We start from the raw sequence: 144,179 nt of genomic DNA, 5'->3' as shown, positions 1-144,179 counted from the left end.
TCTAAAAAGTGGATGCCTCGGCAACTGCCTATCATGACTACGGTCAATGGCAACGTGACAGAAAGACCTCCCACAACATGGACTGTAGTTTTATCATGTTTTCCCTCTTTAAATGTTACATGCCTAGTTAAAGACTACCATCCTGTCATCTGTTAAAATACATAGATAAATCTGCAGTTACTGGGTTCATCAGTGTAGAGAGAGCTGGTGGATGATGTTTCTTCATTTGAGAACATGCATCTTCAATGAAATGTGAACCAAAAAAGGAGATGGTCGTAGATTTTAAAAGAACCAGGAATATGTCAAACAGTATTTTCATCATGGGAGAAAAGATGGAGAAGTATAAAAACCTGGGCGATATACAATAGGGAGGGAAAACAGTGTACCTTTTGAGGAATTTTAGGTCCATCAGTGTTTGCATCAAAATAGCGCACTAACAAACAAAAATGTTATATTATTACAACCACCCACCTGTCCACAAATAGAAACAGCCTTTTTGTCCCACTGTTTAGAAATTCAGGTGGAGAAGATGGCTTAATAGTAGGTCTAACCTTTCAAAATCAAAAATTGATTGTTGAGGAAAAAAAATATCACATTTTCAAACTTATGAGAAGTATGACTGAAAATAGCATACTGATATTCTAAAATCATCAGGGAATATGAGATTTAAAATACTTCTTTCCCTTCATTGCTGCCCTTGTATTTCACCTCATAGAATCACGCTCAAAACATGGCCTTCTTTATCAGCTTATTGAGCTACTTTAAGCTACTGATGATACTGTCTTTTCAACAGGTGAAAGCAGAGGAGAACAGACAATCCATTGTTTTCATTGACCAAAAAAGCCTTTCTAAAAGCAAGATGAAGCTCAGATGATGCCTTTCTGCTTATTAGCAACACTGAAAGAAGGCAGTGAACCCTTCAGGGGAGGATTAATGCTAACCTGAGTAACAGAACTACAACACTGCTAATTCGACAGCCATTAGTGTTGTAACCGTTTTTCCACTGGGATCAACTTTATTTACCTCATTTTAGTTTCTCTAAACTCATCTCTAAATGGGTGTATTTCCATTACAGTTGAGAACCATGGCAATGTAGGCAGGGCCATCATAGCAAAGCGGCTCCACCTTCCAACAATGACACAAGAAAACAGAGGACTTTCCACAAAAACTATGAGAAAGGATGTGGGCGGCAAGACGAGCAGTCCTTAGAGATAAAAGCATTGAAGACCATAGAATGGCCTACTTGTATAAAAGAAATATGATGCATGAGGGTAAACTACGTAATACTAACTTGCAATAGTGATCACATTCACAATGAGACCAGTGTACAGTGATTTCACCGTTGAAGATATTACGGTAGTTCTAATACTTACGCTGTTTGCCCAACCAGTAACTCCCCTCCACACCAAATCAGCGACCAGAAGTTTTCGGATGTCACATTCTCAATACAGCTGAAGCTGAATTGCAGCAGGTAGTTCAAACTTATAGGAGAGAAAGCCATACATTTAGCAAAATCAGCGGCTAGATCGTCTCATTAATATGAGGTGCTATTCTGGAGCAAAACGTTTCCCTGACAAGTAATATCTCTATTTAACTCTAGCTTTTACCATTTATGTGTCAGGCTCAGAACAAAAGGACACAATTTTTGAGGCGGAGAGACAGTTAGGTTTCACAACATGTTTATTTAAGACGGAACTGTTGTGAACAACCTCATTCTCCCGTGCCCAGAGGATGACGTTGGTTCCAGCCGGTCGGCTGCCAATGAGACACATAGGGCACTGCCCAGAGAGACCGGATGCTGAAGTCGCAGAGGACAGAGGACAGGCAGGAAATCAGAACCGAGCAGACGAAGGCAAGCAGGATAACTCAGAGGGCAAAGCACATCGAGGACATGCTTGGGAGTCAGAGCCAACAGATCAGAAGTCCAAAGAGGTGTCAAAAGAAAATCCAGGACGGAGTCAGGAATCAGTTTCAGGTCCAGTACAAAGACAGAAATCCAGCAGGTGTTTGAGGACAGATCAGGCAAACAGATCAGAACAGGAACAGGCAGGCTCAGGGGTCCAGAGCAGAGATGGCAAAAGTACTCACTTTCCGTACTTGAGTAAAAGTACAGATACTTGTGTTAAAAAATACTCTGGTAAAAGTGGAAGTACTGATTAAACTTCTTTACTCAAGTAAAAGTAACAAAGTACAGGCTTGTAAATTTACTTAAAGTATAAAAGTAAAAGTAGAAACCACTTTTTTCATGCCGTTGCCTACATTTTAAATGGATGTCTGCCAATAGGACTAGATCTCCGTTGTGTTCATTTTCAATCATCTCGTCGTCCATGCTACTATGCTAACGCCACCGCCACCAAGCTGCAATGATTTACCACGAATGAATACCGCCGAATCTGTCGATTCATCTTATAGTGGTGCGTCAAATGCAACATAGATTCCCATCCAATTAGACTGAATTTGGTATTTGTGAGAAAACGGCTCGCCAGCTCCCGTCTCACGTTAGAGGAGGAGTAAGCAGATGACTTGCAAAAAGGTGGTAAGAACCAGCGGACAACAAAATTCCAGTTCAAAAGCCCCCCTTAGCCATTGGGACTGTGCCCCTTAAATAGACCCACCAATAATCAGCCAATTGGGACAGCCCAACTAAACAGGACGGCAAATCCCCAATAAAGCACAGTTAACATTGTAGAAAAATAAATACAGACAATAGCATCATTCATACAAAAACATACATATTTATGAAATAATTTAACCATACTAACATTACCATTTCACCTACTTATTACCATGCAAACAATTATTACATACATTGAAATCCCACTTAACACCCCTGCCCCCTAATAGTATTTTCCAATGCCCTGGGACAATGGATAAGAGACTGGCTCCGATGCGGTACGTGTTTCCACACGGAGCAGTATGCTGACGGACTAAGGGAAGAGAATGTGTAATTTGACTGGGACGTTTTATTGCCGACTACGGAATGTATATTAAAGCTGTCGCAGTGGGTACCTTCAGAGTTTGCTACGCTGGTGAGTAAGTAAAGTGTTGAATGAAAGGTGACGTTGCAATTTCGGAACTAGTGTAAATTACCGGGTTAATTGTTTGGAACTGCCGCCGCCATGACGGCCGGTCTGTGGTGCATGCTGGGAAATGTAGTGAAGGATGTGACGCTGTGTGTGATAGACGGCGGCTACACTTTGGGAACAGAAGGGGGAAACTGCTCCGTTTTCACAGTATTGATGACGTGAAAAATAATTACGGTAACTCCATTGAAATGATTCAAAACTAAAGTAACGAGCCAATTTTTTAAAATGTAAGGAGTAGAAAGTACAGATATTTGTGTAAAAATGTAAGGAGTAGAAGTAAAAAGTCGCCATAAAAATAAGTAGTAAAGTAAAGTAAAAATATCCAATCTCTGGTCCAGAGGCAGAACGGATCAGGCAATCAGAAACACTCAGGTACGCCAGAGAACTCTCACCACTGGCTCAAATAATCGGGGACTGATGACTAGTAGAAGGCTGATTAAAAAGAGGCTAAAACAGGTGGATCAGATGAAAAGTAAGTAAGTAAAGTAAGTAGTAAAGTAGGTAAAGTAGAGAACTGGGTGGCGCTGGGCAGGTGAATTAAATGAGTTATTAGCCCAATCATCAGCACCAAGATCACGACATAAAGTGTCCTTTAACAGCTCAAAACAACAGCTGATGTCTGCAAAACTTGTTAGCACAATAAAATCCTACCAAATTTCAGAAATTGCTCTTATATGTTCACCAATGATAATTAGCTAAAGGCTCCACAATTTCTCCTTTGATACATGAGGCAAATGAACTCAATTTGAATGTTTTGAATTGCCAACATGTTATTGGGTGGTAACTACTTGTGTGTGGACTAATTTTATGTGATATGTAAAATGGTCTACAAAGAAGAAAGTGTTGACTGTAGTTAGAGCTTTAAAGGCACGAGTCAAGTTGGATTTTCACCAACTTTCAACTTTTATCAAATATGTGTTTTTCTCAAAGGCTTAAAAATGTTCTGGTAAAGTTCTTGTAATGATACTAGCTAGAAGTGCAGCAGAAAATACATTTATATGATAAGGGTTTAATCTCTGCTGTAGAGAATTTTGGACAAACCAGAATAGAACTTTAGGTATATGTGGTGTGTTTCCAGCAACTGGTCCCTCTGAAACTGCAGACTATGCTTTCTCTGCTTTCATCTTTGTGTGCATTTTGTCCCATGATTTAAGTTTGTTTATATTTAATTTCTGCACACTTTAGGCAGCTTTCAACTTAGCTTTCAGCTGTACACAAAAAAATGTATGATATAGCTAAAATTATAACTGGAATAATTTTTAGTAAGTATAATTTAGTAACTCTAAATACATAAACATGACAATTATATATTTTGAATGAATAAGCTATATTAAACAAATACATATGCATTATGTAAGGTTTATTTAATACGATTGTGTTAAAATTACAAAAAAATGAAAATTTGTTATGTAATAAAATAACATTTGGGTGATATGTTTTTGTCAGTGTAGTGTGCTTCTTTTTTTCCTTTTGCACTTTTTGTAAAATTATTCCTTTACTTTGGAGATGGAAATTAATATAACAACATGAGCCTCAAGCTCAAACATAATTCAAAATTTGTGTAAGGAAAGATGGATGTGGCCTCACAATGTACCATGAGATGTTTAAAACCATAGCTTAGACAAAAGTTGGAAAATCAGAAGCTCAAGGCCTGGATATTTTGTTTTCAGTCTTTGAACAAGCTTGATGTGGTTAGCAAACCACATGAACATCATTTGCAAGAAGCTCATAAATATTCCAGTTTTTGCTTCCTACCAGTGACCGAAGCAAAGAGAAACCACATAAGCACTGTTTCATTTAGTTCTGTTTTGCTGCTAATTCCTCTAAGGCATGACATGAAATAACATTAAATAGAATGTAATTTGTTAAAAAGAAAAAAATAAACAAAAAATGTTCATCAAGTGTTGCATGGAGAATATCCAGAAAAAAAAAAAAAAAAACTAAATGTGTGTTATCAGCTGTAGCTGTTGACGTTATTTTGTTAAGATACTCCTACCCCCTGAACTTTCCCTGTTTTTTTTACATTGTAGCCATAAATCGGTTAAAACATAAAGTAGTGCATGTTTAACAGGGGAGATACAAATTGATGTAATGTCCACAAAATGTTTTGCAAATAAAAACTCTGCAGTGTATATTTGTATTTAGCCCTGTTCAATCTGACCTACCTTGAGAAGTGTTTAAGTTTAAATCCACCAGTGTACAATTTAAATCCCTGCCTGAAAACACAGTGACCAAGGTAAAGCATGGTGTTGGAAGTAAGAGTAACTATAAAGCACTGATAGGAATAAGGATGCTATAAGGAGCTAAATAATGTGTTAAACAACATTTTGCAACATTTTTCAGTTAATTAATGTGTTCCATAACGTTTTGGATGATTAAAGGAGTCATTTCAGGTCTAACAAAGGTTTTCTCGGCCGCCCTGGTGGTCTGTAGGGGAAATACCGTACTTGCAATTGCAGGAGCCCTCGGCCCGCACCCACAGGCTCAGAAGTCTCGTGCATCGCGAGAGTCGGTCTTGCTTTACGGCAAGAACTACTACACGCCCCCAGTGAAAGGCATGCTCGTTGCTAGCGCAGTGGCGATATTTGTGCAGTTGTAAATGTATGAAAACATGCTAAATTTTCAAACTCGAAAATTTGAACAAAATAGTCACTTACCGCAGTAGACATGGTGATTCGTTGCACTCGCCTGTCTGCTAAGCTCAAAACAACCGCGCCTGGCTTGACGGAGAAACCAGGAGAACAGCTGAGCATATTTACGACAGTGCACTTTTACTTTCGCCCTCTGGGGGGAGCCTCGCTGGAAAATCAACACCGGTTGCATAGTATACTTTACCTTTAACATGATATTATGTTAGGATGGAGTCAGCGATCACCTATTAGCTGAATAGAAGCTCTAAGGAAGAGCCAGGTTTTATGGTGTAGATCAAAACTAATACCTATTAGAATGTTTTTTGGAACTTCCAGACATAAACTCAATTAAGAATTCAGTCATAAATATGTATTACTTTGTTTTGTTCTATTACATAAAAGCTTTGGGGATTAACAGTTTTCAAGGTTCTGAAACAAGTTAGAGTGAGTCCCCTACATAAAATTGTAACAGATTGCATAAGATTACAGTAATAACAGTGAGGGGAGACTCACTGCCTCATGCTCCCAGTTTAATAACAACACTTGTATGAAGTGAGTTTACTCTGGAGCTTCATTAACAGGCTTTCTTATAATAAATGATACTCAACGCGAAGGCAAAGTCAATCAACATCTATCACTAAGCCAGTTAATTAAAACCGTCAGGCAGGCATTCACAAGGCAGCTGATGCCCTATTTGAATATGAGAACAGGAGCTTATGTCTGGAGAAATAGCAGAGATTGGTCAGTAAAAGTACACAATAAAGGTGAAATAAGAAGATGCATGTGAGAAATAGTTCCTAGAATCTGCTTTGTTAGACCGACGGTTGCTGAAACAGTCCTCTGTTCATAGCCTACGCACATGCTTATTTCCATTAGCAGAATCTTTGAAGGATGCAGAGCTTATTATCTTTGAACCTGGACACGGAAGTAAAGGTCATGAACTGGAGACATTAATTCACTTACAAAGCTTAGACAGGGAAATGACGGCCCTTTGAGCAGCAAATTGTTATCTCTTCATGGCCCCACCAGACAAAACCTCAACAACACCTGAATGTCTGTCAAACAGCCCTTATACTTGTTTCGTCTGTGCTTGTCATTCATTTATGAATCACAGTCAGTTTCCTTTTGTCAAATCTCTCCAACCTGTCCATAAACACAGTGTGTGCGCTCAAAGGCTAAACAAATGTGACAGTTGTCAAACCCATACAGCATGTCTCATCGCACATTTTTATTAGAATACATAGTCACAGAGAACTGCTCACAGCTATCTTAGCAAACAGAAGTGAAACGCTCTATGCAGAACAGCTCTCTACAGACAGGAACAAAGATTTATAACCGTTCAGACAGTCATGTTTTAGACAGATTTCATAGAAAGACTGTAGCTGTATTGAGCAGAGAAAACTAACAAGCAGATTAAGTAAAATAATACAAAATCTGACACAGTAGATATCTCCTTTTGTTTCAATATCACTCATTTTATGATTCATTTTTTATCACCATCTTACTACTCTAATTATTCACTTTTATTTTCTTAAATTATTTATGTTCATTAACTATTCAATTACCTCTAAAGCATGTACTTTTTCTGTGTTTTATTATTATTATGTTCCTTTTCTTCATGAAATGTCTAGCTATTAAAATGTCTTCTATAAATAAAATGACCATTTTCAAAACTATGTAAACCAAATATGAATGAATGAATGAATAGCAATTTATTTCAGTCAATTTTGACAAACAACAATAAATGAATCCACCAGATATCCACAAAAGACACTGATAAACATCAAACCAGACCAAACACCAATTTCCGAACTATCTAAATTGAGTTGAACATAAATAGAAACAAAACCCTCCACCAAATAAACCTGTCGGTATGTACAGCCAGAGAACCAAAATTGATTAATGTAAATTGTCTGAATAGGGGTATGAAGAAGTAAAAAATAATTTTCATACCCTCTCTCCCTCTAATTGCACTTAAATTGCTTAAATTAGAGTAACCTTCTTGTTATCCAATATTCACACAAAAAAAAGGAAATATATATATATATATATAAAATTATATAAATATATACATCTACATACATGTAAATGTACACATGCATACCTGCACAAACACAACTGGCCAACATAACACAAAGTTCATATCAGCCATAAGCTGATTAAAATTATCACATGTACAGAAAATATATTGTCAGCAAAAAAAACATGTATAAGTATTTTATAAACTTTTCAGATGTATTTTATATAAAGGATAAATCATTTTGGCCCCAATACTGGCCCCTGGGTGATGCAATAACGCTCCAATTTCTTAAATAATATTTTGAGATTTATTGTGTCACAAGCTTTTTTGAGATCAATAAATACACCAACTGCAGATTTCTTATTATCTAAGGCACTTGTGACTTGTTCGATCAATTCAATGACGGCTATTGTTGTAGATCTTTGTCATCTAAATCCAAACTAACCTTCGGAAAACAGTTTATGTTTATTAATGAACGTGGAAGTAGAGAAACAGGACTATAACTTGTGAAATGGTGTCTGTCCCCAGATTTAAAAAGTGGACTAACTTAGGCAGTTTTCATCTTTTCTGGAAATTTACGCGACTGAAAAGACAGATGTAACTCAGAGGCTGAATAATTTCCTCAATTACCTTCTTATTTACTGTCATATTAATGCCATCGCAGTCAGTGATGACATTGATATGACAGAAATACATATTTATAGAAGAATTTAATGAATGTCCTGTTGTGTTTTTCTCATTCTTTAAAAACCACCTAATTTTAACCAGAGATTTGCTATGCATGGTTGAAATTAGTGTAGAGTTTTCTAATAGGCAAAGGATCAAAGATGTGCTAAATATGGCCATATACTTAATATTTTTCAATTGTCTTAGAGCTCATTACATCACTTTGTAGATTTAGAGTTAAAAATATGTAAAATGTAAAAAAGAAGAAGGTGAATGCAGAAACATTACTGTCATTTCTCAACTAGTTTGACGTGTGTTTGGTTCATTATCATCCTATGTTTTAATTATTTGACACAAAAGTCAGATAATTAAAGATAAAATGATAAAATGAAATGGGTTTAGACGTAACAATACTGGAACCAATGCAAAGTTCCTGAAACTCCACTGTTGCTGTCTGGACTGTGTTGGTTTTGCCATCAAAATGGAAAGAGGACGGGAAACAAAAATGAGCCTCTACTCCAAAATTAACACATCCGCTGTTACATCAACACGATATGAAAATATGAAAATCTGTAAATCATTGAAATCATCTCTTCAAATTTGATTAGAAATCAAATGACTTCAAATCCTGATGATGTAGCGCATGATGAAGTGGATTATTAATTTTTTTAATTAATGCTATTATTTAATTGCTGTCACCCACGATATGAATGATTGATTACAAACTGTAGACAATCTCAGTAATCAAGTTTTTGTAAATTCAACTTTTAATTGTTTTTTAGTTTATAATTGACCCTTTAATGAGGGAGTTAATCACTTTTCCTCTCTCATATGGCAGATTATATTTCCTTTGCATCTCTCCCTGTCTCCATGGGTGTTGTTGCTATGTACATTGCTATCTACAGTCCCATCGTTCGTCAGTAAACACATTAACTCATTTATAGGTATTAGCGCAGCCCCTTGTGTGTTTCTCTCATCCTGGAGCAGTTGGTCATGTGCAGAAAAAAAAAAACACAAATGCATTTTGTTTTGTAGGATGTGAAAGCAGCTTTAATGCTGTGGTTTTTCAGGGAAAAAGGGAGGGTGTCTATAACACCTGTGAAAGATTTGCATTTACTGAGCCAGGCTGCTGAGCCCTATGGCACTGAAACCTGCTCTTAGTGCTGCTGATGTGTTTTGACACAGCTGTCATCTAAATGCAGACTGAAAGCAAACAGAGGGACACACACTCAGAGAGAGGCTGAAATAGTTTCGGAGGAGCAGCAACATAAAGAACCAGAACAAATACATTATGATTACCAAGTTACTGTATTCCTGCAACTTTAACAAGTCTTGCTTTAACTCTTTGCGTCTGGGAAATTCAGCTGAAACATGTAGTTAGATTTCCAGAACAATTTTCTAAAAGTCATGTACAGTTTTAAGGTCTTTCATCCATCATCGGCAGCAGAAATAGTTGCTTACATGGACAGGTTGTCACACACTCCCAGGTGCCTCTGTTCAACCTGTCGCCTCTTCAGATTGTTTGTTTGTATGTGTTTGTGTTTTCTACTTTTGCACTCCTTCTGCTGTGATTTCTTGGATAAAACACCAACTCTAATACATGCATTGCTTTGGGGCTGTCTGTTGTTGCTTAGCTGTCTGAGGGCATTTGTCCTAAAAGATGCTAACCTTATGTGAAAAGAAAATTATGTTCCTTTTTTTTTCTCACAGGCATGGTTTTAACAGTTGTGTGAGAATTTGCATTCTGCCTTCTCCTGGTTCAGATTGACTTAATTGCAAATGACAGAAAAGGAAACTAATGGATATACAAAGGCGGAGCTCATGGAATTAGAAAAATATTTGTATAAATTTATTACATGTAGTCATATATATATAAAATGTTTTATATTTGGCAGCTCTAATGATTAACGATTACAGCAAATAAAAACCAAAGAGACAATTACAAAAATGTATTAAAAATCCTTTAATTCCATACATGTAATGACCATATTATGTTTAAAATTTTCATGATCTTGGCACTGATGACTGGCTTTATTACTCATTTCATTCACCTGCCTATCTCTGCCCAGTTTTCTCATCTGCTCCCTCATCTCCAGCCTCTATTTAATCTGACTTCTTCCAGTCATCAGTGCGAGATTATTCTAGTCCTTGGTGAGAGTCTTCTAGCGAAGGACTAGTAATTGTGTTCTGATTGCCTGATCCTGACCCATTCTACCTTTGGACCTCTGAGCCTGCCTTTTCACGGTCTGATCTGTTTGCCTGACCTGTCCTCAGAATCCTGCTGATTTCTGCCTGTTTACCGAACCTGGAACTGATTCCTGATACAGACCTGGATTTCCCTTCGGTACCTCTTCAGATCTCTGATCTTCTGGCCTGGACTCTTGAGCACCTCCTCGACACAGGCTTTGGCTTCTCCCACTGGATTATCTTGCCTTCCTTTGTCTTTGAGATAACTAACTGTCTGCTTTGAATACTGGGTTCTCTGTTCTGAGCCTTGACATACATACAGTAGTCATAGGAAAGACTGCTGAGTTGACAGCTGATCAGGTGGCAGATACTGACATTGATGTTAAAAATTTGCTCCAAACCTGTATCCTCACTGGTCCTTTTGCAGATTCGATGACCTCAAAATCTCATTACTAACTAATCTTGCTCTTCAGAGCCTTTTATCATTGCATATACACTCACCGGCCACTTTATTAGGTACACCTGTCCAACTGCTCGTTAACACTTAATTTCTAAGCAGCCAATCACATGGCGGCAACTCAGTGCATTTAGGCATGTAGACATGGTCAAGACAATCTCCTGCAGTTCAAACCGAGCATCAGTATGGGGAAGAAAGGTGATTTGAGTGACTTTGAACGTGGCATGATTGTTGGTGCCAGAAGGGCTGGTCTGAGTATTTCAGAAACTGCTGATCTACTGGGATTTTCACGCACAACCATCTCTAGGGTTTACAGAGAATGGTCCGAAAAAGAAAAAACATCCAGTGAGCGGCAGTTCTGTGGGCGGAAATGCCTTGTTGATGCCAGAGGTCAGATGAGAATGGCCAGACTGGTTCGAGCTGATAGAAGGGCAACAGTGACTCGAATAACCACCCGTTACAACCAAGGTGGGCAGAAGAGCATCTCTGAACGCACAGTACGTCGAACTTTGAGGCAGATGGGCTACAGCAGCAGAAGACCACACCGGGTGCCACTCCTTTCAGCTAAGAACAGGAAACTGAGGCTACAATTTGCACAAGCTCATCGAAATTGGACAATAGAAGATGGGAAAAACGTTGCCTGGTCTGATGAGTCTCGATTTCTGCTGGGACATTCGGATGGTAGGGTCAGAATTTGGCGTCTACAACATGAAAGCATGGATCCATCCTATCTTGTATCAACGGTTCAGGCTGGTGGCGGTGGTGTCATGGTGTGGGGAATATTTTCTTGGCACTCTTTGGGCCCCTTGGTACCAATTGAGCATCGTTGCAACGCCACAGCCTACCTGAGTATTGTTGCTGACCATGTCCATCCCTTTATGACCACAATGTACCCAACTTCTGATGGCTACTTTCAGCAGGATAATGCGCCATGTCATAAAGCTGGAATCATCTCAGACTGGTTTCTTGAACATGACAATGAGTTCACTGTACTCAAATGGCCTCCACAGTCACCAGATCTCAATCCAATAGAGCATCTTTGGGATGTGGTGGAACAGGAGATTCGCATCATGGATGTGCAGCAGACAAATCTGCGGCAACTGTGTGATGGCATCATGTCAATATGGACCAAACTCCCTGAGGAATGCTTCCAGGACCTTGTTGAGTCTATGCCACGAAGAATTGAGGCCCTTCTGAAGACAAAAGGGGGTCCAACCCATTACTAGAATGGGGTACCTAATAAAGCGGCCTGTGAGTGTAGAAAGTTGAGTTAATTAGTTGATATATTTTTAAGCAGGACCTTTCTGATCAATTAATAATCGTTAATTAAATAAGGATAATTTATTTTAAGATTCATGTTAATGTTGTTTCTTATTGACTGTGTTTTATTTCTTTTAGCACACAGATCCTAAGAAATGCTCAACACATATAAAAAAAATTGGGGAGATACATACAACACTACAGTGTTATGAAAAAGCTCATTATTTTTTCTTACTCATTTTGTAAAGTAATATGTATATAACATTAATTCATTACACATGGAGTGAAGGATTTACACCATTAAAAAAAAAACCCTTCTGATTATAGCTTACAGATGATTCAGGTCATTTTAAAACCCAGTATCTTTTAGAATTAGAATATCATACAGTATTTATGGGAAAAGGATATTTAAAACCAAATATCAAGTCTCTGAAATGTATAATAATTTCATATGCACTCAATACTACTGTGGTAATACTGAGATGTAATGAAAGCCCATGTTTCTTTAATAGAAGCTTTCAATTCATCTACATTGTTTTTATATCTCTTTTCCTCATCTTCCTCTTGACCCCACTAACTTTCTGAGGAGGTTCAGTTCAGCGGATTTATAGACCAGTAGAGCACAGCAGCGTTCCTCATCAGTGAACCAGCTTTTGGTACCTTTGGCAGCTTTAGTAGGTGCCAAGTTCTGATAGAAAACAAGACTGGAATCTCTATAAAGATCTTAAGCACATGGAAAGATGAAGTGCTCTAAAATTTCCTGGTAGAGGACTTTCTTGACTGTGGACTTCAGGAAATAGAGTGGACAACAACAAAAGATGACATGATAACCCAAATTGTGGAAACTTCACATTGGACTTCTATCGACCTGGATCATAGCCTCTCCGCTTTTGCTCAAGACCGTGGGATTTCCAAATAAAATGCAAACTCTACCTCCATCTAAAAAGAGGAGTTTGTGTAACTGTGCAATAATCTAGTTTATCTTCTCATCCCTGCTACAGTAACTACAGTAGGGATGTCCCAATCCAATATCACTATGAAATATCAGTTCAATATCAGTCAAATAACTAATATCAGTAATATTGGCCTGCGCCTAAAAACTCTAACATTGGCATTCTGATAAAAAAAAAATAGCTTTTGTCTATAGTTTATCTGACACAAAGTTTCTTCAAATTTTTAATGGACTTTTCAATCCTTTTAAGGCTGAAATTATCCCTACCACACATTTTTCTTCCACTCAACTTTCTATGAATATGGCTGATATGGCTTCCAATCACTGTCATCTGGACATCTGTCCCATCCCCTTCATATTATGATGCTGCCTATAAATTAATAAATAATAAACAACTAATAACTAGTAAATAAATGTAATATATACAATTTGAATTAAATGAATGGAAAAACTATTGAACATTTACATGATTATCTTAATTTATTGTATTTGTAATTATTTGACCTAGATTTATTTCTTCGGCTAATTTGGGTGTTGATTCCTGTTACTTCATTTTTTTCCATAAACATGTGGGAAGGAGGGAAAAAAAGGTGCTGAAGGTTAAAGAGCTTTCACGTATGTGCACTACATATTTGTAAGAAAAAACTATCATGTCAGACAGACGCTGAGGAAGCTATTTTTAGAAAGCAACATTTTAAAACGATATACCTCTTTGTCAGTCTATGACAAAGCAGCCCCCTTTTTGTGGCTGCCTGTTTTGTTAATGTTGAATGTGCATTGCGTGTTGAAAGCAGGATAGAGCACTGCTTTCTCTTTTTGCCCTTTGGTCACGTCAGCAGGGACCTGCTCAACCTTTACTGGGATCTTTTGTTACAAGAACCTGACCTGCTAACTATCGGGGATCCATTTTTTACTGAAGTAAAAGGTTTCATGCTGTTATCAATCTAAAATATTGGTGAAGCTGTGACAGAGGAGCTCTTGTCTGCTCTCCAAGACACATGACAGGCTGTTGCTCTCACTGGAAAATCCCATTGATTCAAACACACAGATTCTCATACATGAAAACCCCTGGTGTTAATGTGAAGGACAGAGGCACCAGTGAGCCGCTTTGTTTGGATAATTCTGAACTGTGGTCATGATGAAGAAGGCTGTATTTTGTATAAACAGTGACGGAAATGACTACTTTGTAGTTTTCATCCTTATTAAGAATCTATCAACCCCTTATAAACTCTATCTCCTCCATTAAGTACTTGAGAAACTTAGAATAACTTAAAAGAAATACTTCGGTTTTATTTAGACACTACAGTATTATTCAATTAAATGCGCGGAAACAACGTGGTGCAGCCTGGTGTGATTCTTGGATTACTAATTCTTTATATGCTGGCTTGGACCGCTCACTTTTACACCATCTGCAGTTGGTACAAAATGCACACGTAAACGTGACCACATATCACCTGTTCTAGCCTCGTTGCACTGGCTCTTGGTTTTTAGGATAGATTTTAAAATTGGCCAGAACACTGAGATCCTCTAATCAGTTCCTACTAGTCATGCCTAAAACCAGACTTAAAACCAAAGTTGATCGTGCCTTTATGGCACCAAGACTCTGGAATAACTTGCCTTGGCATATTTGATCAACAGGCTCCTTTGAGATGTTTAAATCCTCTCTAAAAGCAAACTTCTTTTCCCTGGCTTTTAATCAAGTCTATGTGGACATTTGGCAAAATTTTACTTCAAAATTGTATTTTATTTGAAAATGTATTTTAATTGAAACATGTATCCTACTGTATTTTATCTCCATTCAATTTTTCTTTTTGTAATGTGTTTATGTTTAGCCCTCAGTGTTTAGCCCTCAGTTTTTATCTTATTTATTTTATATTTATTTTTTTATCTTATATTCCTCAACTGTGATTCCTGTAGAGCACTTTGGTCAAGCCCGGTTGTTTTAAATGTGCTTTATATATAAAGTTTGAATTGAGTTGTGTAATTGGCACAATGTCTTTTCTCAATAGTCAATGATTATATTCATTATCAGATAAAGACCTCAAATTATTTATTTAAGCAAAAGGTGAAAAAAACAAACAAACAAAAAAACATACAAGAAAGCCAGGTGTGTGTGTATATATATATATATATATATATATGTATATACACACACCTGGCTTTCTTGTATGTTTTGCTCAGTCTTTCATTTTTGTTTTAAACCAAGGCTTAGAATGTAATTTTGAATTGTTAGATCTAATTGTAATTTGAAAAAAAAAAAAAAGTTTGGAAAAGGAGAAAAACTCAAGGCTGAGAAACTCACTTGCATTTCTAATGAACTGGAGAAAAACATCAAGGACAGAACAGGGAATATTGCGCCTACAGTGGCTTTAGCTCCAACATTGGTTCTGTCTACCTGTAGGTCACAAGCAAAGAGATGTCGTGGTGATGGCTTGTGGGATGTTGTGACGCTCCTTCATTTGCATGCCATGCTGGGCTAAGGTTACTGAGGATGCACAGCATGTCATAGGTTTGGAGAGAAAACAAAACAATTATTTCAGCAGAGGCTTTGTTGGAAAATTAGATAAATTATAAAAAGATATGATGTACAGCCAAAGCATTTACAAAAGCACACATTTTGATATTAATTCCATCAGGTAAAACACTCCTGATAATTATAGTTGTAAAAAAAAAAAAAAACTTGATCTAATATTCGTTATAAAATAAGCTCATTCTGTTGGCTAAGCATTCAGTCTTACATTATTCAATATTTGGATTTAACTTATTCTGAATTATTTAGAAGGCTTTAAAATTATGAAATAGGACCTTTCCTGCTATAGATATTTTACAGATATCATCAGAAATTCAGGGAACATTTAGTTTGAGCACTTCAGGTCATATAAACACAGATTAGTTATAAAGATTCAAGGGTACCCATTAGAGTGCCATTAGTGCGGGATAAGAGGATATTCGGCTTAACTAAAAATCTCCATTTAACAAGGCCGTTTCTAAAGCACTTGAAGAAAAAAGGTTAATGTGTGGAAGGTCAGATGTGAGGTAATTTACATGTATAAATAAAGTAAAAATACAATTAATGACAATTTTTGTCTATTGTATTTCCTATGTTCGCTTTGGTAAATGTATGTTTATCAAATTGTATCCCATCAGGTTTATTTCTAGAACTATAAATTCAGACTAATGCTTTGGTCACATTTGACACTCTGACCGAAAAGCCAGCACAGATTTAAAAATGGGACAAGGATGGCACATACTTTCCATGTCAGGTCTCCCTGATGGGCAAAATGTGTGAATAGAGGTGTGGTGAAAGGCACCGTCAGTCAGGGGATACCCTGAGGTGCTGTGCAGGGATATGATCACTCCTGAAAGTGGCGGAGAGGAGGAGTAGGTCAGCGTCTGAGTCAGGGCACCAGCTGCAGTTTCTGAGATTGGCTGCAACTGTGAGGCGCAGATTAATGACAGCCCTGACGCTCCTGTGCCTCTCTCATAGCAGAGGCGACATGGCAGGATGATAACGCTTCAAACATCTTTATTTCCAGCTCTCATGAATAAGTCTGCTGTGGCAGAGCCTTGCATTGTCAGACCTGGCAGGTTTGTGCAATGACATTTAATTTGAACCATGTTGAACCGCATGTTTATATCTAGAAATAAGTTAAATCAGTTGTTTGACCTTTTTGTTCTTAATTAAGGAAAATATAACCTTAAATGTACACATCCATACACTGTGCTAATCTTTAATGGACAACGTGAAAAGAAGAAGGAAAGGTTTGGAATGAACTAAGCACAACCCAGTAGCCAAAGAGATGCAAAAAAAACCCTCATTAACTTACATGAAAGAGCTCTATGTTGGCGACATTCCTCATGCTTTCTACTGTCAGGTTTTACACATAGTTTTAACAAGTACATGTTTCTACTGCCACACTGAGACAATTCAGTCACAGTCAGACTGTACCTGCCAAAACTTTACATGCACTCATTATTGTCTTGAATACAATATTGATTTCATACCTGATTTATTAGGAATGTATTTTCCCAAGGTTGAATGATTTTTGTAGAACAATTAAAAAAGGAAGGATTTTTGAGAATAATCTTTGATCTCTACAGGATCAATATTATCAATACTGGCTCTAACAAAATGATTCCTGCTGATATTCTGCAGGAATAAAGATTATTTAGTTTCACCCAAAATCCATTCTGAAGAAGAAAAAAAAGAGAACTTTTACAATGCCCTGTTTTGTGGTATAAGCTGGGAGTGAATGAAATTGATGCATATTTTATACCTAAAAAGAGCATTTTGGTCACAGTGTTGCACTGTTTGTGGCACTGTTGCCTTGCAGAAAGAAGGTCCTGGGTTTGATTTCTGGCCTGGGGTCTTTTTGCATGGAGTTTTCATGTTCTCCCCATGCATGTGTTGGTTCTACCTGGATCCTGATTCCACAGTCCAGAAAACATAGCTGTTGGGTTTGGCCGTGACTCTTGATTGCCCATAGGTGTCAGTGTTTGTTGTGTGTATGGTTGTGTGTCTCTTGCCCTGCTGTTACAACCCCCCACCCTTAAGAAAACTAAAGGGTAAATTCTGGCACTGGGTGTAACACAAAAGTCAGTAAACTAAAAGATGATGTCAGCAGGAAAATATGATTTACTTACATTTTGCAGGGGTCACAAAAAAAAAAAAACAGCAAAACAGGGAAGCTTAAAGCCTCAAGGTCTCCAAGGCCAAAACAACAAACAAAACCCCCCCGTTACTTATAAAACAAAACACTTTCTAACATAGAAAATGAAAAGGACATACAATACCTGGACTCCCTGGCTAACCACAAAACAAGGAGAAAACAGTTCAACAAAAATGGCAGAGAACCCCTACCAGCTTCCACTGTGAACAGAAAAACAAAACTTTAGTCAATCAATTGTTCAACATGAACACACACAGAGACATTCAGCTCATGAACAAGATCACTTCAGATCAAGGCCCAGTGAATAAGAGAAGGGGCCTGACATCTCAGGATTGAAGCTCTTTATGAGGTGGCTGACAAGCTTCAACGCATTACACCTGTAACAGCCAGGGAGACCTGAAACACAAACAGAGAGCTCTCTCATGAAGAGAGCTCCTAGAGGTCAGTGACCGTAACACCCTCCCCCATAAAATCCTTCATTAAATAATCTTTCAGCATCATACGTACTCTAGGGAGGTGAGCAGCATTATATCCTGGACAGTACATCAGCTATTACGTTTTCAGCCCCTCTCTTATGCCTGATGTCCAGACTATACTCTTGGGCCAGTAAGGCCCACCGCATTAACCGCTGGTTGTGGTTATACATACGGTTTAGGAAGACTAATGGGTTATGGTCTGTATACACTATAACGGGACTTGTTGAACCCACATAAACTTCAAAATGCTGCAAAGCTAGCAGCATGGCCAATGTTTCCTTCTCAATTGTGGAATAGTTCAATTGATGAGGCTTGAACTTAGCTGAGTAGTAGGAAACTGGGTGACTGATGTCATCAGTTCCATCTTGGAGCAACACTGCTCCAGCCCCAGTGGCGCTGGCATCCACTTCCAGCTTGAAGGTCTTGCTAAAATCCGGAGCTGCCAATACAGGAGCACTGCATAGAAAGGACCTTGCACAGTCAAATGCATGTTGACACTCAACAGTCCACGTGAATGGTTGCTTCGGACTACACAACTTTGTCAGAGGAGCCACCACCATTGAGAAGTTCCTGCAGAAACATCTATAATAACCAACCAAACCCAAGAACCGCCGAAGCTCACGTCGTGTGGTGGGCACAGGGTAGCGTAGGATAGCATCCACCTTTGCATTCACTGGACGAACCTGGCCATGGCCTACTTCCTTTCCCAGGTAGGTCACCACCGCTTTGGCAAACTCACATTTTGCCAGATTCAAGGTGAGGGAGGCTTGAGCTAGATGGGCAAACACAGTCTTCATAGTGTTAATGTGATCTTTCCAGGATGATGAATAAATTACAATGTCATCCAAATAGACATTACAGTTCTTAACGTCTCCTAATATAGTGTTCATCAGTCGCTGAAAGGTAGCTGGTGCATTTCGCATTCCAAATGCCATCCCTGTGTATTGTAGGAAGTGGTCTGGTGTGACAAATGCTGAAATATCAGAAGCCCTGGCAGTTAGGGGAACTTGCCAGTACCCCTTCAGCAGATCTAACTTGGTGATATAGGTGGCAGGACCAATGCTGTCTATGCAGTCTTCCATGCGAGGTAATGGGTGCGAATCAGGGACTGTAACTGCATTTACTCTCCGATAGTCTGTACAAAAACGTTGGGAACCATCAGACTTTGGTGTCAGTAGACATGGAGAGCTCCAGGAGCTATGACTTTGTATAGCCATGCCATTTTCCAGCAAATATTGAACCTCTTTCTTCATCATATCTCTCTTGACTGGAGGACAACGGTACGGATGCTGTTTAATGGCGGGGGCACCACCCACGTCAATGTCATGCTCCAGTACCAAGGTCCTAGAGGGCACATCTCCAAAAAGTGCAGGGTGTAGCTGGATCAGTCCTTTTACATCCTCTTTCTGACCCCTGGGAAGATAGGACAGACACTCATCCAAGGAATTACGTATTTCAGAGTTTGAGAGTCTACCAGAGTGGCCTTCATCACACTCTCAAACCATCATGGGGGTTATCTCCAGACACAAGAGAGATCACAGGTTTTGGAGAGTCTTCACAACATGTGTCCTTGTGGTCATTTTCCCTGGAATAAAACAGCTTCAACATATGTATATGCAGCGGCGTAGGAAGCGGGGGGGACGGGGGGGACATGTCCCCCCCAATATAAAAGCCAGGTGGATATGTCCCCCCCCAAAAATTGTACCGCAAAATATTAGATTTTGACAATTTTTTAGCTATCGTGCTTTTATTTTGAAGGCGCAGCATAGCGTTACGTCACTGTACTCCCCCTCCCCTCTGTGAACTGTTGAGTGTTTGAGCACTCAGAGGGAAACAGCGATACAGAAAGTCAGAAACTTGTTAATGAAGTAAAATGGTCTGTCGGGAATGCTGCTATGAATATTGCTTATTTATAACGTCTTGTTGTCAGTTCACTTTCATATATAGAAACTGAATCTTTTTGGTTTAGGCATCTTAGTCTTGTAGGAAGAGGATTAGAGCCACTGAAAAACGTTAACTGATTTTTAAATATTTTTTTAGTTTAACATTGGTTTAGTTTGACTTTTTTTCTGACTTTTTTTCCCAGATTTCTGACTTTAATCTCAGAATTCTGACTTTTTTCTCAGAAATCTGACAGATGATTAATATTTCTAATCAGTTTACAGTTTTTTTTGGTGGGGGGACTATACAGATATATAAAAACAAGAAGGTCTACCTAAAAAATAACCAGAATATATGTTTAGAGTAAAGATTGACTACTTGTGTTTACACAAGCACACAATTTCAAATCTGCTGAGCTTGCTGTGCAAGAAAATGTAAATATACGTATAAAGAAATATAACAGGAAGTACTGCTAAAACATAAACTAAATGTTAAATAATGTAGATATTGGTTTAAAAAATTCTTCAGATTTGGAAATTTGGAAGGAATACATAATTTTGAAATTAATCCACAAATCTGGTAAAAAAAAAAAAATAAATAAATAAAAAAGTTGCACCTTTTTACTTGAGGAATTTGTTGAATAACTTCATAATTATGAGTTTAACTAGTTGGAGGTAATGCTACACTTCTCTGCTTCCTGTCCTGCTCATAAAAGGTAAACATTATAAACCCACCATTCATTTTCTACACTATTTGGAAAACACAACACAAATGTAATATAACAAAAGTATGTTTAACAACAAACATGTTAGCATCAAGCCATAGGCATGTCTATTTTAGAGACTAGCTCTCTTGTTTTAATGACCTTCTGCTCCTCCATTAATGAGGGGACCCCTCGGGCACGTAAAAAGTTGCCTAATTCTGTCATTTTCCACCAATGTGTCACTGGCCATCTCAAACAACTCACATCTTTGTCAGTGAAGCTGAGTGCTCCACATCTCTGCCTTCATGGTGCCTATCTACATTAAGATCCAAAATTCTGAGAAAAAAAGTCTTAATTCTGAAAATAAAAGTCAGAATTCTGAGATTAAAGTCAGAATTCTGAGAAAAAAAGTCTTAATTCTGAAAATAAAAGTCAGAATTCTGAGATTAAAGTCAGAATTCTGAGAAAAAAAGTCTTAATTCTGAAAATAAAAGTCAGAATTCTGACTTTTTTCCCGTATTAAACTGAAATAAAATGTAAAAATCACTTAACTTTTTTTTTCCCAGTGGCCCTAATCCTCTTCCGTAGTCTTGGTCTGATCACTCATCCGATATTTAACTGCTAACTTTCTCTAGACGTTTGCCACGCTAGCCAAAATGTTTTTTTTATATATATTTTTTTATATCTCATTTCAGTACATTGCCACCACCAACTAAAAGGCTGAAACAGCAGTAGGACTTACTCAGATTTTTTTTTAAAGAGAAACGTCAGTGTGAGTAACAGTCACCTAACACAACTTGTGTTGAAATTAGCCCGGTCTGGGTGTGCGTTTTACGAGGATTTTTTATTTTTTGCATGGTTTTGATTCCCCCGAAATGGACAGATGTTATACCTGCCGCGCTCCTGATCGTTAGTTAACCACAGGGAGAATTAATTCTAATTCTTAGCAGCGGCGGTCGCATTGGTTGTGCAACCACTAATTAACCAACTAATTAACTTCTGCACCTTTATTTCCTCAAACTGCTGGCTCCTCTTTTTAGACTATAAACAGATTAACACAACATTGACAACTCTGTAGTTTTCTCTGTTCTGTACTGCAAATTGGAATTAAAGACGCCATTTCTACCAAAGGTCTGGACAGACTGGCCACCTGTCTAGAGTGTACCCCGCACCAGCACCTCCCGACCCCACTAAGGAACAGAAAATGGAAGGATAGATGGATTTCTACCAAAGATTTAGAATGCGTTTTTGAACCAGATGCTTCAAAGCGCCCTGTCCATAATTCTTCACCACACTGTCAGCTCCCTCTGTCAGTCAACCTATATAAATTCATTTTTGACCATTATTGCAAGTTTGACAAAATAAAACATATCAAACTTTGCACTTGTGTGGCCTACTGAATTGTTTTGATTTTCTAGTGCGTATGCGGACACTAAATATGCCAAGGGCTGAAGCCCTTGAAAGACATCTCCCTTTGCTTAATAAAAGACTCCAGTCATTTTGTTTGGTGATATGCTCACATCTTATGAACAAATGCATTATGTACATTTTAAATGCATTATTTTTGCAAACACATTTATAAAGGAATAAAGTAAAAGATTAAATAGCCTTTTTTTTAAGTAGCGTACTTAAGATATGTTTCTGTTGAATATTTACGAATCTCAGCTTTCCGACATGTGTCCCCCCCAATTGTAAACATATTCCTACGCCCTTGTGTATATGGCACAGACGTGTTTGGCGCCTCCTGTCAGGAGTATGAACAATGTAGTCTGTGTCATTGACTCGCCTTTTTACCACATATGGACCTGCAAATTGGGCTGAGAGGGATGGCCCAGGCGTAGGCACCAGCATGAGCACTTTATCACCTGGTTCAAATGAACGCTTCACACTCTTTTTGTCATACAGTTGTTTCATTTTCCCTTGAGCAGCTGACAAAGATTTTCTTGCTATTGAGCAAAAATGGTGTAGACGTTCCCGACATTGTGTGACAAACTCAAGGACATTGGATTGTTTCTGAGTGTCGTCTGACAGGAGGCTCCTTCAGAACCTTCAGTGGTCCCCTTACACCATGCCCAAAAACCAGTTCAGCAGGGCTAAAACCAAGAGACTCCTGTTTAGCTTCTCGGGCTGCAAACAACAGAAAAGGGAGTCCTTCATCCCAGTTTTTGTCTGTCTCATGACAATATTTGCGCATCATGGCCTTTATAGTCTGATGCCATCTTTCTAGAGCGCCTTGTGACTGGGGATGGTAAGGACTGGAGGGAATGTGTTTAATGCCAAAAGACTGTAGTGTCTGCTTGAAGAGTTTGGACTGAAAATTGCTGCCTTGATCCGTTTGTATAACTCTAAGCAGACCAAAAGTTGCAAAAAACTTCAGAAGAGCTTTAGTTATAGTGGGCGCTGTAATTTTTCTTAGTGGAATGGCTTCAGGGAAGCGAGTGGCAACACACATGATAGTCAAGAGAAACTGACTACCAGTTTTAGTTTTGGGCAGAGGACCCACACAGTCCACCAAGACACGCTCAAAAGGCTCACCAACTGCAGGAATTGGCTTAAGAGGGACGGGTGGTACCCTCTGATTAGGTTTACCCACTAGTTGGCAAACTCTACATGTTCTACAGAACCTGGCAACATCCTTTTTCAGACCTGGCCAAAAGAAATGCTGTAGAATACGGTCATGGGTCTTAGTGATTCCCAAATGACCTGACCATGAGTGGTCATGTGCCAACTGCAGTATTTGTTCATGATAACCTTGAGGAATAACAATTTGATAAACTACTCCCCAATCCTCCTCAATACCCTTCTGTTGCAAGGCAGGCCTAGAGATCCATTTTCTCATAAGTAATCCATCTTCAACAAAAAACATATGGGTCTTGTCCTTTATTGAATCAGTCACATTCTCAAAGCACTTAGTGAGTGTTTTATCACTCTTCTGAGTTTGGCTCAAAACCTCACGTGACATTGATAGTGGGAGAAAAACCTCAGAGTTTGGAGTGAAGTCCTCTCGGAGTACTGAGTTTGAATGGTCATCTGCTGGCAGCTTATCCTCCATCAAGGCCGAGCCCAGAACAGAGTCATCCAAGTTCACTTCCTCCAGCTTACGAGCTTGGGACCTGGTAAGAGCACTGACAGCAAACACATCAGGAAGGGATTCCAACATGTCATCTTCACCCATTATGCAACTGGGAGTATCCACCACCTCAGGGATAGGTAGTACCTGTTCTCTAGCAAGATCATTCCCCATTATAAATTCAACCCCCCGAACAGGAAATTAATCTCTCACCGCAACCTTGAAAAATCCAGAGGCCAACTTGGACTTTAGGTAAACATGATGCAAAGGTGCCGGCACGTAGGCCATTCCAATTCCTTGTACTATTGTACTTGCATTACAGGAGGTATCAGCATTGAATGGTAGAAAGCTGGACAGGATAAATGACTGGGAACCACCAGTGTCCCTCAGTATCCTCACCGGTTTCTCATCCTCAGAACGTCCTGTTAGGGAGACAAGACCATCAAAAATGAAGGGTTTAAAACAATCAGCAGGTTCACCCATGTTTGACAGTTGTGGGGTGGTCCTCAGAGTCTTAACCAGGCTAACCCCTTTAGCTGGTTGGGGTGCCTGCTTACGTTTCAGGGCCAAACAATCAGAAACAATATGCCCCATTTTATGACAATAAAAACACTGTCTCTCTGATTTGGAAATTGAAGAGTTCTTAACCCTAGATTGTGGTACATCCTTCCACGTCTTGTCACGATAGGGTTGGTCAGGTTTAGAAACAAAAACATTTTTATGAGTAAGGGCAAATTCTTCAGCCAGGACAGCTGCCTCTTGTAAGGTTGAGGCTTTCTGTTCATTCAAGTACAAAACTGTACGATCTGGAAGGCAGTTTTTGTACTCTTCCAACAATATCAACTCACGTAGTGAAGAAAAATCAGTAACCTTAGTTGCCTGGCACCATCTGTCAAATAACATTCCCTTCTCCCTTGCAAATTCAACAAATGTTTGTGCACTGGATTTTCTTAAGGATCTGAAACGCTGCCTGTATGCCTCAGGCACCAGCTCATATGCCCTGAGTATGGCAGCTTTAACTTTGTCATACACAAGACTGTCTTCAATTGTTAGTGCTGCACATACTTCCTGTGCCTTATCACTGAGTTTGCACTGCAACAAAAGGGACCAAACTTCTGTGGGCCAATGAAGGGCAACAGCAATACGTTCAAACACATTAAAATATGCCTCCACCTCCGTCTCCCGGAATGGTGGGACCAGGGCAATATTTTTGCTGATGTCAAACGTGAAAGGTGATGAAGGGGAAGAAGGTTTATCTGGGGAAAGAACGCCGTCATCTTCATCCCCACCAGAATCCATAGTGAGTACAGTGGTCAGTTTATGAGACTGTAGCTCCAGCTGACGCATTTTGATGGCAGTTTCAGCTTCAATTCTTCTGCACTTAAGCTGGAACTCAAATTCATCCTTCCGTTCCCTTTCCTTAGCTTCAAGTTCTAGCCGCACCAGACGTACCTTTAGACGTGCCTCAACACTAGGATTTGGGGACTCCATAGAGAAAGGCTCAAACCGTGGGAGAGAGGCTGGTGGTTTTTCCAACTCTGGCTTGGCAGCAACAGGAGGTGTCTTCACTCCCTCCTCAGCACAAACCTCAAACTGTTCAGCAGTTACAGAAGAGCTGGCCTCCTCCTTATCCATTCTCACTGGAAGCACTCCTTTCTCAACCAAGCCACTGAAGACAAGAGATTTCAGTTCACGTTTAAGCAATGACTTAGAGACACGGATACCAAAATGTGAAGCAATTTCATATAAATCATCTTTTCTACAGACATCAAAATGTTGTATGGTAGGGTTACCCAAAAACTCCTCCAAACTAAACTGTGCCATGTTCAAAAAGTAAATCAGATCCCGGACAAGCCCCCACTTATGTTACAACCCCCCACCCTTAAGAACACTAAAGGGTAAATTCTGGCACTGGGTGTAACACAAAAGTCAGTAAACTAAAAGATGATGTCAGCAGGAAAATATGATTTACTTACATTTTGCAGGGGTCACAAAAAACAAACAAACAGCAAAACAGGGAAGCTTAAAGCCTCAAGGTCTCCAAGGCCAAAACAACAAACAAAACCCCCCCGTTACTTATAAAACAAAACACTTTCTAACATAGAAAATGAAAAGGACATACAATACCTGGACTCCCTGGCTAACCACAAAACAAGGAGAAAACAGTTCAACAAAAAGGGCAGAGAACCCCTACCAGCTTCCACTGTGAACAGAAAAACAAAACTTTAGTCAATCAATTGTTCAACATGAACACACACAGAGACATTCAGCTCATGAACAAGATCACTTCAGATCAAGGCCCAGTGAATAAGAGAAGGGGCCTGACATCTTAGGATTGAAGCTCTTTATGAGGTGGCTGACAAGCTTCAACGCATTGCACCTGTAACAGCCAGTGAGACCTGAAACACAAATAGAGAGCTCTCTCATGAAGAGAGCTCCTAGAGGTCAGTGACCGTAACACCTGCAGCCCTGCAATGTACTGGTAACCTGTCCCAGGTAGTACCTCTACTTTCACAACTAGACTGGAAATATTACAGTGATGGATGGATGGATGGATGGATGGATGGATGGATGGATGGATGCATTTTACTTAACAGTTGCATCATCATTCACCTACAAAGCAGACTTCAGTGGGCTTTTGGAAGCTCCCAATTGTGACCAAGTTAATTTAATCTGGGGTTCTTGGACTTTATAAGTGCTATTTAAGTAAAGACCGTTTATGGCAATGATTTGATATTCACACTAAATACATTTTAACAACTGCCTCGATAGGTGTGGGGATTTAAGTCATGGATGGTACAGAATGACCTTGAATTTAGTCAGGAATGAAATGAAGTGATATTTTCGACATTCGAGAGAAAATCTGAGACTGATTTGGTCAGAATGTTTGATCAGATCAGGTCTTATTTGATCTAAAATCAAGTTTCCAAAACATCTTTAACCTTGTTTTTTTTCCAGCTTAATTTGGTGGGATGATCAAAATAATTGTCCATTTGAGTTACCGTTGTACTTTCAGCTTTATTTATTTTACTTAATTACTTAAAATAAAAAAAAAATAAACTGTTAGCGTGTATAAAACTATTACTATAAGAAACACTGGCATAGAAAAGCAAGTAAGAAAAATTGTATAGGTGTTTATGTATTTAGTTTATGCACATGTAGTTAAGTATGCTGTGATCTGTCAAAAAAAATTTAAAATAAAGTCTTCCAATAAAACTGTGGCAAATCGGTGCCGAGGCCTGACATCTTTTGCATATCTGCCATAATTATTAGAAAAAAGAACATTATTCAATGTGAACAAAACTCAATAATTTTTTAAAGCTTAAAATATGCCAGCGTTTTTGTCAATGTTATTTTTCAGTACTACAGTCAGCCTCTCTCTGTACTGTAAAAAGCCACCCACACAACTGTTAGTCTGTCAGAGCACAAAGACGTCTGGCCACCTCTTTCCTTTTTTTGCCCCTAATCAATGTCCTGCCTCAAAGGCAACAGGGAGCCGTTTAATGGTTCCAAAGAGCAGAAAACAAGCAGAGAGATAGATCAAAGCACCTCTAACACAAAACAGGTGCAACAGAGTGGGATAAAACATTTTATATGCAACGACTTTAGCAGCTGTGTACATAATTTACACACTACGCTTCAGGTTAATTATAACTTAATAATTTGTTTGGAAAAGTTTCTAGTCCATTGAACACCTAAAAGAGGCATTCTGTTGCATTTGTTTACCTGTAAACTTTAACTTTGTTTTTTTTTTATGCTTTAGAAATACATTTTTTCCGAAAATTATAACTTTCTGAATTCAAAAAAAAAGAAAGAAAAGATCAATTGTTGTTGCAACAACAAACATCAAACATCGAGTGTTTGTTGCTGATCTACCATTTATAGATCTAAAGAAATAGAAATATAGATCTAAAAGCATTTTAAATAACACTTTCTTTGTAGATTATTTAAATTGCCCCAGTAATCAACAAATAAAATAAATCCATGACACAAAGATAGGGGTAAAAATATACAAAAATTAATGACAGGTTATGCCTTCACTTATTATTAACAGATTAAAACTCACTATCCATTTATTTATTTATTTCAAAAGTGCATCATACACATGTTCTAGATTCACTAAAATTAAAACACAATGTAATATTTAAGCTAAATAAACATCATTGACTCCTTTACTGTAGCTGCATGAGAATAAAGATTTCTCTATCTTATAATGTATCATTCTTTTCTGTGAAATCAGTGTGCGTTCCCCGATTGTGTACCTTTCTACACAGTGCCATTTCATCCGTTTTAATTTTATGTCTATGCCCTTAAACCCTTGAAAATAAGTTTATTTCTCTCTTTTACAATTGTAATAAGATATTTATGTAAAATATGTAAAAACAAAACAAAAACAAAGACTGCTTTTTTCCCCTCCACTGTCGGGTATGTGTCCCATGGTGTCCTACTTCAAAGAGGATCTAGTTTGGAACCCCTGGGAGTGCTCCTTGCTTTTCTATTTAACAACTTCTTTATTTCCAATGTCTACAAGTAAAATAAATAATCAAATCAATACATTAAAAAGTGTGCAAATAAATAAATTATGTGTTTTTTTTATTCCATGTATAATGATGTCTGTTTTATATTAAAAGACAAAATAGCTCAAAATCATTTATTTATTTTTTATTTTCCTTATTCAACATATGGTAATTTTTGTGTCAAGTGTCTGTTTTCTTATTGACTTAATCGTCTCCTCTCTTCAGCAAGAGTTGAATATAACTCGCTCTCTTCTAAAAAAAAAATAAATAAAAAAAACCAACCCTTTCTGTATTTAGGAAAGCTTAACAAATGGGAATCTAATTTCACCTCTGATCTAAACTACTAATTTATAGTAAACTATTTATATATATTATATTTATAGGAAATTCTCTATTTACTATGTACAATAGATAAATAAGTATGTAAAAAAAAAATAAAAAATAAACAAGTAAATAAATCAATTAATTTTTATGTTTTCTATGCAATGTATGAAGATAACTGCTTTTAGTAGTTTCGGCGGATGAATAGTGGCCAGATACATGGTTTTATTACCTGACTGGACTTCATTCTGACTTGGATGACTCCCTGCATCTAGTCCAATATGCTGTTGCCAGTTGCAAACAGATAGCAACAGACCTCACCACATTGCTCACATATTGTCCTTCACTGGCTGCCTGCATGTTTAATAATTGATGTAAAGATTTAAATTTTGTGTGTTAAATGTTTAAATATTCTGGAAACTCCCCTACGTAACAGAACCTTTACATAAGTATCCTCTCAGAAGAGCTTTGAGGTCTACTGAGGAGCTACTGTTGCTGTTTGTCTTGTGACCCAAGGAGACAGAGAGTTTCTGTTGTTGCTCTCAAACTCTGGAACAATCTCCCTCTCTCTGTACAGATGGCGGATACCTTGAATGCATTTAAGTCAATTTTAAAAACATTAAAATTGTTTCTTTTGGTAATTTTTAGGTATTTTATAAGTGATTTCTCTATGTTTTTTTTATTTGATCCGTGTTTCTTTAAAAACAATGGAACTATGCAGCCCTTTGGTCCCTTTAGGCGTATAAAGTGGTCTCTAAATAAATGTGAATTGATGATTATTAATTTAACAAACACTTCAATCTTGTGCAAACTGTTGGTCAATTTGATATTTTTTTATTTTATATATATATATAAAAAAAGGTAATTGGACCATTTTTGTAAATTAATTTTGAGGGCCAGTCACTGGTAACAGCGAACCAAGAGGAGAATTGTGCAACTGCTGCCACCAGGTTAATCCTTAGACCTTCTTTTCTTAAAATACCTATTTGATTAGAGAATTACATCATTATCACCCCACACAATTAACTTCATGAAACTGTTTATGAACCTGAGGTGATGCAAAGCGACGCAGTCAAATAGATTGGAGTTTATTGGTCATATGACACAGCTGACCTTTTGTCTGTGGGAAGAAACGCAGCAGAGGTCTTTCTGAAAGCAGCTCCTGGAGTGTTCCCGGCTGGATGCTGATCCTTTGTGACAGCTGTGGAGCTTTAAGGTGCAGCTTAGCCTGGCTGGGACGTCATTTTACACAAATGTGCACAAACGCATATTAATGCAACTCTATATATTTTTGCTGCAACTAGAGTGGGAACTCAAGAGTTAGATTGTAGGGTGATCACAAAAGAGAAGAAGAAATACTACATTTACTGCAAAATGATAACATAACATTTTACACGACCAGGCATAGAATAAATCACTGCTACATGGACACCGCTTTCACAGTGTGTGAGTGAGAAACCAGCACCCTTACATTAGTGGCATTTTTGAATGTCCTCCTGTCCGGCTCCCAGTAAGTCTCACATGACTTGTGAAGAACAGCAGATATTTTCAACAGTGATTGATGTCCTTTTTGATAATATTTCAAGCTATCTTTACTTTTATGACTTATTGCTTTAACTATTTCCTTTGTGTCCTCTGCTAAATGATAGATTTGTCCTGTCAATTCACCTTCTTATCACAGCAGAACAAAGTCTTCCCTTTAAGAAACCTGTCTGTGATAAAATATTACCTCCTGCAGTAATTGTTTCATCTGGTATTTACCAGTAAAAAAAAAAAAAGAAAATGTATATTTTTATTTTTTCTTTGTATTTCATGTGGGAAAAAGGCATGGTTTACAGGGTGGAAATAGGTGATATCACTGCACAGAACCTGCAGAAATATGCAGGCGATAATGGAGCCAGCCCTGAGGGAGAAAGAGCTCGCAGCATCATTGAGAAGCAATTTGAGGTAGCTCAATAAGTCATGACCCTGCAGAGGTTTTATCATACAGCACTCTGCCTTAGTTTCATGTGGTGTGACACAACCAGGAGGTGGACCATTAGGCATAAATTCCCAAGGTACGACATCAAACGGACTAAAGGAAAGACTTTACTCAATCGGTAACTAAAAAATTGGAGAACATTCTTTCTGTTAGGAAAATCATTTATAAATAATCTTCTTACTCAAAAGAAAATATTACAAGTTTTCACATTTTGTCAAGGTAGATCTACATATATCAGTACTGTTTTATGGTTTAGACAAAAGTAAAGGAAAAAGAGAAGTATACCTGAATTTGAAAAATCTAGAAGTTGTGGTCTGTATTAGGAGTCAGCCCTCTGTGGTTAAGATGCAAAACCAGCTTTGGATTTAATCACAGCATAGCTGTTTCTTTATATCTGAAGATTGAAATGTATTTCTGTTCTTCATTGCAAAATAGGTCAAAATCATTTATTCATTTTTTCCCCCCTTATTAAACGTGTGGTAATATCTTACAATTTTAAGTTTCTGTTTTCTTGTAGCGGAACCTCGATTGTCTTCTTTCATCAGCAAGAGTGGGATATAGGTTGCTCTTTTTAAAAAAAAAAAACTTTGCTGTATTCAGCAAAGTTTAAAAAATTTGTGTGTCCAAGTTAACCTCAGATCTATAGCTATGGCTTAATGGTTAGTGTTGTTCTACAGGAAAAATGAGGCTTAATCCCAGCCCAAAGTCTTTTGAGTTCTCTTCTAGGATTATCCAATGCTTTGCTCCATCCATATCTCCATCAAACCAGACAGCCATAACAACAGACTACTATACTTTTTAGCAGTCCAGACAGTGCAGTCTAGTCAGGGGGATGTTTAGTAATACATTTCATAAACACAATGTCAATATTTTTAGCAAATGACCATAAAGGCTAGAGCTGACTTACACAGAGGTTGACTTTATTCACTTATAAGATAACTTCTGAATTCATAGTGGAGCAGATTGGAGCACAAAAATCTTCCGCCTTATAGTACAAGCACAATATCTGGTACACAAGTGCTTTGGAACCTACTCTCTTAAAAAAGTGCTTTGCATAATTGAAAAAAAAACAACAAAGTGGCCTCCATTTTTCATTTCAAGTGGATTCAAACAGTTTTTGAACTATATTTTGAATGAATAATCCTATTTTGATGTCTTATACACCAAAAGGTATGTTTTGCATATTAAGAATACAATTCTGACTGAGAACTAACTGAGGAATGATGCACATTGTAAAGCTAATCTTGTCACTAGGCTTTCCAGAGGTTCCTGCCCAAGTCGCTGACACTACCTGCAGTAATTTGTTTCAATAAACCCTGTTAAGCGTTCACACTGGTATAACACTGGTTCTGTGTCCATCTGTTATGATCATTACATATTCTTACTTAAAACAATCTCTAAATCTTAAACAAATACTATTCATCACAACATAAGCAAAAATCCCTCAGAAATCCACAGATTTCACTCAAGATTGTTGCAGAAATCTTTAAAAAAAGCAAAACCTTTTTTCCCCCAGCTTTTCTTGTCATTACACTGTCACAAGTACAGAGCGACAAAATGAACTCTCTGTATCCCCTTGGGGAGCAGTGGGCTGCCATTATGCTGCACCTGGGGAGCAGTGTGGGGTTAAGGTTCTTTTGCTCAGGGACCCAGTGTGGTAGTCTGTGGGAGTGGGGCTTGAACTCAGAACCTCTGCATTCAAAGCACTATGCCCTAATCAACAATCCCCCTTTTATCTCTGCATTTAACCCATCCCCTTGGGGAGCAGTGGGCTGACATTGTGTGGCGCCCGGGGAGCAGTGTCGGGTTAAGGGTTTTTACTCAAGATCTCAGACTGCAGACTTTGGGGATCAAACCGTATGCTTGAAGCACTCTCAGAAAACAAATCACACTGCTCTGACCCAGTAGGTAAACACTCCCCGAAATGTTATGTGGCTGTTTTGTGTCACGTAATAGCTACCATGTTCAACTGACAGTCATATTGGAATTCAGTTGACACCTTTTTTTTTTAAACTATTCTCATTACATTAATTTTGATGCTTGGATCTCCAATGATAATTTCTGTCCATTTTTTTCTGCATTTGACTAGGCAGCCATATTAAAAACTGGTGGCCATGTTGGATTTTCAGCTGTGCTTTTAATAGAATTTATATCCTGAGCATTATTTGTGCCAAATTTGGTGGTCCTACCATCAATTGAAAAAGTATTATGAAATATCGACTTTATCTGCCTGACCATCAATCACTTCTCTGGGTTTTATTTGTGGTACCAAATTAAAAGCACCTAACTTTAAATGCACCTAATACTTTTCCAATTTTCTTTTAATTTATGCCATAATATGTTATTTAAATAAACTTTCAATTGTTTTAATAATACAGTTTTATACTATTAAAACAATTACAATCATGCACATCTATATGTAAGGGATATAGATTCATATAATAAAACACATTGAAGTTTTGGTTTAAATGTGCATACTTCTGCAAGGCACTGGTTTTCTTATTTTTCACATTAAAATCAAGTTTCGGGTGATGTGGTGGTTGCTAGTTTGGTTAAAAATGATTTGTGCACTGAGTGAGTGCTCCTGACAGCAGAGGCACTGGAGAATAGTACCCAGATAGGTAAGACAGTGCTGCTTGCCATGCAGGCCCAAACTGTCATGGCTTATCTCTACAGTAGAGAGTGAGGAGGACATTTCACATCAGTGTATCTTTGCTCAGCCAAGGGATCAGACCAACTCTTAAAACACTGGAAAGAAATGTGTGCTTTCAGAAACATCATAAATATTAATTGGGTTAATTTAGTGCAGCCACAGAAGTGCTGCCTTGGCGTATTGCACAGTGTATTTCACTTCATAAGCAGGGAAGTGGTAGAACATTATAGTGAGAAACTCCTACTATGTGTCATCCAGGTCTCATGAGAGAAAGAGACTGTCATGATGATGGGATAAGGCCGAGATATGTTATGCTTGTGTGAACCTGGTGTCAAAACAAGGTCATCTTGCTTCTTCATGTTCCCTTAAACCTTCTGTTAAAAGCTACATCTTCTTGCACCTTTTTAGGATTTTAAACACCAGTAATGACAATGGTTATAGCATTTAGTGTTACATTAAAACTAATATGATCAATGAGGAGAAAAGCCAGATGGATGCATAAACAGTGTTATGAAAAAGTTTGGTGTGATAAATGACAAGCTGATTGCTAACAGGTAAAGGTTAATGTTCTTCACAACGTTTTGATTAAAATAAATATGAGAAAGGAACATTTAACAAAAAGATGGTCTCATCACAGCACAGTGAAGAGTAACATAGAGACTAGACATGATTCCTTATATAGGTATTTCGCATAATTAAGGTCCATCTTCCAGATCCCAAAGTTGTAAAAAGTACTAATGCTAAAAAAAATCTATATTCTGCAAGTGAATATGATCAATTATATAAAGGGCACCCCTAATTACTGAGCTTAAAAGCTTAAAACTACATAACTACTCCTCTGCTAAGAGGTTATATCAGCACCCTCCCCTTTAAAGTAGAGCAATTGTTCCCTTGCAGACGGAAGGCTGTTTTGGAGCTGATGTGGTTGATGGGAAGCACCGTGATTGGAAGGTCAATAGACCCTGAAACAAGCTTACACAAGAACGGGAATGGATTACAGGGTCAATATCACATCATCACAGCTATTATTTGAAAGTGATGAACACTCATTATGCATTTGCATGACTGAAGGCAATAATGAGTTCAAAGTGCCTCTCTATAAAAAACAACTATAATTTGATTTAGCATAAGCTTGGGTATGCATACGGCCATTTATCTTCATTACACACAAAAACGTATTATAGTTGGTTTATGCCACAAGGAGAAACAACTGTAAGGTAATAAATTAATTTGATAAATTTATAGATATATCTCCATTGAAGTCTCAGCTGATTTTTGGTTGTTTGAAGAACACTTTTAGGTGTGAGCATTTCTTTGAGAGTATAAAAAGTGTGTGTGCTTGTTCTCAGATTTGATACTGTGATCACATGCTGATCTGCAGTTTTGGCCCTGCTGCTATATTGATGCTGAGCCGTTGGGTTTTCCAGACCCCTTTCTAAACCGCTACCCAAGGTGCTGAAAGCAACACCAAAAAGAGAAAAGATAATGCAGAAAGACTTTTTCTGAGAAAAAGTGGAAATAGCTTCATGTTTTAACCACAAAAACAACAAAGAAATTATTAGGTTAACCTTTTTTTTTTTTTCAAATTGAATAGGCAAACTGAAGGGATTACTCTCCGCATAGAAAAATTTAAATGCTGAACCCTTTCTTTCTTTGTTTTTATTATGTGCTCTGCGACGGTTAGGAAAAAGAGTGTATTTACAACTTTATTTTTAGTTTTTTATAGATTATACAAATTTGTATTTTACGTATTATGTTATTTCAAAAGTTTTTGTGACTCTAATAAGATTCCAAGAGCCTTTAGGGTAGATTTTTTTCCAATGCATCAGAGATCCTCTATCGCACTTGACCGAGGAAAGAAGATATTTTTCCCATAATTATTCCTTGTTTCTGGCCATGATCACTCTAGACATTTGCGGATATCCGAAGTTCAGGCCTCAACGGAAATAGTTCTCATCTTATTCCTGTTTTGATTAGGGACTATCAGAAACAGGGCTTTGTGTTTCATTGTATTTTTAATATAGGGAAATAGGAAGTAGCTGAGTAACTTAGTAGGAAAGTAGGATGACTCTTTTTTGTTTCTGCATATTTTATTTTATTTTATTTATTTATTTATTTCCTACTTGCTTTGATTCTGTTTTATTTTCCTATATTTTAATCATGTAAATCACTTTGCATTGTCTTTGTACTGAATTGTGCTATACAAATAAATTTGCCTTGTCTTAACTTAACAAACAGAATAATGTAAATATAACTGAATGTGGACCTTACTCCCCTTTTTTAAGTATGCCCAAATTAAAAATTTTCAAAAATAAATTAGTTTATTCATTTTCGCTTCTTTTTAGAGCTACAAAGACCAATTAATGTTAAGATGTTATATTAACCAGGAGAGCCCTTATGTGTAAAATGAGGGGGATTTGTTTGAAATTATTTTTGGAAAAGTAGGATGTGAACTACTCAGGTTGTTTTGGTTATTGTTTTTTATTTTTTTTTTTACAAATAAAATTGAATAATTGCAACAATTTTACTTTGGATGAATATGTGCCAGATGATGTTTGTCCTACTCTTGTTGGTACCTGAATAATAAAATAGGTTGGTTGCACAGAACTATTCTGGATGCATGATTCAGAGCTAACAGTGTCTTCACAGACATGGAAGTCATCAGTACAATATGCACTAATGCACCCACATACCACCATAGAGGGTGGCTTTGAACAGGGCATAGATAACAGACTTGATGCTCTGCCTGCCTGCAGGGAGGGCTCAGCTTCCAAGGTTACTAAAAGAATGTTTTTGTTTGATTTAAAGGATTACAAAAGCATTTTTTTCTTTAAAAAGAATGTGGTATTCATGTTGACTTTTATGTCATTAGCGCAAAATCTCTCAACTGGATTTTTAAATATTATCATCATTTTCAGATGTAATTATTTTCTAAATGCACCTAAATATGTTTTTACATGAAATATTCTAAAAGTATAAATGTACACAATTATTTTATATGCATGCCTTTTTAAATTTGGAATAGTTAGACGTCACTCTGAAAGCTTTAAGATCAGAATGTGGATGGACATGCGAAGTGAGGGATAAAATGATTGATAGGGGGAGATAGCTGAAAGGACAAACTATGAAAAGAACGGATGAATGCTTGGTTGTAGGGATGGATGGTCAGACAGAGGGTTGGATGGATGGAACCAGAAAGGGAAGGAGATAAAGATGGAAGAGGTTTTGATTTTAACTTTACTTGAATCAAACTTAAGTTACTGATTCAATGACTTGAGAATTAACTTGGATATATATAAAAAAAAAGAATTGACTTTGACTTGAGTACTAATGACTTTGAATTTAGTACTAATGACTTTGACTTGAGTACTAATGACTTTTGACTTTAAGCTCTCATTAAAGTAAAAAAAAATACCATACAAAATATTTGGCAAAAATGAACTTCTGGTCTGCATTTTCTGTTTTCTCACTTTGTCAATATTTTAGGCAGTGGAGGAGCCACAACATTTTCATAAGGATGGCGAGGCAGTGACCAATGTGAACTAAGAGGTGGACAGTAAAGTGATAGGTGTCAGAGCCAGTTCAGGGTCAATCTACACTAATCACATAAAATAAGAAAATGACAAACACAACATCCTAACTTTCAAAAATGTCACTGAGGATAAATAGGATTTTTCTAGAGCCTTTACTTAGAAATCTCCATCCATGCAATATTTGTTCCTAGGCAGAAAAGCAAATAAAAGGAATATAAATTTGATAAAACAAAATGTACTTAAATAAAAGTGAAGTCCCCAGTGCAAATTGTTCCTCAAAAAAAGGGGTTTCCAATTTAAAAAAAATGTTACTTTAAGTAACATTGCATAATTTAAAATAAATTACTAAAGAGGAATTGTAAATTGTATTTAGAATCAGATAGAACAGAAAATACTTTTATTATCCCACAATGGTGAAATTGAGTTGTAACAGCAGCAATATAAAAGGGTCACTCATGTATATATGACCCCCAAACTAGTAACAACTGTAAAGAAAGGGACTGTGCAAAGATAATCATGAATCTTGCGTATTTTAAGCTTGTTGGGAGCAGTGATAGTTGTAAATTCTTACTGCTCCTAGGAGGAAGGATCTGTGATAACACTCTGTGGTGCATTTAGGGTTCAGCAGTCCGCCACTGAAGGAGCTTTCCAGCTCAGCAACAGCCTCATACATGGGGTGGTAGACATTATCTAACAGAGATGTTATTTTAGTTAGAGTCATTTTGTTTTCCACCTGCACTGAGTCCAGAGGGCATGCAAGCGCACAGTTGGCCTTTCTGATGAGCTTATCTGCTGCTTCCTTTCAGCAGAAGATAAGTCACTGCTCTAACAGACAGCTCCATAGAAGATCGCTGATGCCACAACAGAGTCAAATAAGGTCTTCAGGAGTGCTCTCCAGACTCTTATTATAGAGAGCATCAATGTTATGAGTCCAGTCCAGTTTATTGTTCAGGTGAACATCTAGAGTCCACTATCTCAAAGTCCCTGGATGTTACCAGGGTCAGTGGTACAAATCTACAGCTCCTTGGTTTTATCTGCGTTAATCATGAATTGGTTCTGCTGACACCGGTCCACAAATTATTAATTAATGATCCATTATTAAATAGAGCAATTTGTAAATGTGTTTTCAAATCATATTTTTGAAAGGAGATTTAAAAACAATTCATAAATCTGATGACAAATACCTTTCCTAATAACACATTTAAAAAATGTGGTTGTCTAACCAATAAGAGAGCTGGTTATGTGAGGAGCAACTGTGATTGGTTTAACTGGTTTTAATTGTGCTCGAGAACAAGAAAGGTCACAAAAAGTCTTTCACAGATATCAGATTTAAACTAATATTCTTTACTTAACAGTTGCAATATATATGCAGCAAAAATAAACATCCTGAAATAAATATTTTTAAAAATGTTACACCAAAAATGGTTTATACGGTAAAATGGTAAATGCCCTGTACTTGTATAGCACTGTATTTTATTTCTTTATAGTCATGATATTTAATCATCCATTTATAAACACATTCACCTGTTATTTTTGCTACATTGGTTTTAAATTGAAAATTAGATACACAAATCTTATCCCCTTGTGTCCAGCAAGTACTTAAACATATTTAACATTTAGAAACACCCTTTTGACATGATTGAGAAACAAATTCATTTTCATGTCTAGCTTTGCCACTGCACTCAGTCAGACCTAAAAATGCTTTCACGGCTGTAAGGGATTGTCGATTGTAGCTGCAGTGATGAACTGTGCTCATTATCAGTGGCATTTTCCAAGACTACAGGTTTTCCTTGTTAAGACCAAACTTTGCAACCACAAAAAGAAGAGCTCTCCTTATTAGAAGGAGCCACAATTTTTGTTTCTATTTAGCACAAATACACCCACCACAGAAAAACACAGACATGCTGCAGATGACAGCAGAGTATTATAGCAGTGGCTCAGAGGTTAAATCCCTGTGATGTTTCTGTGTGAAACAATCAGCTGTACAATAGAGCCATGACTCATCCCCTGAAAACAACTGAAGGCATACGGTAATTACACTTTAAACCTGTGTGTTGGGATTTTATACAGCTTAATTTCTATACTTTCTTTGTCTTTGTGAGCTGATGCTAAATTATTGCTGCCCTTTAGCCTCAGCATACATTTGAAATCTTAAAAAAAAAAAAAATAATAATAATTTTAATATTAGAACATTTTCTGATATAGCACCTATTCGACATCAAATAAAATCTTTCCAACAATTATTGAGTATGCATAAGAATAAATCAGTTCCATACGGATTATATATTCAATTATTTTTACTATTCCTAAAGTTTAGTTATTTTGTTGTAATGGTTCACCTACGCTACCTTTTTAACTAAGTACTGTAATACAGATGGTCACCTCTGTTCAAAGATGTCCATTTTTAGTTGCAAGTTTGCAGTTATTTGCATTATTATGTGAACCTTTTTCAGTCTCTGAGTCCATTCATTCATAGATTGTTTTTATCCAGTTCATAATTTTAAATTTTCCACAAAGTTCCATATTAGGTTGTTGTGTGTATGATGAGATCATCATATATACTTTCCAATTTTTGACATTTTGTTCACAAAAATGATAAGGTACTGTTCTATACCATTAGGGGTTTCCCAGGCTGCCTCCCTTAGTATAATATACTATTTCAAAATTTCTGATAAGGTCATTATTAAATGTACCTGTTTACTGAAATTGTTCCTGAAGTTTACTAAATAACTTTTTTTCCAGTAAATAGTCATTTTATTGTGTTAAGGCTTTTTTTTTTCTTTTTACCCATTTCTTAAATCACTTGATCTTAAAATGTTTGGAGAAATTTATGTCACCCACTGATGACATGGCTCTGGACAGTGATAACATTTTTATTAATTTGATAAAAATATTCTTAATGATGAGTTTGCATTAGAATTTTAACTTCACTAACTGTCATACAAAGTGAGGGAATACAAATATGATCTGACCAAATATGTATATCTTAAATCTTATTGACTGATGTGCCTATAGCATTACATCCCAGAAGATCAGTTCGCAGCCACTGACTGTGGCTGCCTTGCTGCTATTTGGGGCTTTTAGTCACTATCCAGTTCATTGACCGGGCTTTTGCTCAGCAGCCAATCACAAGACAGCAAGTGGGGTACTGAAGCCTGTTTTAGCCCGCAATCAACACCCCACAGATGCTGTCACGGTTGAGCACAGCCCACTGCCAGTCAGCACCGGATAAAGTGAACTGATGCCGTATTGCTCTGCGCTACACTGCTCATATATGTTTTACCCAGACAGCTGGTACATACTATAAAAGTTTACAGGATTTTTTTTCTTCCCTTCTGACCTATAACGCTTTTTGCCTTTGGGAAGAAATGCGAGAACACACCATCACTTCATGCTCTCCTAACATGTATTTTTAATAGCCTGTCTTGCCGTTTTAGATTTGCACAGAATAGTAGTCAAAGCATCCCTCTGAGCATGTTGGTGGGAGAGAAGCTCATAAGCCTTGCAGAGCTCAATCATTCTCTTGACGGTAGGATAGAGATGGATGCTGTTAGTATCTCCTGAATTTCACCAAGCACTGGGGTGTGAAATCTTTAAGGTAACAGATCTGTCTGCTTTGCACCAAGCCAACCCTGAGCAACACAAGCTGTGTGAAAATGTAAGAATATGCTTCAGCAGTAACATTTTACCACCTCTGTTCTATCATTATTCATGCTTCTTCTAAATCAGATTCAAACATAAGGTTGCTTCTGGGTGATATCTAGAATAATAGAATAGAATAGAATAGAATAGAATAGAATAGAATAGAATAGAATAGAATAACAGGGCACTTACCTGTGAGCATATTTCAACACACTATGTTTTACTCTCTCTCAAAATAAAAACAACCAAAAATAAACTCTATTATACATTTAATTTTATTGTATTGCCAAATATTCTGTAGCATGGACTTTGACTAAAGCATTCTAATGGAACAAACTTTAATCCATGTTAAGGGTGTTTCTCCTTCTAAGCCTCAAGTCGTCCTTTTTACTTCTTCTTCACATCGCTCTAGCGTAGCTACCTTTCTTCTCAGTAATTCAGACCAGGTTTTGTGTCCCTTTTTATAAAAAAAGGAGACATATGGATTGTCTTTTTCCCCCTTCTCACACATGTCAGCCAAAAAAAGTTTAATTTTGATCTAATTTAAGGATTTTCAATTTTACCTGTTTCCTCCCTCCTCATATGACCACTTTAAACAGAAAAATTCTTCTCATTTTTGCTCACTTCTACTCCTCCATATAAGTTAGTTTTTTTGCTATAGATTTGTACATGTATTGTGAAAGTCATTCTAACTTGATATGTGAACTGCTCCATATCTTTCAAATTAGATGCGAGCCTTTTAGTTTTTTCACTATTAGCTTTGCCCTGTCTTTAAGTTTAAGTAGGAAGATGAGGGAATTATTGTTGGATGAGATAGAAGCGCTCTGAGATGCTCAGAAATTAGGAAATTTCTTTGTAACCTGCTGCTTTAAACTACCCTTCATCAACATAGACCTGTCTATTGTCTTCCTTCTTCATGCTCATCACAGAACAGCTTTACTCATAGAGAAGTTTAAATTATATACTGGTAAATTGTACCAACCTCTTAGTAGACATCTCAATCCAGTTACTGCAACTTTTTAGGGGTGAGAGTCAAAAGCAGGTCAGATTATTTTTATTGCGTTAGTTCACTACATGTCTTCACAAGGCAGTGATTCTAATAATAATTATAATAATGTCAATAATAACTCAATTAACCTGCTAACCTAACTAAATCAGATGTCTGCAACCTTTCATATCCAAATATATTTTGCCCTGAGTCCAGCTAAATAAAAGTTGTTTATAGACACAAAATATTAAATGACATTACAATTTTGATAAAACACAACTTAATGTTTTCGTTGAATAATTACCATCTGAAATCCATTACCATCTTAATCAACCAACATTTAATTTGTATTTTTAGCTTAAAAAATACAATTCATAAAAATGAAGCATGGATTATCTTCTAGAGGGCATTATTTGATGGAAAGAATTATAAAAATTAAACACATTGTTTCCAAACTAATCAAAATAAAATATCTATTACAGCTTCAGTGTCATTGTGTTGTAAAAATTAAATTCAAAAAGTGTTTATGAAAATCACTTAAGCTTCTAAGACTAATATTTTCTATTATACTACAGTTCTTTTTATCATTTTTAGCCATTAAGAGACTTTGTAGAGGATCCAAAAAGTCATGTGCGGCTCCACAGCCACGGGTTGCAAACCCCTGTGTTAGATCTAGTAAGGGTTGATATATTATGTAATGTTTTAAGTCAGATAAATAAAAGAAATGTATTAGCAAAACTATTTGTGAGTGATTTTTTTTATCCTTTTGGAGAATAACTCAGTATCAAATTACCCCAAATACCTTCTAGGTGATATGTGTCACCCTTGAGCGAATAATTACAAAAGAGTACCACGCCTTTATTCAGTTTAAATTAGTTTAATTCAAAATACGTACCAAAGGAACATTAAACATATCCTAGGCATCAATGAGCTAAGCAAATACAGTTATACAGTAATTCATACTGGTCTGTACTGAGATTTAAGGCTACATAGTGAGATTTTACTGTACTTGTTGACCTTTGGATGGTACGAATGATTATTTTGTTAGGATTTTATTTTTTTCCTTACCACACATTTAAATGGTAACATGCTGTGCCAGTTAAATAGACTTCTATTAATGCCCAGGCCTTTAGTGACTAGATGCAGAAGAGCAGAAAATATTAATTAAAATGTATGTAATCACTGCTAATATTCAACAACTATATTGCCTAACTGGACATTAATTCTATTTCATGCATTAAAGTTTTGCAAGTTTTATTACTAGCTTACATTTTTGCCAGAGTTTAAGTTTCTGTTGCCATATCTGAGTCTTTGTTTTACCAGATTGTATTAGTTTCCTAAGCATCGATATAGGGATGTCAAATGTAGCCTATGACAGTTAATCTTTCAAAGCTGTCAGACAGAAGGAGCCTTTCTCACACATGACACAACAATCAAGAAGGAGCAAACAGGAGAAAAGTGAGACAAAATGAAGGACACTTTAATGAATGTTAGCTGATTCCTTTTAACTTTGTATTAAAGGACAGGTGGGCAGTGAAGTATGGCAGCATATTGGCTGGTGGCTCCTTCGTCAGCGCATTGACAAGACAAGTAATTTCTGAGGCTCTTGGGGAGCTGGCAGCCAGGTGAACCCTGGGGCAGAGCACGACAGATGTTTTGACAGAAGGAGGGAGGATGTGAAAGGCTGCATGAATCAAAGCCTGACTCAGGCAGAGAGAGAATAAAACCTAATTAATAAGGTTATTTTTCAAAGAGTCATGTGAATAAAAAAATTAATCTTTGCGATTTCTATATAGCCATATCTAAAAATGAGAAAGAAATTTTATTTTTGAATAGTACATTTCTATCAAATATTAAACTCTAGTGAACATTTCTATTCTTTTAAAATCAGTTTTAGGTTTGCCCGTCTTTAAATACAGAAACAGAAAAATGCAGAGAAAAAGGTAGTTTTATTGGCTGATAAAACATTTGGAAAATTCCTGAACCATATAACAACCAGTATAGATTTTATTTTTGTTCAATTTGATCCACAGATATCCTTTTATTCACTTTAAAATCAATGGATTAAGTTTCATTCCCACCACATTTAGACATAACTAACTAAACATGTTATTGAAATTTAAACGCTTCTTTTTAGGATATTTTGATAGGAAATAAGTAAATGATTAATTCAAGTTACTAGGTTGTCACTTAGAAATAAAGACAGGGAGATTTTTTTCAGGTGTATATAGTTGATGGTTGACTATATTTTACTGCTTCATCAAACTGGGATTATCTGTCTAAACATAAATTTAAAATTCTACAAGTTTATACAAAATAAGAATAGATTAGCAAACATGATACAGTTTTAGAGCTTCATGTAAAGGCAGAGATGTTTCCCTCCTCTAATGGCTGAAACCTTTCCAACAGCTACTAATAATCACTTAGTTAAATATATTCATTATACAATCGATAAAGACAGACGCTTTTCTGTGAAAATATACATTCTGTTTTGCACTTTCCTGCTTCAATCATTTTCTTTAGAAAATAAAAGCTAATAACCAGATGATACAGTTTAATAGAAAAGGTACTTTTTTATTTAATAAATTAAAAACCTGTCCATACCAATCTGGCGCTTTATAAAAATAAGACTGCCACTTTTGGTAGAGTGTCATTTTATTGTTGTAACAATTTTTTGGTGTACTTTCACTTGCCACACCCAAGCTTTATTAGCGCCAAAATATCTCAAAAATCAAGACATTCTTCCACAAAGGGAAACATCTAAGGTAAAAATAATAAAAAAGTTACCTAGAAATGGTATAAAAACTATTTTTACGGCTTTGAGACTTTACTGACCTACAATAAGATCCATCATTCACAAATGGAACAGGGGGAAGTTTCCTAGGAGGGACTGGTCTCCTCCCCAGTTGCCCCAGTCAAGGACACTGATTATGGCTTTTTAATTAGAGAGAGACTGGGCAATATTTGCATTCATGTGAGATTTCCAAGGTGGAAATAACTTCTCTCCAAAAGGTTTTTCGATCAGCCTCAGTTTTTGTGAATTACGTAGACTGTCGTGACAAAAGCCTAAAAGGAAAGTGTGGATCCTGATGTAAAACAATTAATTTGAGAGGAAAAGAAAAAGAAAACCAACCAAAACAAAACAAAGTAATCAAGTCAAAGTCCAGTCTTAATCGTATTATTTTTAAAAAAATGCTTCATTGCAACTGAAAATGGTTCAATTCTGCTGAAAAGAGTAGTGATTTAAAGTCCTTTAGTGATGTAAAGCATCACATTGCTTAAAAATCAGTACTTTCACCAATTAATTAAATCACAGTGTCGATATGTGGGGCCAGTTTTGTTATCTGAAAACCTGTATTTTGTATTTGTAATTTTAACTGGTGTCAACATCTTTATCTTCCAACTTTTATTTTGACAAAAAAAGCAAGAACAGAGTAAATCTGTAAGAGTGACATAGGGTGCACTAGGTCTATAAACCTGCTGTACACAGCTCAAAAATAACAATCATAACTGTTCAATGAAACATATTTTAAATTTAATCCTGTAAACAGCAAACATATTTTAAATGTAATTGTATTAAAGTTTGTAGGTTACAAAAATGGAATTATAGAGTTTCTATAATTCTAAAATAATATAAACTTGTTTTTAGAAACTATAATACTTGATTAAAATAAATCAATAAATGAATAATGAAGCCTTGAATATTAACCGCCCTCTAAAACTTCTTTTTTCTATCATAGATTCTGTCTAAATGGAACCCAAACAAAAAAAGCTCAAACATGAAGGTAGAATCTAATATATTTTTATTTTATCCAGATATCATTAGTTTTAATATGGATTTTTTTTTTTTTTTTTTACCATTTCAATTTGCAACTACATATTAAATGTCCTTCTGTTCAATAGAGATAAGAAACTGAGATGACCTATCAGGAACTTTGAATCCCAAAGTAAGATTTAACAAAAATGACTTCAGTTAAAAGGAAAATTGTTTTAATCACAGAAGGAATTAAATCAGACTCTCATCATTTCTGCGAGCTGGTACATTTTTGTTTCCTTTTCTTTGCACAGAATATATTGAACAGATTATACTGACTTAAGTTTTACAAATAGAAAACATTCAACATATATTTTTCCACCTCTTTTCCAAGCAGTGAATACAAAACGTTGCTTCTTGTTAATGCTTTACAACTATAAAATAACATCAGTGCGTCATTGGACACTTGAATAAAGAGGTTCTCTGCGCACTTTACCTCTTTGAGACTGTTGGCATTAAAAAAAGGCCACATGATTAAAGGTGAGCAGCTGTGCGTCCCCCAACAGGATCCTCATACATGGGGGGCACTTCTTTCGGTTTTTAGAACATGTCCATTGTTCATCCATCTGATCCCAGCATCAGTAGTTTCCAACAATCACCGCCTCTGCTTCTTTAGACGGTCTCCTGTCCGTCACCAGAAAGTTGATCATCCCCTCGGACTTGATGAGGAGGTTGCAGCCCAGGAAGAAGATGCCAAACACCACGGTGAGAGACAGGACGCACATGACGGCTATCTGGACCACTCTCATGATGAAGAGGCTCCTCTCATCCGGAGCTGCAGCCACAAAGCCATTATCAGTCACCACGGAGGAGAAGTTGCAGCAGAAAAACTCCTCCGTCTTGTTGAAGAGTGCGCCGTCTGTCTGGTTGAAGCCGGTGCTATTCATTTTCTACTTTTGCATGTAAAATGAATCAAACTTCTATAGAAAATAAAAAATAAAATAAAAAAAAAGGTGCCACAATGATTAGAGGTGCAATCCCTCAGCAATTAACATCAAGTGAGAAGTGGAGATGAGGAGCGGAGTTAGAAAAGTTCCTCTGGAGAAATTGTGGAGTTTAGAAAGCTGTTTTGGAATCGCATTACAGAAGATATGATGCTTTGGGTTCCCAGTTTCAGAGCGGAATGAATCCACACACCCTATGGTTAAATAGCCTGACTGATGCGCTTGGTTCAGGTGGAAACAGCTCGAGCGCCACCACGCGGACACAATGGAGGTTGGCTCTCTAGGAGCAGAGCGGTGAGACATGATGAAGGTGGGGGGAGGTTTGCGCAGGGGCCTGGGTGTGTGAGAGTGAGGACAATTTTTCATTTCATCATCAGATTTATGGAGGACCAGTCCTGCCATAATTAAAAATAAATAAGGGCGTAGGTTTGATTTCAACTTTGGTAGGGACACTATTGGTCTTCAGTTTCATTGGTCTGATGTCATTGGTCCTATGCAAAAATTTGCATGCTCTTTTTTTTATTCTCAATGTGAGCATCAGGGCACATTTTATTTAAAGAGAAGAGCAACATTTCTTGCTACATTAATACAATCCAGAACTCCTCAAGAGGAAAAGTTTCTGTGTCATCTAGTTTCATTTAGTAAAAAATCTTCTTTAAGGAACCTTTGGATAAAAAGTATCAACAGATAAGTCAATTTGCTAAATAATCATTAATTGCAGCCCTAATTTTATGGTAACATTACAAACATATTTCTTCCATAATACAGCACTGAAAGGCAGCTGCTTCACCTTTAGGCTGCCCTGCATCATTATATCTGTGTTTCCTACAATCATATAACGTTTCTATTATACAAGTGCATTTTTAATAATAAAGGATTAAATGTAACACAATCTTTTATCATCATCCAATCTTGCTTACTGTCTGAGTGTTTAAATAGCTCCTTATGCAACAATGCTGTATTGTAAATTATAAACATGTTGTTCACATCTAATTATTGGTAGGGACAAGTAGAACGATCCAACATTTTGGTAGGGACATGTCCCTATGGTCCCTATGCAAACCTACGCCCATAAAATTAAATACAGAAATAAATAAATGCTCCAAAAATAAATAAGCATACAATTAATTGCCCCCCAGAAATACAATAAACAAATAAATGTAGGTACAAATTAAATTATACAGTGAGACATAAATATATACGTATATCTTTTGATTAGCTTCTTTGTTTATTTGCCTTTGTAATAATTACCTCATTTATTTATTGTCCGTTATAATCTTTAACTTTATTTATTTATTACTTTAAGTATTTATTTAGGTGCATCTTATAATATTTCTGTCTGGGTTATTCTTTCTTTGTATTTTTTTTTTTACCCTATTTATTTCTTCAACGCTATGTATTTCTGTCTGTCGTATTTACATTTCTGTATGCATTTCTGCCTCATCATGCAAATGAGGAGGGGTGTGTCTTAGAGGGTCAACTTCTCCCTATTGTTTGGTTAGCAGCCACTGGCCACAGTCACAACAAACATGGCTACTTACGATCAAGCTGTCAGTGAGCTGCGGCAGCTATTTTTTTTTGTTTATTTTTGGAGCATTTATTAATTTTTGTATTTATTTTAATTATGGCAGGATGGGTCCCCCATACATATTGAGGACCAGCTGTTGCAAAGTTAGGTGTAGGGCTAAGGTGTCAATTGGTTAGGGTTAGGGTGAGGTATGCATCAGTAATGGTTAGGTTTAGGGTTAGTTTTAGGGTTAGGGCATATTATGGGTTGAAAATGACTGAAAATCAATGTGAGTCCACACATGGTCCTTACTACAATGGCAGAACGAGTATGTGTGTGTGTGTTTTGGAAATGTTGCAGCCTGCTGTGTCTGGGAGTTTGCATGTGACTCATCATGTAGCTGAACATCAACAGGTTCCCTGCTGACCTTGCATCAAATACAGTTACAATCAGCTTTCGTTTGTACTTTGTAGGCTACACGTGATTATCATCATACTTAAAAGTTGTGGATTCCTTACAGATTTCTTCTGTTTTTGTCTGTTTATCACACCAAAATGTTTTGGATCGTAAAACATATTTTTATACTGGAAATAATAACCTTTGTAAATATGGATTGGATAGATAGATATTTAAGCGTCAGAGCAGAAACATAAATGGAAGAATACAGATGCACACGTGGGCAAAGGCATTTCTAGACCAAATTTGCTAGGAGGGCTAGGTTGAGGCCAGAGTTCATTCATGGGGGCATAGAAAAACATAAAAAAAAACCCATAAAAAAACAGTTTAAAAACAAAAAAAACAGGGCAAGTTTATGATTTAAGAACTATTTAGAGAGCTGCAGAACCACAGAGCTACGTTCTTGTGGTTCTGCACTGAATGAAGGGAAATTTCCTGATAATCTAGCTTAATTTAAATTTTATGTTGTTCTAATTAATAATTTGAATTTTTGGCTTGATGAAGAATGTCCATTCTACTTTATCTAAAATTAAAAATCCTTTACAATGTGAAAAAAGTAACTGAAATAATTAGTTGCTAAATACAATAAACTTTTCTTTGTAATATTAGGGTATATGTACATTCATAATGCAGGGAAAAATTATTCATGTTTTACTTATGTTAAATGAAAATGACCAGTTTTAATCAAATTATAAAAAGAACCTAAATAAATCTGAAAAATAATAAATTCTGTTTTAAGTATGTTTTCTGTCATGATGGGTTCACTGTTAGCGACCCAAGTATGCAGAACACCACTGACGGACACAGGGATGAAAGTTTAACAAGTTTATTTTGCAAAAGCACAAAGAATGTACTTATTCAGGTTCGGGCCTGGACACTGGTTCACCGGAGTCTGCGTGAGAGACAGTTCAGTTAGCGTTGCCAACAGAGGGTTGATTTCCTGAAGATTACTGATTGTACCTTGAGGGTTCTTGAGGTTAGCTTTGGGAGAGTCACTGTTGGATCTGGAGAGGGGTTCATCAGCAGAGTCCGCTTGCTGCTTCAGCGTCTCACGTCTATAATGAACAGACCTTGGTTTTTGGGTTTTCCAGCTCTAGTCCTGAGCTGCTTGGAGGTTCTCTAAGATTCTTCAGGTTTGGCTCTGAGGGTCGGCTCGGCAGGTTAGCTCTTCCAGAGCTTCACAGAGGAGACACTGGTTTCCTGGAAGACAGAGACAAAAGTTAGAATCCTGGCTGGATTCAAAATCACAAAGTTTCTCTGAGGATCTAGGCTTAGGCGCTGACCAACTGGATCAACACTGCGGCGTTGAGGCAAGGTCTGAAGACAGCTTAAGTAGTGGATCCTGTGATGATCTTGATGAGCTGCAGCTGTGCAGGAGGCTCCCTCAGAAGGATCCACGGCGGACTCTGCTGGAGAAGGGTGGAACTTCTCCAGCTCCCAACATTTACATTTTGTTTTAATGATGTTTAATCTCCTAAATAAAATTGAACAGATGAAAACATTGATCCTATCTTAATATGATTGAACTCATCAATTTAATTTCCAAATCCTAGTTAAAACAGAATTGTAAAAAAAAAAAAAATGAAATGGGTCCTAGGGACATATCAGTCACAATGTTTATTCCAGCGCATATTATTATTAGAAATGTACTGGGCCATAAGCGGATATGAACACATATTTAATTTGTTGGAAGTAACAATGGTTGTAAGGTCTAACAAATCTGGGAGGAAAAGATCTACAAAGACACTTCTTTGGACCACTAAGGTTACAGCAGTCTACCACTAACGGAGCTCTTCTGCTCTGCATCAGCTTATGGGAGACATTATGGGATGTGAGAAATTGTCCAACAATGTTACTTTTGCTGAAGGTCTTCAGACTCCCTCCATCATATATACCATATATCATAATTTCTGGCAGTTTGGTAATAAAACAGTTTATGTCTGGTTGCTATATTATTAACTGCAGGGGTGGACATGATATATTTTTTGTAATTTATATGTCATCTGAAAGATTATAAGGCTCTAATTTACAGAAGTAAACCACTGTGTTGTATCAGTTATTTCTTATTCTGGAAAAAAAATCAAACCAAATAAATTGCACCTTTATAAGCAGCACACCACTTTCTGAAGGGAATGTCGAGTTGGTTCCTATTTAGTAACAATAAATAATTAAATACTGATAAAAAAGAAATACTTACTATAATAGTATTTTAGTTTGATTGTAGATAGTCCCATTATTCAAACCTGAACTTAAATGTTAAAGGAAAAGATGATGGGAGACATCGCTTTATAAAAAAGTATGTAAATAACAAAATCCACTGCTAGTTGCACTAAGTAAAAGTTGCCTCTAAATATATTGCTTTGGTCTGAATGGAGGCAAATCTAGCAAGAACCCAAATAATGTATCTAATTCATTTGGTTCAAAATATAAAGTTAATGTTCAAACCTTACCAAAGGTTGCTTTAGTTGTGACACTTAAAATATATATTGGGATTGAATTCATCTATTTACCCATCCTTGGGACCATAAACTTATGGAACTACCCAGAAGTGTTCATCAAAATCTTCCCGCTTAAATATAAAATCTTAGAACAGTTTTACACTTTTATCAGTGTTAAATGTTTCTTATCAGAATAGGGGTTACTTTGCAGTTGCTTTCAGTAAGCACATTAGGTTTGGGGTTCAAAGCAGTAAAAGAAAAAGGCAGATTGAATCACCTAGTTTTTTTTTTTTTTTTTACATGTAAATTTTTTGTTGCACAGAATTACAAAAATCAAATATGGCATGGGCTAACTGGAAAATTAAAACTCTTAAATAATAATAGATAATGGTAATTTTGGTAGAAGGTATTTCAGAACTAAAGTAGGAAATAAGTTTACAATTTGTCTGCAGCAGATGTTGAAGAGGCATATGGACAATAGAAAAACAAGATTTGTATTGTGAACAACATCAGCAGCATCAGCAGGATCTCACAATTTTAAAGTACACTGAAGTAAAAAAGCTCTACTTCATGTGTATTTGAGTCAATAACATCACAAGAGGCACGAGGATTAAGCAGATCAGCTAGCATTAGTAAACATTACATCGGATGAGCAGCTTTTGACAGATTGTATTGTAAATCCTCAAGTGTTTGGGCTGTTTTAGAGGAGAAAGTGTTGCAGATTTATGTGTTTCAGCTTGAGTCTGACTTAAATGATTCCCACAACTTGATGGATGCAATGATCATAAACTGATCAAAACTACAGTTGTGCAGAAAAGTTTACATACTGTCCCATGAAAGATGATAAATTCACACTAGTAATTTAAATAAGGCAAATCTGAAAAAAAAACTATGGTAATTAAAAAAAAATAGTAAATCATAATTGTGTAAAGATATATTGAATTTTTATTTAAAAAAACATTTCTAAAACAAAACTAACCCAAACAATTTAAAGTACCTTGCTGATGAACAGTGAACCAGCATACCTGTTAACATGTGCAGGAATCTTCCTGAACATTTCCTGAACATTACAGAAAACACCTGATTTTAAGTGTTGCTCAACATAATTTGACTTCAAGAAATCCATCAAGCTTGTTTATTCATTGATATATAAATATGTTTGTAAATAAATATCAATATCATTATTTTTTATCTTTTCTAATTTGTATTTATTATTACTTTTGTCAGTTTTAGTTTATTTCACTGGCAGCTGATTTGTTTCTGTTTTTAATGGAAGGGTGTGTTAACTTTCAAGCACAGCTGTTTAATATATTCCTGTATGATTTTTTTCATGGGTTTTTAAAGCAACTTATAACAACTTATAAGAAAGGAATTTCTATACTTTGATTGTATCAGCTTTCACTATAGTGTGATTTACCTAAAGAGAACAAATCAACCAGAACATACTGCACAGCTTTGCTCAAAATAATTGCTAAGGATCTTAGATCAGAAAATCTGCCCATCAAACTACTTTTGGCAAATTGTCCTAGAATCCATCCAGAATTTATATATCAAGCTGAAATATTTTGCTGTACAGAATACTACATAATACCTGCCAAAAAGAAATGTAATTATGGAACAAGGAAAGATGATTTTACATGAAGAAAAGTAAAAAAAATCAAAATAACTCTGATCAATTACCTTCAGCTCGTGTCAGTAGAGATGGATAGATTTTACATTAAGCAGAAACTTAAAAAGAATGAAATAGAAATAATAAAAACAGAAAACCAAAAAATGTATTGACTATGACATATTAACATTATTTCCAAAATGTGTCTCTTGGAGTTTATCTATCTTTAGTTTAAATCTGTTCTTTTTCATCCATCTTAATTTAAAAAAAATCCAAAAACAATTATGGTTCTCAAACAAAGTAGTAAAAACAAATCTCAAGATGATATCAGACTTTTTGTTTTATAAATAGTCTTAGCACAGAAAGAAATGAAGAATATTTCAAAGTTTGTCTATTTTCAAACAATTTAAATTTGCATGAGACCTAATTAAACCTAATTAAATAGCCACAGTCACAATAATGTCATAAGAGTCTTATTCAACATAGCCTAGATGTAGTGCCTGTAAATAACAGAAAATCAATTTGAGAAATTGTTTTTCACTAAATGTTTGACTACCTGCTTGAATTTGAGCCAACGTGTTCCAAACAAAGCTAGACAATCTCTTTTCCCCGCTAGATGGCAGCATCGATCAATATGCGTTATCAGTAGCCCATCCAATTTAATTAAGAGCAGAGGCAGACTAAGACCAAACCTTAAATTCTGACTTTTCCTAGAAAGGTTCACAGAAGATATTTAATATTTTCAGTTGGACATTAGAACTAGGGCTTAACTAGTTTGCCAAAATCCAAATTGCGATTATTTTCATTTAATAATCAAATGTTTTTTGCACTAAGCACAAGTTTTCATTTTTTTTTATCACTTGTTTTTCCAGAGTCCATTGTTTCAGGACTTTACTTTAACCCTTTCCTTAAAAAAGTTCTTACAGTATATTCTACCAAGATGCATGGATCTGCATGCTAGTTGCCACTCTTCCCTTCTGTGTGGTGGCAAACCTACTTTAAAAGGTATAGTGGAGGATGTTCTTTTTCCGGGTGGATCATCAAAATAAGTGGTCCTCCTAATTGTCCATCATTCTGATGATATGTCTACGTAAGGCCATCCTACATGCTCGTCCCGATTTTCTAATCTTTTGGAAAGTGAGCTTGTATTAGCAATGCAAACAACAACTTTTAAACAGAGCGTGCACGAGGAGAAATGGGCTTGTGCATGTTCTTGCACACAACATTCCCTCTCTGGCATGGTTATAGGGTTATACATGTGCATTTTTTTTTTTTAAGTGAAGAGGGTGGGTCTTTTCCTCCACACTACCTTGATGAGCATTACTGCCAACTAAAGGGCTGGATGGAGAAATTAAGTGTGTTATTCTTGTTAAATGTAATATGAATGCAATTATGTGCCACTGTGATTTGTCAAATGTGTTTTGCTAAATTGCAATAATATTACAAATACACTTAATTCTGCAGCCCTGTTAAAAACTATTACCAGAGTTGCACAAATCTAACAGAACCTTGTTGTTTGAAACTGAAACTTGTCTTTGTAATGATGACTAAAATTTATTTTTATGACTGGTGGATCATGTTTGTTCGAATGCTAAGAATGTGTTGGCTTTTTTAAAATCCTATTTTGTGTTTTTATATTATTTTCCCTGTTCCCCTATAGTAATGGTTGCAGAACATTTTGCCGCCTATGGCAGAACCAGCCAAAGTATGGGGTCTATGGGGCCCTAATCAAAACTTGATATTTGGACCCTCTATTTCCGCTCCAGTTAACAGTGTAATAATCAGATTATTCACACACCTTCTGCTTGCATCTCTTGATCTCTTGCTGTGCTGTTTATATTCTAATATTTTTGTACATCATCTTGTGTCGACAAAGTAATAAACTAATTATGCACTTTATATACAGTATTAGTATCATGTGGAATTGAAAACCTGTAATACAAAAACAATAAATAAAATATAATGGATAAAAACATCTTAAAAAGTGAACAAAACAAGTTAAATAAAATAAAAAATCCTTTACAATTTACAAATAAGTAAACAATAAAAAACCAAGCATGTTTTTAAATAATAGAAATAAAAGTTACCTGAAACCAGATGGAAAATGTAAACAATTAAAGCTCAATTAGAAGGCCCTTAAAACTACCCAAGTATATGTAACAACATGAAAAAGCTCTGTTTAAAACAAACAATTTTCCCTAAAAACATATGATATTTTTATGTTACACTGTTTTTTCTCATTACTCAACTATCACTTTAAAAATACAGAACTCTTAAGCTTTTTGGTTTGAAAAATCAGTTATAAAAATTTGACAGACAGCTTTGCTGATAATACAAATCACTTAAAGCGGGCTGCATCATTCTCCTACTACCTGGAACATCTCAGGTAGTTCTTGTTTGGAAAACAAGTTTGGAAAAGCTTCTCGCTGCAGGTGCAACAGTCATAGAGAGAGTGAATGACTTCTTCAGATCTACCCAAAGATCAGTTAGAACTCAAATGTCCTTTAAGAGGGAATAGAGTAAATGAGGTCATATTTGCCTTTGGATGTCTGGAAGGTTTTCTATCTTTAAAGCCCCTCACTATCAGACTGTTTTCCCAAAAAACAGCTCTGTTTGTTTAAATTTCCCCATGTGTGTTAATCAAGCCCCAAGATCAATAGAATATTTTTTTTCATTAATTTAGATGTAAATAAACACCGATTAAATATTTGGCTTAAGTTATATTTTAACATTTTTTCCTTAGTTATTGTCATTCATAATTGAATACAGTTATTAAAGAAACAAAAACAACAACAAAAAAATTAAAATAAAAAAAACAAAACAGTACAATTGGCAGCCACCAGACGCCACTGAGGCTCCACTTCAGAAGGTCCCCATGATTGGCATTTCTGTCAGCCAATCAGAGAAGAGGACCGGGACGCATGCAGGTCGATGTGAGCAGAGCTGAGGTTAGATCCTATGGAGCATTTTAGCTTATAAACAGCCGCAGAATAGGTCCGTGGATATTCACCCGAGTGAAGGAATAAGAAAATCCTTCCTATCGAACAGCGTGACTGCGGCTACCTCAACTGCATTGGCTCAGAAATGACATGCAGGAGTCCAAACAGGTACCAGGAGAGGTCTGACTGGACCGACAGCGGCTGAGGCTCACTGGTCTGCAGACTATCCCGGTCTAAAATGGACTGCAGCTTAGGCATTATCTGCAGACATTGTCCGCTCCCAGTCTAGATTAGTTACTGGTTTATTTGTTGCGCCTTTGATCATGTTCAACATGTTGCCTGGCAGCGAGGCTGCAGCAGGTCACAGGTTCACTGCTCCCATATTTTAGGTAAGCAGAGTCTCATCCTTTCCTGTCTTATTCACATCCTGCATTTAAAACATTATTAAAATACTGTGGCAATGTATTTCTTTTGAGATGTGATCATTGTTTATTTATCCACTTGCCATGTGGTATACTAATTTTTTGCTGTAGCCTACATCATGTCACACCCAGCAACTAATAGGATCTTTAGTGACACAGAAAATACAGTGCAGGGTATGTTTTTGTTTTAATAACATTTTAGTATGTGTTTTATAAAGCTGTACCCGTTGTTATGTTTGTCAAAATGTACTACAGTGCATGGCCTAATGGGTTTACAGAGATCAGCTCCATAATCACCTTCTGTTCTGGAGAGGATTGTGTAAAGTAAATATTCCTCAGCCCTGTTGCCAATAATGGCACCAAACTGCCAAGCATAAAATGTAATATTAAATATATTGTATAATGAAGGGCTCAAAGTTAATCGAACAGAAATATTTCATAGTCCAATAGCAAACTTGTATTTTATTGTAAGGGTGTTTTATTGGGATACTATGTGCCAGACAAACATAAAGGAGCACCTAATTCTAAAGTGGAGTAAACTGATGCATTGTTTTAATCTTGGCTTAACTAACATAACAGATTTTAGTTATTAAACAGAATCCAGCTGTGGTTTATTCATTCTGCTATGCTTGGTTTGATAGAAGTTCAGGTAACTTCTGTAGTGGCCTTTGGGTCATCTACATTGATTGCTCTGGTGTCTCAAATCCTCCTAAAAATACCCCATATAAGCCTGAGTTTGCTGGTCAATCGTGCAAAGGACACTGTGGTCAATAGACTTTATTGTCATTTTGTATACACAGAGTTTTGTATGCAAAAAAAAAATTAGATACAGCTTTCTGACAGTGAATGAGCAGCAGCTTAGCAGTGAAATGAACATTCCCATTTATAAAGTACAGCATTGATCAGAATGTAAACAGTGCAGGAGAGGCATGGTGCAAAATACATTGCTGTGGAAGGTTCATAGCAGTGCAAAAATAAATAAATACATATGGTGCAAAATGCACCATAGAAATGCAGTAGAAATACTGAGTTGAGTTCCATTTTCAAAGATTCACCATGTTGTGCAAGTATGATGTTGTCAGTGTGATGCAGTGTCTCAATTTGAGACTTGATTTGAGTTTTTCAATAGTTAAACAGTGTCGGCAGCAGGGAAAAAAACTGGTACAGAACCTGCTGGTCCTGCATCGAATTCTGCAAAGCCTCTTCCCAGTGGGCAGCAGGGAGAACAGTATAAACCAGCTACTGGTACCTCTATGGGCAGGTAACAAGTCCTGTTAGAAAATGAAATCAGCATCTCCATAAAGCTTTCCAGCAGAAGGGAGTGTTCACTTCTTTCTTATTTTTGATGGTATATGTTTCTGTTGACTGCTGAATTCAGAAAAAAAAAACAGCAGATGACACGGCTCTCCAAATCATCTCAGACTGGGAACTTCACAGTTTACCAGAAAATTATGAATATATTGAATAAGTAGAACTGGAAGTTCTAGGAAGTCAAGGGTAAACTAGTTAACTAACTAGTTAACTAACTAAATAACTATAATTTGCTTACTGACCAGGGTTTTTAGCCTCTTACCTAGAGGGTGGCACTCCTTAATCCGGCTGTTAAAAATTCAGTTGTCTTTTGCCAATTTAGTAATTTTGACTATAGCTATCAGCAACGTTATTAACCAGCAACCAAATAAATGTGTCTCTACTGAAAGAATTGTGAATCCAGCCTGAGTAATAAATAATTCACTTTGTAAAATGAACACAAGATATAATGGTACCTTTATTAGCCACAATCACACAGTATTATACCTAATAACTAAACAGACACATAGCACCACTGAAAAGAAGCAAAAATAAAGAAAAAAAAGGGGAAGAGGGGTTTAAAAGACAGTTTAAAGTCTGATGGATATTTGAAGTTTAAGGCTTAATGCATTAAAAGTGTACTCTAAATTTAGCAGCGGTTCAGATGGAAAGGGGGGGTGGGCATGATCGGTGGAGTGAAGGCCTTCGGCACAGTCCGGTTCCCTGCAGGACCCGTCTGTAGTCCAGCCAGTCCGTTAATCCAACAGCAGCTCAAAGAGATTTGGATCAATCCGATGCAATAATAAAACGCGATTTTGCAAGGAGATTAATTTTATAACTCATAGTAGTCGAGACATCTCCTTCTTTGCTACCGGGGTTAGTTTGTAGCCGCAGACTCCAACAGCAGTTCCTTGGCGCAACTCTGTCTCTCCGTCGCAGGCAGTCACTAGTCTGGCGGCTTCTAACTGCTCCTTCGGCGAACAGCGATTGGGGACCCTGTTGTTTGGAGGTTAGATTCCGGTTAGCAGAGCTGGATTAGCTCTTCTCTGTCTCTGCTGCAACAGGATTCAGGAAACACTGTGTTCAACTCTGTTTTAATTGCAGGAAGAATGAAAACACTGCGTTCAACTCCTTTTGAATCACAGGAAAAAGCAGTCTGACTCAGTCCAGCGAGCGCAGACTTCTCTGGAGGGATTTGGTCACTTCTTAACATAGCCTTCAGCTGTAAGCGCTTTAGCATCTAGCCTTTGGCAGTCGAGGTGACTACCGGCAAAATAGGAAGTTGAACTAGAAGTTACGTCTTTTAAAAACTCTGTCAGAGGTCTGTGTCTTCAGAGGGGAGTTGTTCCGGTTACATCAGGTACACTTGATCCAACGCTAAACTTGAAGTAGAGTGAAATGTGTTTTTTTCTACTCTATGAGACTCCAGCACTTTGATTTTATAATGAAACAAAACTGTACTTTCATCTGAAAAGGGGATTTTTGGACTGCTGCCTGACCTTTCAGTTCTTTTTCTCTTTAGTCTTAAAGCTGCAGTCTGTTACATTGAGAAGAGAGCAGACTTCGACTGAAAATTTGAAGAAAAACAGGTTTCACGCCACTCCCCCACCCTCTCTGCTTCACTCATGCCCCACCTCCAAGCTCCACCCCTCTCACAGCATCTGCGCGGCTACCGCATGCTACCAGAAGCGTCCAAGCAGCGTACGCGGCAGCTCTTCCATGACATCTTCTTTTTTGAAGTCTTTGCCGTGTAAGCAGTTGTCGGCAGGGGCAGTAAAGGCAGTTTCTCTTTTGCTGGTGGCTGTCGCTCCGCCATGACTTCTACGCACGTCCTCCTGACTGTGGCAGCCTGGCGGCAGCGGCAGGTTCAGCGGTGAGAGGGTGGGGGCGGGATTCAGCGTGTGTGAGCTGTGATTGACACTCCATCAGACGCTCCTCTGGCTGTGATTGGTTGTTTTGTCTCGTCCCGAAATATTCTTTCCAGATTGCAATACAGGCAGTAGGCGAGACCAATTGAAGCAGTTTTTTTCACAGGTTACATATCACATGTACTGCTGTCTGGGCATAGGGACAGTTTTAGCCAATATGACAAAAAAGTGATTTTTAAAAACGTACAGACTTCAGCTTTAAAGACACTGCTGATGGGTTTTACATTTAGTTATTGCTTGACACAAGGAATGTGATATTTGTAGTCCATCATCTATGAATAATGGTTTTTAATTTACTAACTTCACACTTTTCCTTCCACTCAATAGCTTAGAACTTGTTTGTATTTAATATTGTATCTTGTATTATATAAAACACTTTAGGATTTGAATTTAAGGTCTTAATCAGCAGTAAATATTGAAACCAGAACAAATAAAAGATTGAGAACTCTAACTTTAGATGTAAAGCTATCTATATAAGACACAAGGCTATGCTCATAAATTAATAACAAAACTATTAAAATATTGTAACATATTCTAGTTTTTTTTAATTCTGAACTAGGGGTGTAAATAATAATCGTTTTGTATCGATGCATCGATCCAGAAGCCGACGATCCGATGCATCGACACGTCCGCAAGATAATCGATTCATGTTTTTTTTTTTCCTCCGGTCTATTTTTATCCATTTGCTCCTGGGCGCAATTCTCCCTCCCGTGCTGCGGTGCCGCTAAACCTATTTTGCCCTCCTACCGCGCTTCCTGGTTATACTCTTACAGCAGTTTGTTGCAGCAAGCTTCACACAGACATTTTTAAATTATGCTCAGTATTGAAGCGTGGTCTGGGCTACACGCTGTGGGTCTAGATATGGCCGAGGCGATGAGGAAGTGGGGGCGAGTTTAGTCCGACGACGGAGGGACAATGGGGCAAAAAGAGCGGAGATTCAGCTGGAAAAAGGCTCCCAGCGGTCTCGCGCACCTCGCTCTTCTAGCGGGTCAAACTTCACGAGTTGTTTTCAGCAATTTCGGTCACAAAAACAAAACAAGCCGGCCTCCTGTCTGCTGCACTGTTTGCGGTCAGCTACAATCTGGGAGAGGTGCAGCGGAGCGTCTCTCAAGGGGGCGGTGACGTCAACACTCTGGAGCCTTCTTCTTCTTCTTTTTTTTAATGGCGGTTGGCAAACAATTTATAGGTGCATTACCGCCACCTTCCAGAATGGAGTATGGACCAGACAAACTATTATATTCTCCCTTCTTCTTAGAAAATTAAAAATACTACCAAAAACTACATCCCCAGATGACCTTTGAAACAATTCCCTTATATCTAGTTTATTTTTATTCCTGTCTAACTCTCTACACAATATCTCTCTTTCCTGAGTATATTTATTACATTCTAAAAAAATATGTTGGACAGTTTCTCTGGAGCCGAGGTATTGCATTGAACTCATTACACTGATATTGTGCAGTATTTTTGCAGTATTTTTTGATGCAACTTTTCTACTTCTGTTATTTGCTGTTGTTTCTAAAGAAAATGCATAATGATATTACAGCTTTCATTGATTTATTTCAAACTTGAAACTTTGTTTAGCCTGTAAGGTGTAAAAAAAATGATAATAATAAAAAAAAAAATTAACCGATTAATCGAATCGAATCGAATCGTGGTGTATTCTTGAGTATCGAAAATAATCGAATCGTTGGGTCAGGAAATCGATACTGAATCGAATCGCCATGATGGATGTGATTTACACCCCTATTCTGAACTCATGTTAATCTTACCGTTGCTATATTTTGACTCAGGACAGCAACAAAAAGCTGTGGTTTGAAGTATGCTTTTAGCTAGGAACATTTCCTAGGGTATACACCTTGGTGTATCACATCATCTGGTGTAGGGGGGTCCGGGGTATTTTCCCATGGAAAATTTTGAAATGTAGTCTCTCTAAAATACTAATAACAAAAGCTAAAAGATTTTCCAGCAGATTTTTAACATTTTAAGTTAGTTTAGGCATTAATAAACTGTTTCAGGTGAGTGGTCATAGTGATCTGTATTAGCAGTGCTGTGTCCGTCTCTCTGCCAGCTTCTCTGATTGGTTGATGTGGCCCTTAGTGCAAGAAAAGTAAAATTTTTCCAGCTCCGGCATCTCCTGCTTGTGAAAATTTTAACACTTGAGCAAAGTTTTCAGGGGAAAAACGGGGCGTACAATTTTTTTAGTATACGCTGTACAATGTACTAGCTGTACGCATAGCTGGCTAAAAGCCAGCTTTGAAATGATAAAATTGATGCATTCACATGCTATTTTCTTCCTCATCTGTGTTATTTTTCCAATTTGCTGTCATGGTTTCATTTTCATAACATTATTTCACAGTGGAATCCAATTTACTGAGCAGCCTTTCTCTGTATCATGCAGTGTGTGGAGTCACTCCTGTTGAATAAGTGACAAATGTGTAATCCAACTTTGAGAACAGTGTCAGACATGTCACAACAAACAGTGCTGCCCGCAACACAATTAGCTGTCACTTGAGAAGGCAGTTAAAGCCTTCTGCTTGACTTGATAGGAGAGAAAGACCTGGCTCCACAGTTGAAGAAGTTTTTCTTCAGGTGAGATATTTTTCCATGCAAATAATCGGAATAATTTAGGTGCATATCTTTGGATGAGCCTCCTGGTGTATATTTTTCTTGCTATTTATCCAGGGTAAAGTAAGTGATGTGTGGTTTTATCAGGTATAATTTGACCAATGGCATTGATCTGTTTGCAGTGTGAGTGGAGGTTATATGCATGCAGAGGTGTTTTTCTGCAGATTTCCTGAGGTGTGTTTTGATCTCTAAAATCATCCACTGCCCTGTGAGCAATGCATTCACTCTGCTGGACTAGTTTTTGAAAGAGGTTGGAGATTGCTGAGGGGCAACAGCGCCAGTTTCTCTGATGAGCATGTAGACCGGGAGCTCAGAGGACAATATATGTTTGTGTTACTGCTGCATGCTGCAAGTCATTAGCATGCTGCAAGAGAAGCATATGGAAATTAGCTTTAAATTTCCTATAGAAATTGCAAGCAATAGACAGTATTGAAATTGAAAGCAAGGTAATTACTGTATACTTGAAGTATACTTGGTTGATTTTATTTTATTTTTTAAAGCTAAATGGTATTGTTCAAAACGTAATGTCAAGGCTGCAATTAACAATGATTTTAACGGTTGATTAATCTGTAGATAGTTTTTATTCAGATAATTTTTTTATTTCAATTCAATTCAATTCAGTTTATTTATATAGCGCCAAATTCACAACACATGTCATCTCAAGGCACTTTACAGTTCAACCAGATCATACAGTCAAATTGATACAAAGTTTTCTATCTAAGGAAAACCAGTTGATTGCATTGACTCATTGACTCAAATACAATCCCCCACACTAAGCATGCTTGTAGCGACAGTGGAGAGGAAAAACTCCCTTTTAACAGGAAGAAACCTCCAGCAGAACCAGGCTCAGTGTGAGCGGCCATCTGCTGAGGCCGACTGGGGTTCAAGGAGACAGAAGCAGAGATACAAAAAGCAGCTGTAAAAGGCGGCCCCGTCCAGGAAACACACAGCCAGGCAGACGAGCTCCAAGGCAGCTCCCATGCCAGAGGACGAAGAGAGCACATCCACTCAGTCACGGTCAGAGAAACAGGACCACACTGGAAAACAGGCCGATCTCCAACATCTATTAACAAGGGTGTTGATAGAAGCAGCACAGCTGATGTTTTTTTTCCAGGATGACGTCACAGCCAAACAGGAACAGACGAGGCAAAGCTACTCTGAGGAAAAGCAGAGAGAGCAGAACGTTAGAGATTGAACTAACAGATTCTGCAGAGTGGGAGAATAGAGATAGAATGAAGCAGAATGATGAAAAGGGGGTCCCTATGTCCTCCAGCAGTCTAAGCCTATAGCAGCATAACTATAGAGATAGCTCAGGATAACCTGAGCCACTCTAACTATAAGCTTTATCAAAAATGAAAGTTTTAAGCCTAGCCTTAAAAGTAGACAGGGTGTCTGCCTCACGGACTAAAACTGGTAGTTGGTTCCACAGGAGAGGAGCCTGATAACTAAAAGATCTGCCTCCCATTCTACTTTTAGAAATTCTAGGAACCACTAGTAAACCTGCAGATTGAGAGCGAAGTGCTCTGTTAGGAACATAAGGAACAATCAGATCTCTGATATAAGATGGAGCTTGGCCATTTAAGGCTTTATATGTGAGAAGGAGGATTTTAAATTCTATTCTTGATTTAACAGGAAGCCAATGAAGAGAAGCCAGGATAGGAGAGATATGATCTCTCTTTTTTATTTTCATTAGAACTCTGGCTGCAGCATTTTGGATCAGCTGAAGGCTTTTAACTACAGTTTGTGGACTTCCTGATAGTAAAGAATTACAATAGTCCAGCCTTGAAGTAACAAATGCATGGACTAGTTTCTCAGCATCACCCCTGGACAGGATATTTCTAATTTTTGCAATGTTCCTCAGATGAAAGAAGGAAATTCTAGAAACCTCTTTGATATGGGATTTAAATGACAGGTCCTGATCAAAAATAACACCAAGATTTTTTACTTTATTATCTGAAATCAGTTTAATCCCATCCAAATGAAGTGACTGGCTAATCAGTTTCTTTTTCAGAGACTCTGGTCCAAAGACTATAACTTCTGTTTTGTCTGCATTCAGAAGCAGAAAGTTAAGAGTCATCCAGGTTTTTATGTCTTCAAGACATGCCTGTAATCTATGTAATGGGTTAGCTTCATCTGGATTTATAGACAGATATAGCTGGGTATCATCAGCATAACAGTGGAAATTAATCCCATGCTGTCTAATAATTCTACCAATTGGGAGCATGTATAAAGTAAAGAGAATTGGTCCTAGCACGGATCCCTGTGGTACTCCACAGGTAACCTTTGAGCGTGTTGAAGATCTATCATTAACATGAACAAACTGAATTCGATCAGATAGATAAGATTTAAACCAGTCTAGTGCTGTTCCTTTAATTCCAACAAAATATTCAAGTCTTTCTAAAAGAATATTATGGTCAACTGTATCAAATGCAGCACTAAGATCCAACAGGACGAGCACAGATACAAGTCCATTATCTGAGGCCATGAGAATATCATTAGTGACTTTCACCAGAGCTGTTTCAGTGCTATGATGAGCTCTAAAGCCAGACTGAAACTCTTCAAAAAGTTCATTATGGTGGAAGTGATCGCAAACTTGTTTGGCAACTACTTTCTCAAGAATTTTGGATAAGAAAGGAAGATTGGATATAGGTCTATAATTGACCAAGTCATCTGGGTCAAGAGACGGTTTCTTAAGCAGAGGTTTAATTACAGCAATCTTAAAAGCTTTAGGTACATATCCCTGTAACAGAGATAGATTAATCACATCTAAAATGGAGGAGGAGATCAAAGGGAATACCTCCTTAAATAACCTGGTTGGAACTGGATCTAACATACAAGTTGAAGGCTTAGATGAAGACAATAATTTTGCTAATTCAGAGAGTTCAACTGGATCAAAGCAGTCTAAACCCGGTTCAGATTCCATGACTACCTCAGGTACAATCGCGGATAGAGGAGTGCTTATGATCTTATTTTTAATAAGATCAATCTTATTTATAAAGAATCCCATAAAGTCATTGCTGCTAAGAGCAGGTGGAATGGACGGTTCAACAGAGCTATGGCTCTGGGTGAGTTTGGCAACTGTATTAAAAAGAAATCTAGGATTATTCTTATTCTCCTCTATTAATGAGGAGAAGTATGCTGCTCTTGCTTTACAAAGGGTCCTCTTATACAGCAGTAAACCATTTTTCCAGACTAGGAAGGACTCTCGCAGGCCTGTGGAGCGATATTTTCTCTCCAGTTTCCTAGCATTTTGCTTCAAAGTACGCAGCTCTGCATTAAACCAAGGAGCAAGCTTTCTATTTTTAACGGTTTTCATTTTCAAAGGAGCTGCGTTGTCTAAGGCAATACGCAGAGAACTAGCAACCCCATCAACAAAATCATCAACCTGTGAAGGGGAATAAGCTAAGCTTTTGCACTCTGCAGCACTGCTCAGTGACACAGAGCAGAGAGAAAGTGAAGCAGATTCTTTAAAATTTATAACTGCACTATCTGATAAAGATCTACTAAAATTGAACCTTCTTTTGGGGGAGGAGAACTCTGTTAAAGTAATCCTGAAGGTTATTAGAAAGTGGTCAGAGAGGACAGGGTTGTGAGGAAATACTGTTATTTCTTCACATTCTATGCCGTATGTCAGCACAAGATCCAAAGTATGAAGATGAGAATGCGTGGGACTATTCACATTTTGAACAAAGCCAATAGTGTCTAAGATAGCATTAAAGGCTGCTCTTAAACTATCGCCTTCAATGTCAGCATGGATGTTAAAATCTCCCACTATGATGACCCTGTCAGTATTTAATACCAAATCAGAAAGGAACTCTGAAAACTCATCTAAAAATTCAGAGTAAGGACCTGGTGGACGATACAAAGTTACAAAAAGAAGAGGTTTTCTTGCCTTGAAATTTGGATCAGGGAAATTAAGGGTTAAATGTTCAAAAGAGTTGTAGGTATTAATTGTTTTGGGAGTAATCAGTAAGTCAGACTGGAAGATTGTTGCTACTCCTCCTCCTCGCCCAGAACTTCTGGGGATGTGAAAATTTAAATAGCTTGAAGGAGTTGCCTCATTTATGCTCACATAATCCTCTTGCTGCAGCCAGGTTTCTGTAAGGCAAAACAAGTCAATGTGATTATCACAAATCAAGTCATTAACTAGTAGACTTTTAGAGGAAAGCGATCTTATGTTAAACAGACCGCATTTAATTGTTTTAACTTTTTCCCCAATTGGAGTTATTTTGATTTTAATTAGATTATCATGATTTACTCCTTTGGGAATCTTTGCTAATTTATTAGATTTTGGTCGTGGGCAAGACACTGTCTGGATGGAGTAAAGAGTGGGTAACAGTAGAGAAGCTGCAGAGATGTGTGTTAAACTACAACTCTGCTTCCTGGTCTGCACCCTGGGTGGTCAGGGTTTTGGTTTGGTTTGGTTTCCACCTCTTTATTTCGAAATGGAACCTTTTGGACTGATGAAACAAAAAAGCACATAAGAAGTAGGTTCTCTCGTCTATGCGGATTCTGTAGAGATCTTTAAATGTTTAAAATAAAAGGATGTTTGAGTGCAGGGGTCTACAATTCCAGTCCTTGAGTTCTGCTGCCCTGCATTTCCTTTAAAAATGCTGTACAACCTGCTCTGCAGTCAGCCTGCACTTACAACCCTTTGCAGGTAAAGTGAACCGCTCCATGTCATGCTGTGTGACACATTAATTGCACGACACAACAGTTTGATGATGAAATTCAATGTAAACACTTAATCGATTTTTATTGATTTGTTGTTGCTGTCCTTAACAAAACCAGGCAAAGAACATTATTATTTGGTGTTGTATAAGCGATTGATGGATGGAAAATTATGCATGGCTTTGAAACATGTGATGTGCTGTTGAAATCTGTTCCTTTCACTCTGATAACCCTAAAATAAATTAAGGGCATATGGTCGTTTATTATAAGTCATTTAACTTGTAAGTGTACATCTTTATATATAAAGCTTTTCTGTGAAAACCTCAGAGGTTTTCTAGAGCATTATTAGCTTCATGAAGTCCATATTGCATAAAAAGAGACAGTTGGGCTGAATTTTAAAGAGGAGTTGGCTCATAAAAGAATAGTGCTATACAGAAACATCTCATAGAGTTTAAAAATTGGCTTGTCCAGAGTCCCTGTTTGCATGTACTTTACTGTTTGTGACAAGTGCTTACTTCTACTTGCAGTCATGGATCTGCATGCTAGCTGCAACTCTCTACCTTTTTATGTGGTGGCAGACTCACTTTAAGTGTATTACCTAAACGCCTGGAGTGAGAAATTTACTGTCTTTCTCTTGTTACATGTAATATGACCAAAATTGAGTGCCTCTGCGATTTGAAAATGGTGTTTTATTAAATGAAGATTATATTGCAAATGGAATTAATTACCCTGCCCTAGTCTGGATGGTGCTCATAGACACCAGATTAGCTTTTTTTCTGCTCCATTAAACTTTTATAGGACCGTCCTCCCTGAATCACTGCTGCTTTTTCTTATGACCACCTCAGTCAGCCATTGTTGAGGGCTCCAACTGTGAACTGTCCTAAATATGGAGCAGCAAGACAATAGCTGGGTCCTTTAACCACAGCCAAACAGTTTATCCCCTTTTATGTCGCCGTCCAATTGGGATTGATCTAAAACAATCCCAGTTGGACAACTGCAAATTTAAAATTGGCTCTGGTCTTCCAGTAGTTCTTTGGTCTAGTCAGCTTTTGATGTGTAGACAATGTTTTTGCACTGATTTGTATTCTTTTTGGTTTTCATGTTTAAACACAGATGGTTAACCAAAGCTATTTTGATCTCCTGGAGATTTTTCAGCAGAGTCGGTGACATTGTTTTACGCTTTGTAGTGCAACATTATTCAGTTTGTTCTATACTTTTTGACCATTAGTGTATCTGAAAATTGAATTTTTTTGTGAGTAAAAAAAAAAACAACTAAACAAAAAACAATTAGACATGCCTTAAAATTGTTTAACGTATATCATGTGCATTCTACTGTAGTTTAAAGAAAGAACAAATGTCTTGCATGAACGTTTTTGAAAAATGTAAAAGCATTTCTGTTGTTGGCAACACTTAAAGAAAATGTCAGAAAGCTGCAAAATTGGTAGGTCTATATATTTTATTTTTCAAAGGAGAGAAAAAGGCAGGACAGAACAAAAATCTCTAGTTTAGCACCACACCAACAGTGTAAAACACATAAGCTGCAGAAAAACATGGAGTTGGCAACATCATGCTCTGGGCTTAAACTCTTCTTTAGATTTTTATTTTCTGATGGTCATAAAATTATTAACCTTTTAATATACCACCAAGATCTGACTCATTATATACAAAGCTCTGCTAGATTCCTGAAACTGAAGAAAGCTTTTATTATTCAGGATTCAGGCATTAAAACAATCAACATCAATTTATATCTGCAAGGAAATCTGTTGGGTCCCCTGAAAGCAGCTTTTCAGAAAAGATAAATCTGATAGTTCTGAAAGGTACCCACATATTAAGAAGTTACGATATGACATGGTTAGGATTCAGACCAAAAAAGAATAGCATAAAAGCTATTGGATAACAGGGTACTTTGATAATGTCATATTTTAAAGATTTGTAACACATAGGTCAGCTTGTTTCATCTCATTCTTCCACCTTACAAATTTGCTTGTCTTTTGGCTCAGTTATGTTATTTAGTTATTGAGATCCTTTTCTCCATTAACTGGCCTTTTAATAAGAGTCTCTTTGGCTCCAGGCCTTTAGCTAGAAATGTGTATGGCCGTCCATTGTACGGCCTTTTTTTTTTTTTTAAATCAGAAATTGTAGGCCCTGTGGTTCCAAGGAAACTTTGCTCAGATGTAAAAAATTTTCCCAGCAGCAGCTGCTGGAGTTGGAAAAATTTTACTTTTGCTGCTTAACATGCCACATCAACCAATCAGAGAAGTTGATCTGATGCTGGCAGAAAGAGGAATGGCACAGCTGAAGCAACTTAACTTAAAGGAAAAGTCCGGTGGTACAGTATTCAGTAGTCAAACTTCTGAAAGTACTTTAAATATGCAATTAGTACATACTGTTCAATAAATGATAAGTGCTTTTAATTAAGAGTAATTTCATTTGAATGTTCTTTACCAGAGACATCCATGGTTTGTGACGTCATGGAGCGGTATTGGCTGTTGATCAAGTCCCAGTGCTGTATCTGGTGTTTGTCAACGTGCCATTATACAAGTCATCTTGAAAAGATTCTTCTTCCAAATGCTGGTTACATATTACGTGTTTGTTCTCTGGCCAGAGGTTCGATGGCAAATCTTCCCTCTTTAAGTTGGCAATCCAACGATGAACCCGTCCTTGGAGGATGATGAATGGGAAAGGTGAAATAACAAATTTGTTTCACTTTTACCTGATGTATTACAACCAGAGATGGGAAGTAACGAAGTACAAATACTTTGTTACCGTACTCAAGTAGATTTTTCTGATATTTTTACTTTACTTTACTACTTATTTTTATGGCGACTTTTTACTTCTACTCCTTACATTTTTACACAAATATCTGTACTTTCTACTCCTTACATTTTAAAAAATTGGCTCGTTACTTTAGTTTTGAATCATTTCAATGGAGTTACCGTTATTATTTTTCACTTCATCAATACCAAATTCAATCTAATTGGATGGGAATCTACGTTGCATTTGACGCACCACTACAAGATGAATCGACAGATTCGGCGGTATTCATTCGTGGCAAATTATTGCAGCTTGGTGGCGGAGGCGTTAGCATAGTAGTATGGACGACAAGATGATTGAAAATGAACACAACGGAGATCTAGTCCTATTGGCAGACATCCATTTAAAATGAAGGCAACGGCATGAAAAAAGTGGTTTCTACTTTTACTTTTATACTTTAAGTAAATTTACAAGCCTGTACTTTGTTACTTTTACTTGAGTAAAGAAGTTTAATCAGTACTTCCACTTTTACCAGAGTATTTTTTAACACAAGTATCTGTACTTTTACTCAAGTACGGAAAGTGAGTACTTTTGCCATCTCTGATTACAACATCGAACTGCCATGCATGTGGGAATTGTCATTTTAACTTTAGCTCTGGTAAATTTCAATGTTGAAGTCCTCTTGAAATCTTAAATAATTGATGTTGATTACAAAAGTGTCTAGTAGCTCCCATTGATTTTTTTTTGTGAAGCGGGGAGAATGGCGCTAGGTTTACCACACCGTGACGTCACTGCCGGAAGATGTCAGGAGTGAGATGTTACTATATATGGGCAAAGATGGCTGGTGCGGGACTCAGTGATTGGACGAAAATTATTATTTATATATTTTTTCCTGATTAACGCTAAATTGATTAAATCACCACAAACGTATTAGTTTTAGGTATAAACAATGATCCATTGATCATTCCTTGCTGACCGGACTTTTCCTTTAAAACGTTGAAACCTGCCGACAAAATATGCTGGCTTTTATTATTCTGATGGCTGCAGTTTGTACCACTTACCTGAAAAATGCTAACATCTACTTCCAGCTGCGACAAACAGCAAGGGAAATACCCCCAAGAGGCGACACGACCTGAGGCAGCTGCTGCTGGGGATTCCCAGTGAAAATAATATTTTAAGGCAGGATCATAATCTTGATGAACTGACTGCACAGATGATGCTTTAGTTGGACTTTCTCGCACAAAAATATATGAAAACTACTTTTTACCCGTTGATCACAGCAATTATAGCAAAGCAGCTCTCTGCCGTTGAACACAGGAGCAGCAGAAGCATCAGAGACACATCTGGACATACTTTAGTGGACCTGACCTTAATGTGTACAAGCACCAAAACTTTTTTTGCTGCTCAAATCACGATGTCAACATAGCATTATACTTTCTGATTATTTGAATTAACCTATGAAACATATCATTGTACCTAAAAGTTATCATGTCTTCCTCATGAAATTTCCACCTCTCGTCAAGCACACACAGTTCCCATAATCAGGAGAAAAGCAGTGTTATAGCAAAGACAAAAAGTTAGCTGCATTCCACCTTAAACTGCAATAGCGTTTCAGAGAGTCTATATTTCAAAATGTTCCAGGGTAGGATACCCGCCTCACAAAGCCTAAAGATGTGATACACCAAGGTGTACACCCTATGAAATATTCCTAGCTAAAAGCCTGTTTGGCTCTATATGATTTTAATCATTGTAAAAACATTATTATGTGTACATGACGTTTGATGGGGGAAAGAGGATTTTTTTTAGTTCTTATATTTCTGTGCTATTTATGCTTCAACAATACTCTATAATTTTCACCAAGTGGAAATCCTGTTTGAAGGAAAGTTATGTTATTTTTCATCAGAAAATAATGGGAGGCCCGGGTTCTTTACTAGAGGATTTCTAACCTACACAAACTGCTTTTGATATGAAAGCTTCTCATGGTTGTTCCAGCACTTCTGATGAACTAGAGGAAGACTTTTAGGAAGAAACAAACATAATCCAATCCCATCCTTTCAAAACAGCAGAGAGGAATAAATAACTCATCACTTAAATTCAAAAGGGTTCTGGGTTGCTAAGAAAATGTATTACATTTCTGTTTCTGCTCTCCTTTTTAAAATAAAAGCTTGGTTTTTGTTCACTGAATGCAATATTTCCAAATTTTACTATAAAATTTTATTGTTAGTCTGGGTTTAGCAGCTATGCTAAAAAAAAATGCTTAAAAATGGCATGATTCTTGGGCTGTTTTTGGTGAACAACAGTTAATACATCTCCAGGAGGGATTTACAATCATCATTGAGAAGTCATATATTTATCTAAAGCGACACAAAGTTTATAGCTGTTTTCCATGACTAAATGGTTTTGCATTTGAAAAGCTTAACATTGGTATTTCAGAGACTCATCTGCCATTTGGACTTGGACAAAAATTCTCCCTATTTTTCTGGCCTGATTGGACATCATTGTTCTGCTTTTGCCAAAAGCTGTGATCCCCCCACATTACTGAACATGCTCCATCCACCTGTTTTGGCATTCGGCACAGTTATCTGCCTTGTTCTCTAATTATACAGGCTTGTCTCTGCCAAACAAACTGAGGTGAGCAGTGTTCTGCCCTCTTAATTGTGACATTAGCTTTGCACAGAAACTAATGGGGAGCTGGGTTTGACCTACAGAAGGAAAACAAAATCAGGTTTTTAGGAATATATGAAAATATAAAGAAACAAATAAAAAAATAACATGGATAATTGCTACTCTGTATATGTATTTGAATAAAATAGAATACACATCATTGCCCTTGTAGGAAAATTAGTTGTCTCCAAGCTGCACTCCTTAGGGCTTTGCTCTATACCAGAGGTAAGATAATGATTCCCTCCACCCCAAAACAACAAAGAACCACACCCCTATACAAATGAATATTGCACACAACATGAATTGTATGGACATGAATTGCATAGACCCATAATTTATTATTTGAGCTGTGTCACAAACCCTGAGACTTAATCAGAGTGGTGACTGTTTTTGTATTTGAATTCTATGTTACTGAACAAAACAAAGTAGCACATATCTGAAATGAAAAGAAAATTATTTTTCAAGGCTCAAAACCAAAAAGTTGGGTTTGGATTTGTATTCAATGCCATTACATTTGATACACCTGAATAAAATCCAGTTTAACTAAATGCCTTTAGAGGTCATTTGATTATTTTTAAGACTCCCCCAATTTAGTCACAGTGTGAATACAGCTGTTCTTTGAAGGCGTTTAAGGTCACTTCTAGAACATTATAGAAGAAACAGCATAATGAAAACCAAGGAGCATACTGTAGCAGTTGGGTCAAAAGATAAGCTGTAGGGAAGTTTAAAGCAGGGTTACGATAAACAAAAACAGCATCTTTCAACAGAGATCTGTTTTCACCCATCATCTTCTCAAGTTATAGCTATAAACTAAACTGTTTGGCTAGGATAGCACTTATCAGACAAGCACCCAGGAGGAAACTAGACAAACTGCAGAGATGCAAAATCAAGTGGGAGAGTCTGTTATCTTACAGTGGGACAACAAATACTGCTGTACATCTTGAAGAATGCTGCTGCACTATGATCGGTCCCATTTTTCCCAAATACATGCACAGGAAATGATCCACACATGCACAGAAAGATTCACACAAGCACAAAAAAATCCACACACACACAAAAGACAAGATCCAAAGATGCACAGAACGATTCACACATGCACACAAGAACCACACATGCACAGAACAACATTCACCAAAGTATTTCTGGTCCATAAACAATTATAAACTAAAATACAAATTACCGGTGGTCTTTAAACTATACTGCATTTGTTTGTGTGAAGCTGTTGCAACAAAACATGATTCTATAAAATATTGACTCTAGGGTGTTGGATAAAAATGCATAAAATATCTTTAAGATTAATTTCTTTTTTTCAATATTTGTTCCTGTTTTTTAGCTGTTGTTTATCACTTTAACATATTTTTAAGTAAAAAAAACAAAAACAAAAAACTGTCAGATATAATTTGTTCTTTTCCTCATCCTGTAGGATGATGTCTCCTGGCCATACCTGCTCCGTCTCATCCCTCCATGCTTTCCCCCACCTCCGGTGATCAAACACGTCTCCAGCTGTCTGAGACATCCAAGGTCCTCGCCTCCATCCCTCTTGTCTGGCTGACTGACTGACTTCCCAGAGGTGATGCGTCGGTTTGTTTACTGCAAGGTGGTGTTGACCACCTCCTTAGTGTGGGTGCTGGTTGACGTGTTCTTGCTGCTGTACTTCAGCGAATGCAACAAATGTGATGAGAGGAAAGATCGCTCTCTACTCCCTGCCCTCCGAGGTGAGTTCACAACCTTGCTCACACCTTTTAGTTCCAGACAAAACAGGAGGCAGCGTAAAGTTTCAGGCCAAGTCTGAGAGGGAACCAGTCATCTCTGGCTTATTAACTCCAGTTTTATAACAGCTGCCACCCATAACGTAGGAGACAAAATTATGTGTAGTTTGCTTTTTGATATGATAATCCTTATTAATTGAAAAAAAAATGTAATTAACTTAACATTTTAAAATTTAAACTAAGAACAGATTTATTTATTCCACTGATAGATTCAGGTTTAAAGTAATCTTATAGTTTCAGTGACAAAGTCATTATTAATGTTTTAGTTGTTTTGTCACAATTCTGGCTTCAGTTTGAGAAATCTGTAAAAAAAAAATAAATAAAAAAATAATAATAATAAAATAAAATAAAAAAATAACTAAGCTACATTTTGGTATTGGAGAAAAAGTTGTTTTCATCCTCGAAGACTTTGAGCTCATCCCTAAAAATAAATCCTTGAAAATACAGGTGGAAGTTGACATAAATCTGTAGACAAACTTTCCAGCAGATTATTCAGAAAGGTATACATAATTCCTGTCAATCCTTTTTCTGTATTAAAATATAGAGGAAATCAAACTCAAATGTTTACTATTCTAGACTGATTCCCCCTTTCCAAGGCTTCATTACCCTTTGGATGATTTCCTATCAAAACAACAATGTTGGCGTCTGAATGAAAAAATATCATAACTTAATATGCTGGGATTATTAAGAATTTTTTACTTACATTTGTTCAGAATGTTAACCATTTTATATTTCTTTACATTGCAGTTGAAAAAACCCCAAAACCTTTACCAATATTAAATTAAAAGTTTGGTCAGCAAGAAATAATCAATGGATCATTATTTATACCTAGAACTGATATGTTTGCGGCAATTTAAATGTACACTATGCAACCGGTGTTGAATTTCCAGCGAGGCTCCCCCCAGAGGGTGAAAGTAAAAGTGCACTGTCGTAAATATGCACAGCTGTTCTCCTGGTTTCTCCGTCAAGCCAGGCGCGGTTGTTTTGAGCTTAGCAGACAGGCGAACGCAACGAATGACTAATGCTGCGTTCACACTGGACGCAGCTGGCGCGACAGAAGCAGCGAGTTTACATGCAAAGTCAATGGTTGACGCGCGTCAAGGCGCAGCAAAAGGTCCCGCGGCGCGTATTGAGCAGCAGGCGCAGCGCGTCTGAGCAGCTGAAGCAGTGTGTCGGGCGCGTTTAATCATCTGACGCAGGGAGAGAGACACAGCGCTGATGATCAGAGGCTATGATCACTCCTCTTAAACAGTTTATTGACGCCTAAATTAACTTAAAATGCAGAAATCTGCCGGCAGAATATGCAGTTTGGATTATTTAGATGAAAAACACCTACCAGCTGCCGCGGTGAACCGCGAGGAGGCGACCCGGCCAGAGGCTGCTGATGAAGGGATTCCTCCTGTCGGCGCACCGCTGGTATGTGGGGGTCTGAGCGGCTCCGACGGAAAAAATATTGAAGGCAGGATAATAATCTGAATGAACTGACGGCACTGATTACGTTTTCAGGTGTATTTTCTCACTTAAACACATATTAAAACTACTTTATTCCCACTGATCACAGCAAATATAGCTGCAAGGCAGAGAAAGGATAGTGAAGCTCCGCCCAACGCGCGTCAGACCCACTTTTGCACCGCGCAGCCAGAGCAGCAAAGCTGCTTCAGCCGCGTGTCAGAACTAACTGGTACAAGCAGCAAAAATGAAGCAGCAGACGCGATTTTGCTGCTTTTGCTGCGTGAACGTAGCATAACTGCACAAAGATCGCCACTGTGCTAGCAACGAGAATGCTTTTAACTGGGGGGTGTAGCAGTTCTCGCCGTAAAGCAAGACCGACTCTCGCGAGACTTCTGAGCCTATGGGTGCGGGTCGGTGCTCCTGCAATTGCAAGTGCGGTATTTCCCCCACAGACCACCAGGGCGGCCGAGAATACCTTTGTCCAACCTGAAATTACTCATTTAATCATCCAAAACGATATGGAACACATTACTTAACTGAAAAATGTTGCATAGTGTGCCTTTAATGAGTTTAGGGTAATCAGTAAAAAAATAAAACTTATGATTTTCTGGGAGTGGCCATTTTTGCCCAAATATAGTAACACCTCACTCCTGACATGTTCTGGCAGTGACGTCACGGTGTGGTAAGCCTAGCGCCATTCTCCCCGCTTTACAAGCAAAATCTGTGGGAATAATAGACACACCTGATATCATCAAAAATGATTTAAGATTTTGAGAGGATTTCACCATTGAAATTACTGCGGTGCTGGTCGTTGGATTTCCAACTTGAAGAGGGAGGATATGCCATCGAACTTCCAGCCAGAGAAAGAATTAATATGTAGCCAACAGTTCAAAAAAGAATGTTTTCAAGATGATTTGTATAATGGGGCGTTGTGACAAACACCAGATACAGCACTGGGACAACAGCCGATACTGTACCGTGAAGTCAGAAACCGGTCGGTGGCATTAGTGTTTGACTAACATGGATGTCTCGGGTAAAGAACATTCAAATGAAATTACTCTTAATTAAAAACACTTATCATTTATTGAATAGTAAGTAATAATTTCATATTTAAAGTACTTTCAGAAGTTTGAGTTGTGAATATGACCAGACTTTTCCTTTAAAACTGATAAATGTCCAGTAATGCTATTCTCACTGCAAATTGATTCAGAGTATTTTCCCCATTTATTAAATGAAGTAGACTTAAGGTTTGTGTGAAGTTTGACGCCATGCCTGGGACAGCTTTATCTGTACTCTATTCGTTTCACCAACAGTCAATGCTGTAAAAGACCAACATTTTATGGATCTGGGAGTGTTCACTGGCTTATTTAAAATTGTTTAAATGTACAGATCATGATCATATACAGAGCATGAATCAATGTTGCTTTAGGTTTTAGCTTCCATAATGTTTTTCTTAATATTATTGCACTTTTAGGTTGGAGCTAGCCAATTTCTTTTGTAGGAAAACGAAATACATTGAAGGGAGCATTGTCCACAGTAATAAAGACTTAGCTCCTGGAATGAAAAGTCAACATACCAACTGAAAACAGGCATAAAAACCTCTGCTATTGTTCATCATTTTACAGAACATACTGGGTTTATTGACTGTAATCCTTAATGGATCACTTCTATTTATATTTAAATAGGTAAGATTAGTTAGATATCACAAAAACTATATGAACAAGTAACGGGATGTGTACCTCTTTCACAGAACAGTGGCACATTGCGGCACAAACACACAGAACTGAGCTTAAGGATAATTTAACATGTAAATATAAAAGAGAACTACAACAATTTCTCTGTGGAGTAACCTGGGGTGGCAGGTGTTGTGGGTTGGTGCTGTGTAAATAAATAGAATTGAATTGAATTTTCTGATTGCAGCTTTTCTTCTTGTGTGTCTCTCCAGATTTAAACACTATTAACATTCATTGTACTCATAGCTGTATACATAACACGACAGCTAAGGGAGTAGGACTGATGGAAAATCGATAGCAGTACCGACATCTGGCTGGATCCTTTACTGTTTAATATGAGTTATTTTTTTTTTCAAACCAATTAAATCTCTTGAACTACTATTTAGGTTTAAAAAAATCATTGGTCAATAAGATTCTTTTACAGGTGCTGGTCATAAAATTAGAATATCATGAAAAAGTAGATTGATTTCAGTAATTCCATTTAAAAAGTGAAACTTGTATATTATATTCATACATTACATACAAACTCATATATTTCAGATGTTTATTTTGTTTAATTTTGATGATTACAAATGACAACAAATGAAAATCTCAAATTCATCATATCAGAAAATTAGAATATTGTGAAAAGGTTCAAAATTGATGGCCCCTGGTGCCACACTCTAATCAGCTAATTAACTCAAACCACCTGCAAAAGCCTTTAAATGGTCTTTCAGTCTAGTTCTATAGGCTACACAATCATGGGGAAGACTGCTGACTTGACAGTTGTCCAAAAGACGACCATCGACACCTTGCACAAGGAGGGCAAGACACAAAAGGTCATTGCTAAAGAGGCTGGCTGTTCACAGAGCTCAGTGTCCAAGCACATTAATAGAGAGGCGAAGGGAAGGAAAAGATGTGGTCGAAAAAAGTGTACAAGCAAGAGAGATAACCGCACCCTGGAGAGGATTGTGAAACAAAACCCATTCAAAAATGTGGGGGAGATTCACAAAGAGTGGACTGCAGCTGGAGTGAGTGCTTCAAGAACCACCACACACAGACGTATGAAAGACATGGGTTTCTGCTGTCGCATTCCTTGTGTCAAGCCACTCTTGAACCACAGACAGCGTCAGAAGCGTCTTGCCTGGGCTAAAGAGAAACAGGACTGGACTGCTGGTGAGTGGTCCAAAGTCATGTTCTCTGATGAAAGTAAATTTTGCATTTCCTTTGGAAATCAAGGTCCCAGAGTCTGGAGGAAAAGAAGAGAGGCACTTCATCCACGTTGCTTGAAGTCCAGTGTAAAGTTTCCACAGTCAGTGATGGTTTGGGGTGCCATGTCATCTGCTGGTGTTGGTCCATTGTGTTTTCTGAGGTCCAGGGTCAACGCAGCCACATACCAGGAAGTTTTAGATCACTTCATGCTTCCTGCAGCTGAGCAACTTTTTGGAGATGCAGATTTCATTTTCCTTGTGTGCAGGACTTGGCACCTGCACACAGTGCCAAAGCTACCAGTACCTGGTTGAAGGACCATGGTATCCCTGTTCTTAATTGGCCAGCAAACTCTCCTGACCTTAACCCCATAGAAAATCTATGGGGTATTGTGAAGAAGAAGATGCAATACACCAGACCCAACAATTCAGAAGAGCTAAAAGCCACTATTAGAGCAACCTGGGCTATCATAACACCTGAGCAGTGCCACAGACTGATCGACTCCATGCCACGCCGCATTGCTGCAGTAATACAGGCCAAAGGAGGCCCAACTAAATACTGAGTGCTGTACATGCTCATACTTTTCATGTTCATACTTTTCAGTTGGCCAACATTTCTATAAATCCTTTGTTTTTATTGGTCTTCAGTAATATTCTAATTTTCTGATATGATGAATTTGAGATTTTCATTTGTTGTCATTTGTAATCATCAAAATTAAACAAAATAAACATCTGAAATATATGAGTTTGTATGTAATGTATGAATATAATATACAAGTTTCACTTTTTAAATGGAATTACTGAAATCAATCTACTTTTTCATGATATTCTAATTTTATGACCAGCACCTGTAATTCTTTCTCTCCTCTTGACTTTACCCCTGCATTGCTGTATGTGTATTTTTGTAAAAATTGTCAGTTTTTGAGACATATTTTTGGATTCAAGCCTATTACTTTTGTTCTATTTTACATGCCCCTCTCTAACATGATTGTATTCACATACATTTTAATAATTCATCCAAAAAGCATACATACCTTCTCTGTGTTATAGAAAACTGCTATTACACCCCTTCCTCATTTGTCAAGCTGTTAGAGCACATCTCCAGCAGAGAACCTCCTATAGTGAAAAACATGCACAAACAACAACTGAAACTCTGGAAAAGCTCCAAAACATACATACCCTGAAGAAAATCTTATGTTTTTTTTTTCTTTTTTTTTTTTCAAGATTATGTTTTCTGAGATCATATGTGCAGAGTTCATCTTTAGCAAAGCCTGATTCCTCGCATGCCCTCAAGAGAGCAGGTTGCCACGTTTTATAAGAGGCTTACTAATCTGCTTTTAAGTTGGAATGTGGTAGAGCTGCTGGCCATTCTGGCTGATGCTGTTAAAGAAAGTAAACTTGTACACTGTAGTTAGTTTGCATGATGGTTGGATCAAGTCTCTTGGTTTATCAAGCATTGCAATAAACCCATCTATTAACATCTTTTAACAATCTATTGACCTGTAAGTTGCATTTTGTATCCATCCAAGCAGAGGCAATTGTGGCATATATTGTATACACAACTATAAAATAGTAATTTGTAATATTTATTCCCTTTGTTCAAATTCTGTTATTTTCAAAGAATAAATGTAAAGAATGTTTCACTGTTTTCTCTTTTGGACTGCACAATACTTGCTTGCAGTAATTTACTATTTATTTAGCAGTGATTTCACAAAGAAAAACATCTAAGGTTAGTAACTCAGTTCTTGGAGAATTGAAGTAATTAGTTAATAGTTAGAATCTTTTTTTTATCTAAAATGTAGAAGCAAATTAGATGTTTTTGAACTCTGTATTGTTTCCATGATTGAAGCCTTCAATTTGCTTTGAAATGGGTACGAAAGGGAAAAATTATGCTTGACTGAACACGAAGAACATACATTCAACAAAATATCAATGCAACACTTTTGGTTTGGCTCCCATTTTGTATGAGATGAAATCAAAGATTTTAAACTTTTTTAGCAATATCACCATTTCCCTATAGTATTGTTCACAAACCAGTATAAATTTGTGATATTGAGCACTTCTCCTTTGCTGAGATAATCCATCCCACCTCACAGGTGTGCCACATCAAGATGCAGATTAGACACCATGATTAGTGCACAGGCGTGCCTTAGACTGCCAACAATAAAAGGCCACTCAGAAAGGTGCAGTTTTATAGCAGCAGAATGCCACAGATGCCACAAGAGTTGAGGAAGTCTGAAATTGGCATGCTGACAGCAGGAATGTCAACTAGAGCTGTTGCTCATGTATTGAATGTTCATTTCTCTACCATAAGCCGTCTCCCAAGGTGTATCAGAGAATTTGGCAGTACATGTGTAACACCAGCCCAGGACCTCTACATCCAGCATGTTCACCTCCTAGATCGTCTGAGACCAGCCTCTGAGACAGCTACTGAAACAATTGGTTTACATAACCAAAGAATTTCTGCACAAACTATCAAAAACCATCTCAGTGAAGCTCATCTGCATGCTCGTTGCCCTCATTGGGGTCTCCACCTGACTCCAGTTTTTCATTGTAACCGACTAGAGTGGCAACTGCTCACATTAACTAGCATCTGGCACGTTGGAGAGGTGTTCTTTTCATGGGTGAATCCCAGTTTAAACTGTTCAAGGCAGGTGAGAGACGGCGTGTGTTGCGTTGTGTGAGTGAGCCGCATTCTGATGTCAATGCTGTGGATCGAGTGGCCCATGGTGGAGGTAGGGTTATGGTATGGGCAGGCGTCTATTATGGACAAAGAACACAGGTGCATTTTATTGATGGAATTTTGAATGCACAGAGATACCTTGACGAGATCCTGAGGCCCATTTTTGTGCCATACATCCAAGAGTATCACTTCATGTTGCAGCAGGATAATGTACGGCCCCATGCTGATCTGTACATAGTTCTTGGTAGATGAAAACAACCCAGTTCTTGGCCGGCAGACTCACAAGACATGTCACCCATTGAGTATGCTGGAATAGCTGTGCTACATTGTTTAGTTGTTGGTCTTATTTATTTAGAGATTTATTTCTGTTGTAATTCACCATCTGTAGTGCTGACCTATTTCTAACAGCAACTGCATTTACAAAAGTATGTTACTCACAAAACTAGCTTACGTATACGTAAATATTGTGTACACTTTTGGAGCAGTTCCTGCAACTTTTGTTACTGTCAATGACATCAACACATGAAATGTTTAATGATGACCGACTGACATTTCTTTTCTGTTTTAAAAACATATATCTTAGCAGTCAACAATATGCTAGTGATATGTTTTCTTTATTGGCAGTCATTATTTAATGACAAAGAAAATAGACATTCATTTATATTTAAGAATAAAATGATTAAATGTAAATGCATTATCTTTAGCAACGGAAACTCAGTATGTTTTCCTTTTGTCTAAACTATTAATTTATGTGATGAACCTTATCTTGTCATTTTGCATAGTCGAGGAATTTCTGTTATATATAATATAATGTCAGGGGTGTCAGACCTGCAGGCAGGAGGGAGAGCACTTTGGTTAAAGGAGCAGAAGATCATAAATTTAGCCTATGAAGGAGCCTCCAGCTGTGCTCGGCTACACAGACCCTTTTCTGTAAAGTAAATGAGACCGAACATGGCTGCAGGATGTTTGAGGCCTTGTTATAAACGACTCAGCAGAAAATCTGCATATAGACTGCTGTTCATCTTGACAGTCCAGCTGAGGCAATAATGAAGCTCTCACAAGACCTATAAATATTGATGCAACACACCTCATATTTATTGAGATCTGTGGTAAAGATATTTAAGAACTCATCAACAAATTACAGGTGCTGGTCATAAAATTAGAATATCATGAAAAAGTAGATTGATTTCAGTAATTCCATTTAAAAAGTGAAACTTGTATATTATGTTCATACATTACATACAAACTCATATATTTCAGATGTTTATTTTGTTTAATTTTGATGATTACAAATGACAACAAATGAAAATCCCAAATTCATCATATCAGAAAATTAGAATATTACTGAAGACCAATAAAAACAAAGGATTTATAGAAATGTTGGCCAACTGAAAAGTATGAACATGAAAAGTATGAGCATGTACAGCACTCAGTATTTAGTTGGGCCTCCTTTGGCCTGTATTACTGCAGCAATGCGGCGTGGCATGGAGTCGATCAGTCTGTGGCACTGCTCAGGTGTTATGATAGCCCAGGTTGCTCTAATAGTGGCTTTTAGCTCTTCTGAATTGTTGTGTCTGGTGTATTGCATCTTCTTCTTCACAATACCCCATAGATTTTCTATGGGGTTAAGGTCAGGAGAGTTTGCTGGCCAATTAAGAACAGGGATACCATGGTCCTTCAACCAGGTACTGGTAGCTTTGGCACTGTGTGCAGGTGCCAAGTCCTGTTGGAAAATGAAATCTGCATCTCCAAAAAGTTGGTGAGCTGCAGGAAGCATGAAGTGCTCTAAAATTTCCTGGTATGTGGCTGCGTTGACCCTGGACCTCAGAAAACACAATGGACCAACACCAGCAGATGACATGGCACCCCAAACCATCACTGACTGTGGAAACTTTACACTGGACTTCAAGCAACGTGGATGAAGTGCCTCTCTTCTTTTCCTCCAGACTCTGGGACCTTGATTTCCAAAGGAAATGCAAAATTTACTTTCATCAGAGAACATGACTTTGGACCACTCACCAGCAGTCCAGTCCTGTTTCTCTTTAGCCCAGGCAAGACGCTTCTGACGCTGTCTGTGGTTCAAGAGTGGCTTGACACAAGGAATGCGACAGCAGAAACCCATGTCTTTCATACGTCTGTGTGTGGTGGTTCTTGAAGCACTCACTCCAGCTGCAGTCCACTCTTTGTGAATCTCCCCCACATTTTTGAATGGGTTTTGTTTCACAATCCTCTCCAGGGTGCGGTTATCTCTCTTGCTTGTACACTTTTTTCGACCACATCTTTTCCTTCCCTTCGCCTCTCTATTAATGTGCTTGGACACTGAGCTCTGTGAACAGCCAGCCTCTTTAGCGATGACCTTTTGTGTCTTGCCCTCCTTGTGCAAGGTGTCGATGGTCGTCTTTTGGACAACTGTCAAGTCAGCAGTCTTCCCCATGATTGTGTAGCCTATAGAACTAGACTGAAAGACCATTTAAAGGCTTTTGCAGGTGGTTTGAGTTAATTAGCTGATTAGAGTGTGGCACCAGGGGCCATCAATTTTGAACCTTTTCACAATATTCTAATTTTCTGATATGATGAATTTGAGATTTTCATTTGTTGTCATTTGTAATCATCAAAATTAAACAAAATAAACATCTGAAATATATGAGTTTGTATGTAATGTATGAATATAATATACAAGTTTCACTTTTTAAATGGAATTACTTAAATCAATCTACTTTTTCATGATATTCTAATTTTATGACCAGCACCTGTATCTTTAGGTTCCTGGAATGTGCTGAGCAATAGGGTGCCACCCACCCAATCTGTCAATCCACTGTTAATCTGTCTGTAATTTTTAAAAAAGGGTAACATCATTGCCACTGATTGCTGAATGTTTTCACCGTTTGGGAATCTCTTGAGATGTCTTTCGTGTTTTCGTACATACAGATAGGTTGTAATCGGCAAAGAAGTGCTGCAATCAACACTGAAAAAAAGAGCAGGTTCAGCTGAGGTTAACAATATGGCCAGCATCAGTCCATTTCAACAAATTCTTTTTCTATGGAATCCTCTTAACTGTAAGGCGTGCAGCCAGTGTCCAATGTTGTCCTGTTTCATGGAAGCCACAGCCTCTGTTTTGAGGGATTATTTGAGGGAGAGTGGGGGAGAGCTGCGTCATAAATCCATTGGATGTTATTTACCTTTGTTGAAGGGAGCTGACACTGTGCTGTAGAAGCAACACTAATCTGCTGATATTCTGCAGGCAGAAATGTTAGAAAGAGTGTTCTCAGGAGGGTTATAGGTAAATATGCGGACAATTTATTGCTTTTAAACTAGCAGAAACTGGCAGAATCCTAAATCTCTTACTTTTTCCTAAATCTCAATAAGAACATGTCATACAAAGAGTCACAAAAGCAAAAAACTGCAATGGGAGTATGCATTTGCTTCAAATTTTATTTTACTTTTATGTTTAACTTAGTGCCCTAATATTGACAAAAACATTTCTGTACTCTTACAGCAGTGATATCTCGGAGCAACGAGGGTCCAGGCGAGATGGGAAAAGCAGTAAACATCCCAAAAGACGACCAGGAGAAGATGAAGGAGCTTTTTAAGATCAACCAGTTCAACCTGATGGCCAGCGACATGATTGCCCTCAACAGGAGTCTACCAGATGTCAGATTGGATGGGTGTGTAAGCTTCTGCTTCCACATGACTGCAGGGAATCACATTACTGTTCTCCCCATTAAACAGCTGCTGCAACAAATCTATACAGGGAAATCAACCCAGGAACATGCTCACACTTTCCGTTAGGAGAAAGGGCTGCAGATAGCGATGCTGTCTGCAAAATTAATTAAAATCTTTCGATGTCATTTTAATTCATGTTTAAGTCATTTGAATAATACAATGTTTAAGTGAATGTTTAAAGGTAAAGTGGAGGATTTTTGTGAACTTTTGAAAAGACCCACCCTTCCCACTTAGAAAAAAAAATGCTCATGCACAACCCTGTTCCCGCTCCTAACAGGAAACGACTTTTAAAAGTATACGAGAGCATGCACAAGCCCATTTCTCCTTGTGCATGCTCTGTTTAAACGTTGCTGTTTGCATCGCTCGTTGTTTGCATCGCTCATACAAGCTTACTTTCGTAAGGAAGATTTGCGTTTTCACTTACGACTAGTAAGTGAAAATGTAGATGAGCACATAGGATGGCCTTATATAATTATATATCACCAGAAGTATTGACAATTAGGAGACCACCTATTTTGATTATCCACCTGGAAAAAGAACTTCCTTCATTATACCTGTAAAGTCGTAGGGAAGTCATATTTAAATGTCTAATCATTCTGGCTTAAACATCTATATAAATGTACTCTTTATTAGACTAAATTGTCCCAAAAGTTAGAAAATATCTATTTAAAAAAATCCTGTCTTAAAATCTGTGTTTTGTTTTTTCTCGTTATCTTCTGCAGGCTAGTTAGTTATACGTTAGCTTGTACGCCTGAATTCGTCTTCTGTCAATCAAATTTTTTCGGTCATAGCATCTTGATTCATTTGTCACAGCTAATATACGACTGATTGAAACGATTGAAATATGAAATAAGAATCATTTACTTTATCATTGAGTTACGTCCCAGTGTTCGTGGGGATGGACGTCTGTGTTTTCGGCAGTCGTAGAGCTAACAGAACTGGCAGCGTTGTGGGGCAAGGGCTCAAACATGTACGGCTTTACGCCTTCTACATCAAGTGAAGCTTCTGCCACCCTGGCGTCTTCTTTCACAACAACTTGTCCCCGCTTTCCTCCTCTAAATAAAAAACGTATGACATAGGAGACTCATCCGAAACCTCCGAGACAAAACTCTCCTCCTCTTGCATGTTTCCACTATCCATAGCGTTCCTTGACAGTGTCGTTTCTAAGTGCTACTTGGTCCCAATGTAATTTCCCATTGGGAACCTACTAGCACTAAGTTGCTAACTGGTTACCAAAATGCTTCCTACAAAACCGGCCACAACCAAACTTGCTTGCGAACCTTCCACCACAACAATCCCACCCCCTTTGATAGACGACCAATCACATTCACTTTATTTACTCATGTAAAGTTGGGCACCAATCGGGAGAATTCGGAAATGCTTCTCTACGACTTAACACTTATTTTTTTTCAATCTGACACTTTTTTCTAGTAACAGTGCATTGCAGATATTTTGATTGAGTATGGTACTATTCTGTGCGAAACGTCTCAAGTATGACTGAGTGTACAGTGAAAACTGTACAGCATCTGCAGCAGTGTAGACATTGTGCTCTTTTATTGTTTGAATATAAAGCTATAACTTAATAGATCCATCTACAAACTTATCGTCAGGTATTTCCAGGAGCCACAACTTGTGACCAGAGGAATAAGATTGTTCAGATAAAGGGCCAAATGGGTGACTGTTGTTGCTTTGGTTATAATGGCAGATGTTTTAATACTAAGCTGCCACTTTATAAGCAAAGCTTGCTGGTCATGCTGTAATAATTTCAGGTGGTTATCAATGTCATTAAGGGTGAAGATATACACAAATTGTATTGCTTGCTGTAAAAGGCTAGAACAGAAAATGAGTAGGTTGAGTCTGGTTTTAAAATACCCACCCTCCCCCACCCTAAAAAATTTAAATACTCCTCATATTTTGTTTTCCAGTCATTTGGTGTTTTCTTTCGCAATGCAAAGAATTGCTGCTGGCCTAGTGACAGGTTTCAATGCACCTGCTACTGGTCGTAGACTTTATAGGGCATGGAAAATTTAGGGATACAAATTGGCTTTAGATTTTTATTTTTCCTTTTTTTCAAGACAAAGTACTTATAGAAAAATATGCATTGTTAAAAAAGTGTGAGAAGCATTTTTTCAGTCCTTGATTTAGTATGTGTTTTTTAGATTAGCAGATGGAAAGGGTGAACTTGATTAGCTCGCATCATGTTTAGGTACAGTTTCCCTCAGTAGCCTAAGGTCTGGTGATAGAAGAGGTCCTTGCACTGAGAAGACTGAATAGGACTGATTGGTGTTTGTTAAAAGGCTAAAGATTTTTAATTAATGCTATGGTAGAAATACTTATGAAGTCCTCTTAAAGGTATAATGGAGGATTTTCGCAAATTATTGAAAAGACCCGCCCTCTCCACTTAAAAAAAAAACATCATTTATAAAAAGAATCTACATGTACAACCCTGTTCCCACTCAAGAGAGGGAGCAGCAAGAGCATGCATAAGCCCATACCTCCTTGTGCATGCTCTGTTTAAAAGTTGCTGTGTGCACTGCTCATATAAGCTTATTTTCCAAAATAAATTTTTCCAATATGTCAGACTCACGTAGCACGTAGGACAGCCTAATGTAAACATATCACCAGAATGATTGACATTTACCTTTTTGATGATCCACCGGGAAAAAGAACATCCTCCACTATACCTTTAAGGCAAAATACAATGACACTATTATACTTATATTGATGATTTCAACTGAGCCGTGAAAAACAGATTTTATTTTTTTTAAAGAATCTGTATTCTGTGTTGGAGAACTTTAGATGCTATGATTTTGTCTCATTCTCTGTTTTTGTATTTATATGATTTTAATGTTGACTCTATGACTTTCACTGCTATACACTGTTAAATAGCGCGAATGTGGTTGTTTTACTTTTGCTTAAATACTTTTGTTTGGGTCTTGTGCGCTGTAAACTATCAGTATAGAAATGTTAGACCATGGCTGACTGGATTACTGTGGTGTTGGGAGTGCAAGGCATTGGGTTTCATTTATTGAGGATAACTAAAACCCAACACCATGGATGAATAGAACAAATGATTAATTTACCCCAAAAAACTAGATTTTGATTTTTACTATCAGCAAGGTGTTTCATAAAAAAAAAAAAAGTTGGAGGAAGAGCTGAGATGTAAAATGAAACATGTCTTTTCTAAGAGACATGTGGGCAGCTGGTACACGCAGCTACGGCAGTTTCTTTCAAGGGTTTTGGGTATTTTACTTCTTAATTTTATTGATTTAGTAATAATTATTCCCATTTTTTGTGATATCCATTGACTTGTAAAAAAACTATGTGACAAAAGTGACATGCAGATCTGCCTGTCCTGTTAGTACATGTGTGTACCTTTATCGTAAAAAGCCTTTTATTTGGCCCTTAATGTTTTTTTTTGTTTATTAAAGGTGTAATAAAACCAGGCATACATTTTCTTGAAGCTGGCATCAGCGTATAAAAGCTAAAAGTATTTTTTAAATCTCCCTGTTAAAAACAGGGTCGTCTTATCTGATTGAACTCATTGCTTACCTTTAGCAATGCTAACCACCAGGTTTAAAGCATCCTTTACATTTGGATGTGTTATATCAGGGGGAGATCAAACATGAGTAGGACAACAATTTATCCTGAGGACTGAAGTTAAACATCGTTGGAAGTTGTTGATTTTCCATTGCTCTTGTTTTAGATTAGGTGACAGAGAAAAGGTGAACGGTCAGCTGATTTCAGCTCCAACATTTTCCATCCAGCTTAGACCAATCGTTCTCTCCATAAAAATATTGCAATAGATTTATTACAGTATTCATCTTAGCCCCACAAAATCTTTGCAGCTATGCAGTGAGAAATCTGCAGATATGTTAAGATATATCCATGAAGGGCAATACTACTTTTCCTTTAAGGCAACCTCCTGGCCTAGTTCTGTCAGTCTAAGATGTCATATCCAATATACAGGACCAAACGAGCAATGCTGTCTGCATCGGTGGCTTTCTTCACCCTCCGTCACTTCTCCCAACTCCTAGTCCTGCCATTCACAGCGCTCTTGCTGTCCACTTCTGTAATGTAGCGAATTCTTTATTCAATAACATCGACTGGTTTATGGCAGTCTCTGGGTTATTCTTTCGCAAACATCACATCAAGCCAAGGACATGATGACATTGCTGTCAGCACTGAATTTTCTTCTTTCCTCCCCTTCACAGTGAGAATATTTCTGCACCGGTGGCAGCGTTTGAAGAGAAGCAGTATTGCAAAACTCTGCTCTCAGACTCTTTAATGTGCTGCTTTTATTTCTAACAGCATAAGTTGAAAGCAATTCACTCACACAACATTTTTGATGTTGTTAATGTGTCTCAGTTTTTTAGACAATTGTCCCATTTTTATTTATTTTTTTACACATTTTGAACCCACCCTTTAACAGTGAATGTAAATACTTTAATGATGCTACATTTGAAACTGCATGAAGTTGACTTCTTTATTTACCATATTTAGCATATTCTACATATTTAACATATTTTCAGTATTGCTTTGTTTGTCTTTCAACTAGTTTTTTAACCTTAAACTTTGTGTCCTTCAATTGTGTAACAGTAAAAACACTCCTCTCCCTCAGTCAGTTTACTTTCTTAAAGCTACAGTGTGTAATAATTACAAGGATTACCTGATAAAAATGTTCTATATTATATATATATATTTACCAGTGTTTTATTGCTATTACACTGTCGCAAGTACAAAGCAACAAAATTAACTCTCTGCATTTAACCCATCCCCTTCGGGAGTAGTTAGCTGCCACCGGCAGTGCCTGGGGAGCATTGTGATGTTAAGGGTCTTGCTCAGGGAGCCAGAGTGGCAGGCTGTGGGAGTGGGGCTTGAACTCAAAACCTCTGGATTCCAAGTGCCATGCCCTAACCACTAGGCCTCCACATTTGCCTCCCCATCCCCCCGAACAGCTCTGGTCCCCTCTAGAGGAGGTGTCCCCAACACTTAGGAAAGCCCTGGTATATCATGTATGAAATTAAATGACATGTTGGATTCCCCTGATTTGCGATCAGACTCCTGATGTTCTGAGGAAAATTCATCACTGAACGCATCAAACACGGCAGGATTAGATCTAGGATCCGCACCTGTCATAATAGGAAGATTAAGGAGAAATTGGCATGCTTATCTCGCTGTGTAACCCCCCCTTTAATGATAAAAATATATTGTTTATCTACAAATAATACTTACTGTATATCTACTTATGCTCTAAGTTAACTACCCGCCGAACACTCAGCAGGTCTATATGCTATCAATCTAGCCCTTCAGATCAATGGATATCTCATTATGTCTTGGGGTGTGTGACACTTAAACATTAGCAATGAATCAATAAGATCTCTGGAAGATCATCTGAGGTTTGTGTTGATCAGACCTCCTCAGATCTAGTCTACAAACAAAGATTTATACTGTTTAAGGAGAATTTTGGTGGTTCTATTTTGAAGGCTAGTGTTGTATTTTTGTAGATGTTATTATATTGATTTCTCTTGTCTGTGTTTCCCTGTTAGCTGTAAGACCAAGATGTACCCAGATGACTTGCCCAACACCAGCATTGTCATCGTGTTTCATAACGAGGCATGGAGCACCCTGCTGCGGACCGTTCACAGTGTCATCAATCGCTCCCCGAGGCACCTACTAGTGGAGATCGTCCTGGTGGATGATGCCAGTGAGCGAGGTTGGTAGTTTTGACTCTGACATATAAGTCTCTCTGCATTGACTAAAAGGACATGTTAGATCAAGCTGTGTCCACCACTTAGTATCACAAGTGTCTACAATCTTGCAATCAGTCATTGGCTTTTATATTGGGCTACAGGTAGTCACCGTACTGTTTTGTGACATGGTGTGTCGTGTCGTGAGTGTTTAGTGATGGGTCCACTTAACATGGACCTGAAGAATGGAAGTAAAGAATTTGTCTCATGAGATTAGAACTACATTTTTGCGAAGCATGTTAAAGGAAAGGAAAGATCCCAGAAAAACTTCTAAAGAGATTAAAGGTGAACTTCAAAATCAAGGAACATCAGTGTCATGTTGGATCATCCGTAATTGTATGAGCCAAAGTGGACTTTAAAGGAGACGACTAAAGAGGTCAGTGTTGAAACAAATCATAAAAAAGCCCAACTGGAATTGGCCAAACTACCTGTTGACAAGCCATAAAGATTATGGGAGAATGTCCTATGGATTGCTGAGGCAAATGTCTAGGTTTTTGACAAGACACATCAAGAAAAAGAACACTGTCTTTAATTTGAAACACGGAGGAGGCTCCGTTATATTCTGATGCCGCTTGCCTCATCTTGCACAGGGTGTCTTTATATTCTGAAATCTCAATAATATCAAGAGATCCTAGAGAGAAATGTGCTGCCCAAGGTCAGAAAGCTTGGTCTCAGTCGCAGGTCATGGGTCTGTTACAATGACCCAAACACAGCTAAAAGAATTGCTATGAGGAAAACATTGGAGGGTGCTGATTTGGCCCTCTATGAGCCCTGACCTAAATCCTATTGAACATCTTTGAAAGGAGCAACGTAGAAGGAAACATACCATGTGGAAAAGGCACCCCTAAAAACCTGAGAAAAGTGGAGCTGTTTGCTAATGAGGAGTGGACCAAAATACCTGCAGAGAGGAGCAGAAGTCTCAGTGACAGTTACAAGAACTGTTTATTTGCCCTAATTGCCTCAAAAGGTTATGCAACAAAATATTACTCTGAGGGTACCATCTTTTCTGCCCAGGCCTGTTTCATAAGATGTTTTAGAAACAGGGTTTAAAAGCAATCTCTGGATTTCATTTCCATAGAATGATTTTTTTATTAACTTGCTTAATTCTGATTAAGGTTAGTGACCCTCCTTGGTTTCTCCTGCATTAAAAAAGGTGTACCAACTATTTTGACCAGCTGTGTATATGCTAAAAATCATAGCTGGAATATATGATTGTCAGCTGACAGTTTCCTACAGGTGCAGGAAATCACACACATACCAGAGCACTATGATGCTGTACTTAGTTTATGCTAAGCGTTTCTTATTTTTCCCAAATAATATAATGTTAGACCTCTCTATCTAAATAACATTATTCTGGATATCTGAGGATTCTGGTCTTGGTTTACATTGTCTCTAGCAATATTTATATTTAGTTTTTTTAGAGAGTGTTTTTTATTTCTAGCTCAGCTCCTGTTAAAAAAGCGGAGTCTCTAAATTTTAGAGGGATCCACTTCATATAAACAATAGCAAGAGTCATGTTCAGGGCTAGTGATGATATTTTAGCATTACATTTTAGGCATTTAGTGTTGTCTGACTCTTCTTTTTGCATCTTTCAGTCTGCTAGCATGGTTTTTCTTAGATGGCCAGACTTAACGAACATGTTGAAGTTGTTTTGAATATCCTTAATTTGATAATTAATACTGTGGGATTCAGGCCAGCTGACAGCCTTAGCTTGGTCCAACGCAAAATAGAAATATATTGGCCCCCAATATATTTGGGCTATATGGATATATTTTATCTAGTCTCTGTGTGTTTGTGTGTATTCAAGTAAAGATTTTCCTAGTAGAAAATTATGTGTTTAATAATTCATTTAAAATTGAAAAATATAAATTTTTTATTTAGGATTAAAAAGTCTATTTCATGCATGCATCACAAGTAACATTGACTTTTTTACATTTACAAATAGATAATAAATTCCTAAACATGTTCACTCTATGGCTGCTTCTTTTGCCTGGTAGTCATGTTATTCGTTTAAAACATTGCAAAATCTTAACAATACCTGTTGGTCTGGTCTTAATTATAACTTCATCCAGCAAAGATAGACAACAAATCCTTGACAGAAACTGCTGAGGTTTTCCACCATCAGAATTAGGGTAAAGAAGATGTGTAAATAAATACCTTCCTAATATGTTCCGTACAAGAAACTGCATTAATGTTTTGGTTTCTTTTTTTCTATGTTTAAACACTTTTCCCGAGCTTTGGTTTATTTATTTCAAATTCTTGGAAAAAAAAAAATTTAATACATTCCTAATATCTATGTGTTAAAAGAAATAAAACTTTTTGTATGATTGTAGCCATTCTATACTTAAGAATATCATCTTGTGCTACTTTAAAAATGTAGCAGGACATGTGCTAAGGTTAGGATGATATACCCTTATATGTTTCATTACTAATTATAAATCCTTAAGATTCTCTTGCTGATTTGTGGCTGTTTGTGTTAATATTAGACAAGATAATCAAGTCTGAGCTTTCTAACTTTGTTCAGCTCTTTCTACTGTCTTCTATTATGTCTTATCTTTAAAGCATTATCTTTGCCTAATATACAGAAATGTCACTTAAATGTCATCGTCTTATAATTTTTTTTTTACATTGTTGGATCTATAATCTGATTTCCAGACAGAGTTTTTTTTCTTAAAGGAAAAATGTTATATTTTATAAAAAGAAATTACTTTCATCGCAATATTTATTGAACTTAGTATATGTTGCTCATCATGTTTTTGAATGTGCCACTCATTTGGTGTTGGTATTAATAATGAAATAAGCAAGCAGGCACAGTTGTTTTCTTTTATTTTTAATTTTTACATGTATTTAATTTATGCCAAATGCTTTATTCAGCAGTTACACAATAGAAAAGACTTGCCTAGGCTGCACAATATTAGAAAATCTTGTGATAATGACTATAATATTGGTATATATTGTGATGATGTGGTTATGCCTGTATTTTCTTAACCCCTAACCCAAACAATAAGATATTTTATTCTGCTTTACAAATACATACATTTTTTTGGATCTTTCAGCTTTTGCTGTAAAAGGTGGTAAGATCGCATAAATTATGAATGCCTTTATCGTCCCACAGGGTAAATTCAGGTGTGATAAGTCAAACAGAACAAAATTTTCTATTTAAGCTGTATAAGAAAAAAATCTAATATCTATAAAACCATAGACAAAAACTGCCAGTTAACAGAACAATTTGATTCCTTTTTATTTTTATTTTATTTCAGACTTTTTAAAGGCAAAGCTGGAGACTTACGTTCAGACCCTAGAGGTGCCGGTGAAGATTGTGAGGATGGAGCAGCGCTCGGGTCTGATCAGAGCCAGGCTGAGGGGGGCAGCCGTCACCACAGGCCAAGTCATCACCTTCCTGGATGCTCACTGCGAGTGTACAGTGGGCTGGCTGGAGCCCCTGCTGGCTCGTATCAGAGAGGACAGGTGGGAGCCAAAATGAGGATTTCTGACACTGATCAGCAGAAACTGTCGAATATTTTAACCTTTAAGTTCAATCTTAAACACTTTTGGTAATTTTAGCCTCTATTAACAGAGATTAGAAGAGTTTGGCCTTGAATTATAGCTTGGTTTTAACATTTATTTCATAGGAAACTGTCATACAAACCGAATGGTAATTGGTTGCATCAGTGGATAGTTTGTCTTGCAGTCATTCTGCTTGCCTGCAAATATTAAGAATTTTTTAGAGATGTTCTGTTTGAAGTCTATAAGCAGTTTCATCTAAAAGTTAATTAACTGCTCTTAACCAAGTTATTATGCAGGTTTTCTTTTTTTATTTTATTTTTTTTTTTACCTTTTTCCTCTTTGGTTTATAATATCAGTAATGTTTATGAAGAACTTGCTGCAGCAAAATATGTGGGCAAGAAACCTGCCTTTTCCCTTCAAACAGATGTGAAACTCATCTCACAGTTCAAAGAACCTGAGCTGCACCTTTCCATGTTTAAACTAAACAGCTCAAATGTTGGAGCCCATTTCCTTTCATAGTTCCGAAAAGATGTCAGCTTTGATTGGTTGCGTTCGATTGGCCATTACGTCAGAGAGAACATCCTTTATCTTAACTCTCAGCGGCTTTGACGTCAGTGTTCTGTGATGCGTCATGCAGTGCACCCACTGCGGATTGTGGGAGACATGCCTGATGATTGCTTGCAGCCCTCATAATTTCCCAGCCATAGCATGCACCCTTTCTTTAGAGATCCCCAAACATTCCTCACATTTTAGATTAACTTCTTCCGGGGAAGACTCGAAGAGTTACAGTTCTTCTGCAGTGGCTCTGCCAAGAGTTGCAGAAAAGCAATTCCTCCATCATCTCATCTCAATTTATGAATTGGACATAAGTTACCAGTATTCAGTCATTCCTGCTGGCAGTGGCTTCAGCCATCTACAGAACAATGTCCATGACAAACATTATCATTACGCTGCTCCTCTATGTCCTTTGACATGTCATAAATTCACCTGTCGATGGTATTATTGTAGAGAGCAATAGCCAGCAGTTTGCTTGATGCTGTGTGATCAATCACTGTTGAAACCCTGTCCACAGCAAAGGGAGGTATTATTATTTCCTCTGCAACCTAGCTTTCTACGCTTCAACACTTGACAGGCTACTTTAGGTGGCATCAAGACCGGCAATTTCCTTTCATTTTTTTGTAGCAGGAAAGAAGATTTCTTGATAGTAAGATAAATAAGAAAAAAAGAGGTAAGATGTAATTTGTGAGTTATGTATTAGTGGATTAACAGCCAAAATAAGGAGAGACAAGAAACATAAGAAACAGAAACTAAAAACAACGAAAAACCTAAATAAGTTAAAACAGTCTAAACCTCTAAAGATGATGTTTTAAAAAAAATGGAGCCTTCTCTCTTGGGGTCCCTTTGGGCGCCTGGGGCTTTGGGTCTCCCGGCGCTGGACTCAGTGCTCTGGGGGGTGTGCCTCTCCAGCTCTCCACAACCACTATTGAGCATTTTTTCTATGGATAAACTTTACATGCACAAGTTCACCCTCACAAACAATTACAGGTGCTTGGCTCCAGGTACTTAGAGATTCACTTCCAAACAGAAACCCCACATTCATATCTTCAGGTAACACAGAGTACATGTCAGACTTAATAATATTACTTTAGTGATAGTTTCAAGGTGTTGCTTTATTGTATATCTCGTACCATGTCTTTTGGTTGCGCTGTTCCTTTTTCATCTCGTTACAGGTGATGAAGCAGACTGAAAAATGTTTAGTCATTGTCTCCTTTCTATCTACTCTTTATTTCATCTTTTCTCTTTTTTTTCTTCTCTTTTTTTCCGTTTTCTTCTTCTGTTTTTCTGCTCTATTTACATCGCAGTGTCCATATAAACTGTAAAACTCCCTGCATAATTATAATAAAGCAATTTATATGCATGAAACAAGTGGAGCAATATGGCAATTGCCATACTGCTACACTTGTGAAAGTAAAATCTGTTGGGCTCTTTTTGGCATCAAGACAATTATTCTTATTGCCACATTGCCAGACAGGACACTGTTAAAAAATAAAAAAAAAATAAAAAAGGAAATTACAAAAATTCAAATAAAGTTTTGCAACATTTAATGTTTTATCTTAGGACACACAAAAAGGTATTTTTTTATTCTATTTATCGGTACGTTTTGCTTAGGTTTCTAAAGAAAGGATCGTCTTCAAATGTGCATGTCGGATTAGTGGATTTTATACACTGTAGAAAGGTAGTTTATATATTTCCTGGTATTGTTCATTCTTCAGAAAATATGCAGTTATATACCCCAGACTGTTGTTTTATCAAGACCTTGCAGATGCATCAAATAGACATAAAGAAAATGCATAATAAGCACTAATTTACTAGATTTATGAAGTAGACTTCCATTTCATCTGAGCCTCTAAACATGTAAATCCGCAAGGAAAACAGGAGTGTGTCCAAAAAATCACTTCCTGTCCTATTTTTTCTTGATTTTTGTCATTCCTATCTAAATGATTTGTTTCAGAAAAGCAGTGGTGTGCCCCATCATAGACGTCATCAGCGATGAGACATTTGAGTACATGGCGGGTTCGGATATGACTTATGGTGGGTTCAACTGGAAGCTGAACTTTCGGTGGTACCCAGTTCCCCAGCGGGAGATGGATCGACGTAAAGGAGACCGAACTCTTCCAGTCAGGTACTTCCACTCAGGAGTTTTAATAAATTATTTTTTCATCTGAAACTGGAATAATAAAACGTAGCTACATATTTAACTTTTTGACAGAAAAAATGAGAGCAAATTCTCTTTTGTATTACTATTATTTACTCTCATCAGCAAATAGTTTTTATTCAATGAGTTAACTGCCAGACATGTTTACTCTTCCATGACGTGGTTTTAATTTAGAAAATAAATTAATTTGTATTGTATCTTAATGTTTCTCTGGCTACAAAAGGACACTTAAGAATACTTACTTCGTGAATACACAGCTCCACGCATAATTGTTTCTGGTGGACAAAAACAAAAAAACATTTGTACATGTTTTATAAGCAAGTTTTTTTAGGGGAAATATCCTGCAAATTAAAAATCTGTTGTGCAGATTAAAGAAGCATTATGAAGATTTATAATGATACCAGCACATGTGGCCAAAACAGAGAACTGCAGCTCTCTTCTGCTCGTTCTCATAGCTAGTACTTAACAAGTTATTTTTTTACTTTCTTCCCCTTACCTGGAGTTTCTATTGGTGTCTAAGTTGAGCTGGATGGCGGTAGCCTCTAAGTTTCCACAAAATCCATCTTGAATATAACACAAGATGGACTAGATTGTTTGCAGGCCAGACGCATTTAACAAGGACTCGAATTATGTCACTAACGCAGAACAGCACGAGAATTTCAAACCCAAAGTAAATTAAGGAAAATAACCTACAGGCTTATAGATGCATCAGCACTGAACTACTGAGGTGTCATTCAGATCATTAAACTATGTTTTAGTTGTGAAGGGTCAACAAAAAAGGCTATTTTTAAGGTATTTTTCAGTAAAAACGTACATAGTGTCTTTACAGATTTCTTGCTACTTTTTATCACTTGCATGTACCTCAACCCTACTTTACTGTGAAGCAGTTCTTTATCCTTTTTATCCAAAACATAAATACATCTCTGTGGTGGTCTTTTCATTACATTGATCTATGGATTGAAAAAAATACTAACTTTCTGCCAAAGCTAAAAAGGGTTAGAATGCAATTTTGCTTAAACATAAATAATCCATGCTGTTATCTGTATATCTGATATGTGTATATCTGTTTTTCTTTCTTTGCCTTATTAACCTGCTCAAGTCTAACCAAGACCAGGTTTTTGTTTTTACAGTAATTTGTTGTGTGTCTTCTTTAGGACTCCCACAATGGCAGGAGGGTTATTCTCCATAGACAAAACCTATTTTGAAGAAATTGGAAGCTATGATCCAGGGATGGATATATGGGGTGGAGAGAACCTGGAAATGTCTTTCAGAGTGAGTGACTGAGAACATGATGACAGAGAGCATACTAGTTCTTCTTCCTGCATGCATATTTTATAGACCTCCTTTATTTACATAAACCATTGTACAATCTGCTTGAAATTCATAAGATAGGTGTGCAAAGACCTATATCTCTTTCTCTGTCAGTCAGAAGAGTTACACAAACACTCTAGACACTGGGTTATATCATATAACTCCAATACGCCACAAGACTCTAATGTACTCTTCATTTATTGACTCCTGTGTATGAAATCCCTTAAAGAAGTGGTTGTTATGGAAACATGGTGAGCTCGCTTATTTTCCTTTTCACTGCAGCACAGTGATAAACATTGCTCCAGTTGTTAAAAACTTTTTAAATGTTACTTTGGGTATTCTTCTCGGCAGCTTAGTGTTAGTGGCCATTTCCTTTTAGTCATGAAATCACTAAAGATCAACAATATTTGCACTTATATGCATTTACATTATATAATATTTTATCTAATTACTTTCTGTCTGTCATCGTTTGTCCTGTCAGCACATGCCCAAGTGGTTGTGGTGTTAGGACCACAGATGAAACATTAAAGTAATTGCTGCTTAAATTATTGCTGCCTACATATTGCCAGAAAGGTGATATTGATCAAGTAAGCACATGCTGCTGAACATCCTGCAGAAATCAAGCCAGAAGCTGAAGAATTCTTGGTTATTTAGGTACAGCTTTTGCACACTTTGGGTGCATATTTCTTTTTTTTTTAAATCTCCAAAAAGGAAACTATTCTTGCTTCTGCCACTGCCTTTATGTAGTGGACTATAATTCCAGCGTTTGATGCTACGTTTATTTTCCAGCTGCTATAATGTCAAGCTCTGCAGATGTGTTTGACCTTTCTTCACATCCTTCTTGTGTTTGATGATAAGAGACCTACAGTATGTGACTTTGTAGAGTTTTTTTATACTGCCTAATTATTGCTCTAAATGTACTTGGGGCAAATTTAGGTGCCTTGCAAATTAGTTTTTAGTTTTTCTTAATACCAAACACGTTCATATCTGTAGCCTAAGTAAATACATGCAATGTATCTCCCTAGGTAGCTTTTTTGCTAGGGTGCCATTATTTTTTGTCTCACTTATTTTGAGAAATTTCGAGGACATTTTCCCTTTGCAATTTACAAGCATTTTCATTTTGGAACCAAGTCATGCATTGAATTGAAATGTTTTCAAATATTTGTTCTACTCCTTGGATCTGTAAATTAAAGAAATGCATAGGAATCATCTCCATAATAACCTGAGATATGAAAAAACCATTTAAATCAGAACAAAAAACTTTGTTTCTGCAGCTTTTCAAGGTCAAAATTGATTTTATCTTAATTTCTTTGCTACTTTTTAATTTTACTTTTACATTTTGTTTTGTTTTCTTTGAATGTGATGCTAGAATTGCTTTCTTCAGTTTATTTTTTTGCCTTAATTATAATTTATTTAGCCATGTTCATTTTCTCTTGAATTGCTTTTAATTAATTTTTACTAGTGTTGCACCGATACCGATACCAGTATCGGACGGGGCCCCGATACTGCCCTAAAATGGTGGTATCGGTATCGGCGAGTACCAACAAATAGGGGACCGATACCATTTTGAGAGCCGTAAGTTTATTCAACTGTTGTCACCCACTCCTGGTAGGCAATAAAAAGTTCTACTGGATTCACTTTGTATTAGATTTGTTCCTGCTTCACAAAGGTAGGCAGCAGCTTGACAAAGCCATGATGGCAATTATTTTACATTATTATGGTATCGGTATCAGCCGATACTGCACAGACAGGTATCGGGTATCGGTATCGGGGCCAAAAAATGGTATCGGCGCAACACAAATTTTGACTATTTAAAATGTGTTTATCAAATGCATTTGATTTTAGTTCAGCTCAGTTAATTTACCATAATTTCTAAGGATGCCAGTAATTGTGGTACCGGAACATTAGATGTAGCTATAAATCCTGATTCTGTTTTCCTTTCAGTGTCGCCTCACTTAATAAATGTAGTCAAAACAACAGATGGATATTTTTAAAATTTTCTAGGAAAATCATACTATTCCTATAATCAGCAGATTCTAGTTTTATTATTTTACATCTTTACAGGTTGCACCAGTAACTGTGGTTTGTATTGCATTCTATAGTTGAGACTTTGTTTTTCATAAAAATGCTTTTTTTAGATCTGGCAATGTGGCGGTTCCTTGGAAATTGTAACATGCTCACATGTTGGGCACGTTTTCCGCAAGGCCACGCCATACAGCTTTCCTGGAGGTACTGGCCAAGTTATCAACAAGAACAACCGACGGCTGGCTGAAGTCTGGATGGACGAATTCAAAGACTTCTTTTACATCATCTCACCAGGTACAAAACACAGCAGCTGTTGCAGAGTAACCAAAAATTTCTGCTGCTTTTAACATAGAAAAGCACCTCTTAGACAATTTAGAAATGGTACTTGTTGTTAAGGTTTGAAGGAATTTGTAGATGAGTAAAGGATTTGCTAATGTTTTATTCAGCACACATTTATGTTTAAAAGCAGATAAGGGTAGTCATTATCCAGCCTCACTGGGCGCCCTGATATTACATTTAGCAAATTGCTCTGAAAGGATGTCTGTGCTCTATTTTATTATCTTATTCTCTTATAGAGTCCTTTTCTTCTCATCCATTTAATAATTCACATTTCTCTCGGTTCATATGTCGGAATATAAGGCTGCTTTGTCATCTTTAAATACGCCTAATTCATTTCTGCTTTCAGACACATTTGTGGAGCTCTTGTGAACTCAAGTTCAGAAATTTGTCAAAATTGGCCCTCTCTCCAATAGAATTTTGGCGCATATGGAAAAACTAGAGCAACAGGACTGTGCAGCTTGAGAGATGAGCACCCCTCAATCTGTTGCCTCAGTAATGTGATTACCCTTTAGCAGAAATCGCTTTTCCGGAAATCTCTGGCTAAGTGTTCTAGATGGCTTGCCAACCTATAAGGGATCATCCTTAATCTGCAGATCTTCCTGCACAAATTGTGACCTTCTCTGCAGCTCGGTCAGGCAGGGCTCTCCATGGACAGGTGTGCAGACAGAGCAGGCGTTGTGATGGATGACTTTTGCTGTGCAGTGTGGCCCCACAATGCATTTCTGTTCCTCCTGGACATTATTGTGGATGATTTGAGCCGTGCTGCTGCCAGAGCTCACTTATTGGCACAGAGAAGCCTCTTTTTTTGGAGAGTCCTGTAGTCATACCAATAAACAAGTAATTGCTTCCTTTTTTGTTCTTTGCAACATGTTTTAGGATCAAAGAAGCTTTTTGTTCTCTGAAACATGATCTACCCTCCCTGTGCCTTGCTAAAGTATTCACACCACACAGACTTTTTCTATTTCCTATACTCCAACTTAAAACTGCCTTGTATTTCATGGGAATTTTGAGTGACAGATAGACACAGTGGCCTGCACGATTAAATAGAAATAAAGAAAGACATGTTTTTCAACATTTCTTGCAAATATAAGTATTTAGTTCCCTACAATAACAAAAACAGGTACAATTAAGAGGCTCATCAGATCATAGACTATTTAAACAGTTGTCTTCAGGTCTTACCACATTTGTTTAGACAGAAATCAGGTTTCTGATTTGAATGGATGATCTTAGCACATGAATATGCCTTGATATGAAACACTTCACTCCTACTCTGGCTGTATTTTAAGGCCTTTTTTTCGAAGAGTCCCTCTTTTCCATGCTTTAGTCTTTTTCAGGTTAACTCTTAACCATACTGTTACCCTATAGAGTATTTTGCATTTTTAACAAAAAATTATCTCATCTGAACACAGTGCCACGTTTGCGGTGTCCCTTGCATGTCGTCTAACACATTTTATAACTTCTTTTTAACATTGGGGTTCCCTCTTGCTTTAACTGTGGATAACTGCAGCTTCTAAAATAAATGCACTTATGATGGCAGTGCCTTGCAACTATAATTTCAGTAAAATACTATTTGTTGTTCTAATTTATCAAGAATCAAGCAGTATAAATGTTTTTTTCAAATGACTGTAAATAAATCTCGATTGTTAACATTTGTTTGGTATATGAATGTGCTTGTCCCTTTCTATTTGATTGGTTTTTGCAGCACTCAGTTTATGGTCACACTCTTGTGCCTGTTTTAAAGAAAAAGAAGTGCTGTTTTCCCTCCTTTGCAATCAAGCTCTTTCATAATAAATTACCACCCCGTATCTATCCGCACGTGAGCTATAGCTCCTCAAGAGGCACTGCAAGACAAACCATCTGCTCGATGTGTTTGTGTCTGTGCCCAGTTGCTGTCTAATCCTTCCCTTCTTTTCAGTTTCAACAGCGCTGATACATCAGGCTGTTTTTATTTGGCAGCTTAAAACCTATTTCTGAGAGCAGCATTAACCTAAACAGTGCAGCTGTTTGGTAGATGTCTATGTGTAAAATAGGCCCAGGAGGCAGGTTAATGATGCATAACTTAAAAGGAAATCCTCCTCTAATTACCCACATGGCAAACACGTTTTTTAAGGGCTGACATGTTGGTGAGGAGAGGCCCTCTTGTGTTTCTTTATGGTGATGCAAGAAAACAGAGCTGGGAAATATGATTCAGCCTGATGGCCTGCTCTGAATAAATATGTATATCTCCTCTCTTGGCCCCTGCAGGTGTGATGCGGGTGGACTATGGAGACGTCTCCTCCCGCAAAGCTCTTAGAGAGGCCTTGAGGTGCAAACCATTTTCCTGGTATCTAGAGAACATCTATCCAGACTCCCAGATCCCAAGAAGATACTACTCAATTGGTGAAGTATGAGGACCCGCATACTTTAGTTCTGTAGTTTGTTTGTTTTTTGTCTGCAGTTTGTCTGATACAGGTTCCTCTCATAAAAATGGGAATATCTTCAAAAAGTGAATTTATATCAGTATTAGAAATCAAAGTGTTACACTTGTTCATAAATTTATTACATACATAGCAATAATACATTTTTTGTTGGCTAATGGAAAACCCTAATTTATGTATTTTTCTTAATTTACAATAATACATAAGGTACATTAAAAGAAAAAGTTTTGTATTTGTTATACAGTTTATATAATCAGTATTTACTAAGAACTAATTTTGCAGGAATTAGTTTTGAAATTCAGTGTGCCATGGATGCAGTCAACCAGTGGCTCGACTCATGCGCCCTGACAGCTGAATCTGGTGTCTCTCATCTTCCTTTTTATTATACCTCCGAAAATAAGCCTCTCCATAAATCATGTTGGCAGAGGAAAGCATGAGGTGTTTCAAAATGTCATGGTTAACTGCTGCAGGGACTTTAGACTTAATGCAGCCTAGTGAACCAATACCAGCCGATCATATGGCTCCTCTAATTGTCACAAAGGGTTTTCAGAGACAACTGGGATTCTTTGCCACTCTGCCCAGACTCCTATTTCTAAATACAATGGGAGATATCAGAAAGGAAGATATTACACCTCCAAGCAACAATCAAACCAATCCTAATCCTGGTTAAGGATTGGTTTAACACAAACAATAAGATGGTTGTGTCCTGAGTCCTGAAATTTTCCTTTGGTCTTAACACTTTATAGGGCAATCAGTGAAATACTTTAAAAATCAAAATTTCAAGCCAATAGTGTTATTGGAATCCAGGACAAGACCTTATTACCTTTGTAACATTAAAAAAATATGGATGTTCTGATGGCAAAAATGCATATCAGTGTGATAACAAGAAACTCAAACTTGCCCGAATATATATATAAAAAAAGGGCTTCTAAAAGAAATTCATGCAAAACACTCGGAGTGAAAGAAAAATTGTCTTTTTTGGTACAACATAACCTTAGAGGCATTAATGCTGATACTGACACTTACATGTTTTAGTTATAAAGCTAAATATAATTGTTAACTAGGCTTCTTAACTTTTTAACTTTACGTTTTAACTTTTTAATTAGCTTTTTACCCCTTTTTTCTTGACTTGTTTCATTCAACTTAATTAACAATAGGTAATATATCATTCAGCCACTCATCTAATTGGTTTAAATGCAATTGATCAAAAACGTTTACTTGGCCTTTAAAGATGTTATTTGTGCAATTTTGCATCATAGTCCTCTGAAAGCTTTGGTACCAAATTTTTTCCTTCCACTAAACCTTTGCTTAAATGGAATAGAAACAACTTGTACTGTCCCAGAGTGAAGCAATTCAAATGTGACAGTGGCAAAAGTATAAGATAGAAAAACGATTACAGGTACATACCAGAGTAAATTATGTGAAAATTAACAAGATTTTGAAAGTTGATTTATATATGAAAAGAGAAAAAAAAAAAACACCTCAGGAGGAAAAAGCATTGTGCGCTTATTTATAAAATGGCAATATCCTAAAATGAGAAAATTCAGGTTAAAAAGCAAAAAAGGAAATCTGGGAATATATTCTAATTTGCAGTCTTAGAACCCGGTTTCTTCAGCAGCAACATTCTGTGGCTCACCCTCCTTCCCACGGTTTCATTGACTGCATGCTGAGTAAATTTTCAAGTCATCAGTCCTTCCTGATTTATATCTATTTTAGAATTATTTTTATTGGTCTTATTTAATTAGATTAAAAAAAGAAACTACTATTATATACATATATACATACATAGTGAAATTTTCACTTTATGAATTAAAATCCGAAGATACTTGAACTTTAGGGTTGATTTCTGATTTACTGCGATGGTGCTGTGTATAATGTTTTCAAAGAGACAATATTACTATGAGATAAATGGGAAATTCTGTGGAACAAAGAAAAGATTAAGAAAAAAGATAAAAGTAGACACGCCTGATCGTTGGTATTGAGCACCTGTAACAAACAACGCTTGGATGGTTGCTCCACTGATCTTTGAGACATTTGCAGATTTATTTTTTGCATAATAAGGGATTGAGGTCAACTCTATGTCTCTGATCTCAGCTCTGCTAGTAAAACCCCATTTTTAAAAATGTCTTTATTTCTAAATATCAAAATAAATAAAGTGTGTCTGTCGCAGGGGAACCAATGTATCTGATCTTCAGCTAAGATAAGACCTTTTTAGTTAGCAAGATATTACAAGTTTAAGCACCTGCTAACTTTTAGTAACCCGATTTGCCTTTTTTTATGCATGTCTGTTCCAATGCAGAGTTTGTTATAGTCATTATAGCCCTAAATTGCCTGAAATAGCCATTTAAAAGGTAGTGTGAATAAAAAGGCTTAGTATCCTCTAACAGCTGAAGATAGGAGGATTTTTCACCATTACTTTTTGCTGTCATGTCACTTTAAAAAAGATGAGTTTGTTTATTTCACCTCTCGTCGCAATTTTTCTTTTAGCCAGACTTCTTTGAGGCTGGATCTCCATTAAAGTAACACTATCAGCCTTTTTGTAACAGCTGTAAATGTTGGGTTTAGTATTTCTTAACTGTGTCGTTTTAGTTGTTAAGCGCTACAAACGCAGCAGTTAAAGACACTGCTGAGTCAATTAGAAGCCATAAGAGGACTTGATAACATGGGCAACTCAGAACTCAGCACTTAGTATTGCTATTGCAGTATTGCTCCTTTGATATAATGTATTTTTGATTAAAACTTTAATTTATGGTGTAGGAAAGAACAGTGATTTTAAATTTTGGGGTTTGCACATTTCGTAAACAGTTTCTTTGTGTTATTTTCATTTGTTTTTAATCTTATTTAAAATTTTTTCCACAGTCAATAACGATATGGTGACAGCGTTGTCTATTACTTTCTTAGATTTGAGGTTACAATGACATGTTTTAACACCTCATAGAAACCATTAAGGCATTTAAAAGCAGAGAGTTATTGTTTTAACTATTCTGTGTATTTTTTTAATTTTAACCACGCTTTATTATCTGTTCTGCAAATCCTTAAAGGAAAGAGTGCCAAACTGGGGTGATTAGATTACTGTAAAAATAATGAAAGATTTATAGGATTTAAGACTCTTCTTATCATAATAAATGATACTACATTTTGATATCTTCAGTTTCTTTCAAAAATATTAAATTGATATCTAAACCAAAATTATTTTTTACAAATGAATGAGAAAAGGAAAATTGGTTCTGCAATATTTTCAAAAAATATTTTTATCCTTCTTAATTACCATTAGATATTTAAATGCATATAATTTTTTATTGACCTTCTTTCTGGGTGTTATTACTCATAATTTTGATTAATTATCATAAATTTTTCTTTTTAGTTTTTGAGATTGGAAAGCCAGCCTACCTTCACTCTAATGTTCAGCTAATCTACCATGGCTATGAATAATTACAAGCTGAACAGGTGAGATGGCCTTTGGAAAGGGAAATGTCAGTAATTCAAATACAATTGTGATCAGTGGGTTGGAAAATGAGCCTAAGTTGTGATGTGGTATATCAAAGACAACAGCTGTATTCTTAATGTAAAGTTATGTATGTTTTATTTTAGATAATGAAAAAGGAAATATAAACGGAAACATTTATACTACGATTTTTTTGCCCATGCCTCCATAGACCTTGCACTAAGTATCTGAAGCCATTCAGTCCACAGAGAGATCGAGGTCATGTCTATAGGTGCACTCTGTCCGCTGCTCTTCCAGTTCTAGAAAGCCAAATTTATATATAAATTTACATGCAATTCATGTCAGTGTGCATGCATAAAATTCCTCTTTAAAAGGAAGCAAATCCCATAGAAAGGGGAGAAAATGGCAATAAAAGTGCGTGAAGTGTTGATTTACCTGTAGCCCCATCTTATTAGTTTTGCTAAACAGCTTGAATATACTTAATTTTCTTATGTTTTATCAAAGAAATTACATTTCTGGTTTGATAAATGCTCCTGACAGATCTGGGTTGGAGCTGGCTTCCATCACTGCCACCATCAGATGTCTATCTTTGGTTTTCAGGAAGATGTATTCAAATCTTTGACTGACCTGTTAACTTAATTGAGAAGTTTAAAATTACAAAACTAACCAACTAGAGGACAATATAAAGTTTTCAGTATGATGGTTTTAAAAGTAGTTGTTTTGAATGGTAGAATCATTGAAGACAGGACAGTGGACAGAGGTTAATTTTCTTGATTTTAATAAAGAATAAAACAAAACAAAAAACTCCTGTTATGCATCTGCCTACAGATCAGAAATGTGGAGACAAACCAGTGTGTGGACAACATGGGACGGAAGGAGAATGAGAAAGTTGGCTTTTTCAACTGTCATGGCATGGGTGGCAACCAGGTGAGAGAGCAACTTTATTTTTAGATACAGCAGGTTTAGATACAGCCTTTTATACATGTTGTTCAGTGAAAACACTGGTTATCTTGTAAACATTCTATATATCGCATTATTACATGTAATTTTTTTAATTCATAAAAAATTGCCACTTTTAAAATTCTATAGATTTTTATTTTTATCAGCTTCTTAGAATGTATTCATGTCATTTATATCAGATGTAAATCAGAAATGCTCACGAACATTCCTTCAATCACCTACCAGATTCCCAGCTGTCCACCATCTACTGTAATTTATCCATGAAGCAGCAGCGTATTATCAAAGAAATATGCCTTCAGTAGTCCGTAAAAAAAGATTTCCATTTGCTATAAACCACAATGATGAGGGAGATTATTTTATTTCGCCTTTTAACTGTTTTACTTGGTTATTTCTTAAAAACTTTCTACCCGATCGTTTCCTAGAATATTGGCCCATTGCTAAGGTTCATTGTCCATTTAGATTTAGATTTATTTTCACATACAAAAATATTAACAACAATAATACACAGTTTAAAGGAAAGGTTAAAAAGGCCCTAGGGTCTTATAAGGCACCACTGCTAATGTAATAATTCACAGCAGCACAAAAAGACAAGTCAGTATATCAAATGTATTAAATATGCATGTTATATACAATTTGTGATTAGCATAACTTTTATAAGAAAAATATGTAGTTATGGATGGAAGAGCTGGCGGTAGTATTTTCCACATAAAAGGTCCTCTATATTTAAGAGATGTGTTGCATAATGATAAGCATAAATCCCCAGAATGTCTTGTTAAATAGGTTTGAGTCTCAAAAGAATATTTTAATAAGCTATGGAAAAACTATTGGCAAATCGGTAATTAAATGCACACATTTTTACATAAACAGACATATACAATATATGTCTCCATTAAATATGGACAAAATGTTGCCTTTTATAAAAAGAGCATATGAGGAGAGGCTATTTGAGAAATTCATTATTTATAAAAATCTCTTTTGAATGAATGAAAATCTTATGAAGATATGATTGACATGTAGCACCCACGCACAATTGCAATAAAATGTGAATATTTGAAACATAATATAACTTCAACATACAGGAATGGTTAATAAAATGTCTGACTCTACTGAAGATGCATATTGATTTCATAGTTTTTCTGCAAACCTGTTTAGTAAGGTGCTTCTTACTTAATTTTCATCAGCTGCATTAAGAAGCATTATTAGCCTGACTTTAACTTCATGTTTTTCAATGTTCCCATATAATGTTCTTCCTGATGGAGTATCTTTGCTGAACATTTCGAGTACTGGATGTTGTCATTTGTACAGATCTGGCATCAGGAAATATTACTTAGGGAATATATAACATAACATAGATGTCACATGAGAACGAATTAAGATTTACTTGATGCCACAAGTTTAACAAAAAAAAACTCAAATTGATTTAAGCAGAAGCTTATAAGTCTAAGGCATTTTCCAAAATTTTTAAAAAATGAGTAATTTTTGTGTTCAAAATGACCAGAATATGGAGAGTGTGACAAAAAGTTCTCTAATTATTTTGGCATTTAACAAATAGAAATGACTGTGGTAATTTCTACAGATCCTTCAGATGTATGATAGTGTTTTGAAGTTGGTTCTAGCTGTAAAAATCTTCAGAAAAAATAAATCTAATTGAAATAATATATACATGGCATTTGGATTATTTAGTATAACAATTTTTGTTTCATTTTTAAACATCATGAAAAAAAACAACTGATGCACTTTTTAAATACCCAAAGATGAAGGGCTTCATTTAGCGGGATAAAACCTGTTAAAGGTTTGTTTTCACACCTGCAGTTGAAGGAACATTTAAAATGACTTTTCTCAGCCTAGAAAGTACTTTGATCCAGTTGAATGTATTCAAACTCTCCACTGCAGCCAAAAGTTAGTATTTTAAATGAAATTAGTTGTTTTTAATCTTCATGTTGCAACCCTCAGGTCTTTTCATATACAGCGGATAAAGAAATCCGGACGGATGACCTTTGTTTGGATGTCTCCAGGCTTAACGGACCCGTCAAAATGCTCAAGTGTCACCACATGAAGGGAAACCAGATGTTTGAGTACGACACCGAGGTACGATCTGTGTTTACTGCAGGGACTAAATGAAGCAGTTGTAGGTGGTCCATCTGGCCCCTGATGATTTTTTCCCCTTAAATTTAAAGGAGTGGGTTATTATTATACCATATTTTCTGTTGCTCTGCTACATTTCTTGAATCATCCTGAACTTTTGTTACACTGTAGATAGTTTGTGCATTTCACAAAACAATTTGAACACAGAGCAAAACACCATTGATTACCTGCAAAAGGTTGCCTCATCTTTCAAAACTAAAAATCTGTCTGTAAACATGTTGGTGCCATCTGAATAAAAGTAATTTTCTCACTCTGTTTATTAGACAGTAAAATGATGTTTCCAGTGTATTCTGGAGGGATTTTCTTATGAACTATTGCTGGACTTCTGTGTATGATTAGTGATTACTGATATTTTATCATGCATATAGAGTCGATTGCAAGGAACTGGACAATATTCTGATTTACGGTTTTACTGTTTGTACTGTGCTTTGTTGACTGACTGGGTTATTGCACCATAGAAAGGAAAAGACAGCACTATAAAGAACAAAAACAAAACTGAAAATTTGGATTCAGGATGGTCTCCTTAGGGAAAACTGTTGATACAGTTAGGAATTACATACCTGTTATGTTGATAAAACGTCTGATGACACATTTCTTCTATAAGCATATGACTGCACTCTTTGACCAACTCCTGCCACTTGTGAGCACATGATTGAGAAGGTGCTCTAAAATTGTGGCTTTTATCTCATCAGGAACTCTCATATGTCCTCTGCTTCCTCAGATTCTTCCTCCCTCTTCTCTGCCATGCAGCTTCACCCTTCATCCTCTTGCTTGTCGTTGACCCCATTCAAGTCCTTCCCTCTCCATTTATCAGACATTGTCACATTGTGTTGAGCTCCGACTGTATATTTGCCAGTTGATGGTTCATGTGATGCACACTTAGGCTGTTTCCAATTACTGGTTGATCTATTGCTTCAAAATTTCTCTCTATTAGTAAAATTCAAGCTTCATATGAATTTGGGTTTTTGCAAATTAAGGACAGTTTTAGAACAGAAGTTAATAAAAATAAAAATATAGGCTTGACATATTATGACAACTTATTTATATGATGAACTAAGGTCTAAATGTTGTGACGGATGAGACTATGAGGGACCCAATATAATGTATTTTGCTGAACATAACATTGAAACAGCGCGACTAATAATGTGGTAAAACAGCTGAATTGTACATAAATATTTGCATGAATGTTCCAAAGCAATTCCAACTTGTTCAAAGAAACTGCTTTTGTGCCCAAAGACACAAGAATGTGAAAATTTAATAAGTAGCTTTTAACAGCTTAGCAGTTTTTCATCTGATAAATGTACTAAAGCAACAGAGAAAAACTGTAGAAGCAATAGAAAATGGAGTAAAAAATTTTTCTGCCACTAGATGGCGTTGTTTTTTGGTTTTCTATATTTTTTTTTGACACAGCACAGTGTTGAGTTGCTATTTCCATCCAGCAGCTGTGTCTCCTCTCATCTTCTCTCATTTCATATAGTATGTTGGCAAGTGGGAGTATGATTTTGAGGTAAGCTGTCTAAATTCTCCATCCTTTAACTTCCAATAGATTAACTCGTATCCTGTGCTCCCAGTGCTGTGATAGCCTGTGGTGACCCTAGAGAATCACAGGTTCTAAGGATTGAACTAAAAATCTATATGGGAAGCTCTTTACATCTAAATGTTATTAATTAGAAATTCTCAACAGGCCAAAAACCTGTAAAAATCTTCTTTTATGAAACAACTTAAATTGAACCTTGTATTTTCTCTACTGATCAAGATATTGAAAGCAAATAATGATACAAAAACACATATCTTTTTGTAAACATTGCTTTAAAAATCAAACATAACCTCTTAAAATCTAAATGATTAAAATACACTAAGAAGGCTTTAAAAAAAAGTTAAAATCTGTGTGCATTAGGGGTCTTTTGTCACCATGTTCTACAAACTAGAGAAAATACAGATTTTAAATTACACAATTGCACATCTATTTTAGAACTTTTATTTGTTGTTCTTCAGAGCCAGAGGAAAAAATAACAGTAAGATGAATGATATTGGTTCACACTGGATATTAAACACTAAAGTTTCATTTTACTGTATACTCCTGTGTGTGAAAAATGCAAATTTAATATTCAGTCGAATGAGGAATCAGATGTTGTTAAAGACACAACAATGCATTTTATGCTCATGGGAAAAGTAAAAAATATTCCTCCCTAAGCCTTCTTAAGCCCTGTTGCCTGACTGGTCAAAAAGATATCAGCTTATACAACTCCAAAACCCATTTTTGTTTTAACTATTTATGCATTTTGAAATCATTGGGGACATGCTTTAAAGGTCCTGCAGTCTAATCTGTGAGTGATTGACTTGTCACATGGCTTGCGTGTCAATATGGCAAGGCAAAGAAGCCCACAGGCCATTTCCATCACGCACTGATCAAACCCCATGAGGAATTCTTTAATTACGACATGTGCTCAGGGCGCTTTCTTAAAGTGGGAAAAAAAAGTCTGAATAAATGATGAATAAAGCAAACCAGTCTTTCATACTGGTATACACTATTGGGGATTCAGGGTTATTTTTAGCCCAGGTGTGACTGATAAGGACTGAATGTTTGGTCGCTGGAGTACCCTGAAATATTAATTTGCTCATCAGCTCACTTTCTTATATTTAGTTTCTGATACTCCTGTGTTTCCTTTGAAAAATATGGCTTCTTCTCATTTGAAATGTTATGATGCGTTTGCCATAATTGAACTGTTATAACTTTTTTGGCAATCGTCTCTTTTTTTGTTAAAATTCTGTCAACATGTCACTTTTTTCACAATTTTTGCATTATATATATATATATATATATATATATATATATATATATATATATATATATATATATATATATATATATATATATATATATATATATATATATATATATATATATAATTTTGTTTAACAGAAATACAAACTTATGACTCCAAAATGCAGATTTTATTTAAGGTTTTTATGTTTAAATTATTTAAATATGAGCAGTTATGAGCAATTATTCAAATATGAGCAAACTTATTTACAGCGATTTGTTTACCTACTGTTGAGCCAGATTCAGGTTAATGCACGTAATCTTTACATTTGACCAAAATCTTTCTTTTTACTAAATAACGTATAATCTCTTTGGATTGGTCAAGCCAGAATTCCAATCTAATTATCTACCATGAGCTAAAGATGATGGCAAGGGGTCTTTCAAATACAAAGAGTTGCCTTTAAGAAAGAATAAATCATCAAAGCAAAATGGGAAGCATGCAAGACATAAATCAACTTTTTGAAAGGTTTTATTATTATTAGATTATTCTGTTGATTATTCATCAGGATAAAGAAAACTTTAACTATGCCATTTTTTATTAAAACAAACATTTCAATTTCATTAAGAAAAAAATTCTTAATTAAAATTATTTTTAAAGCAATAAAATCTGATTAGGTTAAATTATTTTATTGTTATATGTACTGTTTCTAGCTCATTAAAGAAGTAGTATTTCCAACAATAATACCCTGTATGCAACTGTTTGAGCATACATACCAATACATACATACTCAAATTAATCAAAATAAATTGTAGTTCTTTTTTCCTGTTGACAGATATTAAAAAATGAATGTAGGATGTTAAAAAGGTAGCTTGGCTCAGATATGTTCTCCTCCAGTGTTGGTTCTCTATAGTTTTTATAAGTGTTGGTAGATATATTAGTGTTCATCCAGTGTTCATCTGGTCTTTGGTCTGGTTTAATGAGAAATGTATGACGGAAACATAAAGAAAATCTACATGTACTGTGAAAACTGACACTCCAATTTGTTGGTATAAATAATTACCTTCCCTACTTTCAAAAACCATGTGTCCCTCTTCCTTTCTGGATCCGTGCAGAAACACACCTTCCTCCACATCATCACCCAATCATGCCTGACCATCAGCCGTTTGGAGGATGGCACCTATGGCCCCACCGTGGAGTACTGTAACAACAGCCCCTTACAGGCCTGGATCCTCCACAACTACACCCGCCTGGAGGTCGCTAGGCACCTCTACTTCAGCCCCACCGATTATATTATTTAAATACTTTGCTCTTTTGGAGCAGCGGTGGGGGTGGCATGAGGTGAGCATGAGCTAAAGCTAAAATAGCGTTGGTGATCCAACTGTAGCTGTAGTGTAGATATATTAGATATTTTCTGCCCTTAGATGCCTCCATAGTAGATAGTTCTTTTAGATATTTTGCCTTCTTGCTCTTTTGCAGGAAGAGCAGATGGATTTAGAACATGTTGTGTGTCTTTCGGGTCGTAGAATGCGGATGCAGATTGTTCTAGGAGGTATTAAAAAGCTTTCACTGGTGACCTTTCAGAGGGAATCCATGAAGACGGGGCAGAAGCACATTAAGCAATGACAGATGTCCCGTCAAGATGCTTCAGTGTATAAGATGCTATCTGCAGGACCTTTAGCTAGACTTCATGCTAAATTAGATCTCATTTGACATTTATTTCTAGCATAAATGTTTTATTTTGATGTGAATATTCACTGGCTGCGTCCTGGTCTGCCCACGCCTGGTGAGTGATGTTTGAAACGTAGGAGGATGTGTTTATTTTTAGTTGATTATCTACCAGCACACATGATTGAAATGGGTCTACCATTGTTTACAAGTTCTTTGAAGTGATCCTTCATTGTGCAGCTACCTTTTCATTGCTCTGGACACTCAGATGGCTCTCTTATTGGCCTGAAGCAGCTGTGCACAATGTGTGCCATGTTCAGATTGTAAAAGCTATGAATTCTAATCATATGGGCTTTTCACCACTCTGCCTACTTATTTACATAGCTGTTAGAGATGCTTTGCTTAGCTTCTCCTTTCATGACAGGGTTGTTATTTTCCCACCTTTGCGCCCCTGTAATTTCCTCAATAGCCTATTCTGCTATGCGGACTTACCTCCAGTTTGCACTTCAGACTTCTAGACCTTGGTGACTCAAAGACCAAAGCATATAGCATGACATAGTTTTTGTGTCAAGGCAGCATAAATTGGGCTAGAAGCTCTCAGAACTGGTTGTGTGTGTCGGAGACATGGCAGCAAAGTGACACGCTGTTAGATGGCCTGATTTGTTGTTCGCACTCTGAGTTACTTTTGGCAGTGCCCTGAGAAGAAGGAAACACATACTCAACAGCAAGGCACCATTAAAGCAAATGAGCAATTGCTGCTTCTGCCTTGAGATAAAATAGTGGTGGGAAAGAAGAAAGGAAAAAGAAAATAAGTCAGTCTGCTAGTTTTTCACAGTTAGTCTTTTGCCTCAGTGTAAGTATAGTGTGCTGCTTGGTGACAGAAAGGATGGTTCGAAGCAGTACTCATTTAATTAGCTGGCGTCAGCTGTGCACACGCTCAGTAACTTGCTCTGGAGGCCCTGTTTCATTTGCTCAGAGGTTCGGATGGGAGTTTTATTTGCCTTAAAGCCGGAATGAAATAATTGAGCTAAGGACAGGACCTCCACACTTAGTCGGATTTCATTTAATGCAAAACATTTTCCCTGACCTCCACTGCAATACATCTCTACTGATGACTCTTGCCATTACAATATCTTAGAATTAAAAAAGGATCTCTCTAAATAATAGCCTTATAATTCTACTTCCAGGATAGAGGTGCCCCAGGCATTAATGAAAATGGGGTAAAGGGCTCATTATGCTTGATGCATGGCCATTCCGTGTGGAAAAAGAGCCGGCTGTCACAGAGTTTGCAGCATTTATACTCTGTGCGGCTTTCCCCCATTGTGGCTGGCTTCCGGTGGGGAGGCGTATTTGACAAGCTGACAACACCACACAACATGAGGAATTGGAAAACGCAGCCATTTAAAACTTGGTTAAAGCCTCAAGAGCAACAATATCTTTGATGCAGTTTTTCCACATTCTGTTGATAGTGGTGATATTTATGAGCTGAATCATGACAAATCTTAAATTTTCGAAACCTTACCACCAGAAGCTGCTGCTCGCTCGCCATGTTCTCAATCAAATGGTTATGATATAAAACCATTGCACTGTTTGGCAGCTCGCTTAACGATTCTCTTATCGATTCCAGTCACGTTTCAGTAAGCAAGTACGACGTGACCAGGCGTAAGTCTAGAAAAGAAAAAAAAAAAGGCATCCCATCGGGTAAACCGATGGCTTCATTTTAAGGAAGAGAAAGATGGCAACAAATCGTTGTGCAATCATTGCAAAGTGGCAATTACATCCATGGGAGGAAATATATCCAACGTGCAGAAACACCTGCGCACACGAGATGGCATACATTTTAATGAATGCCGTGTTTTTGATGCTTCCGGACAGAAGCTAAAGTTACGACCAGCAGGGAAGGCAACTCTGTTGGTAAGTAGCTATTTTTATATCACTGGTTGTGCTTAATGTGGTTCCTAGTAAATCATATGCCATTTCTACCTCTCTTAGGGGTTTTTAAGGGAGTGTGCCCTTCTCGTTAATCCAGCCCTTCATTGCTAGCATGTTTAATTACAACTACTGGTAGCTGGAATTCTTACATGATTCTAGCTGTTGCAATGGATGTAACAAAACATGCTACGAAGTTGCTCCGTAGTTCAGGGAGCGACAGAAAGGTGACACTTGTTTATTTAAATTAGGGGGAGATGAGTTTATTTCCCGAAATTGTACAGTAATGCTAAATTAAATGGATGCCTTCTCCATTAGATTTAGATGACTGTGACAAGAACCGATAAGAGAATCGAGTCGTTTCACAGAACCGAAAAGGCAATCGAAATTGTGAAAATTTTAGCAATTCCCAACCCTACAGGTTAGTGACCACCATTATCTGATGAATATGAACGTGTGTGTCACTAACCTGGTTTGACAGTTCAGTCAACCCCCCCCCCCGAGAAACAGGGCAGAGCTAGACAGGTGAATGAAATGAACAATTAAGCCAGCCATCAGCACCAAAATCATGACACTTTATCTTTGCTCTGTAATCTGCTTATCCTTTAATAATTGTGAGGATAAATCTTCATTGTAATTCTATAATGCCAACATTTGTTGTAACTGTAGCTGTAAAAATTAACAGTACATTGTTTTCTCTAGATTGAATGGTTAATTTAAACTTCTACATTTAAACTAAAGTAGTCAGTCTTTGCTTTAAATAAAATTCTAATATCCAGGCTAATAATAATAGCATTGGCATATTTTGTCTGACAAAGTCACATGCATGCAGAAACTGCATTGGGCTTTACAAGACAGGCTTCAGTAGGAATATTATGGCATTTCATTTCAAGGTCTTTCTACTGGTATTGCAGCTTCTCATTCTCAGAAGCTACAGAAAACCATTTTCTTTTATGTCAGGATTATATCATTTTTATTTTTATCTTTTTTTTTCCTTTTTCTAAATAAAGACACTGCTTTGTTCTTTTTTCCAGTGTTTTTGGCAGGTGTGAGGGATCGTGTGCCACCTGCTCTTTGTTGTCACTCAGAACAAATAAGCCTTGTTGGGCAGTCTGCACTGTGCTCTTCAGGAAACATACACATGTATGTGTGTGTGTGTGTGTGTGTGTGTGTGTGTGTGTGTGCGCACATTGTATCTGGGCAGAGAAATACAGGTCCCTGTGTTTTATAGCTTGAGATCAAACAAGGCCTGAGCGCCTCTGCGAGCTCATTAGTCTGGATATCCTCTGTCAACGGCCAAGCCACAATCTTGTTTTAATGAACAATTACAGTGTGTCTCTATCTTAGGATTGAAAAAAGCTGTGGCAATCGCAGACTGAGTATTGTAGTCCATCACATGTGCTTTACTTCATGTTCCTTGAGGATGTCTCCCAAGATAGGGCTGCTCAGACTGCAAAACCTGGGGTTATATCTACTGATATTTCAACAACAGTGGAAGATATTCATAAATTATATTTTATACAATATAGAGCTGTATGCCATTGTTGCATTTTCAGCATAGGTGTGCAAAATGTTTACTGTCATGATTTCTTCTAACCAGAGATGCACAAATCCCAAAATCTGTTTCTTTAAAAGCTCTGATCTTCTGACAGAAAAAATGTCCAATTCTAAAACAGCAATTGAAAAGGTCAGATTTACTATTTTATATACTATTATGTTAAATTGACAGAAAAATTATGTCCTACAATGCATTGTATGGTCTTAAGACTTACAGAGAAAAAAAATGTTACAGTATTAGAACAGCTGGTTTAAATCCCAATCAGTGCTCTTGTTTATCGATCCTCTGCTACATGTACAATTATAATAAAAACTGCACACATCAGATGAAAATTAAAAACATTGTAATTATAGCTGTGGAAATTTTGGAATTGATTTAAAGCCTGAAATGAAAATGTTGCAAATAATCTGTATTCGATTTATTGCTGAAAGCCATACAATAAATACCCAATATTGATAAATCGGGTGATGAAGGTGAACAATGCCTACATTCACTTGAGGTTTGCAGGGCAAAAGGCTGCTAATATATATGAACAATGATTGTTAGATGAGAGTGGAGGTTGAAATCCCCTCAAAACGGTAAAACAGTTTCCTTCAGTACCGATTTACAACCTCTCTGCTTCCTCTAAAATCATTTTGCAGGACCTTTGAGATGTTGAAATGTCTTGATTTGGGTCACTGCAATTGATGCGCTGGGTTATCTGCAGGTGACCACAACATTTTCAGCTTGATCTACTCTACCCCTGACTGACCGGCTTTATACTCAAAAGCACAATTTCTTACGCACCAGTGAACCCACTATACCTAAGCTCTACTGGGTTACACTGAGAACAGCTCTCCTTTCGGCTTAGATCAGGAGCTGCCAACCAAGTCAGTTGGGATGGAACTGTTTATCTACAGCAAGCATGTTCAAAGTCGGGCTTGAGGGCTGCTGTCCTACAGGTTTTCAATGTTTCTCTGCATCTATTCATCCATGCCTGCGATAAGAAGTTTCTTTTACATTGTAGCCACAGCTGTCCTGGGGCTCACTGACAGAAGCGAGGCTGCCGTACACTGGCGCCACCGGGCCCTCTGACCACCATCATTAGAAAGTCGGAGCTAAGGGGTTAAACCGTCAATCCTTCGATTTCAGGGCAAACTCCTACATCCGACGCCACTGTCGCCCTAACTAACAATAGTTTGCATCAAATAATTTGATTAAACAGGCTTAGTTTTTGGGAATATAGAACAATTCTGCTGTAATTTGCAGTTATGGAGCTGTTGTTACTATATGTTAATTTGACAAACCGGATCTTCTCAACATTCTTTTTCCTGTTTGGTGCCATTGCAATTGTGGATCTTCTCCTGGCTGGAGCAGGGCAAAAAATAGCTTGGCTCCATATTTTGACTGAAGGACGAAGAAGACGCACGTGGACCGTGACGTGCGGATGAGTAGCGGTGAATGTGGAATAGTTAGTACGTGAGCAGGGCAGAGCGGAGTGTTGATGGTGGATGTGGAATCTGGGGGTTAGCGGAGAACATCTTACATCTGAGAAGGTGAACATGAACGGTTAATTTAAAACCACTGAGAGCTCTATGTTGTTGGGGTGGGGAAGTCATCTCTGCTGCCTTCATGCTATATGGCTTCTGTCTTGTGGCACACATTGATGTGGTGTACAGGTTCATTTCATCACAACAGGTGGGTCTTTTTTCAGTTGGTTCTGTCACCTGGCTCCTCCAGCTAACTTGACAGAGCAGCAGACAGACGGAGACTGACGGGTAAGAGGGGGACAAACAGTGGGAGAGAAACACAATAATTAGACTGATGAAGGAAGGCCAGCTTCTATTCTGGAGTCTTAGCAAAATCCCAGCTGCCACAGCGGGCCTGCATGTTCGGATTCAGAAGCAACGTAATGGTATTAAGACATCATCAGTTTTCCAGAGATATATTTTCTGAAGCAGGTTTGTTAATCAGTATTTGTCTGCTGATCTCATTCTGACAGATTCTGAAACAGTTGTGTTAAGGCCAATTTATTTTGTAGATAAGCCACAATTGGCCTGTGATGTATGATATGGCCTGTGTGTTCTTTGTTGATTTTGGGTCCATATTTATCAAAACACATATATATTATACACAAATATATTTTGAAATGAAAATATCATTTTAAATATCCTGGATACACATCCAGTGACATTCAAGTCCTTGTAACGCTTTTTTTTGTCGCATTATATCCATAAATGCCAAATATAAATGTGCTATATTAGTCTGTTATGTTATGCACCAACAAAAAGTGGTTTATATTTAGTTTTTTTCCTTATTTACTTCAGGATCCTCATTAGTCTCTACCAGAGTAGAGACTACTCCTCCTGTGGTCCATTTTAAATTACAAACATGACAATAAATACATACAACAAAGTTAGAGTAGAAATGACATTAATGAAAAAGACAACAAAACATCAAAAAAGAAAGAAAAAAAACAAATAGCAAAAACATACATTGTGTCGTCAGAGAAACAGCTTGTCTTGTATTATCTGTATCTGTGGTATCTGTCTGCTAGAAGTAAACTCTAGTTTAAAGTACAGTACATGCCAAAGGGTTTGTGAAAAGTCTAGTTTTAATGCAGAAACACCAAAAAAATAACAAGCAACCAATCTTTGACTTTCATCCACAACAGTATCTGAAGCAAGACAGAAACACCAGTCTGAAATGTACGTCTCAGGCTTGCTGCCCGATTCTGAGCCATCTGGAGTCTGCCGGGGGTCTTTTTCAGCAGCATTTGACCACAAAATAGAGGAATAGTCCAAGTGACATTAAACTAAATACTATATTATTAATTTCCTTTTTCTGATCAACATATAATTGCTATTGCATTTAATTAATTAGCCGTTTCTGCTTATTTTATTCACAGTGTTATTACTACTTTTTGTGAAGACCAGGACATTGTTTGATCTAAAGTAACATTCAACAGTTTAATTTCAATCACCTGCTATATAGATTGGTCTTGTAAAGTTAGAGTTAACATTGGTGCATCTCTCATGTTATATCTAGAGCATATCTAGTAACCTCAGTCACTTTGTTTTCACCACATTCAGTTTTGACCTGTTCTTCACTACCCACTCAAACAACAAATTATAGCTCTTGTTGTAGGATAATATTAACCTGAAATTGAATGAATAATAAAACATACAGTTGTATCATCTGCATAGACAGTCATACAGGACTTCTGCATCACATATGACATATCATTCACATAAATACTGTAGCGCAAGGGACCGAGACAGCTGCCTTGCAGAATTCCACACACAAGGCTTATAGTGTCTAAAACAAAATGAAACGTTGAAATTAACAATGTTTACTACACTGCTATTTGTTTATCAAATAACTACTGATGAAACCTAATGTATGACCTTTAAATCCATGTTTGGATAACATCTCAAGTAAAAGTGAAATATCAAAAATCAAAGGCTGCACTTAAGTCCAGAAATGCAATACCTACTTTATAAGCATGCTGGATGTCAGAATAAACATCAGTTTACAACACATCAGTTTACTAGGACAGGTAAGGTGATGATGAGTCTGCTTTTTTTGCCCACTCAGTGGTTCTTAACTAATATTTTTTTTCTTTTGCCCTTTAACTACTTTAAATCCTAGTCCAACCATGGAGACTTGATGTATCCCACAGAAAGTTTCCTTATTGGGCGAGTTGACTATACACTGCTGAAAACAATTTGCAAAATATACTCAGTGCCTGCTCTGCCTGTGTGCTCTGTAACACTACATCCCTCAGTAGATTTTCCACATGACAAATAAAACCAGTTTTAGAAAAAGATTTATACATTCTCTTATAAATTACTGTAGGTGTCATTGTTGGCTCTTTGGTTTAGAAATCAGAGCAATGATTTTGTAATCACTAAAGCCGACTGGTTCGGAAATAATACTAAAACATTTTTCTCTATAAGTTGTAAGGATATGATCTATATGTGTGAATGTTGTCACCCCATGTCTGTTGGTCTTGATTCTCGTTGGTGAATTCACTATCGTATAGTGATCGTAATGCTCAGAGTTGCCTTCATCGTACAATAACCAGAAAGCCAATCAATATTAATATTTGCAAGAATAAACATTTCATGATTTGTATCTGCAGCTTTCTGTATCTTTGTGCATATATAACTTAACTGTCATGATGGGTACACTAAGAGTGACCCAAATATGCAGAACACCACTAGACGGACACAGGAGTAAAAGTTAACAAGTTTATTTGTTCACAAGCACACTGATTTGACTGGTTCTGGTTCGGGCCTGGAAACTGGTTCACCGGAGTCTGCGTGAGAGACAGTTCAGTTAGCGTTGCACTTTGGAGCTTGCGTTCTTGATTGTTACTGATTGTACCTTGAGGGTTCTTGTAGATAACTTTGAGAGGGTCACTGTTGGATCTGGAGAGGAGTTGATCAGCAGAGTCCGCTAGCTGCTTCAGCGTCTTACTTCTAGAACTGGGCAGACCTTGGTTTTGGGTTTTCCCAGCTCTTAGTCCTGAGCTGCATGAAAAGTTCACTGAGGTTCTTCAGGTTTGGCTCTGAGGGTAGGCTCGGCAGGTTAGCTCTTCCTGAGCTCCACAAAGGAGAAACTGGTTTCCTGGAAGACAGAGACAAGGGTTAGAATCCAGGCTGGATTCAAAGTCACAAAGATTCACTGAGAGTCTAGGCTTAGGCGCTGACCAACTGGATCAACACTGCGGCGTTGAGGCAAGGTCTGAAGACAGCTTAAGTAGTGGATCCTCTGATGATCTGATGGGCTGCAGCTGTGCAGAAGGCTCACTCAGGAGGATCCACGGCGGACTCTGCTGGAGAAAGGTGGAACTTCTCCAGCTCCCAACATTAACTGTTTGATGTTACAACTTGGTTGTCTGTACATGCAACAGAGTAGAACAGGTTTTTGATGTGGGAGATGCATTTGAAGCAAGAGGGCTTCTATGCCAGACATGCCTAGAATAACTTGACTTAGAATAAATCTATTTCTATTGAGTAAAAATAAATTGCATCCATCAATCAACAAAGTATTATCGACTACAGTTTCATCCAAGTATATTTCTCTAACAGCCATTATGTGAATATTGTATTGTAATTTAGAGGAAAATTCACTAACTTTGTAATTTAAACTGTTCAATAAAAAGATTTCTATTCCTTTTGTGGTAACACCATTTTAATAACATAAGTGGAAGATTCTAGATATTTTTGAACCGAGTGTTTGCATTTTTGCACATGCATTTACCACCATTTTGCAGATTTCCTTTGCTATTAAAAAGCTTTTCCAACTGTTCTGAACTTTTTATACAGATAATTCCAGCCTCTTGTGGTGTGCCATTCATCTTAACATATACCATGCAGTTGGAGGAGCATGTTGCCATAATTTAACCCGGTTTTCTCAGAAACCTTGCCCTTTTAGCCAGTTCAGCATATACTTTTGCTCATTTATGTACACATTTGGTCCTTTTAATTTTTGCCTTGCCTCAGCCAGTCCTCTTTGTTTTTTCTATTAACAAATCTCTCATGAATGTTTTTATTCTGGAGAGAAGAGTCATTTGAGCCTTCACTGAATTATCCTGGTCATTGTTGTCCTCTGCCTAGTCCCATCAGTGCATGTGCAAAAGACGGTGGTTTTAGTGTTATTCCAGATACAGTTACTTTTTAAATTCTTTTGTACTGTTCCAAGCCAGCCACTTGTGTCTCCAAAAGCAATTTCTGTTTTGTTGTTCCTGGTTGACCCTTTTCAGGCTACGTTCACACTGCAGCCTGAAGCAACCCAAATCCGATTTTTTTTGCCCATATGCGACCTGGATCTGATCTTTTCATGGCTTTCTGAACAACACAGATCCGATTTTTTCAAATCTGACCCAGGCCACTTGGCTATGTGGTCCTGAATCCGATATGAATCTGATCTTTTAAAATGCGACCTGCGTCTGAACGGCCAGATCGGATTCATCTGACGTGAACGTCATTAATACCCGACAAAGGTCGCTATTATGCCTCTTGCTATGCAGAAGCAGCAAGAAAAACAAAAACCTTGGCAGATGATGATGCGGAGAGCAGTATTTATGTTTAAACATATTGAAAAGATTGTGTTTTTATGGTTGGAAAAGACCGCTAGATTCGCGCCGGCACTACCATCCATGTTTACTTCCGTAAACACAGAGCACGCTGGCCTGTAACGTCATTGCATCCTCTACTGCACAAGCGGGACACTTGCGTTGTATGACTGCAGTTCACACAGGAGATCACATACAAGTCACATATATCTGGAAATATTAACAGCAATGCGAAAAAAAAATTTGGATTTCACAAAAAAATCGGAATTGAGCATCAAGGCCTGCAATGTGAACATAGCCTCAGATTCTAAAAGTCCTTCATAAATCCCACGATAATGTTCTGTTGTTCAGAGACTAGTACAAGTTGCTGACCTGTCATGTTAAGCAAAGTTTTCAATTCCTCAATATCCTTCTTCACCTCTTTTGTGATCACGGTGTTGGCAGCCTCCTGGCCTTGGTATGGTGTGGTAGCTGTAGTAGCGGTTTCCTCCAGGTGAACACAGTTTAGAAACCTTAGCTGTGTTTGCTCCAACATGGTTGTCATACAGGTCAGAGGCTACAAGGTTTATAATTACACAGTGGAAGAGAAAATGGCATGTTTTCTTTTGTTTTGTTTACCTTTTAACATATAAAATAATGACATGCCTTTGTAGTCAGGCCTGTTTTCTCTGGTATAACCTACAAGTCTATAACTGCATATATACATGTACCATATTGTTGAGAATCTGTGGCAAGATTTCAAAATTAATATTCACTTACAGTCTTCATTCACTCTCTAATTTTTCTATAAATGATATGACGCAGTTTTAATCTCTCGTTCTCATGCTTGTTCTTAATTTCAAATCTAATTCTTTTCTCTTTCTATTTAAAGCTTCCTATATGGGTGTTTTTTTATTGTTTTTTTTGTAGGTTTATAATAAGTTTACACTGGCAATGACCTGTTTCCCACTCTTCTCTCCTCAGCACCTCACACTGCTCCACGTTAATAGCAACCAGTGTTTGGACATGCCATCTGAGGAGGACAAGATGGCCCCCACCCTGAGAGACTGCAGCGGTAGCCGCTCCCAGCAGTGGCTGCTTCGTAACATGACGCTGAGCATCTGATCCCTCATCATCAGTCCCACCTCTTCCTGCTTCTAACCTGTCCTCCATCCAGACCCTCACCAGGTGGATCTTAACAATCTATGCTTCCTCCTGCAGCTGCCTGGCCACCAGTCATAAAGAAGCTGGAGCGCAGCTGAGGCTTAACTTTCTCTATGGAGTCATATCCTGTTACAGCTGGCCTAAGGTTTAAGCAAAGCCCCACCTGCCTTTCTGACCTCACAATAAGATGCAGCTTTAGGTGGTGTACAGGCTGGGAGAATATTGCATGGGGCCTGAGCATACGGAACATGGAAGCATTTGCTTGTAGCTGCCGCTGTGCTGAAAGTTAAACAAGTAAACAGAAGAGCTGGTTAAATATTGAACTATCCAAACATAGTCTGTGGTGTTATTGAGTGCATCTAATGGTGGTAAAATCTTAGCACAGCTGGTTTGCTGTTCATCGTTTTATATCATCACTTTCTCCTTTGCCCAGATAAAAAATAAAAAAAGGTCCAGCCTTAGTTTGATAGGATGGATTCAGTAAGAAAATATGGTGACCAAACACAAGGTACTATTTTTATTTATTTAGGTTTCCTTTGGTATTAAAATAAAAATGTTTGGTTAGATTAATTTCCTTTTCCAAAAACAGAAAGACAAACTTATACATTTTCCTTTTCCCCCTAGATGCATACCTCCCCCCATTTGTCAGGTCTCGTCTGTAAACATGGTTTTTCATTTTATAAAGCATACAGAGATAACAGCCCATGATCAGATGGTGACCCATGAAATTGTTGCTATGAAACACACAATATAGAGAAGGCAATTCAATAAAAAACTGAAAGATAAGAGTTGTACCTCTTGTTAAATCAGTCAATACATTTGATTAACCTCATTATTTGGTTCAGCTTTGCTAAAACACTCAGGCCTGGTATTAGTGAGGCTTATAAGAATCACTTAAAAGGAATTATGTACAGTATGCATATGTGGAGAGAAGAAAATTGTGAACCTTTCCAGGATTGGCTAACAATATTACTCTAAAAGTGCCTCAGTTGGTTGTAAGGTACACAAAACATCTGAAGCCCAGGAGAGTGCATTTTAGTCATGACAACCATGGACATGTTTTAAAGTAAAACAATGGCTGGCCAAAAAAGAACACAAATACCTGTTAAAAAATGAGATCATGAAAATCCCCCCCATTTTTCTTTTTTGTGATTTAACAAATGGTGAGAAAGTCTTGGGAACAGATTAGTACGGAGACCTTAACAGTCTGAACTGGCCAAAATCTGAAGCAGCAGGGAAAGCAAGATTGCCTAATAGCTACTGTCATAAGCCATCCCCATTTTTTCATGAAATAGCATGAATTTTGAGAACATATGCAATGGTCAATCTGTTTTTTTTTTGTTGTCAATATGTGACCAAACCATTTGACAAGGTCCCCATAAGCAAGGTCAATCTCACTTTGTAACTGGTACTTCATCATCTATAGTGTGGGGCAAAAAAATGTTTTCTAGAAAAATGAGAGTGGTCTACAATAGATAGATACACTTTAACTGAAAGAGACAAATAATGAGGAAGAATACCCATAAACTGTAGGAGTTTTTAAGAATCCATTTGTATATTATGGTGGAGAATAAGTATGTGGTTCAAAACAAAAGTTCAACTCAATACTTTGTTGTATAATGTTTGTTGGCAATGACATGATGTTTTTGGGCTTCTGCTGGGGAATACCACTAATCTCTATTTATTCACTGACTTGCTCAGTCAATGTCTTCAAGTGGGTCCGAGATAGCCAGACTAATGTTACACTACATACTATACTATAGGATACATTGGTGTATGAATTATTTTTTTCTTGGTTAGTACATCCATTGACTGTAAAATGACCTGTGAAACATATTTCCAAAGAGACAAAACTGCTTGCTTTTGCCACCAAATGCTACACAGGTAGGCATTTTTATAGCTTGACTCCATGAGATTGGGTGTGCCAAGATGGCGGCAGGTAACTTCCCTTTTTTGGGCTATCAGCAATCCAATGAATAAAGATCAGTGGGGAACACAGACTTTTCTATGGATTTGAAGTCTGGAGTCCAGCTAGGGACTTCGTTAACAGAGTGGTGTGTTTGGGATTATCATCATCCTAGAAGACCCAGCTTTGTTCCATTGTCAATGCTCTCATTGATGGAAGGAGGGTTGGCTTAAAAATCTCACAATACATGGCCCTGTTTATTGCTTCTGTAAAGGTCCCGTTTTTTTATGGCAAAATTTATATTTTAAACATTTTGTAACAGTCGTCTGGGTCCTGAAGTCTGTCAATGAGGTTCATAAATGAAAAAACCCTTTCCCCTCTGTCACTAACTCGGTTGATTTCTTCACAGCAACCTGCTCGCCTATAGTAGATTCAGTTCTCCCAGCCTGGTGCAGGTCTACAACGTTCTTCCTAGTGTCTTTTAACAGCCCTTCGATCATGGCCATCCTTGAGTTCAGATTCTGACTTGTTTGAGGCTAGGGGCAGGTGTATTTTATATAAATATTTAATGAATTCTAACAGGCGCTGTTAATCCAGGTAAAAAGTGAAAGACTGAAGTGTTTTCTAAATAGGAAGTTACAGGTTTGAGATGGCCAGAGATCTTGCTTGTTTGCTGATGAGCAAATACCTATTTTCCACCATTATTTTAAATAACTTAATTCAAAATCCTGGATTTTTTTTTTCTCATTTGTGTCTCCTACTGTAGTAGGGATGTACTTATAATGAAAACTTCATCTCTGATTTTTTAAGTAGGATAGCTTGCACAAGCACTAGGGATATCCCGAGCTGATATATATATATATAAAATCGGTCCAATATCAATGTAATATATGTGATAAAAATTTTTATGATTTGTGCAGATATCGTATCTGGTTGATATCTGTATCGGTCATTACCAAAGCTACATCAGTATCATATCGGACTGAAAAAGTTGTATCAGGACATTCTTACTAAATACTTTTTTGCCCCACTGTTATCTTTTACAGTGTGGCCTCAAAGACTCCTTTTTTGTCCAAAAAGACATTTAAAATATACTTCTTTGCTGTAAGTTCATAGTTTTGTGGCTCTAAAATACATTTCCCTTTTAGCATCCTCACTCTAGAACAGAACCTGTGAAGTTTATTATGATTCTAATCGCATATTGCCTAAATCAGCTGCTAATCAGGCACCTCGATCCATATTCATGTTTATAAACTTTACCCAACTATTCCATTCTATTTCAAAAAATTTAAAAGGCGGTTGAATTTTTACATAACTCTACCATAAGAAAAACTTAAAAAATTAATTACTGTTGATGCATCTTCCTGATGTCATACTGTGGAAGGTAAAAAAATAAAAAATAAAAAATCAACAATTATTCTCTTCGTCAGAAAAATAAAGAAACAGAACAAAGTATAAAAAACCTATCCAGTTTGAAGGGTCATTGAGAAGGATTTTTAGTTTTTTTTGGATAATGCCCATTTTGTTTAATATTTTGAAGTTATTTTTTAGATAATTTTGTTAAGCAAGAAAAGAAAGAAAGAGAAAACAATGAGCCTCATCATAGTAGAATGAATTTTGAAAGTAATGTTTTTGGAGATGTTTCTCAGAAGGAATCATGAGAAATCAAACTACTGGAGCCAGATGTTTAATAAGTGTCTGTTTATGCAAAGCTTGCTATTTAAGCACGTTTTTGTTTTCACTTTTTTATTTTCGATAAAATCCATATTATATGCATATGAACAACAGCCATATCTCAAAAATGTTAACTATCCCATTCATGATTTAACAACAGAGTGTTACCCATAGGAATGTGAGAGAGACTTGATTTGCACTGCTATAATGGAATCAGGAAACAAATGTAAATAATGCTGTGAACATGTTTGTATTACTGTTGATGTTGTAAATAAAGAACCAGTTATTTTTCTATGACACTGTACATTTGAACACCCATCAGTTACAAAGGTGATTGAAAGATAGAGAAAAAAAAAGAGAGGTACTAAATGGATGTTTCTAGATTGTTGGTTTTGTAATTGGTTTGGGTTTTGATGCAGTGCCTTGCAAGAGTATACACATCCTTCAAATATTTTGAGGTATTTTTGAGGGGTTTGACCAAGTAAAGTGAAAACAGTTCAGTCCTTTTACTGTTTCATCTCTGAATAAAATCCACTGCTTGTTATTTAAACTCTATATGAGTACAGCTATTGTCTAAAGGCATCTGAGATTTGTAAAAACAGGAGAAAACAAACAGTAAAGTTTCAAACAAACTTTGGTAAACTAATACTGAAGCCTGAATACACGATCCAGACGTCACTGTAGCGACAGTGGCATCTGATAAAGGGGTTTGGCCTGCAACCGGAGGGTTTTCGGTTCAGGCTGCGGCTTTCAGTGTCATAGTGTCCTTGGGCAAGACACTTCACGTTTGATCTAATAAGCTGAAACAATTGTTTACATTGGATAAACATGGAGCAGCACTGGTGTGAGGGATTAGAACAGAGAAAACAGCAGAACATTAAAGCACACTTACTACATCCTGGCCTCTATACATATTGCTCTCCTGATTTCTGTCCTGATTTCTGTTGCACTGATGACATTATCAATGCTAGCTTAGCGTGATGGAGTCACCAAACACACAGCAGTGGGAGGACAGAGGCCACGCATCTTGCCCATGGGGGAGTTAGACATGTCTTTATTGCCATTGGGAAGGAAGCCAAATGGCAATTGTTAGCAGTTCGAAAAACCCAAGTTTACCCACTAATTTCAGTGGGAAAGAGGCCTCTGTGTTGAAATGCAATGGAGTTAGATTGTGTCCGTGGTGTACCTCACCTCACACTCAGTGACTGCTGCAGATAAAAAGCCAGTTCCTTTACAACCCTACTAGAATAAGCAGGTAGAAATATCAACCCTTTTCATATCAATACTTTTGCAAGACACTGCAATCATCCCAAATAACACATTTGAGAATACCCAATGGACCTCAGGTAAGAGTACAGGAGAAAGTAAGTAACTATTAAAGCTACTTGAATTCTTGCAATGTTTACTTTGAATTTAAAGTAAATGTTGATGACCTCTTACATGGTTTAGTCGACTGTCATTCTATGTAAGTGCTCATAATAAAAAGTGAAATATTGTGTTTTGTGTGCAGGCTGTAAATTGATGTTTCCTCTTTGTATGTTTTGCCTTTTTGTTAAAGAATAAAGACTGAATATAAAAGTTTCCTCAAAATCCCTGAGTTTGCAATACCTTTTAAAGACCCCTGCATATGCCATTAACAAGCCTCATGTGGTTTCTTTAGTAAATTATGGATTGTATATTTCCAAAAAAACAAAATGACTTTGTGAAGGATGTTTCATTCTCCATTGACCCATTGTGTAACAGGAGCCTGTGATTGTCAGCAGATGAAGGGACCCCTGACATGACTCATTATTCTGTGTAAATCTTAGCTAAGAAGGCTTGACCTTTTAAAGGACTCCGCTTTGTTAAACTCTGAAAAGGGGAAAATGACTCTCCCTATAAACAGGGCAGAGAAAAAAGCAGAGTTACCACTGAACAGTAAGAATATTATAGAGCTCATCATTATTTTAAAGAGACTACTATTCTTTTTTTCCTTCTTAGCATTCACTGTGCTGCAAAGCCTTTTGTGCATGTAATACTTTGGCACATTTAGACCACACAAGTTCACACAGAAAAGAAATTTGGACTGTTTGATCACAAAGCTATTGAAGTGTTCAAAATGTATAATCTGGAGTCAGCTGCTTCTTGCTCTACTTAACTCTACCAATAGGAGACAGATGTGTTAAATTTCTGCTGAGTAGCTTATTTACTCCAAGGGAACAATGCACTTATGTTGTCAGCTAAAACTGTCATTACAGTTGATCTGAAAACTGTAAAAACCACTGCTTAAGGGTTTTTTATGTGATGTCTACAATTTGTCTTTGATAAATAGTTTCAAAATATTATCTTTATATGTGTCAGTCAAGTGAAAACTATTTTTACTGAGTTTACACCTGCTGCCACTTCTAGGAAATCGGATCCAACTAAAATTCAGTTCAACGGTCAAGTAGGATTTCTGCAACATTTGCTAATGTGCATCCTTTAACTTACAGAGAGGTTACAAAGGATCAGAGGATACGGAGCAAAGCTATCTTTCAGGGGATGTATATTTGACTTTTGCGTGATAGATGGCCAGTTGAAAGACCAGGCAAAGTCTTTGCACGCCCAATTACAGCTCAAAGACATAGACATATCTTTTTGTTGGCTGTAACAGAGAATTGGGGTTTGGCTTTCATCTTTCCAACACCAGCAGTGCAGTCTTGACCCAGGTGCCAGGTGGTTTTAACAGCATTCACACTTTAAGACATAGGACTGAAATAACCAACATTTGGGATCGTTAGGATGTAACTTACAAGTGACACCGGCTCCAACATTGACCCAAATGGACTGTGTCATTGGGTCATTGCCTCAAAAGACATTAAGTGTAATTAATCTGAATCTAAACCTAAGGCTTCCAACTTTTTTTTTCTTCTTCAGATTTCAAGTAACCTTTTGGTTGTGGGACTAAGCATTAAGAAACAAGAAGTACTTTGCTCTTTTATTTAAGCACCTGCAATGTTTTGTTTTAATTCAGCTCACTGTAGCTCTGGCAGCAGATACAGTGTTAATATCCCACAGGACAGTGAACCTCTGTCCTTACCTCAGGTCTCCTTTACTCCCTAATAGGCTTGCTTTGAGAATGTTACTGTTAACTATATGCCAAACTTCTTTTAAACCTTGTGGCAGAAAACAAATGGGACTTCCTCTTTATAAAGACCATATTAGTACAGTAGCATGAACAACTCATAGATGTCCCGTCAACAGATTCTCCTTTCTATTGCTCTGGATCTGGACCTCAAACAAACTTACGAATGGCAACTTTGCTTCTTCTCAGATTAATGTTGATTAATGAGTAGCTGTGTTTTATGCAGTAGTAGTTATGTCATATCTTTTTCATTTTAAGTCCTCTGTTAGATATTTAAACTGTGGTATAACACCTTATAATCATAAAGTTCTCTACCACATATTCACATAAGTTTCATACTGTGGTTTTTGTTCACTATTCTCTAACAAAAATGGAAAACAATCTCTAGCATACATACAGCCCCTTAGTGTATCTGTTATTGAATTAAGAATTATGTATTCTATTTATTGATTACAGAATTTTATCTAGAAATATCAAATGGAATACCAGTTCTCAGCGACATTTCTGTTAAACTATTTGAATACCAAAGGGAAATGAAAGTCTGTTTTTTTTTTTTTTTTTTTTTTTTTTTTTTTTTTATTATTCACATCTTTTATTATTCCCTTTTCTTAATGCTCAATGGTATTCTGCAAATCTCTTAGAGGTAGTCTCAGTAAGGCCATTAACAGCTCCTGAAGAGTTGACAACACATCAGTGCCTCACCACTTTCTCAGCAGCGACCCTTTGGAGTCTGCCTGAGGTTTCAGACACTCTTGCACCTGTCGGGGACCAAACACAGGCTCGTTAACTGGTCTATGGAGGATAAGATATGGTGGTTTTGTAGCCAGGCCAGAGGAGTGCATTAAGCAGTGCAATGGCTTTGAATACCAGTCCTAATGGAAGTCTTATCAGTGGCTGTCTGAGGCACACATTGGCTCTTTAAGGTAGAATACTGGTGAGGATGCATTTTTCTCAGTTATTTAAAGCATGGGCTTGTTGAAGAGTTGGAAATATAAAAGTGTGAGTCTGCCAGTATATTTTCCTCTTTTTCCCCAATCTCTAATTTAGGAACCTATTTTATCTCCTCTCTATTTACTTCAATAAGATCTGCAGCTGGGAAAGCAGGACTAAGTTTAATTTCCACAAAGTGCAGAAAGCATTTTTTTTTTTGTACTACTAAAGCAGGAAATCTATTCATAGAAAACAAAAACCAGTTTGACCTATATCCATGTTCCATTATGTCACAGCAACTGGATGCCAAAGTGCAGTTTGTCAAAGCACACAAAATTTTATGTAAGATTGTGAAATGCTCTTGTGACAGAAAGTATGAACATAACTGTGACTCTGAGGTCAAACAAGATGTCAAAGATTCTAACATTTTTTTGCCGGGAGAGTTATTTCTGTTAAAACAGACTTCAGGACTAACTGCGATTGGGCCAGAGTTCATGAACCTGACAAGATACATTTAGTACATGTGGCTATGCTGCAGTCACAACAAGACAATGCCAATTTTATTTGATAACTTTGTGATGTGTCTGTGTGCATGAAAAACAACAACAAAACGCCCCACAATGTAGAACCTTGTCTTAACTCTGAGATTTCCAAAGAACTTCCGTCATTATCTTAGCTAAAGATGTTTTTTTTGTGGAAAAAGGGGTTTAAAAAGGGTTTAGATTTTTGTGCGTCATTTGATGGATTAAAAGAGATTTTACTCTTAATTACTATTTCTAAGTTTGTGTCTATAAGTGGGTCCTGTCTACAGAAAGGAAAATAATATTGTAGAATGAGTTTCCAACAGGCTGGTAAAACACAAAGGTCAGGGTCAATTGAGTTTTACAACAGTCAAATGAGTCTGGGTATTTGGACTATCAAATTTATTCTAACAGAAATACCAATGAAACATTCCTTTTTTTTTTACTTTGAGTTTTTTCAAAGCTACAGTTTGTAATAATTACAAGGATTTACTGGCAGATATGTAATATAATTATACATACAAGTATATTATTCATTATCATCAATTAAATTGAAGTGTAAAAATCTTTATGTTTGTGTTGCCTTAGAAACTGTTATTTATAATTACAGGAGCAGGCCACGCATGTATGGAGGAAGATACTTTGCTTTATAGCAGCCAGAGCTGACAAACTAGTGACTGTAGAGACCACCATTAGGCTTGAATGGGACTGCGGCTAGTTAGGCCTATATAAAATCTATATCCTGCACAGACTTATAAAATCTATATTTATGTAAACTACACTTTCACCTGTCACTCAGGAAAGCTCAGAATTAAATTGTAAACAAGACCATTTCAAGCTCCAGTTGTTGCATTTTTGATGGGTTTTTCTTAAAAGGGACATGCATCTTTCTCCTGTGCTTGGTCCATGTTTGTTTTGTTCACAGTGCCCAAAACAGGGAGAGGAATCACCTTGACAACAGAGGTAAGGGGAGACAAGTTCAGGAGCTTAGACAGGTAGTAGCACCTACAGCCAAAAGTCGTATCAGTCATGCCACTTTTGAAAAATGGTATATGCAATATACCATTTTATATGCAATATACCATTTTTCCCTATACGTTCCTATGTACTGTACAGTACATAGAGTCGCATCTTCCATCGGGGCCACATTTTACACCTGGTATCACATGTGCGCAATGGATGCACCCTGTTGTACACATGCGCTATACTGTGAGGCGGAAGGAGAGAAGCTGTAATCTGCTGGATAAGTAATTGTCAGCACTCGACATCTGACCAATAATATTTTGGGTGCACCATGGAGGTAAACTCTCCCTTGCAGAGCTACAGAAGATGAAAAATCAACATGTCGTCCAAGGGACATTATAAGTCTGGCCTAAACACGAGAGACAAACAGGGCAAAAGATGAGGAAACTCATGCTTTCTTGAAAGTGGTTATGTTGTTCAAATAAAACTTGGTAGCCTAGGACCTAAATTGCTACTCATTAGATGGAATCTGTATTTCCAGTTTTTATCTAGACTGAAGACACTTTAGCTGATTAAAATTAATGAAATGCCTCTTTAACCTCAAATGTATTCACCTCAGTTGAAAAATAGTGAAAAAAGTAAAAAACAAAAAAGGTGAAAAACACGGTCTTGTGTTTGGGAAAACACTAAACATTCATTATTCTAAAAACGACAGCATGTAGTTGATCGCAATTGATTTGCTAAGCATTAGCTTAGCCACAGTCTGACATAAACAAAAAAAGAGTTCTGCTTCTTCAACTTTGTTTACACACAACTGGTTACTGCCACCTACTGTACGTGTGTGTGGCCAACCATCAATCAAAAATACATTCAGAATTCAAATAAAAGACATTTCTTTCATTGAAAAGCACTTTGAAGTGAGGAAAATCTTTCTCACTTTATTCGCCAAGTCTTATCTGGCATATACCCCTGTTTTGACATACACCCTTTTTGAACCAGCATATGCTATTTCTCAACTGGTATAGGTACCTTCTCAACTGGAATATACAATTTTACCACTTTTCTCTTTAGCTGTCACTCCAGATAGGAGCTTTGGCAAATCAGTGTGAGAACCCCAGAACCGTGACAAGGTGGCCAGCCGTGCACCCTTCTTATAATGGCTTTGTAAAAAACCAATCACAAACACCTTGGATGCATTTCCCAGTTTAACTAACTAACTAACTAACTAACTAACTAACTAACTAACTAACTAACTTCCATTTTGATTAAAAATTTTTATAAAACAGTGATCAATTCAAATACTTCCTCATATCCTAATTTTTTAAACTTAATACAAAGTCAATGTATATTAGACAACAGTATTGAATAATTTATTGATTTTATGCTGTGAACGGTGATCAGCAGATACTGATTTTGGTGACAGGCTCCCATAATCCTGACATCGGTGCATCTCTAATGTACAGTAAGTAAACATGGTAATCACTTGTCGAGAAAGGTGATGCAGAATTTGCAAAATCCTTTTGCATCATAGTGGCATCTGTATTGTGGGAGGGGGGGAAGCAGTGGTTAAAGCGGGTTATCTTGCTGCAGTCTGATCATTAGATGTCACTGGAAATCACCCACTGTAGCTTTTACTGAGACAACACTGGTGGAGTTTTCTGATATTTCTGTATCATGAAACTGCCTCTTTATTTCAATTCTACCATCTGACATGAGTTTATGTTATGCTGAAAATCAGATTAATATACTCACTGGTGTTTGAAGGAAGTTGTGAAAACACTTTATTCACACTACTAGTGGCAGACAGGCCACATATACGAAACAAAGTGCGGAGCACTCTGAACAAGTTTGTCTCACAGAACAAAAGTGACATTTTTTTAGCTTTTGAACTAGTCACTGTTATTCAGAGTGCATGAGCCAGCCTTCACTCCTTATCTGCATCAATGGGCCTTGGCTGATGGTGACCCTGTCAACAGTTTAACACTGTCCCTTACTTGGACCTCTTTGACATACACTGACCATTGCATTCTGGGAACACTCCACAAGACCTGCAGTTATAGAGATGTTCTGATCCAATCATCTAGACATCATAATTTGGACCCTGTTAAACTGGCTTTCTGTAAATCCTTCCTCCTTCCCATTTTCTTCATCCTCGGTGTTACCCACCTAACGGGGGTGCATATATGTAGCGATATAATAGATTTAGATCAAACTGGTCTGTATACTATAACAGGAATATAACTGAACTCAATATGAATAGAGCTATGTGATTGGATTGAACTGTAATGAAATTGACTTTATTGGATTAAACATGGCCAGAAATAGGTTATATTGATATAGATCGGTCCTATTTGTCTTATAAAATGCACAAATTTGTCTTCAGCTAGAATGTATTTGCAAAACGAATTAACTGAACTAATATAGGAAAAAAATAAATAAATAAATAAATATATATATATACCCTCTCTTCCCCACAAAAAGACAAAAAGAAGTGTATTAATTTTCCACTGTTGTAATATCTAATCCAAGACTTAAGCTTTACTTCAGGCCTCTTACATTTTTGTTCTGTCTCTTTTATGGGATCTATTAACTGAGTCAATCCAATAACTAGGAGAGATAGATTTGAGAGGAGAGTGAGGGGATAATCAAACCTGTGGCTGTGTCTCTTCTCTTCTGTTCAAGACCGTAAGAGAAATTCTGCACTTAATTGTTAAGGGGACCTAAGGTTCCAAAGCGCCTGCATTGAAAAGCGGCTTTAATTAGACATGGTATCAGGACAGTATCTTCAATGCGGTCAGATCCACAGCCACAGGAAGCACACAAACACCCCCATATATAGACAGAAACGCACAGCACCTGCCTGTTTAGGTACAAAGACAGCCCAGGGATTTAACTGAGATTTATCTCATGTATGCTCACAGTCTCTTGAGTATTTTTCCTTTTTATTGATTTTTAGGGAGGAAGTGGCTCTAAGTAGCATCTCCTGTGTGATAATCTTCTTTTTGCGACAAAGCAGTGATTAGAAGGTGGAGTCCTGCTGCTTTCAGCAGTAATTGTGCACTAATCAATCATCAATCTCTAGAAGCTGTTCTCGAAAGCACTCCAAGTCTGTTGCTATTTTTGGCCTCTGCAGCCTCTGATGGGATTTTTAGCATGGAAAGAAAAAAGATCAAGCATATTACAACATAACAATACTCCAAATTAATAGCTGAGTGTAAAATTACTGTTCAAAAAGATATAGTTACCGGCTATATGTGGTTAAGAGGCATCCTTGTGATCATTTTTCATCATAAATATCTGTAATTTGTATTGCCTAACATAACGTGTTAAAAATATCATACGTCAATTGAAACCATAATATTTTGACGCACTTTAAATCTGTCTGCCTCTTCATCTATTTCTTTTTTTCAGATTATGAGGGGAGCCCATTGGTTCTCTAAATTCCAGTGAAAATATTTTGGGTCATGTTTTATGTAATTTAATCTTTCCAGGGAAAAAAGCAAACTCACAATACGTGTTTTCAATGTGGGGAAAACAGTTTGAACAAATCCGGAAATCAATAACCCAGCTGTAAAACGAGATTATAGAGAATTTTTAGCGAGGAATTTACAAATATGTGGGGCGGCACAGAAGAGCAAATCAATCGAAGCCAAGATCAAAGACGAGCCCTTTTTTTCCTGCTCCGTCTCTGATTGTGAAGATTATGGGGGAAGATGAGAAATAAGATCAGATTGTGTGATCTTTGTCGAGAAAGACGTTAAGTGCTGTTTTAGTTGATTTAAAGAATGGGTCAAAAGCATCTGTGTCCTACATTAGTCTGATTGGATTAATAAATCAATCCCATCTCCACCCGCCCATCAAGTTTTCGCCCAGACTATTTTTAAGAAATGGGTTACAGAAGATCATCAAAGTGCCTGTGATCAGTCAACACACATTATTTAGAGTGGTGCAGGAAATTGCATCTCTGTGCACTTCACCAGAGGGTGAGCTCTGTTGTATAACAGAAAGAACACAAAAAACACATTTCTGTTGTGACATGGCGTTTTTAAATGCACACAACCCTGAGGACTATCCTCATGATTAAACATGGTGGTGGGAGCATGCTGTGGAAATGCTTTCATGGAAAAATAAGTAATGTTCACCTATCAGCTGACTGTTGATCCTCAATATAAGGTAAGGCTATTTGCAGTAAAAGCATCTGCTAGTGATAAAATGGCATAATCAAAGTCCAGACCTAAATCTAACTGCAAGTCTGTTAAGACTAGAATATTAATAGACACTCAACATCCATTCTGACTGAGCATAACTTTTTACCCTGCCTGATTAAAGTGCATTGAAATTGTATTTTTGCACTGCACTAGATAGTCTGTCATAAAACAGAAAAAGACATTTTCTGAAGGTGACTATTCTGCAAAATGTTCCGCATTATAAAATCCTCCCATTATTAGATGAGAACTAATCTGCATACATTCCAATTTGGTGCACAGCATTATACATCAGCTGCCTCCTGGTGTGTGACAGGAACAAGCCTGGACCTTAACCTCTCTCTTGTATTAGGCTGTCACTGACAAAGCCTGTGCACCCTGTGGGATTAAAGGAGAGCTGCTGTGGGATAGCGGACATCAGAATGAGGATTCAAACAAAGCTTTCTATAGACTCCTTTGTCATTGATCATATCTTGGATTGTACACAAAATCATGTTACTTTTTGCAAATTCCTCTGTTACCGTAAGGCAAGCCAAACTGAATATTCTGGTTCATAAATATAATTTAACATATACAATAAAGGTGCACTTCTGCACTCATTGTCTGTTTTTAAGTTTGATAATTATATACCCCCCTTTAGACTGCAATTGATGGGTGGATGGATGCTTCTGCTTAGGGGTATTGAAACCTCAACCTGGTGATGAGCAAAAAAGTGAAGGGAAAGAATTTGCACTTTTTCTTTTTTTTTTAACAGCAAATCATAAAGAGAAATATAATGGAAAAATCTAATTTCAACCACATTAACTTGATAAATTTTTTTCACTCCTAATTAAAGAAATAACCTTTTCCCTGCTACAGTACATAAACAACCTAGACTAAAACACTTGTTAAGTCATTGGAAGATATAAACAAGTTAAGTTAAACTTAAACAGCCAGAGACTGATTTCACGCAATATACTTTATGCCTTCAAAGTGCAAAGATCCACTGAAATTCCTTGAGTTTTTTAAGTTATTTGTCCCTGAATGACATTCAAACAATTTGAAATTCTTAAAAAGTGATACTTGCTAAAGTAAGCACATAGATTAACTCAGTGCTTTAGGTGAAAGGGAAGTGGCAGTATAAATATGTAACTGAAACATGGGTATTTTAATACAAATCTATCTGCAAATTAAATTAAAATAACAAAAGAACAAAGCTACTTCTAAGTCTAAGCTATATGAGCCATTAAGCAACCTTTACCTTTAAGCCTCATGGTGTTAACATGAAAATAGAAAAAAATAACACCACACAATATTTGTACTCAGGGCCTCCAAATGGCTAGCAACCCCCCGTCACCTTAACTTTTATCTGAAAATACGTCACAGGCATTTGGATGCACTAATGCTAGCTTGCTGAGTCCGACCTCTGTTTCCTTGTGTAATGAAGGACTATTCAGATACTGTTGCTATTATTAAACTCTGCTCTGGTTCATCTTTGTTATTTTGGAATCATGTAAACATTGGAGCTGATATCATTTTCCTATGCATATCCTCATATATCATCCACAAAAAAATGCACAGCAGGTGTTTTTTGTCAAAACTTAGTTGTTTTTTTTTCAAATAAAATAAATAGGCTACAAGCTGTAAACTTTGGAAAAGTTGAGATGGGCAGCGGTGAGGGTTGCGGGTAGAAGAAACTAAAGAAAGAAAATCTTGCACTTTAATATTGTAACTTGTAAATAAAAATTAGGAGTTCTGAAAAGAGATTTTTGTATTTTTTTGTGTGTATTTTTTCACAATTACAAGTAAAACAAATTCTTAATTTCAGAAAGCATCTGCTTTTTTTCTTACTGAATGATCCAGTGAAGAACACTTTCAGTTGAAACAAAGTTAATGCATGAAATCCTCTGGGCCGGATTTATCAAGATCCAATTTTGCGTGCAGTAATTTGCGCTCGCAAACTGGAATTTTGCGCGAGGGGCTGAACCATGGTTTGCGGGTGTAACAAGAGCGATTGCGTAACTGGTGGAAGGTGCAAAACTGTTGGAGACGCCCTATTTAAATGATGGTTTTGCGCGTTTTGTGGTTTGCGGCAAAGTAGCTGGTAGTCTGTACAAACTAGTGCATTAAGAAATTTAAATCTTACAGTGACCCCAACAAAAAAAAAAAAATAAGTAAATATATATATATATATATATATATATATATATATATATATATATATATATATATATATATATATATATATATATATATATATATATTTATAAATTGGCAACATTTATTCCCTAAGGTGGTAGCCTATGTGCTGCAGTAAAAAAAAAAAACAAAAAAAAAAAAAAACAGGTGTTTTGTATTGGCCTGTGACTGTGGATGAGATCCCCGCAGCATTTGGCACGTTGCTCCACAGGCGCAGGGGGAGAACCCCGACCCCGTCGGACAGCACTTCGGACAGCACTTCTGAAAAAACGAGATTAGGAGATCCCAGCTCTCGCTGCAACCGTACGCTGGAATGACCCAGATGCAAAAAAGTGCAATGTTGCAAGGAGTTTTGTGATATCTGGTATTGCGTGGGTCCTCCTTGTGGCTGGCTCCAAATCCATTCGGAGTTCCCCCAACAGCTCCAAAATGGCAATGCTGGATAAACGATATGTTTGTTTCCTCGTTCATTGCAAAAATATTCACACGGAGTGAAAAACTGCGTTCTCTGCGTCTCCTTGCTTTATTTCCATGTCTCCTTCTTGCGACAATAACCGCTGCCATGTGTGCGCAATTACGCATACAGACCATTTGCACCTTCTTTTGAAACGTGTTAAATATAGAGTCAGATACCGTTAGCAAAATTGCGTTCAAGTTTGATAAATCACTTTGCGAGTGCTAAATTAATATATTTACATGTTCTCCTCCCACAAGACGCACTTTAGCGTGTAAACGCCCCATATTGCATATTCATTGCAGAAAATGTACTAAATGGATCAGAGGCGCTATTTAGCACGTTTTAAAGACCAAATGCTTTTAGCACGCTGTTGATAGATCAGTTTGTACATTTTTTAGCGTGCGCAGTGAAATAGCTCACGTTTTAATACACGCAAACCTTTGATAGATCCGGCCCTCTGTTTCCTGAAGTTAATTGCTTTATTTTTTCAGGAAGTTTAAGACATTTTGTCAAAACTAAAATATAAACTTATGTCTCTTCGACTACATTTGGAAAATACAGCAATTAAAAATGTGTACCTCACAGTGCTGGTTGGCTGGTTGCTGGACAGTTCCAACTAATAGCCTTATTTTCACTCTGCAAACATGAAAATGGCCTCTTTCTCCTAATGAGGGCCAGGATGCAGAGATTAGATGACCTGTGTCCCTCTGTGCTCATTATAAAAGCACAGAGTCTTGCAGAGGCGGGATAGCTAATGCTCACCTGGCAATTATGATGGCCCAGTGACTGATAGGGAAATCATTTCTTGTCTGTTCTCCTCAAAAGTACTGCATCACAAAGCCCCACAGACAGCTCTGTGAGGCATCGCAACTTCTCACTGTGCTGCCATGCACTCATTCATTTGGAAACAGTTATGTCAGGACTTAGTGCTGTTTTTAGGAGCTACTGTTTATACAGTGAGGCTTGCTGGATTTAGACAAGACATATAATGTGATGTGCTAAACTGCAGAAAGCTGCAAGTGAATAAAGGAGTAGAATTTCTTTCACCTGGAACCTGACTGACTTGGCAGCATATTGATCCTGGTGAGCTCAGACAGTGGATCCAGGAATGGTTTAAAAATAAATAAATCCAAATAACAAGCTTCATCAGAAGTACATTTTTAAAATGATATATCACAATTATGGTCTGTATATCATAGCAGCTAGAATTAGGGGTGGCTAAAATTTTTTTTTCTAACTTAAAGGGGCAGCTGATCAATATGTGATGGCACACTAAATTCAAACACCATAATAGACTTTTAAGAGTTTAATTTGGTGCAATGAAAGGAGTTGGAGTATGATGGAAATGTAAAAGTGATGCTTTATGACATAATTGATTATGCAAAGCAAGTTAAAAAAAATCTGTGCTATAAAAAAAAACATGGTATTGGAGGCAATAATAGAAGGGAGCCAAAGGATAGCAAATGCAAACTTAAAAAAATACCCAACAGTTTGTATGCATCATGACAGAGAAAATAATTCAACAGGCATAGATGCGGAGGAGGAGTCTAAGTAATGGGAGAGCAATTAGTTCAGTGGGAACAGGTGAGATAGCCTGATAGAAAGTCAAAGAGCAAAAACTGAGAAAGTTGTGTGCAGACAATATATATATATATATATATATATATATATATATATATATATATATATATATATATATATATATATATATATATATATATATATATATGTACATATATAAAATTTTGTTTCTGATTATGAGGGTATAATACAAGGGAACTGGGTTGAAATCCATGTTGAATTGGAAAGGGCATGCAAGGTCAAAATCTCTGCCAAGGTTGTGTGTCTGTATTTAATTCGTTTTTAAACAATCATGGTGTGAAAATCATTAAATGCTGAACTTGTTCTATGTTGAAGATGTAATATATTTTTTTAAAGTTACAAATACTACCATAATTTAATAAAAACATGCACAAGTGATTAAATGATTGCTTTAAACAATAGTGCACTTCGCAATTGATAATAAGTCCTCTTTATTTACCCAAAGAGAATACATAGACTGCATGACTCATAAAAAAAATCCTCATTTATTAATTAAAATAAATACATAAAAAAAAATCCTCTGTATCTAATGATGTTGGTGCATTTGGGCATCAAAAAAGTAATTAAATGTGTCTTTTTTAGTGTTTTTATTAGAGTGTACTTTCATCATGCAAAAAAGGATTAAATTAATCCACATAGTCACTAAACTGATTAAAAGAATATCAGATTTTAATGCAAATTTCCTGATTCACTCAGAGGGTTCTTAACAAAAATCATTTTGCTGTTTTCAACCTGTGCACAAAGCAGCAGAGATAAAAAAAAATAAAAAAAAAAACAGAGAAAAAACAAAGAACAGGGGTAGAGACGACTCAGCTTTTTATTGTAGAGGAGGTGCTATTTTGTTCCTCCTGTCCTCTTGTGTTTGACACGATGTGTGCGCTTGGGCAGTGTGGGTGTATTCTTTTGTGGCTACAATCTTGGTAATATGATGAGTAATTGTAGTTGCAGTTTTTGTGCACCTGGGAGCTAATACCGCCATTAATGTGTGTGTGTGGAGTGTGAGAAACCCTCCCTGCTGAACATGTGTAGATATATCAGGAAAATAAAGTGCAGTCCCCTCTGGGAGAGTAACAGGGTCATTGGAGGCTGTTAACACAGGTGACCCAGAAGAATAACCTGTAAACAAGTTTCAACGACCAGTAGACAGACCTGCTGAATAATGGAAGATCAATAGCTCCCATTTGCACAACACTACACATTCATTAGGGAAACATGGAGTGATGCCGTAACCTTTTACAGGAATTTACACTGCAAGGTGCAACCACGAAACTTGAATGAACTGCTAGGGATTGTGAAGGCGTGTCTGTTCTAAACTTACTGAAAACTGTGGAAAAATCAATAACTGTCCACTTTTAAGCCCGGTGTAATTTTGGCTGTATGTTTAGGATGCTTGAAAAGTAACATCCATCCTCCACAGACTGAAAACTTTTGGATATTTTAACTTGTTTTCCTCCAGTAATGCCCTGTGTTTATTTGCTCTGTCAATCCATCTTGTTATGTCTGGTCTTTAGTTCCATTTTACACAAAAACATCTTGATGCCACAACTACTATGTTTTACAATGTGATCAGTGTGTCCAGATTGATGAGTAGTTTTCATTTTCCAATCTTAATTTGTCCAAAGCACCTTTTTGTAGCATAATTTATAAAAGTTTTTAATGTTCTTTTTTTTATTATAAATTCATTTTTATTAAGCTTTTTTAAAATACAGACAAAAGGGCAGTCAAAACAATATAAAAGATAATAAAATATAGAACCAATAAAACAAATATAACATACTAGGGGGAAACTCTTTTTACAATATACCAAAGATCGAGGGCATCCTACATAACCCAAGTTAGTCCTGTAATGTTGATGTGAAGCTTATCCATTTTTCCCATTTGGCTTGACATTTTTCTTCCTGTGTTCTAAGTCTATGTGTTAGAATCTCTGTCTCATTTATGTGATCACAGTCTGTATCCATTCCTTTGTGGTGGGGGGAACGGATTGGCCCCACTTCCTGGTTATTACCTTTTTGGCAGCCACCGACAGAATTTTAAACAAATAACAGTCATTATTAAGAACAAAGTTGTCCAAAAGGCCTAGATATAGAACCAAACTGGTGTTAGGTACTGTGTAACCTAATATTGTTCCAATCTTTCTGTTTATTTCGTTCCAGAACTGATTTTAGAACAGAGCCAGGAAATGTGTGCATGGTTGACATTAGATGCTCCACAATTTCTCCAACATGGTTGAACAGTAGATTTAAATTTACTGATAATTTTAGGTTTTATAAAAAATCTGATTGTATTTTTCCAACAGTGTTCTCTCCAGATTCTGGAGGAGGATGTCAAAATTTGGGTCCTCCAGATATTCAACCAATCATCTTCCTTTATCTGAATTCCTTTTCCCAATTTGTTTAATATCTAGAATGTTAGAGCCTCTATTTCCCAACAGATATTTATAGATTTAAGACACTGGTCTATATATATATATTTTTCCCCTTATAGGTCTTCATCAACATTTTGATAATTCCATTTTCCTTTTGGTCTACTCTGTGTTTCATCTCTTTGTTATACAAGTCCCTTAATTGTATCTAAAATGATGTTGAGTTCCAAGGGCAAAA

General features: G+C 37.0%; 2 protein-coding genes across 4 annotated transcripts; one reads left to right on the top strand and one right to left on the bottom strand.

The window, feature by feature from the left end:
* Positions 1-44,641: 44,641 nt before the first annotated feature.
* Positions 44,642-46,651, bottom strand: rprma (reprimo, TP53 dependent G2 arrest mediator candidate a). Its single transcript, XM_038285585.1, has one exon. It carries the CDS (start codon positions 46,392-46,394, stop codon positions 46,086-46,088), a length of 309 nt encoding a protein of 102 aa, XP_038141513.1. The 5' UTR covers positions 46,395-46,651; the 3' UTR covers positions 44,642-46,085.
* Positions 46,652-55,370: 8,719 nt separating this feature from the next.
* On the top strand, positions 55,371-129,207 carry galnt13 (UDP-N-acetyl-alpha-D-galactosamine:polypeptide N-acetylgalactosaminyltransferase 13). Of its 3 annotated transcripts, XM_038285620.1 has the most exons (14): positions 55,371-55,789; positions 73,178-73,469; positions 84,075-84,243; positions 89,851-90,017; positions 93,312-93,519; positions 96,071-96,241; positions 97,429-97,546; positions 99,724-99,904; positions 102,194-102,333; positions 106,640-106,738; positions 108,725-108,859; positions 110,394-110,423; positions 112,794-113,019; positions 123,858-123,993. In XM_038285620.1, exons 2-13 carry the CDS (start codon positions 73,328-73,330, stop codon positions 112,977-112,979), a joined length of 1,746 nt encoding a protein of 581 aa, XP_038141548.1. In that variant the 5' UTR covers positions 55,371-55,789; positions 73,178-73,327; the 3' UTR covers positions 112,980-113,019; positions 123,858-123,993. The 3 variants fall into 3 exon arrangements, with proteins under 3 accessions (XP_038141548.1, XP_038141549.1, XP_038141550.1); XM_038285621.1 differs by lacking the exon at positions 110,394-110,423; XM_038285622.1 differs by lacking the exons at positions 110,394-110,423; positions 112,794-113,019 and having other exon boundaries at positions 123,858-129,207.
* The last annotated feature ends 14,972 nt before the right edge of the window (positions 129,208-144,179 follow it).

This window comes from Cyprinodon tularosa, unplaced genomic scaffold, assembly GCF_016077235.1.
Source record: "Cyprinodon tularosa strain WSP-4 unplaced genomic scaffold, ASM1607723v1 ctg212, whole genome shotgun sequence".
NCBI lineage: Eukaryota > Metazoa > Chordata > Actinopteri > Cyprinodontiformes > Cyprinodontidae > Cyprinodon > Cyprinodon tularosa.
The sequence above is the reverse complement of the archived record's forward strand: the minus strand, read 5'-3'. Positions and strand labels throughout refer to the sequence as shown.

What these genes read in the sequence shown, in the direction of transcription:
- galnt13 (XM_038285620.1), top strand. Translation starts at nt 73,328, where the DNA reads ATGCGTCGGTTTGTTTACTGCAAGGTGGTGTTGACCACCTCCTTAGTG. An exon ending in CCAGATGTCAGATTGGATGG is followed by an intron (nt 84,244 to 89,850) that starts GTGTGTAAGCTT and finishes TTTCCCTGTTAG; the next exon opens with CTGTAAGACCAAGATGTACC. An exon ending in TGTTTGAGTACGACACCGAG is followed by an intron (nt 108,860 to 110,393) that starts GTACGATCTGTG and finishes CATTTCATATAG; the next exon opens with TATGTTGGCAAGTGGGAGTA.
- rprma (XM_038285585.1), bottom strand. Translation starts at nt 46,394, where the DNA reads ATGAATAGCACCGGCTTCAACCAGACAGACGGCGCACTCTTCAACAAG.